This window comes from Oncorhynchus keta, chromosome 14 (genome assembly GCF_023373465.1).
Source record: "Oncorhynchus keta strain PuntledgeMale-10-30-2019 chromosome 14, Oket_V2, whole genome shotgun sequence".
Lineage (NCBI taxonomy): Eukaryota > Metazoa > Chordata > Actinopteri > Salmoniformes > Salmonidae > Oncorhynchus > Oncorhynchus keta.
In genome coordinates this window covers 2,611,995-2,756,173 of record NC_068434.1, presented here as the reverse complement: position 1 = coordinate 2,756,173, position 144,179 = coordinate 2,611,995, and the positions used below count along the sequence as shown (strand labels likewise).

The window sequence follows — 144,179 nt, the reverse complement described above, 5'->3', positions numbered from 1 at the left end:
TAAGCGAGCAGTGTGATAAGTAGCCGGTCCAGGCGGGTCGTGTGCCCAGAGGACGCATTCGGTAGAAAATGGGATTTAAAAAGAAAATATGCTTGTGGCCATACCATAGCTAAACAGGGTCGGTCCTGGTTAGTACTTGGATGGGAGACCGCCTGGGAATACCAGGTGAGGTAAGCTAAAAAGCAATAATGAATAAATGGTAATAAATAAATTGTTTACATAATTTGACCAAAGATTTAAAAACTCCACATCCAAAGAGTTCTCTGATTTAAAACATTGGGGGGGGAACACTTTTCACTATTGAAGGGCTGAAATAACCGTTTTTTTTTGCGATTGCTTACACACTTGCTGCGGAATTTGGCTCATTGTGTCAAAGGTCACAAGCCAACTGAGACACAACACTTAGAGATGAACATCTCACTTCTTGACTCTGCAATCATGCCCTAACAATCCTTTTTCAAAATTGAATGTTTGCAACAAAATGATACATAGGCACCGTTTGGATGACTCTTTCAAAGCGGCAACACACTGATGATGTACTTTATACAAAACACTGCTGTCTTTAGTACTTTGTATACATGTTTAACTTTGTCTTCAGGCTTCTGTGAAAGATAGTTCCAGTACGTCTACTCACATTTCAATGAATACAAAAATAGAAAGGCTGCAGAAAAAAATTATATACACCGCTTATTTTTTTGTCGTTGCAGGTTTTTACAACAACAACAAAAAAATACAAAGAAAAGTAGAATTACAGTACGGTAATCAATACAATATGTTACTGTAAACTCATGGAAACAATAACGATTACAGTACGGTAATCAATACAATATGTTACCGTAAACTCATGGAAACAATAACAATTACAGTACGGTAATCAATACAATATGTTACCGTAAACTCATGGAAACAATAACAGTTACAGTACGGTAATCAATACAATATGTTACCGTAAACTCATGGAAACAATAACAGTTACAGTACGGTAATCAATACAATATGTTACCGTAAACTCATGGAAACAATAACAGTTACAGTACGGTAACCAATACAATATGTTACCGTAAACTCATGGAAACAATAACAATTACAGTACGGTAATCAATACAATATGTTACCGTAAACTCATGGAAACAATAACACAATAACCATTTCAAATACAAATTCTTATATGTAAATTTCTGGTGACGAAAATAATGGCATTTGTCCAAAACAGACAGAGAGAGAAATGATGTGGACGTTGATGTTTATTGTATATTTGCTTGATTATAGTTGGGTTGATTTGATCTGTTCTAGGGCGAAAGGTAGTCTAGCAGTTTTAAGCAACTAAAAGATTGCTGGTTCGATTTCCCCGAGCCGACTAGTTGAAAAATCTGTCGATGTGGCCTTGAGCAAGGCATTTAACCCTAATTGCTTTTGTAAGTCATCATTGCTAAATGACAACTTAAAAAAAAATGTAATACATTTGCAGTTAGAATCTGAATTACAGCATACAGGTAAAAATGGAAAATTAGACAGGTGGGGAAATGAAGAGTGATGGATCTAGATCTCTAGTTTCTTCTAAGTAGCCACCCTTTACCTTGATGACAGCTTTGCACACTCTTGGCGATGAACAAACTAACAACTCATCCCAAACCATCTCAATTGGGTTGAGGTTGGGTGATTGTGGAGGTCAGGTCATCTGATGCAGCACTCTATGACTCTCCTTCTTGGTCATATAGCCCTTACACCGCCTGGAGGTGTGTTGGGTCATTGTCCTGTTGAAAAACAAATTACAGTCCCACGAAGCGCAAACCAAATGGGATGCAGCAGAAGTAACTCCGTGTCTTCCTTTCCTGTGGCGGTCCTCATGAGAGCCAGTTAACTCTAATGAACTGATCCTCTGCAGCAGAGGTAACTCTGGGTCTTCCTTTCCTGTGGCGGTCCTCATGAGAGCCAGTTTCATCAGCGCTTTATGGTTTTTGAGACTGCACTTGAAGAAACTTTCAAAGTTCTTGATTGTCACAACACAACTGATTGTCTCAAAGGCATTAAGAAGGAAAGAAATTCCACAAATTATAACTTTACCAAGGCACACCTGTTAATTGAAATACATTCCAGGTGACTACCTCATGAAGCTGGTTGAGAGAATGCCAAGAGCGTGCAAAGCTGTCATCAAAACAAAGGGTGGCTACTTTGAAGAATCTAAAATATAGATTGTTAATATATATTAACATTTGTTTAACACTTTTTTGGTTACTACATGATGTGTGTTATTGTCACGTTCTGACCTTAGTTCCTTTTTTATGTCTTTGTGTTAGGTTGGTCAGGGCATGAGTTGGGGTGGGTAGTCTATGTTCTTTTTTCTATGTTGTTTATTTTCTATGTGTTTGGCCTAGTATAGTTATAAACAAGTATAAACAAGTCTATATACGATGTGAGCAAATGAGGTGAGATAAGGGAGGTAAAGGCAAAAAAAGGCCATGGTGGCAAAGTAAATACAATATAGCAAGTAAAACACTGGAATGGTAGATTTGCAGTGGAAGAATGTGCAAAGTAGAAATAAAAATAATGGGGTGCAAAGGAGCAAAGTAAATAAAATAAATACAGTTGGGAAAGTGGTAGTTGTTTGGGCTAAATTATAGGTGGGCTATGTACAGGTGCAGTAATCTGTGAACTGCTCTGACAGCTGGTGCTTAAAGCTAGTGAGGGAGATAAGTGTTTCCAGTTTCATAGATTTTTGTAGTTTGTTCCAGACATTGGCAGCAGAGAACTGGAAGGAGAGGCGGCCAAAGAAAGAATTGGTTTTGAGGGTGACCAGAGAGATATACCTGCTGGAGCGCGTACTACAGGTGGGTGCTGCTATGGTGACCAGCGAGCTGAGATAAGGGGGGACTTTACCTAGCAGGGTCTTGTAGATGACATGGAGCCAGTGGGTTTGGCGACGAGTATGAAGCGAGGGCCAGCCAACGAGAGAGTACAGGTCGCAATGGTGGGTAGTATATGGGGCTTTAGTGACAAAACGGATTGCACTGTGATAGACTGCATCCAATTTGTTGAGTAGGGTAGATGGTATAAAATACAGTATATGCGTGTGATATGAGTAATGCAAGATATGTAAACACTATTAAAGTGACATTGTATAAAGTGACTAGTGATCTATTTATTAGTGTCCAGTGATTGGATCTCAATGTAGGCATCAGCCTCTCTGAGTTCGTGATTGCTGATTAACAGTCTGATGGCCTTAAGATAGAAGATGTTTTTCAGTCTCTCGGTTCCAGCTTTGATGCACCTGTACTGACCTCGCCTTCTGGATGGTAGCGGGGTGAACAGGCAGTGGCTCGGGTTGGTTGATGTCCTTGATGATCTTTTTGGCCTTCCTGTGACATCGGGTGGTGTAGGTGTCCTGTAGGTCAGGTAGTTTGACCCCGGTGATGCATTGTGCACACCTCACTACCCTCTGGAGAGCCTTACGGTTGTGGGCGGAGCAGTTGCCGTACCAGGCGGTGATACAGCCCGACAGGATGCTCTCGATTGTGCATCTGTAGAAGTTTGTGAGTAACCTATAATAACTACTGAACAGTACAGTATGTCTGTGTGCTGTCAGTAACCTATAATAACTACTGAACAGTACAGTATGTCTGTGTGCTGTCAGTAACCTATAATAACTACTGAACAGTACAGTATGTCTGTGTGCTGTCAGTAACCTATAATAACTACTGAACAGTACAGTATGTCTGTGTGCTGTCAGTAACCTATAATAACTACTGAACAGTACAGTATGTCTGTGTGCTGTCAGTAACCTATAATAACTACTGAACAGTACAGTATGTCTGTGTGCTGTCAGTAACCTATAATAACTACTGAACAGTACAGTATGTCTGTGTGCTGTCAGTAACCTATAATAACTACTGAACAGTACAGTATGTCTGTGTGCTGTCAGTAACCTATAATAACTACTGAACAGTACAGTATGTCTGTGTGCTGTCAATAACCTATAACAACTACTGAACAGTACAGTATGTCTGTGTGCTGTCAGTAACCTATAATAACTACTGAACAGTACAGTATGTCTGTGTGCTGTCAGTAACCTATAATAACTACTGAACAGTACAGTATGTCTGTGTGCTGTCAGTAACCTATAACAACTACTGAACAGTACAGTATGTCTGTGTGCTGTCAGTAACCTATAATAACTACTGAACAGTACAGTATGTCTGTGTGCTGTCAGTAACCTATAATAACTACTGAACAGTACAGTATGTCTGTGTGCTGTCAGTAACCTATAATAACTACTGAACAGTACAGTATGTCTGTGTGCTGTCAGTAACCTATAATAACTACTGAACAGTACAGTATGTCTGTGTGCTGTCAGTAACCTATAATAACTACTGAACAGTACAGTATGTCTGTGTGCTGTCAGTAACCTATAATAACTACTGAACAGTACAGTATGTCTGTGTGCTGTCAGTAACCTATAATAACTACTGAACAGTACAGTATGTCTGTGTGCTGTCAGTAACCTATAATAACTACTGAACAGTACAGTATGTCTGTGTGCTGTCAGTAACCTATAATAACTACTGAACAGTACAGTATGTCTGTGTGCTGTCAGTAACCTATAATAACTACTGAACAGTACAGTATGTCTGTGTGCTGTCAGTAACCTATAATAACTACTGAACAGTACAGTATGTCTGTGTGCTGTCAATAACCTATAATAACTACTGAACAGTACAGTATGTCTGTGTGCTGTCAGTAACCTATAATAACTACTGAACAGTACAGTATGTCTGTGTGCTGTCAGTAACCTATAATAACTACTGAACAGTACAGTATGTCTGTGTGCTGTCAGTAACCTATAATAACTACTGAACAGTACAGTATGTCTGTGTGCTGTCAGTAACCTATAATAACTACTGAACAGTACAGTATGCCTGTGTGCTGTCAGTAACCTATAATAACTACTGAACAGTACAGTATGTCTGTGTGCTGTAACCTATAATAAGCTGCATATGTAGATAATATATTTATTTTACCTTTATTTAACTAGGCAAGTCAGTTAAGAACATGATTTGATCTTGCAACCTTTCGGTTAGCCGTCCAACGCGTTAACCACTAACCTTTCTGTCCAGGTGAACATGATGAACCTTGAAGTCACGTTCTTATCAGAGAGAACCACTGAGTAAACAACACAGCTGATAGATTTATCCCCAGGCAGCTGAAAGGACGACTTGTAACACAGCTGATAGATTTATCACCAGGCAGTTGAAAGGACGACCTGTAACACAGCTGACAGATTTATCACCAGGCAGTTGAAAGGACGACCTGTAACACAGCTGACAGATTTATCACCAGGCAGTTGAAAGGACGACCTGTAACACAGCTGATAGATTTATCACCAGGCAGCTGAAAGGACGACCTGTAACACAGCTGATAGAGAGAGAGGTATTAGATTAACACACCAATAGGTATTATATTAACACATCAGGTATTAGATTAACACACCAATAGGTATTAGATTAACACAGCAGGTATTAGATTAACACAGCAGGTATTAGATTAACACACCAATAGGTATTAGATTAACACATCAGGTATTAGATTAACACACCAATAGGTATTAGATTAACACAGCAGGTATTAGATTAACACAGCAGGTATTAGATTAACACAATAGGTATTAGATTAACACACCAATAGGTATTAGATTAACACAGCAGGTATTAGATTAACACATCAGGTATTAGATTAACACAGCAGGTATTAGATTAACACAGCAGGTATTAGATTAACACACCAATAGGTATTAGAATAACACATCAGGTATTAGATTAACACAGCAGGTATTAGAATAACACAGCAGGTATTAGATTAACACACCAATAGGTATTAGAATAACACAGCAGGTATTAGATTAACACAGCAGGTATTATATTAACACACCAATAGGTATTATATTAACACAGCAGGTATTAGATTAACACAGCAGGTATTATATTAACACACCAATAGGTATTATATTAACACACCAATAGGTATTAGATTAACACAGCAGGTATTAGATTAACACACCAATAGGTATTAGATTAACACAGCAGGTATTAGATTAACACACCAATAGGTATTAGAATAACACAGCAGGTATTAGATTAACACAGCAGGTATTAGATTAACACAGCAGGTATTAGATTAACACACCAATAGGTATTAGATTAACACACCAATAGGTATTAGAATAACACATCAGGTATTAGATTAACACAGCAGGTATTAGAATAACACACCAATAGGTATTAGATTAACACAGCAGGTATTAGATTAACACACCAATAGGTATTAGATTAACACAGCAGGTATTAGATTAACACACCAATAGGTATTAGATTAACACAGCAGGTATTAGATTAACACAGCAGGTATTAGATTAACACAACAATAGGTATTAGATTAACACAGCAGGTATTAGATTAACACACCAATAGGTATTAGATTAACACAGCAGGTATTAGATTAACACAGCAGGTATTAGATTAACACACCAATAGGTATTAGATTAACACACCAATAGGTATTAGATTAACACAGCAGGTATTAGATTAACACATCAGGTATTAGATTAACACAGCAGGTATTAGATTAACACAGCAGGTATTAGATTAACACACCAATAGGTATTAGAATAACACATCAGGTATTAGATTAACACAGCAGGTATTAGATTAACACAGCAGGTATTAGATTAACACACCAATAGGTATTAGATTAACACAGCAGGTATTAGATTAACACAGCAGGTATTATATTAACACACCAATAGGTATTATATTAACACAGCAGGTATTAGATTAACACAGCAGGTATTATATTAACACACCAATAGGTATTATATTAACACACCAATAGGTATTAGATTAACACAGCAGGTATTAGATTAACACACCAATAGGTATTATATTAACACAGCAGGTATTAGATTAACACACCAATAGGTATTATATTAACACACCAATAGGTATTAGATTAACACAGCAGGTATTAGATTAACACAGCAGGTATTAGAATAACACAGCAGGTATTAGATTAACACACCAATAGGTATTAGAATAACACAGCAGGTATTAGAATAACACAGCAGGTATTAGATTAACACACCAATAGGTATTAGATTAACACAGCAGGTATTAGATTAACACACCAATAGGTATTAGATTAACACAGCAGGTATTAGATTAACACAGCAGGTATTAGATTAACACACCAATAGGTATTAGATTAACACACCAATAGTTATTAGATTAACACACCAATAGGTATTAGAATAACACATCAGGTATTAGATTAACACAGCAGGTATTAGATTAACACAGCAGGTATTAGATTAACACATCAGGTATTAGATTAACACAGCAGGTATTAGATTAACACAGCAGGTATTAGATTAACACACCAATAGGTATTAGATTAACACAGCAGGTATTAGATTAACACACCAATAGGTATTAGATTAACACAGCAGGTATTAGATTAACACAGCAGGTATTAGATTAACACACCAATAGGTATTAGATTAACACAGCAGGTATTAGATTAACACACCAATAGGTATTAGATTAACACAGCAGGTATTAGATTAACACAGCAGGTATTAGATTAACACACCAATAGGTATTAGATTAACACAGCAGGTATTAGATTAACACACCAATAGGTATTAGATTAACACAGCAGGTATTAGATTAACACAGCAGGTATTAGATTAACACAGCAGGTATTAGATTAACACACCAATAGGTATTAGATTAACACAGCAGGTATTAGATTAACACACCAATAGGTATTAGATTAACACAGCAGGTATTAGATTAACACACCAATAGGTATTAGATTAACACACCAATAGGTATTAGATTAACACACCAATAGGTATTAGATTAACACAGCAGGTATTAGATTAACACAGCAGGTATTAGATTAACACACCAATAGGTATTAGAATAACACAGCAGGTATTAGATTAACACAGCAGGTATTAGATTAACACAGCAGGTATTAGATTAACACACCAATAGGTATTAGATTAACACAGCAGGTATTAGATTAACACAGCAGGTATTAGATTAACACAGCAGGTATTAGATTAACACAGCAGGTATTAGATTAACACAGCAGGTATTAGATTAACACAGCAGGTATTAGATTAACACAGCAGGTATTAGATTAACACAGCAGGTATTAGATTAACACATCATCAGGTATTAGAATAACACAGCAGGTATTAGATTAACACACCAATAGGTATTAGAATAACACAGCAGGTATTCCCAAACTGGGGTATGAGTAATGCCGTCGGGTTTTTGTTTCTCGCCTGAGTTGCCTCGTTTCATTGCCAAAAATTGCCATCTAGTGTTCAGCGAAATAACAACAATGTCAGATACAGGTACAGATACAGGTACAGATACAGGTACAGGCTCTCTCTCTCAGGAAACCTGCACTCTTGCGCAGAGAAGCAAGAATAAAGATGACTTTCGAGTAGTTAGACATGTATAAAATCAACAGATAGCATTAATAAGGAGGGGCTAGAAACGTCTTCTATGGTGAGCTACCGAGTGACTTGGACAGACAAGCCCCAAACTCTTGTGGAGGACGTAATTCTTCCTGCTGCCGCAGATATGGCTTGGACAATGCTGGGGGAAAAGGACAGAAAAACTATACAGACAATGACTTCATCAAACAACACTGTTTCACGACGCATTAGTGACATGGCAGGAGATGTTTTGAAACAATTACCACTTCACATACCTGTGAATTATATGGTTACAGCTAGATGAGTCAACAGGCCTGGTACAGCTCCTGGTATATGTCTGTTACAGCTGGATGAGTCAACAGGCCTGGTACAGCTCCTGGTATATGTCTGTTACAGCTGGATGAGTCAACAGACGTGGCCTGGCACAGCTCCTGGTATATGTCTGTTACAGCTGGATGAGTCAACAGGGCCTGGCACAGCTCCTGGTATATGTCTGTTACAGCTGGATGAGTCAACAGACGTGGCCTGGCACAGCTCCTGGTATATGTCTGTTACAGCTGGATGAGTCAACAGACCTGGCACAGCTCCTGGTATATATCTGTTACAGCTGGATGAGTCAACAGGCCTGGCACAGCTCCTGGTATATGTCTGTTACAGCTGGATGAGTCAACAGGCCTGGCACAGCTCCTGATATATGTCTGTTACAGCTGGATGAGTCAACAGGCCTGGAACAGCTCCTGGTATATGTCTGTTACAGCTGGATGAGTCAACAGGCCTGGCACAGCTCCTGGTATATGTCTGTTACAGCTGGATGAGTCAACAGGCCTGGCACAGCTCCTGATATATGTCTGTTACAGCTGGATGAGTCAACAGACGTGGCACAGCTCCTGGTATATGTCTGTTACAGCTGGATGAGTCAACAGGCCTGGCACAGCTCCTGGTATATGTCTGTTACAGCTGGATGAGTCAACAGACCTGGCACAGCTCCTGGTATAGTCTGTTACAGCTGGATGAGTCAACAGGCCTGGCACAGCTCCTGATATATGTCTGTTACAGCTGGATGAGTCAACAGACGTGGCACAGCTCCTGGTATATGTCTGTTACAGCTGGATGAGTCAACAGACCTGGCACAGCTCCTGGTATATGTCTGTTACAGCTGGATGAGTCAACAGGCGTGGAGGGCCTGGCATAGCTCCTGGTATATGTCTGTTACAGCTGGATGAGTCAACAGACACCTGGCACAGCTCCTGGTATATGTCTGTTACAGCTGGATGAGTCAACAGGCCTGGCACAGCTCCTGGTATATGTCTGTTACAGCTGGATGAGTCAACAGGCCTGGCACAGCTCCTGATATATGTCTGTTACAGCTGGATGAGTCAACAGACCTGGCACAGCTCCTGGTATATGTCTGTTACAGCTGGATGAGTCAACAGGCCTGGCACAGCTCCTGGTATTTGTCCGTTACGTTCATGGGGGGGTCAATTAAGGAAGACATTCTCTTCTGCAAACCACTGGTAACAAGTACTGGACAGCTTTGTGATATCAAATTTACTTTGGTGGTCAAGATGTGTTGGTATCTGTACTGATGGCGCAAAAGCCATGACAGTGAGACATAGTGGAGTGGTAACGCGCGTGCAAGCGGTCGATGCCACTTGGGTACACTGCAGCATCCACCGAGAGGATGTTGCTGACATCTTGAAAGACGTTTAGGACACTAAAGTGAAAATGGTTAACTTTGTTAAAGCAAGGCCCCTGAACTCTCGTGTATTTTATTCACTATGTAATGACATGGGCAGGGACCATGTAACGCTTTTACAACATACAGAAGTGAGGTGGTTATCAAGGGACAAAGTATTGACACGTTTTATTGAATTGAGAGACGAGCTTAAAGTTTTCTTTACTGACCTAAGTGCGCTGACCCTGGTGCTAGAAGGGGGAGGGGGTGAAATCGCAGCTGGAGGCCGAATATTTGAAGGGGTAAGGGACTATAAATGGTTTGGGAACCACTGAGCTAGAGCATCCCACAGGTAAAGCCAGGGAGGAAAATGTAGAGATGGGCTGTGGTCCAAACACTTAAAAGACACATCCTTGTCTACTTACCCTCCTCGCCTTATGCCCTTGGGGGGCGGTCCAAATGATTAGCCAAGCAAGGGAAGTTTGCAACGTAAGCCCCTCAAGCCCTCGTTCTTATTCGACTTTGCGAGTGTACAATTATGTTCAATCCGGAGCCTGACACTCCCCATAATTCAGTTTGCAACGATTGTACATCCGCTAACAAAAGTCTGAGAAAACTTAACATCATCAATGGAGAAGTCAACATACAAAGTAAAGGAAGTAAAAAACGAATGCAAATAAGTTAAACATTTGTGCTATTAATGCACCTGACGGCTCAAACACGTCTCATTAAAAGTAACAATGTTTTTGTTTGGTTCTTTTGGAAATTGTAGAAATAAAACATTTTCCTTCTTCAGAAGTTCCAGCTGGGCAGGCTAACATTAGTTAGCTAATAAATGTACTAGCATACAGTAGGCAGGCTAACGTTAGTTAGCTAATACATTTACTAGCATACAGTAGGCAGGCTAACATTAGCTAGCTAATACATTTACTAGCTATCATACAATAGGCAGGCTAACATTAGTGAGCTAATAAATGTACTATCATACAGTAGGCAGGCTAACATTAGTTAGCTAATACATTTACTAGCATACAGTAGGCAGGCTAACATTAGTTAGCTAATAAATGTACTAGCATACAGTAGGCAGGCTAACATTAGTTAGCTAATACATTAACTAGCATACAGTAGGCAGGCTAACGCTAGTTAGCTAATACATTTACTAGCTATCATACAGTAGGCAGGCTAACATTAGTTAGCTAATACATTTACTAGCATACAGTAGGCAGGCTAACATTAGCTAGCTAATACATTTACTATCATACAGTAGGCAGGCTAACATTAGTTAGCTAATATATTTACTATCATACAGTAGGCAGGCTAACATTAGCTAGCTAATACATTTACTATCATACAGTAGGCAGGCTAACATTAGCTAGCTAATACATTTACTATCATACAGTAGGCAGGCTAACATTAGTTAGCTAATACATTTACTATCATACAGTAGGCAGGCTAACATTAGCTAGCTAATACATTTACTATCATACAGTAGGCAGGCTAACATTAGTTAGCTAATACATTTACTAGCATACAGTAGGCAGGCTAACGCTAGTTAGCTAATACATTTACTAGCTATCATACAGTAGGCAGGCTAACATTAGTTAGCTAATACATTTACTAGCATACAGTAGGCAGGCTAACATTAGCTAGCTAATACATTTACTATCATACAGTAGGCAGGCTAACATTAGTTAGCTAATATATTTACTATCATACAGTAGGCAGGCTAACATTAGCTAGCTAATACATTTACTATCATACAGTAGGCAGGCTAACATTAGCTAGCTAATACATTTACTATCATACAGTAGGCAGGCTAACATTAGTTAGCTAATACATTTACTATCATACAGTAGGCAGGCTAACATTAGCTAGCTAATACATTTACTATCATACAGTAGGCAGGCTAACATTAGTTAGCTAATACATTTACTAGCATACAGTAGGCAGGCTAACATTAGTTAGCTAATAAATGTACTAGCATACAGTAGGCAGGCTAACGTTAGTTAGCTAATACATTTACTAGCATACAGTAGGCAGGCTAACATTAGCTAGCTAATACATTTACTAGCTATCATACAATAGGCAGGCTAACATTAGTTAGCTAATACATTTACTAGCTATCATACAGTAGGCAGGCTAACATTAGTTAGCTAATACATTTACTAGCTATCATACAGTAGGTAGGCTAACATTAGCTAGCTAATTAATTTACTAGCTATCATACAGTAGGCAGGCTAACATTAGCTAGCTAATACATTTACTAGATATCATACAGTAGGCAGGCTAACATTAGCTAGCTAATACATTTACTAGATATCATACAGTAGGCAGGCTAACATTAGCTAGCTAATACATTTACTAGATATCATACAGTAGGCAAACTAACATTAGCTAGCTAATACATTTACTAGATATCATACAGTAGGCAGGCTAACATTAGCTAGCTAATACATTTACTAGATATCATACAGTAGGCAGGCTAACATTAGCTAGCTAATTAATTTACTAGCTATCATACAGTAGGCAGGCTAACATTAGCTAGCTAATTAATTTACTAGCTATCATACAGTAGGTGTATATTAATAATGATATATTTAATAGAAGTAGACATGCACTCATAATTCCCCGTAGCTCATATGAAGCACCCACAAGCCGGTGGCTGGAAAATCATTGCAGGATGAACGAGGGACGAATTTCCGACCAAGGGCGGTCCATTTAAAATCCTTCCTTCCTCCCTCGCCCCCTTTTTTAAAATGTTTTCAATTTTATTAACAACAAATCAATACATAAAGTACATGAGGGAACACAAGCATACATAGATTACAAACAATGGACAATCGAGCTAGGGGCGGGGCTGGGGGCGGGGCTAGGGGGTACAATATATCACATTACAATTACACAAGGACCTTAAGGGCATATACTTACAATTCTAACAGCTTTTTTGTTAGTAGAGCATTTAACCGTCTTAAAATACAGTTCAATTTCTTTTTGTAGGATACGAAAATGTGGCTTTCTGTTTGTAAATTTACATTTACAAACAGGGTAGCCTAGTGGTTAGAGCGTTGGACTGGTAACGCAAAGGTTGCAAGTAGGAGCACTGCCAGAGCCCTGCAAAATGACCTCCAGCAGGCCACAAATGTGCATGTGTCTGCTCAAACGGTCAGAAAAAGACTCCATGAGGGTGGTATGAGGGTCCGACATCCACAGGTGGGGGTTGTGCTTACAGCCCAACACCGTGCAGGACGTTTGGCATTTGCCAGAGAACACCAAGAGTGGCAAATTCGCCACTGGCGCCCTATGCTCTTCACAGATGAAAGCAGGTTCACACTGAGCACGTGACAGACGTGACAGTCTGGAGACGCCATGGAGAACGTTCTGCTGCCTGCAACATCCTCCAGCATGACCGGTTTGTCGGTGGGTCAGTCATGGTGTAGGGTGGCATATCTTTGGGGGGCCGCACAGCCCTCCATGTGCTCGCCAGAGGTAGCCTGACTGCCATTAGGTACCGAGATGAGATCCTCAGACCCCTTGTGAGACCATATGCTGGTGTGGTTGGCCCTGGGTTCCTCCTAATGCAAGACAATGCTAGACTTCATGTGGCTGGAGTGTGTCAGCAGTTCCTGCAAGAGGAAGGCATTGATGCTATGGACTGGCCCGCCCGTTCCCCAGACCTGAATCCAATTGAGCACATCTGGGACATCATGTCTCGCTCCATCCACCAACGCCACGTTGCACCACAGACTGTCCAGGAGTTGGCGGATGCTTTAGTCCAGGTCTGGGAGGAGAAACCCTCAGGAGACCATCCGCCACCTCATCGGGACCATGCCCAGGCTCTGTAGGGAGGTCATACAGGCACGTGGTGGACACACACTAATGAGCCTCATTTGGACTTGTTTTAAGGACATTACAATATGAAAAACCACAGTGGAGCGCGCTCGCCACCTGTTGGATTTTAAAAGTGTTACACCTGGCATTTGCCAAATGGCATTTGCAATCAACTTTGAACGAAACAACGCCGAATTGAGTGGTATTGGACACCGTGTATATGGTTTGTCCAGTGCCAATGACTTCCCATTCATTTTTGTCCATTTCAGGGGGGTGTTCCCTTACATCAAAGTTGGATCAGCCTGTAGTGTGTTTTTCCACGTTGAGTTTGAGTGTGACTCCAAATCCAGACCTCCATGGGTTGATACATTTAATTTCCATTGATAATTTGTGTCATTTTGTTGTCAGCACATTCAACTATGTAAAGAAAAAAGTATTTAATAAGAATATTTCACTCATTCAGATCTAGGATTTGTTATTTTAGTGTTCCCTTTATTTTTTTGAGCAGTGTATATCATTATTTAATAATGAGCTATTTAGCTTCCAGTAGGATGCTTGGCCAAGGTTAGTATCAGGGGTGAATATTTTTGATATTAATGTAAATGTCCCTATGGTCTGTGAGGGAAGTAGTACAAATATGTGTAGTAACACACTCACCATCAATACATTTGGATAAAAGACAAACATCTATTCTGGATTGTCTGGAGCCTGTTTTGCCGGAAACCTCTCTCTCCATATATCAGTAAGATCAAACTTTTCCATAAATAGTATTAAACCCAAATTCTGATTGGTTGGTCTACCCTGGGGGCCATCTATCAGTTGAATTATCTACTGTAATGTTAAAGTCCCCTCCTATCAATAATAACGAATTGGGAAATGTAGATAACCAATGAAGTATATGTTTCTCTATAGATTCAAGCAACTCATCATTCTCATGTTTGGTGTTGTACCCGTAGAAGTTTACAGTAATGAGTGTAATGTCATTGTAACTCATCATTCTCATGTTTGGTGTTGTACCTGTAGAAGTTTACAGTAATGAGTGTAATGTCATTGTAACTCATCATTCTCATGTTTGGTGTTGTACCTGTAGAAGTTTACAGTAATGAGTGTAATGTCATTGTAACTCATCATTCTCATGTTTGGTGTTGTACCTGTAGAAGTTTACAGTAATGAGCGTAATGTCATTGTAACTCATCATTCTCATGTTTGGTGTTGTACCTGTAGAAGTTTACAGTAATGAGTGTAATGTCATTGTAACTCATCATTCTCATGTTTGGTGTTGTACCCGTAGAAGTTTACAGTAATGAGTGTAATGTCATTGTAACTCATCATTCTCATGTTTGGTGTTGTACCTGTAGAAGTTTACAGTAATGAGTGTAATGTCATTGTAACTCATCATTCTCATGTTTGGTGTTGTACCTGTAGAAGTTTACAGTAATGAGTGTAATGTCATTGTAACTCATCATTCTCATGTTTGGTGTTGTACCCGTAGAAGTTTACAGTAATGAGCGTAATGTCATTGTAACTCATCATTCTCATGTTTGGTGTTGTACCTGTAGAAGTTTACAGTAATGAGTGTAATGTCATTGTAACTCATCATTCTCATGTTTGGTGTTGTACCCGTAGAAGTTTACAGTAATGAGTGTAATGTCATTGTAACTCATCATTCTCATGTTTGGTGTTGTACCTGTAGAAGTTTACAGTAATGAGTGTAATGTCATTGTAACTCATCATTCTCATGTTTGGTGTTGTACCTGTAGAAGTTTACAGTAATGAGCGTAATGTCATTGTAACTCATCATTCTCATGTTTGGTGTTGTAGAAGTTTACAGTAATGAGTGTAATGTCATTGTAACTCATCATTCTCATGTTTGGTGTTGTACCTGTAGAAGTTTACAGTAATGAGTGTAATGTCATTGTAACTCATCATTCTCATGTTTGGTGTTGTACCTGTAGAAGTTTACAGTAATGAGCGTAATGTCATTGTAACTCATCATTCTCACGTTTGGTGTTGTACCTGTAGAAGTTTACAGTAATGAGTGTAATGAGTGTAAAGTGACCAAAGGGGTCACAGAGTGTAGAATATCACCACCAAAGGGGGTCACAGAGTGTAGAATATTACCACCAGAGGGGTCACAGAGTGTAGAATATTACCACCAGAGGGGTCACAGAGTGTAGAATATTACCACCAAAGGGGTCACAGAGTGTAGAATATTACTCCACCAGTTTGGGGTCACAGAGTGTGAGTAATCATGTAATCATCCCAGGGGGGTCACAGAGTGTAGAATATTACCACCAGTTTGGGTCACCAGAGTGTAGAATATTACCATTCTCAAAGGGGTCACAGAGTGTCAGAATATCACCACCAGAAGTTTACAGTAATGAGTGGGGTCACAGTTTACAGTAATGAGTGAATATGTACCATTCTCAAAGGGGGTCACAGAGTGTAAGAATATTACCACCAAAGGGGTCACAGAGTGTAGAATATTACCACCAAAGGGGTCACAGAGTGTAAGAATATCACCACCAAAGGGGTCACAGAGTGTAGAATATTACCACCAGAGGGGTCATAGAGTGTAGAATATTACCACCAGAGGGGTCATAGAGTGTAGAATATTACCACCAAAGGGGGTCATAGAGTGTAGAATATTACCACCAGAGGGGTCACAGAGTGTAGAATATTATCCCCAGAGGGGTCACAGAGTGTAGAATATTACCACCAGAGGGGTCACAGAGTGTAGAATATTACCACCAAAGGGGGTCACAGAGTGTAGAATATTATCCCCAGAGGGGTCACAGAGTGTAGAATATTACCACCAGAGGGGTCACAGAGTGTAGAATATTACCACCAGAGGGGTCACAGAGTGTAGAATATTATCCCCAGAGGGGTCACAGAGTGTAGAATATTACCACCAGAGGGGTCACAGAGTGTAGAATATTACCACCAGAGGGGTCACAGAGTGTAGAATATTACCACCAAAGGGGTCACAGAGTGTAGAATATTATCCCCAGAGGGGTCACAGAGTGTAGAATATTACCACCAGAGGGGTCACAGAATGTAGAATATTACCACCAAAGGGGTCACAGAGTGTAGAATATTATCCCCAGAGGGGTCACAGAGTGTAGAATATTACCACCAGAGGGGTCACAGAGTGTAGAATATTACCACCAGAGGGGTCACAGAGTGTAGAATATTACCACCAGAGGGGTCACAGAGTGTAGAATATTACCACCAGAGGGGTCACAGAGTGTAGAATATTATCCCCAGAGGGGTCACAGAGTGTAGAATATTACCACCAGAGGGGTCACAGAGTGTAGAATATTACCACCAAAGGTATTTTTCATTGCAGTGACTCCAGCAGAGCGTTCAGATCCATGGGAGAGCCACATATCGTTGCCCCACTGTGACCTCCAGAAGTTGGCCTCAGCCGAAATTGAGTGAGACTCTTGAAAAAAGCTAAATCTGTTTGAAATTGGTTAGCAAATAAAAAACAAGGCCTTGCGCTTCACATTGTTTCGTTACCCCCAAGCATTAAGAGAAACTATAGACAAAGACAAAACAACAAAGATTTATATAAAAGTATAAACTGTAGTAGGATGTGTCAAAGGAGCAGTGAACGTAAACGATAAGGAACCGAGATCTGCACCATTCAAGTCAATTTAAAGTGAAAATAGCTTATTCCATAAACTCTGAGCTAGACGTCATCCGGCTTTTGAAATTCAACTCAACTGGAAATTATGTTCAAGACCAAACCAAGGGTTCTTGTAGTAAGAGAGACTAAAAACCCTCTTTAGTTTAAATCAGGAACTTTTCTGAGAAATAAAACAAATCATAATTTAAATAAAAGGGTACCTACTATTTTAAGTACATATGAAAACTGATCATAAAATAATTGAATAACAAAATATTTTACATATAAATGTTCCTAAGACGTTTTTTTTTTTTAGAAATAAGTATTAATAACTAAATAGAACAATAACCGTGTAAAGTCAGAGCAGACCTGTATGCCCTTTAAAACAGTATCTTAGTTACTGTATACATACAATTTTTACAAAAAATACAGCTTTCAGGCTTCTTCGTAAGTTTGTAAACAAAATAGTTATTCTGGTCATACAAGAACAAACTAATACATTGAAATACCTGAGTATTCCTGTAAAATAGTCACCTGATGCTTGTTAGGTAAACAACATGAGGAAAATGACAAGACCATATGGCTGAAACCGTCAACCTGTTCCTTCTGGTGAGATTTTAGGGAGGAATTTCACCACAAACTCCACAGTCTTTTTCAAGCCTTCGATAACCTTGGTGTTCGCGCCCACCATTTCCTCAATGGCGTCACACCTGGAGTTGATGAGCAAGGAGAGGGGAGCCACGATGTCAGAGTTCACGTTGGGGGTTTTGGAGGGTGGAGGTTTGCACGGAGTAACCGGTAAAGAGGGGAATTCGTCGTGTTCAACAGCATTCAAAAGCATGATATTATCCACAGGCCAGGCGTCGTTATGACAGTTGTCTAGAAGCACGTTTCTCTCTTGTTGTTTAGCAATAGAACGGTTCACTTCTTCCTTTCTTGTTTTGTCACGACTTTGCATGGCCATGCTGAAATAAACGATCCAATTATTATTCCAGTCACAGCAAATGTCTTATATCTTGAACAAATAAAAATAGTAATACTTTTTTTTGTTCACAATCTTTCTGAAGTTTTGGTACGGAGCTCGGTGACAAAGCGTCTGTTCAAGCCGCCATCTTGGCCCTGCAAGTGTCAACTCGTCAGACGTCATGACACGACATGAGAAGTGTCCACTTCATTCGAGGGCTGAGGGGAGAGGGTGTGTCTTTTAAGCTTTTGGTCTGCGCACCATTGGAGCTTCAACTTCGGATTCTTCTGCTTCTTCTTCTTTGGTAATTATGGCGGTCTGCAAATTGTTTTTATAGGTGCATGCCGCCACCTACTGCATTGGCTATGTATCAGCCTACTGTTCTCTATTATGAATTCTCTATTGCCCCTACCAACTAACACTGCTTCCATTAAAAGCTCACCACTATTCCACTACTTTGGCCCCATCTTATTCTACTCCAGGCCAGCAGCCTGGGAGGAGGGCACACTGTCATTCAAAATGTCTTGTAAACTCTTCTGCAGTAAAATCTCGTACTTCTCTGCAGCTGCCCTCGAGCACACTTCTCACATCTAGGAATCTCTTGTGCTCGACTTGGACTAAAATATTTGCCAGTACTTATATTGGGTGAGGGTACTGTTTATATTTCCACAATACATTTGCGCTAATATTCTATAAGAGGTGCAGGAACTCAAGCAGTAGAACATTTGAGGTGCCGGTACTCAGTATCTCAACCTGCACATTCATCTTCTGCCGATCTACCATCTGTTTAATTGCTATATTATAATTACTTCACCACCATGGCCTATTTATTTCCTTAACTTACCTCATTTACACTCACTGTACATAGACTTTTTGTTTTCTTTTGTTCTACTGTATTATTGACTGTGTGTTTTGTTTATTCCATGTGTAACTCTGTGTTGTTGTATGTGTCGAATTGCTACGCTTTATCTTGGCCAGGTCGCAGTTTTTAAAACGAGAACTTGTTCTCAAGTAGCCTTACCTGGTTAAATAAAGGTGAAATAAAATAAATAAATCAAATAAACTCAGCTCCGGTGAGCTCCTGCCCAAGTCAAGTACTTGTAATATCCCTCCTACACACTTCTGCAACATGACCATAAACTTGGCACCTGAAACACTGTAGTGGGTTCGGAACAAAAGCTCTTACGGGATAAGTGATATATCTTAACATTACTTTGTCAGGTAAAGACTCAGAATCAAAACTCAAAAGGACAGACAGTGACTCTTCTGTTTTACGTTGCTCGTCTGCGTCATACCAAACTACGAGCTTCACAGACACTGGGAATCTTCCATTTCAGTTGATCCACCTCCACCCCAATAATCTCTTCCTTTCAGTGGCGCCCTGTTCCTGAGAGCAAAGCAAGTATCAGGTATTTTCTCCAGTCGCATGGCGCAGAGCGCCCCCTCCCTCTGGGCGGAAGAAGCACACAAAAATTATCACAAGTCCACTTCAGGTTACCTTCATTGATTCAACAGTACCCAACACCATTTTCACCCAACCTGACACCACTAGTGGGGTGCGGGTCAGCTGTTTGTTCACCCGGAAGAAATTGCTAATAGCCAGGTATGTGGGAACAATATTTGTTTTATTTTATTCCTACTATAAAATGTATGTGTGTTGACTTCGAGTAGGTGTGTCTGGTCTGTTTTAATTAACAAAATAAAACTATCGATTTCATTTGTTTTCATTCCTCTTCACACACCCATAACATAGGCGTTAAATTAAATTCTAAATATGGCATTGTATTGTTTTGAAAATACATTTTATTAGTCTTGTGTTTCTTAGGACTTTCCCCAACAAATTAATAATGGATTTATTTTTGATGGTTTATCTTCAATATATTTATAAAAATAGATATATATAACTTTAAAAACCTTTAAAAACCTTTATTTAACTAGGCAAGACAGTTAAGAACAAATTCTTATTTACAATGACGGAAGTACCCTGCATCTGCATATCACCACGATCAATCATCCACGGCATGCTGTTATACACACAGGAGATTTTAAAAGGTGTATGCAGGCAAGAATGTGGTAAAAATGGGTCTGTTTATAAGGGGCTCATATAACATTACCCAATTTGTTTTTATAGGCTAAAGTACAGTACATACTATTTGTGAAAGCAGTACAATACAAACTTGCATTTTCATCCCATAAAATGTAGTGGAATTACACATCCTTTTATCCTCAGATTGGAGATGTTCGTATAAAAGTTTATACTCATCACTGTAACATAAGATTTATTGATTAAAACAAATAAATACTTTGGTTTTGTTGTTGTTTTGACACTCTAGGAAAGCTTTCAGATAAATAATCCAGTTGTAATAAAATAATAATATTTTTTCTATCTAGAGTAGTAATATATTGGATGAGTGTGTTGGGGGTAACTGGCCCCTGGAGGGGTAACTGATTCCTGTGGGGTAACTGGCCCCTGGGAGGGTAACTGACTCCTGTGGGGTAACTGGCCCCTGGGGGGGTAACTGACTCCTGTGGGGTAACTGGCCCCTGGGGGGTTATGAATGTGTTTCTACCTGTCATTTAGACAATGACTAGCCCAGTTAGCGCTAGTTTATGCTAGCTAGCAACTTCAGCTAGCTGGTTAGCTTAAGATCATTGGAGTAATAGCTAGCAACCTTATTTATTACCAGATCGTCTGATGTAAAATACATTAAAAACTGCAGAGATTTAAGATTTTTTATTATTCAAATCATATTTAGTGTAATTGTACATCATGGAATGTATGGCAAAGAAACAACAAAGAACGAACAGAGAACATGAATGTGTCGGTGAGTGAAGCAGAGGACTTTACGCCAAATCTCCTCAGTGCGGATGTTAATGGTGACATGTGCAACACCATTCCCACCTCATATTTGATTTAAATCGTGCAAATAAGACAACTAGACTTGGCTTTTACGTATTACTTACTAAAGAATTGCTAAATCAACCTGATTTAAATGGACTTTAACACACTTGTGTGTAACGCTATTCCCATGGTACCTTTAAAAAAGAAAACACTAAAAACACTTTTCTAAAAACAACATTTCATGAAATAACTACAAACAAAAAAAAGTGTAAACTATAGCAATTTATTTTGCTTTATAGTTTATTCGCCTAAGCATGACCTTCACTCACATACCCATTTTTTTCCCCCAAGCGTTGCTTTTTTGTCTGGCAACAATTAGACATCCATAGTACCCTATAGTACCCAGAATCAAAACTCAAAAAGGAGAGAGACTCTGGTAGGTACACCGAGAGCTAATCTCTCGGCAGTAATACTGTAGATTACTTTATCACTGACCTCTAACCGGAGTCTCTCAGAGCGTTCACAGTCTGCCCACTGACATCCCTATCAGACCACAGCAAAATCACAGTCTACTTGAATAGAGCAATACTCAATCATGAAAGCATCAAAGCCAAAGGAACAGTGATATTAAGAAATGCTATAGATGGAAGGAATGTAGTGTGGAAAACTTACCAAAAAACAATTAGGCAACAACAAATTCAATCCCTTTTAGACAACTTCCTGGACAAAACTATTCACTGTAATTGTGAATAAATGTAGAAAACTGTCCAACCAATAACAAATAGACCCAGAGTCTACACCTTCACTATGGTGAATCACTAAAACAATCCAGAAATACACTACGGAAAAAGAAGGAACAGCATGTCAGAAATCAGGTCATTGTAATTGAATAATCCATAGACTCTAACCACTTCTGGGAAAATTGGAAAACACTAAACAAACAACAACACGAAGAATTATCTATCCAAAATGGAGATGTATGAGTAAACCACTTCTCCAATCTTTTTGGCTCTATAACAAAGAACAAACAGCAAAAACATATACATGATCAAATACAGATCTTAGAGTCAACTATTAAAGACTACCAGAACCCACTGGATTCTCCAATTATATTCAATGAACTACAGGGAAAAATAAAAACCCTCCAACCCAAAAAGGCATGTGGTGTTGATGGTATTCTCAGTGAAATGAGCAAATATACAGGCAACCAATTCCAATTGGCTATACTAAAACTCTTTAACATCATCCTTAGCTCTGGCATCTTCCCCAATATTTGGAATAAAGGACTGATCACCCCTAGTTTTGGCAAGTCGGTTAGGACATCTACTTTGTGCATGACACAAATCATTTTTCCAACAATTGTTTACAGACAGATTATTTCACTTATAATTCACTGTATCACAATTCCAGTGGGTCAGAAGTTTCCATACACTAAATTGACTGTGCATTTAAACAACATGGAAAATTCCAGAAAATTATTTCATGGCTTTAGAAGCTTCTGATAGGCAAATTCACAACATTTGAGTCAATTGGAGGTGTACCTGTGGATATATTTCAAGGCCTACCTTCAAACTCAGTGCCTCTGCTTGACTTGACATCATGGGAAAATCAAAAGAAATCAGCCAAGACCTCAGAAACAAAATTGGAGACCTCCACAAGTCTGGTTCATCCTTGGGAGCAATTTCCAAACGCCTGAAGGCACCACGTTCATTGTACAAACAATAGTACGCAATATAAACACCATGGGACCATGCAGCCGTCATACCGCTCAGGAAGGAGATGCATTCTGTCTCCTAGAGATGAACGTACTTTGGTCCGAAAAGTGCAAATCAGTCCCAGAACAACAGCAAACAACCTTATGATGATGCTGGAGGAAACCGGTACAAACGTATCTATATCCACAGTAAAACGAGACCTATATTGACACAACCTGAAAGGCCGCTCAGAAAGGAAGAAGCCACTGCTGCAAAAACCGCCATAAAAAAGCCAGACTACTGTTTGCAACTGCACATGGGGACAAAGATCGTACTTTTTGGAGAAATGTCCTCTGGTCTGATGCAACAAAAATAGAACTGTTTGGCCATAATGACCATCGTTATGTTTGGAGGAAAAAGGGGGAGGTCTCAATATAGGTCTCAATTAGGTCTCGATTTAGGTCTCAATATAGGTCTCAGTGTAGGTCTTTTAGGTCTCAATATAGGTCTCAATAAAGGTCTCAATATAGGTCTAAATATAGGTCTCAATATAGGTCTCAATATAGGTCTCAATATAGGTCTTGATAAAGGTCTCAATATAGGTCTCAATATAGGTCTCAATATAGGTTTAAATTTAGGTCTCGATTGGTGCTGACGACTGCCACCAATCGAGGAGGAGAGATGGTTGAGGGGGGTATGACTGTGTTGAGTTCCAGGTTGTTGCGACTTGACCAGGCGGTCAACCGCTCTACGGTACTTTGGAGATGAGACCGACCAGGGTGGTGTCATTAAGTCAACGTGAGTAGTTTGACAGATGTGTCGTTGGAGATGAGACCGACCAGGGCGGTGTCATTAAGTCAACGTGAGTAGTTTGAGGTGCAGTCATTGGTGGAGAGGAACTAGAGGAGAGCACCAACCCTGCGTCACCCCTGTGCTGAGAGAGAGGAAGTCTGAAAGATGTTTTCCCATCTTAATGTGCTGTGACAAGTTGGTCAGGAAGTCGGTGATCCACAGAAAGATAGTAACCAGATTTCTTCAGCTGGCTGAGTTCGTGCTGTAGCAGGTCCAGAATGATTGTGTTGAAGGCTGAGCTAAGGAAGTGGGGGGGAGGAGGAGAGGGGGAGTGGGGATAAGAAGTAGATGGGATGGGGGGGTGACTTGAGGAGTAAGACAGCTGAGGGGTTAGACGGCTGAGGGGTTAGACGGCTGAGGGGTTAGACGGCTGAGGGGTTAGACGGCTGAGGGGTTAGACGGCTGAGGGGTTAGACGGCTGAGGGGTTAGACGGCTGAGGGGACTTGATGGCTGAGGGGTTAGATGGCTGAGGGGTTAGACGCTAATGAGTTAGATGGCTGAGGGGACTTGATGGCTGAGGGTTTAGATGGCTGAGGGGTTAGATGGCTGAGGGGTTAGATGGCTGAGGGGTTAGATGGCTGAGGGGTTAGATGGCTGAGGGGTTAGATGGCTGAGGGGTTAGATGGCTGAGGGGTTAGATGGCTGAGGGGTTAGATGGCTGAGGGGTTAGATGGCTGAGGGGTTAGATGGCTGAGGGGTTAGATGGCTGAGGGGTTAGATGGCTGAGGGGTTAGATGGCTGAGGGGTTAGACGGCTGAGGGGTTAGATGGCTGAGGGTTTGATGGCTGAGGGTTTAGATGGCTGAGGGGACTTGATGGCTGAGGGTTTAGATGGCTGAGGGGTTAGATGGCTGAGGGGTTAGACGGCTGAGGGGTTAGACGGCTGAGGGGTTAGACGGCTGAGGGGTTGATGGCTGAGGGGTTAGACGGCTGAGGGGTTAGACGGCTGAGAGGACTTGATGGCTGAGGGGACTTGATGGCTGAGGGGACTTGATGGCTGAGGGGTTAGACGGCTGAGGGGTTAGACGGCTGAGGGGTTAGACGGCTGAGGGGTTAGACGGCTGAGGGGTTAGACGGCTGAGGGGTTAGACGGCTGAGGGGTTAGACGGCTGAGGGGTTAGACGGCTGAGGGGTTAGACGGCTGAGGGGTTAGACGGCTGATGGGTTAGACGGCTGATGGGTTAGACGGCTGATGGGTTAGACGGCTGAGGGGTTAGACGGCTGAGGGGTTAGACGGCTGAGGGGTTAGACGGCTGAGGGGTTAGACGGCTGATGGGTTAGACGGCTGAGGGGTTAGACGGCTGAGGGGTTAGACGGCTGAGGGGTTAGACGGCTGAGGGGTTAGACGGCTGAGGGGTTAGACGGCTGAGGGGTTAGACGGCTGAGGGGTTAGACGGCTGAGGGGTTAGACGGCTGAGGGGTTAGACGGCTGAGGGGTTAGACGGCTGAGGGGTTAGACGGCTGAGGGGTTAGACGGCTGAGGGGTTAGATTGCTGAGACTTGATGGCCATTGATATACCATGATTTCCTCACCTTAGCTTCTGGTTTTAGCTACTGGCTCTTAATTCTGTGAGCTAACATTTCACATGATCAATTCATAATCAATAAGAATGATATAGAAAAGTAGAGCCTAACCAAGCCGGTTTCTCTCCCTAGGGTGTTCAGCTATGTTGAAAGGGGGGCATGGCTGAAAACTTTAGGGAAGCACTGATCTAGCTAATGATTATTAGCATAAATACAGATTGTCCTTGTTGATCAGTTTGGCCTTCCTGTGACATTGGGTGCTGTAGATGTCCCGGAAGGTGTGATACGTTGGACAGAGCGCAGCGCCCTCTGGAGAGCCCTGCGGTTGCGGCCGGTGCAGAGGCCGTACCAGGCGGTGATACAGCCCGACAGGATGCTCTCAATTGTACCCCTGTGTTGAGGATCAGCGAAGTGGAGGTGTTGTTGCCTACCTTCACCACCAGGGGGGCGGCCCATCAGGAAGTCCAGGACCCAGTGGCACAGGGCGGGATTCAGACCCAGGGCCCCTGAGCTTAATGATGAGTGATCTGCATCTGACTCCAGAGTGATGTGTTCTGCAATTTGTAGTAGCAGTCTAAGGACCTGCATCGCAGTGCTCAGGGCGTCACTACAGCCCCAAGTTTGATCCCAGGCTGTGACCCGGAGACCTATGAGGCTGGTGCACAATTGGCCCATCGTCGTCAGGGTTAGGGGATGGTTTGGACAACTGGGATTTAATTGTCCCATCACGCTCTAGCAATTTTGTGGTGTGCCGGGCGTCTGCAAGCTGACTTCAGTCGCCAGCTGGTTGGTGTTTCCTCCGACACATTGATGGCTTCCGGGTTAAGCAAGTGTGTGTCAGGAAGCAGTGCAGCTTGGCAGGGTCATGTTTTCGGAGGATGCATGGCTCTCGACCTTCGCCTCTCCCAAGTTTGTACGGGAGTTGCAGCAAAGGGACAATACTGCACCAATTGGAAAACAAAACTTGGGAGAAAAAGTTTTTAAAAAAAAGTAAAAATATCCCAGAAATGTTCCATTTATGTCCAACCTTCAGTATGTCCAACCTTCCTGACATCCGCAGACCACGTGGTACCACGCCAACACATGACCTCCACATCAGGCTTCTTCACCTGCTGATCATCTGAGACCAGCCACCCGGACAACTGATGAAACTGAAGAGTATTTCTGCCTGAAATAAAGCCCTTTTGTGAAAAAAACTTAATTCTGATTGGCTGTGCCTGGCACCCCAGTGGGTGGGCCCATGCCCTCCAAGAACCACCCATGCCTGCACCCCTGCCAAGTTGTGAAATCCATAGATTAGGACCTAATTCATTTCAATGGACTGATTCATTCATTTCAATGGTGATTTTCCTCACATGAACTGTAACTCAGTAAAACTGTTCAAATTGTATTTTTGTTCAGTATAGTTCAACCCCCATCAGTTAATGATCATAAATCTGAATGGAATTACAGTGTATTCAGAAAGTTACTTCTTCCACATGTTATTTTACGGCCTTATTCTACTCCATAAAAGATAAAGCAAATTTTTTTTTTTTAAATAAGAAAAAAAGAAATATGACATTTAGATAATAATTCAGGCCCTTCACTCAGTAGTTTGTTGAAGCACCTTTGGCAGCGATTACAGCCTGGAGTCTTCTTGGGTCTGACGCCAAAAGCTTGGCACACCTGTACTTAGGGAGTTTCTCTCTTCTCTGCAGATCCTCTCAAGCTCTGTCAGGTTGGATGGGGAGCGTCTCTGCACAGCTTTTTTGCAGGTCACCAGAGATGTTCGATTGGGTTCAAGTCAGGGCTCTGGCTGAGCCACTCAAGGACATTCAGAGGCTTGTCCCGAAGCCACACCTGCGTTGTCTTGGCTGTGTGCTTAGGGTCATTGTCCTGTTGGAAGGTGAACCTTCACCCCAGTCTGAGGTCCTGAGTACTCTGGAGCAGGTTTTCATCAAGGGTCTCTCTGTACTTTGCTCTGTTCATCTTTCCTTTGATCCTGACTAGTCTCCCAGTCCCTGCGGCTGAAAAACATCCCCACAGCATGATGCTGCCACCACCATGCTTCACCATAGGGACGGTGACAGATTTCCTCCAGACGTGACGCTTGGCTTTCAGGCCAAAGAGTTCAATCTTGGTTTCATCAGACCAGAGAATCTTGTTTCTCATGGTCTAAGAGTCTTTAGGTGCCTTTTGGCAAACTCCAAGCGGGCTGTCATGTGCCTTTTATTGAGGAGTGGCTTCCATCTGGCCACTCTACCATAAAGGCCTGATTGATGGAGTGCTGCAGAGATGGTTGTCCTTCTGGAATGTTCTACCAATGTTCTACCATCTTCACAGAAGAACTCTGGAACTCTGTCAGAGTGACCATCTGGTTCTGGGTCACCTCCCTGACCAAGGCCCTTCTTCCCCATTGCTCAGTTTGGCTGGGAGGCCAGCTCTAGGAAGAGTCTTGGTGGTTCCAAACTTCTTCCATTGAAAAATGATGGAGGCCCCTGTGTTCTTGGGGACCTTCAATTCTGCAGAAATGTTTTGGTGCCCCTTCCCCTGATCTGTGCCTCAACACAATCCTGTCTTGGAGCTCTACGGACATTTCCTTGGACCTCAGTGCCTGTCAGAGCAAAGCCATATCAACCGTGGGACCTTATATAGACAGGTGTGTGCCTTTACAAATCATGTCCAATCAATTGAATGTACCACAGGTGGACTCCAATACATTTGTAGAAACATCTCAAGGATGATCAATGGAAACAGGATGCACCTGAGCTCAATGTCGAGTCTCATAGCAAAGGGGTTAGCAAAAGGTCTGAATACTTATGCAAATAAGGTATTTCTGTTTAGTATTTTTTAAATAAATTAGCAACAACAAAAAATGTAAACCTTCTTTCAATTTGTCATTATGGGGTATTGTGTGTAGATTGATTTAATACATTTTCAAACAAGGTTGTAGCAATATATATATATATATACACTGCTCAAAAAAATAAAGGGAACACTTAAACAACACAATGTAACTCCAAGTCAATCACACTTCTGTGAAATCAACCTGTCCACTTAGGAAGCAACACTGATTGACAATACATTTCACATGCTGTTGTGCAAATGGAATAGACAACAGGTGGAAATTATAGGCAATCAGCAAGACACCCCCAATAAAGGAGTGGTTCTGCAGGTGGGGACCACAGACCACTTCTCAGTTCCTATGCTTCCTGGCTGATGTTTTGGTCACTTTTGAATGCTGGCGGTGCTTTCACTCTAGTGGTAGAATGAGACAGAGTCTACAACTCACACAAGTGGCTCAGGTAGTGCAGCTCATCCAGGATGGGACATCAATGCGAGCTGTGGCAAGAAGGTTTACTGTGTCTGTCAGCGTAGTGTCCAGAGCATGGAGGTACTACCAGGAGACAGGCCAGTACATCAGGAGATGTGGAGGAGGTCGTAGGAGGGCAACAACCCAGCAGCAGGACCGCTACCTTCGCCTTTGTGCAAGGAGGAGCACTGCCAGCCCTGCAAAATGACCTCCAGCAGGCCACAAATGTGCATGTGTCTGCTCAAACGGTCAGAAAAAGACTCCATGAGGGTGGTATGAGGGTCCGACGTCCACAGGTGGGGGTTGTGCTTACAGCCCAACACCGTGCAGGACGTTTGGCATTTGCCAGAGAACACCAAGATTGGCAAATTCGCCACTGGCGCCATGTGCTCTTCACAGATGAAAGCAGGTTCACACTGAGCACATGTGACAGACGTGACAGTCTGGAGACGCCGTGGAGAACGTTCTGCTGCCTGCAACATCCTCCAGCATGACCGGTTTGGCAGTGGGTCAGTCATGGTGTGGGGTGGCATTTCTTTGGGGGGCCGCACAGCCTTCCATGTGCTCGCTAGAGGTAGCCTGACTGCCATTAGGTACCGAGACGAGATCCTCAGACCCCTTGTGAGACTATATGCTGGTGCGGTTGGCCCTGGGTTCCTCCTAATGCAAGACAATGCTAGACCTCATGTGGCTGGTGTGTGTCAGCAGTTCCCGCAAGAGGAAGGCATTGATGCTATGGACTGGCCCGCCCGTTCCCCTGAATCCAATTGAGCACATCTGGGACATCATGTCTCGCTCCATCCACCAACGCCACGTTGCACCACAGACTGTCCAGGAGTTGGCGGATGCTTTAGTCCAGGTCTGGGAGGAGATCCCTCAGGAGACCATCCGCCACCTCATCAGGCGTTGTAGGGAGGTCAGACAGGCACGTGGAGGCCACACACACTACTGAGCCTCATTGACTTGTTTTAAGGACATTACATCAAAGTTGAATCAGCCTGTAGTAGTGGTTTTCCACTTTAATCTTGAGTGTGATTCCAAATCCCGACCTCCATGGGTTGATAAATTTGATTTCCATTGATACTTTGTGTGATTTTGTTGTCAGCACATTCAACTATGTAAAGAAAAAAGTATTTAATAAGAATATTTCATTAATTTAGATCTAGGGTGTGTTATTTTAGTGTTCCCTTTATTGTTTTGAGCCGTGTATATGTATATAATGTAACAAAATGTGGATAAAGGGAAGGAGTCGGAATACTTTCCGAATGCAGTTTCTGAACAAAGTTTGCCATAAACTGTCATGACACTCATCTCAGTTGTGCCACTAGTGTTTTCTCCGAACCATTACAGTCATCAGCTCATTTATAGCCTGGTTCCCAGAGCTATGCTGTCTTACCAACTCAAAAAGGTGACAACAACACAAACAGATCTGGGACCAGGCAAGCTTATCTATTGTGTGGACAAAACATTAAGAACACCGGCTCTTTCCGTGACAGACTGACCAAGTGAATCCAGGTGAAGGCTATGATCCCTTATTGATGTCACTTGTTAAATCCACTTCAATCAGTGTAGATGAAGGGGAGGAGACAGGTTAAATCCACTTCAATCAGTGTAGATGAAGGGGAGGAGACAGGTTAAATCCACTCCAATCAGTGTAGATGAAGGGGAGGAGACAGGTTAAATCCACTCCAATCAGTGTAGATGAAGGGGAGGAGACAGGTTAAATCCACTCCAATCAGTGTAGATGAAGGGGAGGAGACAGGTTAAATCCACTCCAATCAGTGTAGATGAAGGGGAGGAGACAGGTTAAATCCACTTCAATCAGTGTAGATGAAGGGGAGGAGACAGGTTAAATCCACTCCAATCAGTGTAGATGAAGGGGAGGAGACAGGTTAAATCCACTTCAATCAGTGTAGATGAAGGGGAGGAGACAGGTTAAATCCACTTCAATCAGTGTAGATGAAGGGGAGGAGACAGGTTAAATCCACTCCAATCAGTGTAGATGAAGGGGAGGAGACAGGTTAAATCCACTCCAATCAGTGTAGATGAAGGGGAGGAGACAGGTTAAATCCACACCAATCAGTGTAGATGAAGGGGAGGAGACAGGTTAAATCCACTTCAAATCAGTGTAGATGAAGGGGAGGAGACAGGTTAAATCCACTCCAATCAGTGTAGATGAAGGGGAGGAGACAGGATAAATCCACTTCAATCAGTGTAGATGAAGGGGAGGAGACAGGTTAAATCCACTTCAAATCAGTGTAGATGAAGGGGAGGAGACAGGTTAAATCCACTCCAATCAGTGTAGATGAAGGGGAGGAGACAGGATAAATCCACTTCAATCAGTGTAGATGAAGGGGAGGAGACAGGATAAATCCACTTCAATCAGTGTAGATGAAGGGGAGGAGACAGGTTAAATCCACTTCAATCAGTGTAGATGAAGGGGAGGAGACAGGTTAAATCCACTCCAATCAGTGTAGATGAAGGGGAGGAGACAGGTTAAATTCACTTCAATCAGTGTAGATGAAGGGGAGGAGACAGGTTAAATCCACTCCAATCAGTGTAGATGAAGGGGAGGAGACAGGTTAAATCCACTCCAATCAGTGTAGATGAAGGGGAGGAGACAGGTTAAATCCACTCCAATCAGTGTAGATGAAGGGGAGGAGACAGGTTAAATCCACTTCAATCAGTGTAGATGAAGGGGAGGAGACAGGTTAAATCCACTTCAAATCAGTGTAGATGAAGGGGAGGAGACAGGTGGTTAAAGAAGGATTTTTAAGCCTTCAGATAATTGAGACATGGATTGTGTATGTGTCCATTCAGAGGATGACTGGGAAAGCCAAAATATTGAAGTGCATTTGAACGGAGTATGGTATTAGGTGCCAGATGCACCGGTTTGTATCAAGAACTGCAACGCTGCTGGGTTTTCCCACGCTCAACAGTTTCCCGTATGAATCAAGAATGGCCCATCAGGCAAAGGACATCCAGCCGACTGGACACAACTGCAGGAAGTATTGGAGTCAACGTGGGCCAGCATCCCTGTGGAACGCTTTCAACACCTTGTAGAGTCCCATACCCTGACGAATTGGGGCGGCAGCGTAGCCTAGTGGTTAGAGCGTTGGACTAGTAACCGGAAGGTTGTGAGTTCAAACCCCTGAGCTGACAAGGTCGTCGTTCTGCCCCTGAACAGGCAGTTAACCCACTGTTCCCAGGCCGTCATTGAAAATAAGAATGTGTTCTTAACTGACTTGCCTGGTTAAATAAAGGTAAAAAAAAAAAATTGAGGCTGTTCTGAGGACAAAAGGGGGTGCAACTCAATAAAAGTGTTCCTGATGTTTTGTACACTCAGTGTTACGCTTCCTCCTCCTGAGTACAGTTTCCTGTCACCAGTAGAGGGCTCTGCATTGAAATAATAAACAAACATACTGTACAGTTTCCTGAAGAGGAAATAATCGAACCAGCCTAGCATTCCAGTCATCGAACCAGCCTAGCAATCCAGTCATCGAACCAGCCTAGCATTCTAGTCATCGAACCAGCCTAGCATTCCAGTCATCGAACCAGCCTAGCATTCCAGTCATTGAACCAGCCTAGCATTCCAGTCATTGAACCAGCCTAGCATTCCAGTCATTGAACCAGCCTAGCATTCTAGTCATTGAACCAGCCTAGCATTCTAGTCATTGAACCAGCCTAGCATTCTAGTCATCGAACCAGCCTAGCATTCTAGTCATCGAACCAGCCTAGCATTCCAGTCATCGAACCAGCCTAGCATTCCAGTCATCGAACCAGCCTAGCATTCCAGTCATCGAACCAGCCTAGCATTCCAGTCATTGAACCAGCCTAGCATTCTAGTCATCGAACCAGCCTAGCATTCCAGTCATTGAACCAGCCTAGCATTCCAGTCATTGAACCAGCCTAGCATTCCAGTCATCGAACCAGCCTAGCATTCCAGTCATCGAACCAGCCTAGCATTCCAGTCATCGAACCAGCCTAGCATTCCAGTCATTGAACCAGCCTAGCATTCCAGTCATTGAACCAGCCTAGCATTCCAGTCATCATTGAACCAGCCTAGCATTCCAGTCATCGAACCAGCCTAGCATTCCAGTCATCGAACCAGCCTAGCATTCCAGTCATCGAACCAGCCTAGCATTCTAGTCATCGAACCAGCCTAGCATTCTAGTCATCGAACCAGCCTAGCATTCTAGTCATCGAACCAGCCTAGCATTCCAGTCATCGAACCAGCCTAGCATTCCAGTCATCGAACCAGCCTAGCATTCCAGTCATTGAACCAGCCTAGCATTCTAGTCATTGAACCAGCCTAGCATTCTAGTCATTGAACCAGCCTAGCATTCTAGTCATTGAACCAGCCTAGCATTCCAGTCATCGAACCAGCCTAGCATTCTAGTCATTGAACCAGCCTAGCATTCTAGTCATTGAACCAGCCTAGCATTCCAGTCATCGAACCAGCCTAGCATTCTAGTCATCGAACCAGCCTAGCATTCTAGTCATCGAACCAGCCTAGCATTCTAGTCATTGAACCAGCCTAGCATTCCAGTCATCGAACCAGCCTAGCAGTCTAGTCATTGAACCAGCCTAGCATTCTAGTCATTGAACCAGCCTAGCATTCTAGTCATTGAACCAGCCTAGCATTCTAGTCATTGAACCAGCCTAGCATTCTAGTCATTGAACCAGCCTAGCATTCTAGTCATTGAACCAGCCTAGCATTCTAGTCATCGAACCAGCCTAGCATTCTAGTCATTGAACCAGCCTAGCATTCTAGTCATTGAACCAGCCTAGCATTCCAGTCATTGAACCAGCCTAGCATTCTAGTCATTGAACCAGCCTAGCAATCCAGTCATTGAACCAGCCTAGCAATCCAGTCATTGAACCAGCCTAGCAATCCAGTCATTGAACCAGCCTAGCAATCCAGTCATTGAACCAGCCTAGCAATCCAGTCATTGAACCAGCCTAGCAGTCTAGTCATCAACCAGCCTAGCATTCATTGAACCAGCCTAGCATTCTAGTCATTGAACCAGCCTAGCATTCTAGTCATTGAACCAGCCTAGCATTCTAACCAGTCATCGAACCAGCCTAGCAATCCAGTCATCGAACCAGCCTAGCATTCTAGTCATTGAACCAGCCTAGCATTCCAGTCATTGAACCAGCCTAGCATTCCAGTCATTGAACCAGCCTAGCATTCTAGTCATTGAACCAGCCTAGCATTCTAGTCATTGAACCAGCCTAGCATTCTAGTCATTGAACCAGCCTAGCATTCTAGTCATTGAACCAGCCTAGCATTCCAGTCATTGAACCAGCCTAGCATTCCAGTCATTGAACCAGCCTAGCATTCCAGTCATTGAACCAGCCTAGCATTCTAGTCATTGAACCAGCCTAGCATTCTAGTCATTGAACCAGCCTAGCATTCTAGTCATTGAACCAGCCTAGCATTCTAGTCATTGAACCAGCCTAGCATTCTAGTCATTGAACCAGCCTAGCATTCTAGTCATTGAACCAGCCTAGCATTCTAGTCATTGAACCAGCCTAGCATTCCAGTCATTGAACCAGCCTAGCATTCTAGTCATTGAACCAGCCTAGCATTCTAGTCATTGAACCAGCCTAGCATTCATTGAACCAGTCATTGAACCAGCCTAGCATTCTAGTCATTGAACCAGCCTAGCATTCTAGTCATTGAACCAGCCTAGCATTCTAGTCATTGAACCAGCCTAGCATTCTAGTCATTGAACCAGCCTAGCATTCTAGTCATTGAACCAGCCTAGCATTCCAGTCATTGAACCAGCCTAGCATTCCAGTCATTGAACCAGCCTAGCATTCTAGTCATTGAACCAGCCTAGCATTCTAGTCATTGAACCAGCCTAGCATTCTAGTCATTGAACCAGCCTAGCATTCTAGTCATTGAACCAGCCTAGCATTCTAGTCATTGAACCAGCCTAGCATTCTAGTCATTGAACCAGCCTAGCATTCTGAACCAGTCAGTCATTGAACCAGCCTAGCATTCTAGTCATTGAACCAGCCTAGCATTCTAGTCATTGAACCAGCCTAGCATTCTAGTCATTGAACCAGCCTAGCATTCTAGTCATTGAACCAGCCTAGCATTCCAGTCATTGAACCAGCCTAGCATTCAGTCATTGAACCAGCCTAGCATTCCAGTCATTGAACCAGCCTAGCATTCTAGTCATCGAACCAGCATTCTAGTCATTGAACCATTCTAGTCATCCAGAACCAGCCTAGCATTCTAGTCATTGAACCAGCCTAGCATCCAGTCTCGAACCAGCCTAGCATTCTAGTCATTGAACCAGTCATTGAACCAGCCTAGCATTCCAGTCATTGAACCAGCCTAGCATTCCAGTCATTGAACCAGCCTAGCATTCTAGTTGAACCAGCCTAGCAGTCTAGTCATTGAACCAGCCTAGCATTCTAGTCATTGAACCAGCCTAGCAGTCTAGTCATTGAACCAGCCTAGCATTCTAGTCATTGAACCAGCCTAGCAGTCTAGTCATTGAACCAGCCTAGCAGTCTAGTCATCGAACCAGCCTAGCATTCTAGTCATCGAACCAGCCATTGAACCAGCCTAGCATTCTAGTCATTGAACCAGCCTAGCATTCTAGTCATTGAACCAGCCTAGCATTCTAGTCATTGAACCAGCCTAGCATTCCAGTCATTGAACCAGCCTAGCATTCCAGTCATTGAACCAGCCTAGCATTCTAGTCATTGAACCAGCCTAGCATTCCAGTCATTGAACCAGCCTAGCATTCTAGTCATTGAACCAGCCTAGCATTCTAGTCATTGAACCAGCCTAGCATTCTAGTCATCGAACCAGCCTAGCATTCTAGTCATTGAACCAGCCTAGCATTCTAGTCATTGAACCAGCCTAGCATTCTAGTCATTGAACCAGCCTAGCATTCCAGTCATTGAACCAGCCTAGCATTCTAGTCATTGAACCAGCCTAGCATTCCAGTCATTAGTCATTGAACCAGCCTAGCATTCTAGTCATCGAACCAGCCTAGCATTCTAGTCATTGAACCAGCCTAGCATTCTAGTCATTGAACCAGCCTAGCATTCTAGTCATTGAACCAGCCTAGCATTCTAGTCATTGAACCAGCCTAGCATTCTAGTCATTGAACCAGCCTAGCATTCTAGTCATTGAACCAGCCTAGCATTCTAGTCATTGAACCAGCCTAGCATTCTAGTCATTGAACCAGCCTAGCATTCTAGTCATTGAACCAGCCTAGCATTCTAGTCATTGAACCAGCCTAGCATTCTAGTCATTGAACCAGCCTAGCATTCTAGTCATTGAACCAGCCTAGCATTCTAGTCATTGAACCAGCCTAGCATTCTAGTCATTGAACCAGCCTAGCATCAGTGCTGAGCAATCAGTGCTTTTTGGAGGTCGGTTCGATTGTTATTTTAAAAAAAAAGTGTTTTAGATTTCAATAAAAAAATAAAAACATTAAATATTGACATTACAATGATTTTAGAGCTTTTTAATTAAAATACCAAAGTCAAAAATAGTGAACATTCAAATGCCCAAACTTTGAAAATATGATATTGTCTCCGTCGGGTCCACCTTGGGTAGACATCAATATGATTATAGTAAATTACTATGAAATAACATTTTTCATAGTACGTACAATATTACCTCAACACCGGTACCCCCTGTATAAATCCCCACTATTGTTAATTACTGCTACTCTTTAATTATGTTATTCTTATCTCTTACTTTTTTGGGGGTATTTTCTTAACTGCATTTTTGGTTAAGTAAGCATTTCACTGTTGTATTCTCCACATGACAAATAAAATGTACATATTCTTTAGGTCTGATTTTATGACTTTTAAATGTTTAATTCCTTAAAGTCATCATCTCATCTCTCCCCAGGCAGTAGCAGTCAGCCAGACAGTTATCTCTGTTCTCCCCATACTGTACTGTCTGTTGTCATCCTATTTAGCTAGTCTGCCTAAGTATGCTGCTGTCTGACCAAATCATTTGACTAGTTCTTCAAAGTAGATAAAGGCATACTTTCACGATCGGTCTCTGTCCCTCATCGTTGTGTTGTGTGTGGTCTGTGTGTATCTATCCTAACGTAGCAGGTGTTAAAGTCCAGACATCTGTATATAATGACGAGATGCCCATGTCTCCGCCCTGACAATGGGAGTCGCTGTACCAAAGGTGGGAATGCAGGCAACAAGTTGAGCCCATTGTGCTAAATTTGGACAGATTTTGTTGTGAGTTCCAAATCTCGCTTCGCCGTTTCCTCTCTTTCCCTCCCGCCTTCTTTCCTTCTCTTTTCCCCCCTCTTTTCCCCCCGCCTTCTCTCCCCTCTCTTTTCCCCCCGCCTTCTCTCCCCTCTCTTTTCCCCCGCCTTCTCTCCCCTCTCTTTCCCCCCGCCTTCTCTCCCCCTCTCTTTTCCCCCGCCTTCTCTCCCCTCTCTTTCCCCCGCCTTCTCTCCCCTCTCTTTTCCCCCCGCCTTCTCCCCCTCTCTTTTCCCCCCCTTCTCTCTCCCCTCTCTTTTCCCCCGCCTTCTCTCCCCTCTCTTTTCCCCCCGCCTTCTCTCCCCTCTCTTTTCCCCCCGCCTTCTCTCCCTCTCTTTTCCCCCGCCTTCTCTCTCCCCTCTCTTTTCCCCCGCCTTCTCTCCCCTCTCTTTTCCCCCGCCTTCTCTCCCCTCTCTTTTCCCCCGCCTTCTCTCTCCCCTCTCTTTTCCCCCGCCTTCTCTCCCCTCTCTTTTCCCCCCGCCTTCTCTCCCCTCTCTTTTCCCCCCGCCTTCTCTCCCCTCTCTTTTCCCCCCGCCTTCTCTCCCCTCTCTTTTCCCCCCGCCTTCTCTCCCCTCTCTTTTCCCCCCGCCTTCTCTCCCCTCTCTTTCCCCCGCCTTCTCTCCCCTCTCTTTTCCCCCGCCTTCTCTCCCCTCTCTTTTCCCCCGCCTTCTCTCCCCTCTCTTTTCCCCCCGCCTTCTCTCCCCTCTCTTTTCCCCCGCCTTCTCTCCCCTCTCTTTTCCCCCGCCTTCTCTCCCCTCTCTTTTCCCCCCGCCTTCTCTCCCCTCTCTTTTCCCCCGCCTTCTCTCCCCTCTCTTTTCCCCCGCCTTCTCATTTCCTGATTCTTACTACCATCACATTACAGCCAGTTAAAAGTACAAGTACGATATTGGCTATGGATTCCATTCCACAGAGATTAGGAATAAAACAGTATAGAAGTTGTAAGGTAAAACAAAAATAAGCTTCCTTTTTGCAGCATAAAGCATACAGCTGGCATCATTGGTTAACACATACTGTACACTTATGGCATAGATTCCTGTGATTTTGGATTGAAATAGGCATCTAAACCATTAAGCAACCTCTGGCATTCCCGTCGAGAGACTAGCATTTTTTTATTTCATAAAAAAAAAAGGGCATACAAATGGTAATGAATTATTCAGTGCTTTACAGTAGTTATGTATTTTAGACCGGACAGCTCTATTGTTCTTAACAGGACGGTAGTCAACTGTGGACTAGGAATTCTTTAAAGATTTCCTTTCAGCAAGAGACGGGACATAGTCACAGTTTTGTTTGTAAGCAACAGGTTAAAAAAAAATGTTGCTCGCCACAGTAGTGCACAAATGGTATTAGGATATATAGCTTTGGCCTTCTCTGTCTAAAGCAGGAACATGATGGTCCTGTCACCGATGGCTTTGAGCAGTGAGCACCACGACAGGTCCAACACTTTAGGTCCCAGTGTACGTAGGTACAGTAACAGGCCTCCAACCAAACCTCCCCATTGGGTTTGTGATAGACAGGGGGACTGTGTGTATCCTAGACCAGAGACTCCGGGCCACCATCATCCTCTCTATCGGCCAGGTTTCCTGCCATCCCGGTCACCATGAGACTCTGAAGCAGGCTGGTCGGTATGGCCGGTTTGAACGACCAGTTCCTCGACGTCACGAAGGGGAACGACGACGACAGCCTCACCGAAGACCTGGTTGCGATCACCGCCGCCGCTGTCTTGGCCCTTGGCCTCGCCCCCTTGTGGTTGGAGGTTAAATTGCAGACGTGGCGATCGAGCTGTCTCTGCAGCTCCTGAACCTCCCCCAGTATCTCAGAGACTTTACTCAGCATGGCCACTGGACCCCCTCCTAGGATCTGGACGTCATGGATCCAGCGCAGGTACCTTTCATAGAAAGACAGAACACTAGAATAGTGATGGACATCCCAGTAATGTGACTCAAATCGTAGCGATCTTGGTCAGGGAAAAACCTATCAAATATGGTATAGTATTATTATTATATAAAACAATTCATTTGTAGATATAACAAGTATGTCACAAAATAGGTTTCTAAGTTCAAGGGTTTTTTCTTGGTGGAATAAAGGTTTAAACGATGGATGCACTTCCTGATTTCATCTTATATTTAATTCGTTAAGAAATTATTGCGGCCATGACTGAATTCAAACGTAAACGCAAGTTGGTTTTTTTGGGGGAGGGGGTTGATATATGTTCCCGGGTGCGTTCATAGGTGGTTAACCAAATCATTTCACCAATTAGCTTCAGCAGGCTGGTGTGCGACCATGGAAAAGTTGGTTTGACTTTGGATAGCCGATCTCCGGGAAGAGTGATGGACCGTTAATAATTTCCACAATGTCAATGAGACAATATTTCCATGTTGCTCATCTTTTAGTTGTCTAATTAAATGCTTTCAATATTTGTATTTGAATTTTTACAATTGATATAGTATCGAACCAGCCTAGCATTCCAGTCATCGAACCAGCCTAGCATTCCAGTCATTGAACCAGCCTAGCATTCCAGTCATCGAACCAGCCTAGCAATCCAGTCATCGAACCAGCCTAGCATTCTAGTCATCGAACCAGCCTAGCATTCTAGTCATCGAACCAGCCTAGCATTCCAGTCATTGAACCAGCCTAGCATTCCAGTCATCGAACCAGCCTAGCACTCCAGTCATCGAACCAGCCTAGCAATGCAGTCATCGAACCAGTCATTAATATATATTTCTCTTTTTTTTTTGCCATTGACCTTGTCAAATATTGTCCCATGTACATAGTGTAATTTATTGATGGTCTATAGCCCAATAGGGATATTGAATGTTAAAGCCAATTGAACAGGGTAATTACAATCAGCTCTGAATTGATGATAACTTGGGTACTGTCAGCTGTGGATTGAAACGAACCTAACAAAAACTTTTACCGTACGCTTCATTCCAACATACAATGTTTTCATCTCAAAAATCTCAGTTTTTGGTCTTTATGACCAAAATTATCCTATTTACACGTTGTGGGTCAATTTTTGACACTAAAATAACAAATGTTTCTGACTCTTATCAATGCAAATTAGGCCGTTTTCAAAAAGTTAAAATATATTTTTTAGGGGGAAAGTCCATCTCTACGGGCAGGTACCTCTGCATCCAGACGCGTATGGAGGGACCGTCCAGGCAGGGCAGCAGCAGACCGTGGTAGTCCAATGGTTTAGTCTGCCACGCCTCGTAGAACTCCCTGACTGAAGACGAGGTCTGAGGGGAATCTGAGGAAGGAGACAGCATCCAGCGACTGAGCCTCTTTACACCGAGGATTTTCTTCAGGTTGTCCGCCTCGTCTTTAAAGAAGCCCTTCTTAGGGGGGGTCTTGAAGGCTGAGCTTGGCAGGGACAGCTGACGCAGGTGCTGGAAGCAGATATAGAAGAACAGAGACATTTTGATCAGCATAATGTTGGAATATAGTAAACTGACTATTACAGTTGAATGGAGCGAGAGAGACAGCGACAGCGACAGACAGAAAGAGCGACAGACAGAAAGAGCGACAGACAGAGCGAGAGACAGAGCGAGAGACAGAGCGAGAGACAGAGCGAGAGACAGAGCGAGAGACAGAGCGAGAGACAGAGCGAGAGACAGAGCGAGAGACAGAGCGAGAGACAGAGAGAGAGACAGAGCGAGAGACAGAAGCGAGAGACAGAGCCTGTAGAGACAGAGCGAGAGACAGAGAGCGGTATACAGAGAGAGTGAAGAGAGCGAGAGAGAGAGACAGAGCGAGAGACAGAGCGAGAGACAGAGCGAGAGACAGAGGAGAGACAGAGCTGCCAAGACAGAGCAGTCAGACAGAGCGAGAGACAGAGCGAGAGACAGAGCTGAGAGACAGAAGAGCGAGAGACAGAGCGAGAGACAGAGCGAGAGACAGAGCGAGAGACAGAGCGAGAGACAGAAAGGCAGAGCAAGAGACAGAAAGAGAGAGAGAGAGAGAGAGAGAGAGAGGGAGAGACAGAAAGAGAGAGTACCCTGGGCCTGTATGATTTCCTCACAGACGTCTCCTGCTTGGGCTTCTCGGTATACAAAGGGTTAGTGAAGAGATCCTGTGCCTTGCAGTCAAACTGCACCGACCAGTCCCACACTGTAGGGCAGTTCAATGGGCTTCTTTGTGTGTGGGGTGACTCGGCCTGCCAAGACAAGCAAACAGTCAGGCTGGGTGTATGTGGGCATACTGTATATGGTACAGGCTGTTTACCCTACTGTACACAGAAGAAGTGGAGACTGGTGGAGGGAGGACGGGCTCACTGTAACAGCACGGCAATGGAACGGGTCTGGTGGTCAATGGAACAGCCTGGCAATGGACGGGGCCCGGCAGTCATGGAACGCCAGGGCAATGGAACGGGGCCTGGTGCAATGGAACGGCCCGGCAATGGAACGGGCCCGGCAATGGAACATCTACACAATGGAACACAGCTGGAATGGAACGGCCCGGCAATGGAACGGCCCGGCAATGGAACGCCCGCAATGGAACAGGGCCTGGCAATGGAACTAGTCATCTACAATGGAACACAGCTGGAATGGAACGGGGTCTGCAGTCATGGACACAGGGTAACACAGCTGGAAGGAACGGGTCTGGTGTAATGGAACAGGGTAACACAGCTGGAAGAACGGGTCTGGTGTGGAAGTCATCTACACTGGAAGGGTAACACAGCTAATGGAACGGGGTCTGGAACTAGTCATCTACACTACAGGGTAACACAGCTGGAAGAGACCGGGTCTGGTTCCATTAATTACATACAGGGTAAGACAGCTGGAATGAGCTCGGGTCTGATTTAGTCATCTACACCAGCCTCCACTGGCCATGGACGTTCTGGTACAACACAGCTGGAAGAGACGGGGTCTGGTGTCTAGTCATCTACACTACAGGGTAACACAGCTGGAAGAGACGGGGTCTGGTGTCTAGTCATCTACACTACAGGGTAACACAGCTGGAAGAGACGGGGTCTGGTGTCTAGTCATCTACACTACAGGGTAACACAGCTGGAAGAGACGGGGTCTGGTGTCTAGTCATCTACACTACAGGGTAACACAGCTGGAAGAGACGGGGTCTGGTGTCTAGTCATCTACACTACAGGGTAACACAGCTGGAAGAGACGGGGTCTGGTGTCTAGTCATCTACACTACAGGGTAACACAGCTGGAAGAGACCGGGTCTGGTGTCTAGTCATCTACACTACAGGGTAACACAGCTGGAAGAGACCGGGTCTGGTGTCTAGTCATCTACACTACAGGGTAACACAGCTGGAAGAGACGGGGTCTGGTGTCTAGTCATCTACACTACAGGGTAACACAGCTGGAAGAGACGGGGTCTGGTGTCTAGTCATCTACACTACAGGGTAACACAGCTGGAAGAGACGGGGTCTGGTGTCTAGTCATCTACACTACAGGGTAACACAGCTGGAAGAGACGGGGTCTGGTGTCTAGTCATCTACACTACAGGCCGTGCTCACAGTATCCGACCTGCTGTACAAATCACAACCTGCCAAAAATAACAGGTTACAACCTGCTCACAACCTGCTGTTGCCGTGCTACAACCTCGTGCTACAACCTCGTGCTACAACCTCGTGCTACAACCCCGTGCTACAACCTGCTGTTGCCGTGCTACAACCTGCTGTTGCCGTGCTACAACCTGCTGTTGCCGTGCTACAACCTGCTGTTGCCGTGCTACAACCTGCTGTTGCCGTGTTACAACCTGCTGTTGCCGTGTTACAACCTGCTGTTGCCGTGTTACAACCTGCTGTTGCCGTGTTACAACCTGCTGTTGCCGTGTTACAACCTGTTACAGTGTTCTCACCTGTTACAGTGTTCTCACAGTGAAATGTTCACTGACAGGCCCTTAATAATGCAGTCAAGAAGAAAAAAAGAGTACTTACTAAAAATAAACTGAAGTAAAAAATGTTATAAACAAATAGAAAATTATTATACAGCAACAAAATAACAGTAGCGAGGATATATACAGGGAGTACTGGTAGAGTCAATGTGGAGGCTATATACAGGGGGAACTGGTACAGAGTCAATGTGGAGGCTATATACAGGGGGTACTGGTACAGAGTCAATGTGGAGGCTATATACAGGGGTACCGGTACAGAGTCAATGTGGAGGCTATATACAGGGGTACCGGTACAGAGTCAATGTGGAGGCTATATACAGGGGGTACTGGTACAGAGTCAATGTGGAGGCTATATACAGGGGTACTATATACAGGGGTACAGAGTCAATGTGGAGGCTATATACAGGGGGTACTGGTACAGAGTCAATGTGGAGGCTATATACAGGGGGTACTGGTACAGAGTCAATGTGGAGGCTATATACAGGGGTACTGGTACAGAGTCAATGTGGAGGCTATATACAGGGGGTACTGGTACAGAGTCAATGTGGAGGCTATATACAGGGGGTACAGAGTCAATGTGGAGGCTATATACAGAGTCAATGTGGAGGCTATATACAGGGGGTACTGGTACAGAGTCAATGTGGAGGCTATATACAGGGGTAACGGTACAGAGTCAATGTGGAGGCTATATACAGGGGGTACAGAGTCAATGTGGAGGCTATATACAGGGGTACTGGTACAGAGTCAATGTGGAGGCTATATACAGGGGGTACTGGTACAGAGTCAATGTGGAGGCTATATACAGGGGGTACTGGTACAGAGTCAATGTGGAGGCTATATACAGGGGGTACCGGTACAGAGTCAATGTGGAGGCTTTATACAGGGGTGATGCAACCAGTCAGGATGCTCTCGATGGTGCGGCTGTAGAACTTTTTGAGGATCTGAGGACTCATACCAAATCTTTTCAGTCTTCTGAGGGGGAAAAGGTGTTGTCGTGCCCTCTTCAAGACTGTCTTGGAGTGTTTGGACCATGATAGTTTATTGGTGATGTGGACACCAAGGAACAGCTTGAAAATGTCAGTGAAGACACTTGCCAGTTTGCAAGCGCATGCTCAGATTACACATCCTGGTAATCCATCTGGCCCTGCAGCCTTGTGAATGTTGACCTGTTTAAAGGTCTTACTCACATCGGCTACGGAGAACATGATCACACAGTCATCCGGAACAGCTGATGCGCTCATGCATGCTTCAGTGTTGCTTGCCTCAAAGCGATGTGATAACTTGGCCTGGTATCATGAGTAAAATGCTGGTATTTGATAACACTATTGTAACTGTAGTGACTGTTCCAGTATACAGTCTTAAAGAAAAGGAACATCCAATCCACACCAGGGGGTTCATCCAATCCACACCAGGGGGTTCATCCAATCCACACCAGGGGGTTCATCCAATCCACACCAGGGGGTTCATCCAATCCACACCAGGGGGTTCATCCAATCCACACCAGGGGGTTCATCCAATCCACACCAGGGGTTCATCCAATCCACACCAGGGGTTCATCCAATCCACACCAGGGGGTTCATCCAATCCACACCAGGGGGTTCATCCAATCCACACCAGGGGGTTCATCCAATCCACACCAGGGTTCATGCTGGCAATCCATCTACCAGAGTGGGTAGGTCTATCTACTGCAGAGTGGTTTGTAGGCCTAACTGCAGAGTGGTTTGTGGGTAGGGTCTACTACCAGACACCAGGTCTAACTACTCAGTGGTTTGTCCAATCCTACTGCAGAGTGGTTGTTCGGTAGATCTACTGCAGAGTGGCCAAATGTTATGTGCAGAGTGGCATGCATCTAGTGGTTTGTCGGTCTAACTACTGCAGAGTGGTTTGTAGGTCTATCTACTGCAGAGTGGTTTGTAGGTCTAACTACTGCAGAGTGGTTTGTAGGCCTAACTACTGCAGAGTGGTTTGTCGGTCTAACTACTGCAGAGTGGTTTGTCGGTCTAACTACTGCAGAGTGGTTTGTCGGTCTATCTACTGCAGAGTGGTTTGTCGGTCTATCTACTGCAGAGTGGTTTGTCGGTCTATCTACTGCAGAGTGGTTTGTCGGTCTATCTACTGCAGAGTGGTTTGTCGGTCTAACTACTGCAGAGTGGTTTGTCGGTCTAACTACTGCAGAGTGGTTTGTCGGTCTATCTACTGCAGAGTGGTTTGTCGGTCTATCTACTGCAGAGTGGTTTGTAGGTCTATCTACTGCAGAGTGGTTTGTCTGTCTAACTACTGCAGAGTGGTTTGTCGGTCTAACTACTGCAGAGTGGTTTGTAGGTCTATCTACTGCAGAGTGGTTTGTCGGTCTATCTACTGCAGAGTGGTTTGTCGGTCTAACTACTGCAGAGTGGTTTGTCGGTCTAACTACTGCAGAGTGGTTTGTCGGTCTAACTACTGCAGAGTGGTTTGTCGGTCTAACTACTGCAGAGTGGTTTGTCGGTCTAACTACTGCAGAGTGGTTTGTCGGTCTAACTACTGCAGAGTGGTTTGTCGGTCTAACTACTGCAGAGTGGTTTGTCGGTCTAACTACTGCAGAGTGGTTTGTCGGTCTAACTACTGCAGAGTGGTTTGTCGGTCTAACTACAGCAGAGTGGTTTGTCGGTCTAACTACTGCAGAGTGGTTTGTCGGTCTAACTACTGCAGAGTGGTTTGTCGGTCTAACTACTGCAGAGTGGTTTGTCGGTCTAACTACTGCAGAGTGGTTTGTCGGTCTAACTACTGCAGAGTGGTTTGTCGGTCTAACTACTGCAAAGTGGTTTGTCGGTCTAACTACTGCAAAGTGGTTTGTAGGCCTAACTACTGCAGAGTGGTTTGTAGGTCTAACTACTGCAGTGGTTTGTAGGCCTAACTACTGCAGAGTGGTTTGTTGGTCTAACTACTGCAGAGTGGTTTGTTGGTCTAACTACTGCAGAGTGGTTTGTTGGTCTAACTACTGCAGAGTGGTTTGTTGGTCTAACTACTGCAGAGTGGTTTGTAAGCCTAACAACTGCAGAGTGGTTTGTAGACAGCCTAGAGAAAACATGCTGTATTGGTAATGAGTGCGCCTGCCTGCATGTGTCTTTACCCTGAGTAAGCTGCTGTATTGGTAATGTGTGTCCCTGCCTGCCTGTGTCTTTACCCTGAGTAAGCTGCTGTATTGGTAATGTGTGTGCCTGCCTGCCTGTGTCTTTACCCTGAGTAAGCTGCTGTATTGGTAATGTGTGTCCCTGCCTGCCTGCCTGTGTCTTTACCCTGAGTAAGCTGCTGTATTGGTAATGTGTGTGCCTGCCTGCCTGTGTCTTTACCCTGAGTAAGCTGCTGTATTGGTAATGTGTGTCCCTGCCTGCCTGCCTGTGTCTTTACCCTGAGTAAGCTGCTGTATTGGTAATGTGTGTCCCTGCCTGCCTGCCTGTGTCTTTACCCTGAGTAAGCTGCTGTATTGGTAATGTGTGTGCCTGCCTGTGTCTTTACCCTGAGTAAGCTGCTGTATTGGTAATGTGTGTCCCTGCCTGCCTGCCTGCGTCTTTACCCTGAGTAAGCTGCTGTATTGATAATGTGTGTCCCTGCCTGCATGTGTCTTTACCCTGAGTAAGCTGCTGTATTGGTAATGTGTGTCCCTGCCTGCCTGCATGTGTCTTTACCCTGAGTAAGCTGCTGTATTGGTAATGTGTGTGCCTGCCTGCCTGCCTGCGTCTTTACCCTGAGTAAGCTGCTGTATTGGTAATGTGGGTGCCTGCCTGCCTGCCTGCGTCTTTACCCTGAGTAAGCTGCTGTATTGGTAATGTGTGTCCCTGCCTGCCTGCGTCTTTACCCTGAGTAAGCTGCTGTATTGGTAATGTGTGTCCCTGCCTGCCTGTGTCTTTACCCTGAGTAAGCTGCTGTATTGGTAATGTGTGTCCCTGCCTGCCTGCGTCTTTACCCTGAGTAAGCTGCTGTATTGGTAATGTGTGTGCCTGCCTGCCTGTGTCTTTACCCTGAGTAAGCTGCTGTATTGGTAATGTGTGTCCCTGCCTGCCTGAGTCTTTACCCTGAGTAAGCTGCTGTATTGGTAATGTGTGTCCCTGCCTGCCTGCGTCTTTACCCTGAGTAAGCTGCTGTATTGGTAATGTGTGTGCCTGCCTGCCTGTGTCTTTACCCTGAGTAAGCTGCTGTATTGGTAATGTGTGTCCCTGCCTGCCTGCTTCTTTACCCTGAGTAAGCTGCTGTATTGGTAATGTGTGTCCCTGCCTGCCTGTGTCTTTACCCTGAGTAAGCTGTCTCTGTGACCATCGTTGTTAAAGAGGAAGGTGGTGAAGACCGGAATATGGACGCTGTCAGACAGCACGGTCAGGTAGGTCTCTGAGAACTGGAAGGCCGGACCATGCTGCTGCTGTAGCTGCCACACACACTCCAGGAAGAGCAGGAACACTGGAGACTGGCTCTGAGAGAACAGACAGAGGGACACGGTTGTCACCTATACACTACAGTTTTTTTTTTTTTTTAAACATACCGCTGGTCTCAAATCCTTGATTCCTCCTACAGTCCTTGATTCTTAAATTCCTCTCCTTCTCAGAGCTCATTGGAGGAGGATGTCAAGGGGAGGGACTTGAGCCTTTCCTCCAATAAGCTTTGAGAGGGAGGCGGAAGAATCAAGGTTTGGATGGCTGGTTTAATTGTCAGAAAACAGAATAAACAAAAACAGGACACCCGGATCCTACCTCCACCTTGTCCTTGAGGTGTAGATGGTTGGAGCGATCTAGGAAAGCATGTCCTCCTGCTACCCACTCCTTCTGCACCAGACTCTGGAAGCCCAGAAGAGTTCTGTAGTAGGGGTCCAACATCAACTGGACCAGGCTGGAGACCACACAGCACAGGTCTGAACCGCCCTCCTCTGGAAAAATACAACACAATCTAACACCCAGTACAGGTCCTAACCAGCCTCCTCTGGTATTATACAATATAGGAGGTAGGACCCAGTACAGGTCCTAACCAGCCTCCTCTGGTATTATACAATATAGGAGGTAGGACCCAGTACAGGTCCTAACCAGCCTCCTCTGGTATTATACAATATAGGAGGTAGGACCCAGTACAGGTCCTAACCAGCCTCCTCTGGTATTATACAATATAGAGGTAGGACCCAGTACAGGTCCTAACCAGCCTCCTCTGGTATTATACAATATAGGAGGTAGGACCCAGTACAGGTCCTAGCCTCCTCTGGTATTATACAATATAGGAGGTAGGACCCAGTACAGCTCCTAACCAGCCTCCTCTGGTATTATACAATATAGAGGTAGGACCCAGTACAGCTCCTAACCAGCCTCCTCTGGTATTATACAATATAGAGGTAGGACCCAGTACAGGTCCTAACCAGCCTCCTCTGGTATTATACAATATAGGAGGTAGGACCCAGTACAGGTCCTAGCCTCCTCTGGTATTATACAATATAGGAGGTAGGACCCAGTACAGGTCCTAGCCTCCTCTGGTATTATACAATATAGAGGTAGGACCCAGTACAGCTCCTAACCAGCCTCCTCTGGTATTATACAATATAGGAGGTAGGACCCAGTACAGGTCCTAACCAGCCTCCTCTGGTATTATACAATATAGGAGGTAGGACCCAGTACAGGTCCTAACCAGCCTCCTCTGATATTATCCCATATAGAGGTAGGACCCAGTACAGGTCCTAACCAGCCTCCTCTGGTATTATACAATATAGGAGGTAGGACCCAGTACAGGTCCTAACCAGCCTCCTCTGGTATTATACAATATAGAGGTAGGACCCAGTACAGGTCCTAGCCTCCTCTGGTATTATACAATATAGGAGGTAGGACCCAGTACAGGTCCTAACCAGCCTCCTCTGGTATTATACAATATAGGAGGTAGGACCCAGTACAGGTCCTAGCCTCCTCTGGTATTATACAATATAGAGGTAGGACCCAGTACAGCTCCTAACCAGCCTCCTCTGATACATACAATATAGAGGTAGGACCCAGTACAGGTCCTAACCAGCCTCCTCTGATATTATACTATACAATATAGAGGTAGGACCCAGTACAGGTCCTAACCAGCCTCCTCTGGTATTATACAACATAGAGGTAGGACCCAGTACAGGTCCTAACCAGCCTCCTCTGATATTATCCAATATAGGAGGTAGGACCCAGTACAGGTCCTAACCAGCCTCCTCTGGTATTATACAATATAGGAGGTAGGACCCAGTACAGGTCCTAACCAGCCTCCTCTGATATTATACCATATATACCTCTGTAACACAAACACATATTTAACGGTAGACTCAGCGACATGACGTAGACACAGAAAGTACAGCAGCATAGTGGGTCAATTTCTTCAACGACTAAGAGCATTGAAGCGCAAGGGTCAACTTCTCTGTTGTTTTGGTACTGTAAACAGCAGATACTGTGTGTGACTGAATGTCTTGCATCTCCGCCTATCTCAATATCACCGGAGCTGCTCGCGGCAATGTCATTTAGCGGAGTCTGCCTTCAATTCGTTTAATTGTTTTTATAGAACCAGGAGGATAGTCAACTCAGCAACATCCTCTCCTGAGTATCATCGTGGGACAAATGTTAAAGCAAATACAAATATATATCAAACAACAGGACAGGACACAGGATCTGTGTGGCCAAACCCCTCGTCAAATAAAATACAACCTTCCTCAAATAGTCCTTACCCATAATGAGAACATTTGTGTTTTCCTTTTCCAGGCTCTCAACTACCTCCACGGCCTTCTGGAGACACTGTCTGCAACACACAAGACATTGGCACGGCGCGTGAGACGAGACATTGGCACGGCGCGTGAGACGAGACATTGGCACGGCGCGTGAGACGAGACATTGGCACGGCGCGTGAGACGAGACATTGGCACGGCGCGTGAGACGAGACATTGGCACGGCGCGTGAGACGAGACATTGGCACGGCGCGTGAGACGAGACATTGGCACGGCGCGTGAGACGAGACATTGGCACGGCGCGTGAGACGAGACATTGGCACGGCGCGTGAGACGAGACATTGGCACGGCGCGTGAGACGAGACATTGGCACTCCGCGTGAGACGAGACATTGGCACTCCGCGTGAGACGAGACATTGGCACTGCGCGTGAGACGAGACATTGGCACTGCGCGTGAGACGAGACATTGGCACTGCGCGTGAGACGAGACATTGGCACTGCGCGTGAGACGAGACATTGGCACTGCGCGTGAGACGAGACATTGGAGACGAGACATTGGCACTGCGCGACATTGGCACTGCGCGTGACGAGACATTGGCACTGCGCGTGAGACGAGACATTGGCACTGCGCATTGGCACTGCGCGTGAGACGAGACATTGGCACTCCGCGTGAGACGAGACATTGGCACTCCGCGTGAGACGAGACATTGGCACTCCGCGTGAGACGAGACATTGGCACTCCGCGTGAGACGAGACATTGGCACTGCGCGTGAGACGAGACATTGGCACTGCGTGTGAGACGAGACATTGGCACTGCGTGTGAGACGAGACATTGGCACTGCGCGTGAGACGAGACATTGGCACTGCGTGTGAGACGAGACATTGGCACTGCGTGTGAGACATGATCCTAAACAAATACATTGGTAACACTGGTCAAATACTCAGTGGCCATTTGATTAGTCACACCCATCTTGTAGAGTCAGACCCCCCCTCCCCCGTCTCCAGAACAGCCTGAATTCTTCAGGAGTATGGATTCTACAAGGTATGGCATTCAAAAACATTTCTCGATTGGTATCTAGGGACCTAACTTTAGCAAGGAAAACATTCTCCACACGGGTACACCACCGCCACCAGGCAGGATGGGTCCATGCACGCCAAATCCTGACTCTGCCATCAGAATGATGCAACAGGAACCGTGATTCGTCGGACCAGGCAATGGTTTTTCCCCCACTCTTCAATTGTCCAGTGTTGATGTTGTCGTGTCCACTGGAGCAGTTCCTTCTTGTTTTTAGCTGATAGGAGAGGAACCCCGGGGTGGTCGTCTGCTGCAATAGCCAATCAGTGACAAGGAGCGACGAGTTGTGCATTCTGGGATGCCGTTCTGCACACCACTGTTGTACTGCAGTTGTGGCCCGCCTGTTAGGTTGCATGATTCCTGCTTTTCTCCTTCGACTTCTGACTGGATGTTTTGTTGGTCCTACTATTCTCCGTAAAGCCTAGACACTGTGGTGCATTGAAAGAACCAGGAGGCCGGACGTTTCTGAGATACCGAATCCGGCTCGCCTGGCACCGACGATCATACCTCAAAGTCTCTTAGGTCACTAGTTTTACGTTCAACCGAACAGTAGCGAGGCCTGTTTTATAGAGCAAACCACCCGGCTCACAGCCTGGAGGAGCGAACGGCTCGGTGTACCTAATAAACTGGCCGCCGAGTAAACATGATTAAAAAATTAAAAAAACAATAGTTTGGTTTTCAAATCTCACCTGATGATGTCCAGCCATCCACAGTTGTCCAGTGAGGAGTACCATTTCATATCGGACATCCAGAACTCGGTTGTATTGTCGATGAGGAAGAACTGTTTGAATTTGTTGTAAGACAACAGGATGTCCTGAACGGTGGGCAGTGTGTCGGACAGGTCTTCTGTCTTCACGGAGTACAGGTGGTTGTGAGCCACTGCCGTCAGCATTCTGCAACACACCTCACAGTGTTACACAACAGTCGGTACAACACACACCTCACAGTGTTACACAACAGTCGGTACAACACACACACACACACCTCACAGTGTTACACAACAGTCGGTACAACACACACACACACACACACACACACTTAAAGGGTAGGACTGGAAAAAAGTCATAAAATCACAACTTATCAAAATCAATACATAAGTATTAATCACTATTAAAAACACAGACGATACTCAATACGATGTAACCAATCAGGAAGTCTTTTACTTCTCCATGTAGGTTTGTGGGACGTTGTCCTCTTGTACCAGGGGTATCGAGGCGGTTTTAAACAAGGCACAGCCACTATGATGAGACCAGCACCACATCTGAAAACAGACATTATCAAATACATTCATTTATTTATTTGTACACTGACCCCAATACAGTGAATAGTTACGGTCATATAATTAACATACATTCAATATAAATCAAGTACCAGACAAAAAACGACTTAAAAAAAATTAAACAAAATAAATCAATAAAAACCCGACACTTACCGGTAATCCCTTTCCCTGGTACTTAGTCAAGTCTTCGTCCGAGACGTTTTTTGGGACTATAAAATACTGAGGCAACCTGCAGGAAATAGACGTTTTGGTTTACTCATAACATGATACAACAGGAAAGAGAGGAATCCAAGAGAACGACTTCAACCAACAGCATGTTGATCAGGATACAACGTCTTGAGACGTAAATAGCATGAAACAGCAGTTATATTTCCTACAGCGTTGGTCAGATGTTTAAAATAAAAAAATAAAAAATGTCCGTACTTTGGAGAGAGCGCAAAGTTGCTGTTCTCCGACACCACTCTACAGTTTCCTTTAGTTCTCTTCATGTCTTGAGTCCAGTCCTCCACGGAGTCAAACATCACAGTCTGCTTATTCCTCTGCGCCTCTGGAAAACACAAGGTACTGTCATTTACAATGTGTCCCGTCCCCCCAGTGTGTCACAGGTCACAGTCACCACGCTGGACAGCATTTCCATCTATGTAATCTGCATTTCTCTGCATCTCTGGAAAACACAAAAGTCAGTGTTACTTACAATGGCTCTCTACAGATCATACACATCCGAGACAGATCTGAGACTACAACTGTATTAGTCATCGTCATGGTTTCCGGTCAACATTCTAGATTGACATTTATTTATTTTTTGATCGTCTCATCGCTGCAACTCCCCAACGGGCTCGGGAGGCGAAGGTTGAATCATGCGTCCTCCGAAACGCCAATCCGCGATTCTTAACACCCGCCCCACTTAACCCCGGAAGCTAGCCAGGTTAGAGAACGATAGACTGAAACCTATAGAAAATCTCAGCAGGATATTTAATCATTCCAAACACATCTGAAAGCCGACCCACGAGTCATGTTTTTAGTCTCGTTACCAAACAGACAAAAAGAGGACGGCTTCGGGAATGATTTAGTTTGTAAACAAGGATCAAGGGAGACAGGTTGGTGGGGCAAAGAAGAGTGGCAGGGAGAGGGATACAGGTTGGTGGGGTAGAAGAGTGTCAGGGAGACAGGTTGGTGGGGATAGAAGAGAGGCAGGGAGAGGGAGACAGGTTGGTGGGGATAGAAGAGTGGCAGGGAGAGGGAGACAGGTTGGTGGGGATAGAAGAGTGGCAGGGAGAGGGAGACAGGTTGGTGGGGATAGAAGAGTGGCAGGGAGAGGGAGACAGGTTGGTGGGGATAGAAGAGAGGCAGGGAGAGGGAGACAGGTTGGTGGGGATAGAAGAGTGGCAGGGAGAGGGAGACAGGTTGGTGGGGATAGAAGAGTGGCAGGGAGACAGGTTGGTGGGGATAGAAGAGTGGCAGGGAGAGGGAGACAGGTTGGTGGGGATAGAAGAGTGTCAGGGAGACAGGTTGGTGGGGATAGAAGAGTGGCAGGGAGACAGGTTGGTGGGGATAGAAGAGTGGCAGGGAGACAGGTTGGTGGGGATAGAAGAGTGGCAGGGAGACAGGTTGGTGGGGATAGAAGAGAGGCAGGGAGACAGGTTGGTGGGGAAAGAAGAGTGGCAGGGAGAGGGAGACAGGTTGGTGGGGATAGAAGAGTGGCAGGGAGACAGGTTGGTGGGGATAGAAGAGTGGCAGGGAGAGGGAGACAGGTTGGTGGGGATAGAAGGTTGTCAGGGAGAGGGAGACAGGTTGGTGGGGATAGAAGAGTGGCAGGGAGAGGGAGACAGGTTGGTGGGGTAGAAGAGTGTCAGGGAGAGGGAGACAGGTTGGTGGGGATAGAAGAGTGGCAGGGAGAGGGAGACAGGTTGGTGGGGATAGAAGAGTGGCAGGGAGAGGGAGACAGCGTGGAGGACAAAGGAGAGGAAGACCAAGAGAAGTAGTCTCTGATGAGATGAGGGACATAATTACTGACCATTGCAAACCATGGTGTCTCTGATGAGATGAGGGACATAATTACTGACCATTGTAAACCATGGTGTCTCTGATGAGAGAGAGGAGACCATGGTGTCTCTGATGAGATGAGGGACATAATTACTGACCATTGCAAACCATGGTGTCTCTGATGAGATGAGGGACATAATTACTGACCATTGTAAACCATGGTGTCTCAGAGACGAGGGACATAATTACTGACCATTATAAACCATGGTGTCTCTGATGAGATGAGGGACATAATTACTGACCATTGTAAACCATGGTGTCTCTGATGAGACGAGGGACATAATTACTGACCATTGTAAACCATGGTGTCTCTGATGAGAGAGAGGAGACCATGGTGTCTCTGATGAGATGAGGGACATAATTACTGACCATTGCAAACCATGGTGTCTCTGATGAGATGAGGGACATAATTACTGACCATTGTAAACCATGGTGTCTCAGAGACGAGGGACATAATTACTGACCATTATAAACCATGGTGTCTCTGATGAGATGAGGGACATAATTACTGACCATTGTAAACCATGGTGTCTCTGATGAGATGAGGGACATAATTACTAACCATTGTAAACCATGGTGTCTCAGAGACGAGGGACATAATTACTGACCATTATAAACCATGGTGTCTCTGATGAGACGAGGGACATAATTACTGACCATTGTAAACCATGGTGTCTCTGATGAGATGAGGGACATAATTACTAACCATTGTAAACCATGGTGTCTCAGAGACGAGGGACATAATTACTGACCATTATAAACCATGGTGTCTCTGATGAGACGAGGGACATAATTACTGACCATTGTAAACCATGGTGTCTCAGATGAGATGAGGGACATAATTACTGACCATTGTAAACCATGGTGTCTCTGATGAGATGAGGGACATAATTACTGACCATTATAAACCATGGTGTCTCAGATGAGATGAGGGACATAATTACTGACCATTATAAACCATGGTGTCTCAGAGACGAGGGACATAATTACTGACCATTATAAACCATGGTGTCTCTGATGAGATGAGGGACATAATTACTGACCATTGTAAACCATGGTGTCTCAGAGACGAGGGACATAATTACTGACCATTATAAACCATGGTGTCTCTGATGAGATGAGGGACATAATTACTGACCATTATAAACCATGGTGTCTCTTTGAGAGAGAGGAGACCATGGTGTCTCAGATGAGATGAGGGACATAATTACTGACCATTATAAACCATGGTGTCTCAGAGACGAGGGACATAATTACTGACCATTATAAACCATGGTGTCTCAGATGAGATGAGGGACATAATTACTGACCATTATAAACCATGGTGTCTCAGAGACGAGGGACATAATTACTGACCATTATAAACCATGGTGTCTCAGAGATGAGGGACATAATTACTGACCATTATAAACCATGGTGTCTCAGAGGCCGGTTTAAAGGTGCCAGCGTTCACCAGTTGGCATCAATGGTACCAAACATGTTGCGATGTGCTTCCTTCCAATGACAAGTGAACTGCATATTACAGTACAATAACAGTATATATCAATATACATTATATCACATTTTGACATTTCGACATGTAATGTGCTGCCATTTTGACATGTGCTGACATTTTGACATGTGCTGACATTTTGACATGTGCTGACATTTTGACATGTGCTGACATGTGCTGACATTTTGACATGTGCTGACATTTTGACATGTGCTGACATTTTGACATGTGCTGACATGTGTTGACATGTGCTGACATGTGCTGACATTTTGACATGTGCTGACATTTTGACATGTGCTGACATTTTGACATGTGCTGACATTTTGACATGTGCTGACATGTGCTGACATTTTGACATGTGCTGACATTTTGACATGTGCTGACATTTTGACATGTGCTGACATTTTGACATGTACTGACATTTTGACATGTGCTGACATTTTGACATGTGCTGACATGTGCTGACATTTTGACATGTACTGACATTTTGACATTTTGACATGTGCTGACATTTTGACATGTGCTGACATTTTGACATGTGCTGACATTTTGACATGTGCTGACATTTTGACATGTGCTGACATGTGCTGACATTTTGACATGTGCTGACATGTGTTGACATTTTGACATGTGCTGACATTTTGACATGTGCTGACATGTGCTGACATTTTGACATGTGCTGACATGTGCTGACATTTTGACATGTGCTGACATTGACATGTGTTGACATTTTGACATGTACTGACATTTTGACATGTGCTGACATGTGCTGACATTTTGACATGTGCTGACATTTTGACATGTGCTGACATGTGCTGACATTTTGACATGTACTGACATTTTGACATTTTGACATGTGCTGACATGTGCTGACATTTTGACATGTGCTGACATTGACATGTGTTGACATTTTGACATTTTGACATGTGCTGACATGTGCTGACATTTTGACATGTGCTGACATTGACATGTGTTGACATTTTGACATGTACTGACATTTTGACATGTGCTGACATTTTGACATGTGCTGACATTTTGACATGTGCTGACATGTGCTGACATTTTGACATGTACTGACATTTTGACATTTTGACATGTGCTGACATTTTGACATGTGCTGACATGTGTTGACATGTGCTGACATTTTGACATGTGCTGACATTTTGACATGTGCTGACATGTGTTGACATTTTGACATGTGCTGACATGTGCTGACATTTTGACATGTGCTGACATTTTGACATGTGCTGACATTTTGACATGTGCTGACATTTTGACATGTGCTGACATTTTGACATGTGTTGACATTTTGACATGTGTTGACATTTTGACATGTGTTGACATTTTGACATGTGCTGACATGTGTTGACATTTTGACATGTGTTGACATTTTGACATGTGCTGACATTTTGACATGTGCTGACATGTGTTGACATTTTGACATGTGCTGACATGTGCTGACATTTTGACATGTGTTGACATTTTGACATGTGCTGACATTTCGACATGTGCTGACATTCTGACATGTGTTGACATTTTGACATGTGTTGACATGTGTTGACATTTTGACATGTGCTGACATGTGTTGACATTTTGACATGTGTTGACATTTTGACATGTGTTGACATTTTGACATGTGCTGACATGTGTTGACATTTTGACATGTGTTGACATTTTGACATGTGCTGACATTCTGACATGTGTTGACATGTGTTGACATTTTGACATGTGTTGACATTTTGACATGTGCTGACATTCTGACATGTGTTGACATTTTGACATGTGCTGACATGTGTTGACATTTTGACATGTGTTGACATTTTGACATGTGTTGACATTTTGACATGTGCTGACATGTGTTGACATTTTGACATGTGTTGACATTTTGACATGTGTTGACATTTTGACATGTGCTGACATTCTGACATGTGTTGACATTCTGACATGTGCTGACATTTCGACATGTGCTGACATGTGCTGACATTTTGACATGTTTTTTTTAATTTTTTTATTTCACCTTTATTTAACCAGGTAGGCTAGTTGAGAACAAGTTCTCATTTGCAACTGCGACCTGGCCAAGATAAAGCATAGCAGTGTGAACAGACAACACAGAGTTACACATGGAGTAAACAATTAGCAAGTCAATAACACAGTAGAAAAAAATGGGCAGTCTATATACAATGTGTGCAAAAGGCATGAGGAGGTAGGCGAATAATACAATTTTGCAGATTAACACTGGAGTGATAAATGATCAGATGGGCATGTACAGGTAGAGATATTGGTATGCAAAAGAGCAGAAAAGTAAATAAATAAAAACAGTATAAAAACAGTATGGGAATGAGGTAGGTGAAAAAGGGTGAGCTATTTACCTATAGACTATGTACAGCTGCAGCGATCGGTTAGCTGCTCGGATAGCTGATGTTTGAAGTTGGAGAGGGAGATAAAAGTCTCCAACTTCAGCGATTTTGCAATTCGTTCCAGTCACAGGCAGCAGAGTACTGGAACGAAAGGCGGCCAAATGAGGTGTTGGCTTTAGGGATGATCAGTGAGATACACCTGCTGGAGCGCGTGCTACGGATGGGTGTTGCCATCGTGACCAGTGAACTGAGATAAGGCGGAGCTTTACCTAGCATGGACTTGTAGATGACCTGGAGCCAGTGGGTCTGGCGACGAATATGTAGTGAGGGCCAGCCGACTAGAGCATACAAGTCGCAGCGGTGGGTGGTATAAGGTGCTTTAGTGACAAAACGGATGGCACTGTGGTAGACTGCATCCAGTTTGCTGAGTAGAGTGTTGGAAGCCATTTTGTAGATGACATCGCCGAAGTCGAGGATCGGTAGGATAGTCAGTTTTACTAGGGTAAGCTTGGCAGCGTGAGTGAAGGAGGCTTTGTTGCGGAATAGAAAGCCGACTCTGGATTTGATTTTTGATTGGAGATGTTTGATGTGAGTCTGGAAGGAGAGTTTGCAGTCTAGCCAGACACCTAGGTACTTATAGATGTCCACATATTCAAGGTTGGAACCATCCAGGGTGGTGATGCTAGTCGGGCATGCGGGTGCAGGCAGCGATCGGTTGAAAAGCATGCATTTGGTTTTACTCGCGTTTAAGAGCAGTTGGAGGCCACGGAAGGAGTGCTGTATGGCATTGAAGCTCGTTTGGAGGTTGGATAGCACAGTGTCCAATGACGGGCCGAAAGTATATAGAGTATATAAGTATAAAGTATATAGAATGTGCTGACATGTGTTGACATTTTGACATGTGCTGACATGTGCTGACATGTGCTGACATTTTGACATGTGCTGACATGTGCTGACATGTGCTGACATTTTGACATGTGCTGACATTTTGACATGTGCTGACATTTTGACATGTGCTGACATTTTGACATGTGCTGACATTTTGACATGTGCTGACATTTTGACATGTGCTGACATTTTGACATGTGCTGACATTTTGACATGTGCTGACATGTGCTGACATTTTGACATGTGCTGACATGTGTTGACATTTTGACATGTGTTGACATTTTGACATGTGCTGACATTTTGACATGTGCTGACATTTTGACATGTGCTGACATTTTGACATGTGCTGACATTTTGACATGTGCTGACATTTTGACATGTGCTGACATTTTGACATGTGCTGACATTTTGACATGTACTGACATTTTGACATGTACTGACATTTTGACATGTACTGACATTTTGACATGTGCTGACATTTTGACATGTGCTGACATTTTGACATGTACTGACATTTTGACATGTGCTGACATTTTGACATGTGCTGACATTTTGACATGTGCTGACATTTTGACATGTACTGACATTTTGACATGTGCTGACATTTTGACATGTGCTGACATTTTGACATGTGCTGACATTTTGACATGTGCTGACATGTGCTGACATTTTGACATGTACTGACATTTTGACATGTACTGACATTTTGACATGTGCTGACATTTTGACATGTGCTGACATTTTGACATGTGCTGACATGTGCTGACATTTTGACATGTGCTGACATTTTGACATGTGCTGACATTTTGACATGTGCTGACATTTTGACATGTACTGACATTTTGACATGTACTGACATTTTGACATGTGCTGACATTTTGACATGTACTGACATTTTGACATGTGCTGACATTTCGACATGTGCTGACATGTGCTGACATTTTGACATGTGCTGACATTTCGACATGTGCTGACATTTTGACATGTGCTGACATTTTGACATGTGCTGACATTTTGACATGTGCTGACATTTTGACATGTACTGACATTTTGACATGTGCTGACATGTGCTGACATTTTGACATGTGCTGACATTTTGACATGTACTGACATTTTGACATGTGCTGACATTTTGACATGTACTGACATTTTGACATGTACTGACATTTTGACATGTGCTGACATTTTGACATGTACTGACATTTTGACATGTGCTGACATGTGCTGACATTTTGACATGTGCTGACATTTTGACATGTGCTGACATTTTGACATGTGCTGACATTTTGACATGTACTGACATTTTGACATGTACTGACATTTTGACATGTACTGACATGTGCTGCCATTTTGACATGTGCTGCCATTTTGACATGTGCTGACATTTCGACATGTGCTGACATTTCGACATGTGCTGACATTTTGACATGTGCTGCCATTTTGAAATATATTGATTCGTTTTGTGTTTTTCAGTAGGATCCAAAAAAGGTTGCCTTCCACAGGAAGGAGAGGCAGAATATTATCAGATGCTCAGGAAATTGCCATGGTTGCCATGGTAATTGGCAACAATGCAATAAAACTGCAGGAAGTTCAGGACAGAGTGCTGGCAGACAATATCACTGTTGGGAATGTGAATACGGTCAGCACCACGACAATATCACTGTTGGGAATGTGAATACGGTCAGCACCACAACAATATCACTGTTGGGAATGTGAATACGGTCAGCACCACGACAATATCACTGTTGGGAATGTGAATACGGTCAGCACCACAACAATATCACTGTTGGGAATGTGAATACGGTCAGCACCACAACAATATCACTGTTGGGAATGTGAATACGGTCAGCTCAACAACAATATCACTGTTGGGAATGTGAATACGGTCAGCACCACAACAATATCACTGTTGGGAATGTGAATACGATCAGCACAACGACAATATCACTGTTGGGAATGTGAATACGGTCAGCTCAACAACAATATCACTGTTGGGAATGTGAATACGGTCAGCACCACAACAATATCACCGTTGGGAATGTGAATACGGTCAGCCCCACAACGAGTCCCAGAGAAACATGAAACAAGGACGAAGCAGTTGTACCCTTTAAGAGAAACGGGGAACGTGTGAAAGAACTCTGGTATCAACATGTCCAGGTAAGATGTCTGTTTAATAACCTAACAAGGTACACAGCTATGGATAATGCAAATAACTGTAAAACGGTGGAGTTACTGTATTTCAGAGAGTCATGGAGATGGAAGCCAGGCGAACAGCACATCATCCACAAAGATAAGCTGGATTCAACTTGTTAAAAACACGCCCGCAGGGGAAGAAATGTGATTGGATAGAGTGTATTCCTTGTTCTTCATGATGCTCTCTACGCTTTTAACGGACCTCTGAGACTATCACAGTGCAGGTGCATTTATACGGAGACTTGATTACACACAGGTGGATTGTATTTATCATCATTAGTCATTTAGGTCAACGTTGGATCATTCAGAGATCCTCTCTGAACTTCTGGAGAGAGTTTGCTGCACTGAAAGTAAAGGGGCTGAATAATTTTGCACGCCCAATTTTTCAGTTTTTGATTTGTTAAAAAAGTTTGAAATATCCAATAAATGTCGTTCCACTTCATGATTGTGTCCCACTTGTTGATTCTTCACAAAAAATACAGTTTTATATCTTTATGTTTGAAGCCTGAAATGTGGCAAAAGGTCGCAAAGTTCTAAAGGCTAGTAGATCTGTGTAAATACCAGCCCTGTCTGGGGCATGCAGGCTAGTAGATCTGTGTAAATACCAGCCCTGTCTGGGGCATGCAGGCTAGTAGATCTGTGTAAATACCAGCCCTGTCTGGTGCATGCAGGCTAGCAGATCTGTGTAAATACCAGCCCTGTCTGGGGTATGCAGGCTAGCAGATCTGTGTTAATACCAGCCCTGTCTGGGGCATGCAGGCTAGCAGATCTGTGTTAATACCAGCCCTGTCTGGGGCATGCAGGCTAGCAGATCTGTGTAAATACCAGCCCTGTCTGGGGCATGCAGGCTAGTAGATCTGTGTAAATACCAGCCCTGTCTGGGGTATGCAGGCTAGCAGATCTGTGTTAATACAAGCCCTGTCTGGGGTATGCAGGCCAGTAGATCTGTGTTAATACCAGCCCTGTCTGGGGCATGCAGGCTAGCAGATCTGTGTAAATACCAGCCCTGTCTGGGGCATGCAGGCTAGCAGATCTGTGTTAATACCAGCCCTGTCTGGGGCATGCAGGCTAGCAGATCTGTGTAAATACCAGCCCTGTCTGGGGCATGCAGGCTAGTAGATCTGTGTAAATACCAGCCCTGTCTGGGGTATGCAGGCTAGCAGATCTGTGTAAATACCAGACCTGTCTGGGGTATGCAGGCTAGCAGATCTGTGTTAATACAAGCCCTGTCTGGGGCATGCAGGCTAGTAGATCTGTGTAAATACCAGCCCTGTCTGGGGCATGCAGGCTAGTAGATCTGTGTTAATACCAGCCCTGTCTGGGGCATGCAGGCTAGTAGATCTGTGTTAATACCAGCCCTGTCTGGGGCATGCAGGCCAGTAGATCTGTGTTAATACCAGCCCTGTCTGGGGCATGCAGGCTAGATCTGTGTAAATACCAGCCCTGTCTGGGGCATGCAGGCTAGCAGATCTGTGTAAATACCAGCCCTGTCTGGGGCATGCAGGCTAGTAGATCTGTGTAAATACCAGCCCTGTCTGGGGCATGCAGGCTAGTAGATCTGTGTAAATACCAGCCCTGTCTGGGGCATGCAGGCTAGTAGATCTGTGTAAATACCAGCCCTGTCTGGGGCATGCAGGCTAGTAGATCTGTGTTAATACCAGCCCTGTCTGGGGCATGCAGGCTAGTAGATCTGTGTAAATACCAGCCCTGTCTGGGGCATGCAGGCTAGTAGATCTGTGTAAATACCAGCCCTGTCTGGGGCATGCAGGCTAGCAGATCTGTGTTAATACCAGCCCTGTCTGGGGCATGCAGGCTAGTAGATCTGTGTAAATACCAGCCCTGTCTGGGGCATGCAGGCTAGCAGATCTGTGTTAATACCAGCCCTGTCTGGGGTATGCAGGCTAGTAGATCTGTGTTAATACCAGCCCTGTCTGGGGCATGCAGGCCAGTAGATCTGTGTAAATACCAGCCCTGTCTGGGGTATGCAGGCTAGCAGATCTGTGTTAATACCAGCCCTGTCTGGGGCATGCAGGCTAGCAGATCTGTGTTAATACCAGCCCTGTCTGGGGTATGCAGGCTAGCAGATCTGTGTTAATACCAGCCCTGTCTGGGGTATGCAGGCTAGTAGATCTGTGTAAATACCAGCCCTGTCTGGGGCATGCAGGCTAGCAGATCTGTGTTAATACCAGCCCTGTCTGGGGTATGCAGGCTAGTAGATCTGTGTTAATACCAGCCCTGTCTGGGGTATGCAGGCTAGTAGATCTGTGTTAATACCAGCCCTGTCTGGGGTATGCAGGCTAGTAGATCTGTGTTAATACCAGCCCTGTCTGGGGCATGCAGGCTAGTAGATCTGTGTTAATACCAGCCCTGTCTGGGGCATGCAGGCTAGTAGATCTGTGTAAATACCAGCCCTGTCTGGGGCATGCAGGCTAGCAGATCTGTGTTAATACCAGCCCTGTCTGGGGTATGCAGGCTAGTAGATCTGTGTTAATACCAGCCCTGTCTGGGGTATGCAGGCTAGCAGATCTGTGTTAATACCAGCCCTGTCTGGGGTATGCAGGCTAGTAGATCTGTGTAAATACCAGCCCTGTCTGGGGCATGCAGGCTAGCAGATCTGTGTTAATACCAGCCCTGTCTGGGGTATGCAGGCTAGTAGATCTGTGTAAATACCAGCCCTGTCTGGGGCATGCAGGCTAGCAGATCTGTGTTAATACCAGCCCTGTCTGGGGTATGCAGGCTAGTAGATCTGTGTTAATACCAGCCCTGTCTGGGGTATGCAGGCTAGTAGATCTGTGTTAATACCAGCCCTGTCTGGGGTATGCAGGCTAGTAGATCTGTGTTAATACCAGCCCTGTCTGGGGCATGCAGGCTAGTAGATCTGTGTTAATACCAGCCCTGTCTGGGGCATGCAGGCTAGTAGATCTGTGTAAATACCAGCCCTGTCTGGGGCATGCAGGCTAGCAGATCTGTGTTAATACCAGCCCTGTCTGGGGTATGCAGGCTAGTAGATCTGTGTTAATACCAGCCCTGTCTGGGGCATGCAGGCCAGTAGATCTGTGTAAATACCAGCCCTGTCTGGGGTATGCAGGCTAGCAGATCTGTGTTAATACCAGCCCTGTCTGGGGCATGCAGGCTAGCAGATCTGTGTTAATACCAGCCCTGTCTGGGGTATGCAGGCTAGCAGATCTGTGTTAATACCAGCCCTGTCTGGGGTATGCAGGCTAGTAGATCTGTGTAAATACCAGCCCTGTCTGGGGTATGCAGGCTAGCAGATCTGTGTTAATACCAGCCCTGTCTGGGGTATGCAGGCTAGTAGATCTGTGTTAATACCAGCCCTGTCTGGGGTATGCAGGCTAGTAGATCTGTGTTAATACCAGCCCTGTCTGGGGTATGCAGGCCAGTAGATCTGTGTTAATACCAGCCCTGTCTGGGGTATGCAGGCCAGTAGATCTGTGTTAATACCAGCCCTGTCTGGGGTATGCAGGCCAGTAGATCTGTGTTAATACCAGCCCTGTCTGGGGTATGCAGGCTAGTAGATCTGTGTTAATACCAGCCCTGTCTGGGGCATGCAGGATAGCATAATACCAGCCCTGTCTGGGGCATGCAGGATAGCATAATACCAGCCCTGTCTGGGGCATGCAGGCTAGCATAATACCAGCCCTGTCTGGGGTATGCAGGCCAGTAGATCTGTGTTAATACCAGCCCTGTCTGGGGCATGCAGGCTTGTTGATCTGTGTTAATACCAGCCCTGTCTGGGGTATGCAGGCCAGTAGATCTGTGTTAATACCAGCCCTGTCTGGGGCATGCAAGATAGCATAATACCAGCCCTGTCTGGGGCATGCAGGATAGCATAATACCAGCCCTGTCAAGTCATCGCTCTGTGAACATGCGGCAGCCAATGAGAGGAGACCGAGAGAGACCGGAATTTAACACCACACTAAACAATGTTGTGGGACAGCTTCATAGCTGCTCATCATACTCTGTCAATGCAAGTTACCAGTCCATGACCACAAGGAAGAGAGAGGAGAGACCCTGACAGAGGAGCTTTGAGGAATGTCACAGCAGACATCTCCTGGCCCCAGTGCTGGGACAGACAAAGGCCCCAGTCCTGGGACAGACAAAGGCCCCGTGGAGTCCTGCCTGACGAGGGGATGTGACACTACGGGGATCCTTCATCTCACCAACAACTCTGAAGAGCCCTCCAACACACTTCCTGTTAGGGCTGGAACCAAATCACGGGTAACCATAGTAACACCCCCACATTCCAGAAAGCTGATTTAGGGCTTCCCTCACGACCTCAGCCTTCTGCTCACAGAAAACATGCAGAAATATTACTGAGAGACCACTAGAACTGAGGCTTCCACACATTTTCTTTTTGCAGTGACACATCAGGACATTGACTACAGCTACCTGGATACGAGGTGTTCTCTACAGCTACCTGGATACGAGGTGTTCTCTACAGCTACCTGGATACGAGGTGTTCTCCACAGCTACCTGGATACGAGGTGTTCTCCACAGCTACCTGGATACGAGGTGTTCTCCACAGCTACCTGGATACGAGGTGTTCTCCACAGCTACCTGGATACGAGGTGTTCTCCACAGCTACCTGGATACGAGGTGTTCTCTACAGCTACCTGGATACGAGGTGTTCTCTACAGCTACCTGGATACGAGGTGTTCTCCACAGCTACCTGGATACGAGGTGTTCTCTACAGCTACCTGGATACGAGGTGTTCTCTACAGCTACCTGGATACGAGGTGTTCTCTACAGCTACCTGGATACGAGGTGTTCTCCACAGCTACCTGGATACGAGGTGTTCTCCACAGCTACCTGGATACGAGGTGTTCTCCACAGCTACCTGGATACGAGGTGTTCTCTACAGTAACACAGCTACCTGGATACGAGGTGTTCTCTACAGTAACAGCTACCTGGATACGAGGTGTTCTCTACAGCTACCTAGCTACCTACGAGGTGTTCTCAGTAACAGCTACCTGGATACGAGGTGTTCTCCACAGCTACCTGGATACGAGGTGTTCTCCACAGCTACCTGGATACGAGGTGTTCTCCACAGCTACCTGGATACGAGGTGTTCTCCACAGCTACGAGGTGTTCTCTACAGTAATTATAGCTACCTGGATACGAGGTGTTCTCTACAGTAATTATAGCTACCTGGATACGAGGTGTTCTCCACAGTAACTATAGCTACCTGGATACGAGGTGTTCTCCAGAGTAACTATAGCTACCTGGATACGAGGTGTTCTCTACAGTAACTATAGCTACCTGGATACGAGGTGTTCTCTACAGTAACTATAGCTACCTGGATACGAGGTGTTCTCTACAGTAACTATAGCTACCTGGATACGAGGTGTTCTCTACAGTAACTATAGCTACCTGGATACGAGGTGTTCTCGCAGTAGGAGAAGGCAAAGAGACATCTCAGGGACTTGGGCTCCAGACAGTGGTGGACAATCCCCTGGAAGATCTTAGAAGACAAAGTATGTTTCCAATCAATCAATCAAATCAACCAACCAACAAATAATACATTTGTGGTGATTTGTGGTGAAGTCAGGAGCTGCACCTTTTTGGCATCTTCCTCTTTAGAGAAGGACAGAGAGAACTGAAACACCCGTAGGTCTTTACAGTGGATGATCATCTTCGATGGATACTTGTTCTTCACCAGGCCTCCTGTTATCAGCTTCCTCTTGTCTTCAGAACCTGAAGTCACAAGAATCATCAAGACACCAGTGATATTCTTTCAAAAAGGCAACAACCCCCCTCTACCAATCTATTCATTCCAAGACTTTAAAATGACTAGTCAACACTGAATTACAAAATGAATGAAGACTGGAAGAAAACTATGAAATATTCAAAACTACATGAAACAAAACGATGTAGAACAATATTTCAGTAAGCTTCACCTCCATAGATGTTATCCACACACGAAAGAGGGATGTCATTTTCACCGTAGAGTTTATTTTTGAAGAGCTGGCCCTACGTAAGGAAGAACATTATTAGTATATATATATATATATATATTTCCAAGGATAAACAGCAAGCCCGAGCTCTAATAAAAACCAACACTACTCATGAGTCACGTACTCAGTTCCTCAAATGGCTTCTGTAATAAGGAAAGTGTGTGTCTACTTTCTCTCATCGGAGTAGTTCCTCATCACCATCTGAGTGTGTATTTTATATTTTTATTATAGATCCTCATTACCTGCTGACAAGGAAGCAGCTACTCTTCCTGGGTGTCCAGAAAAATGTATTTAAAACATTACAATATATTCACGACTGTGTGACCTCAGGCCACTACTCCACCACTACCACATATATACAGCACAAAAATCCATGTGTACGTGTGTGTATAGTGCATATCGCGCGTGTGTGTGTGTGTTGCTTCAAAGTTCCCGTTGTTCCATTAGTTCATTTCTTTTCTTTAAATATAATTTCTCTGCTTGCATCAGTTACTTGTTGTTTCTAGTTCAGTGGAAAGAGAAGAACCATTCGTCTGGATCTCCGAGGTCTGACGAGTCATCCTCTCCCTGAACTGGTCTTTAAAGAACCGTGGAGAAGCTGACAGCAAGTTCAGCAACACCCATTGATACAAGAGGCAGAGAAGCTGCTTTAAAAAAATATATACTATTGAGACGCACCAAATCGGTCCGTGACGAAGTGACCTATCAAAATGGTCCATTATTCAACGTGACGGCGGTACTCACCGTCTCCTCAGTGGGCACCTCGTCGCTGACAAAGGACACTCTGAAGTTGGTGCAGAGCAGCGCCCCGAAGACGCCTCGCTGTGACAGGTCATCCTGAGTGTATTTCAACACTGTGCTGGCACTGCAGAACACTACCTCACCTGTAGATGGGACAGAGACAGACGACAGGAGACACGACAGGAGACACGACAGGAGACACGACAGGAGACACGACAGGAGACACGACAGGAGACACGACAGGAGACACGACAGGAGAGACAGACACGACAGGAGAGACAGACACGACAGGAGAGACAGACACGACAGGAGACACAGACAGACATGACAGGAGACACAGACAGACATGACAGGAGACACAGACAGACATGACAGGAGACACAGACAGACATGACAGGAGACACAGACAGACATGACAGGAGACACGACAGGAGACACGACAGGAGAGACAGACACGACAGGAGACACGACAGGAGACACAGACACGACAGGAGACACGACAGGAGACACAGACACGACAGGAGACACAGACACGACAGGAGACACAGACACGACAGGAGACACAGACACGACAGGAGAGACAGACACGACAGGAGAGACAGACACGACAGGAGAGACAGACACGACAGGAGAGACAGACACGACAGGAGAGACAGACACGACAGGAGAGACAGACACGACAGGAGAGACAGACACGACAGGAGACACAGGCACGACAGGAGACACAGGCACGACAGGAGACACAGGCACGACAGGAGACACAGGCACGACAGGAGTTTTTTGAGCAAATCAATTTGATGCCAAATGTTTCAATCATGAAGGAAACTCCAGGTTCTGGAGAGAGGAGGAACTTCTCCACCTGGTAACAAGTCTGGATGTTTCTCTTTTCTGGAGGGTTCCTTCTCTGACTTGATTTCCTGTGTGAAATGATGACAAAAACATTCATATCACTTTACTACTAGTAACCAGCAGGTAGCCTAGTGGTCAGAGCATTGGACCAGTAACCAGCAGGTAGCCTAGTGGTTAGAGTGTTGGGCCAGTAACCAGCAGGTAACCTAGTGGTTAGAGTGTTGGGCCAGTAACCAGCAGGTAGCCTAGTGGTTAGAGTGTTGGGCCAGTAACCAGCAGGTAGCCTAGTGGTTAGAGTGTTGGACTAGTAACCAGCAGGTAGCCTAGTGGTTAGAGTGTTGGACCAGTAACCAGCAGGTAGCCTAGTGGTTAGAGTGTTGGACCAGTAACCAGCAGGTAGCCTAGTGGTTAGAGTGTTGGACCAGTAACCAGCAGGTAGCCTAGTGGTTAGAGTGTTGGGCCAGTAACCAGCAGGTAGCCTAGTGGTTAGAGTGTTGGACTAGTAACCAGCAGGTAGCCTAGTGGTTAGAGTGTTGGACCAGTAACCAGCAGGTAGCCTAGTGGTTAGAGTGTTGGACTAGTAACCAGCATACAATCACTCACTCAAAAGGATGTCCTTTAAATGTATACAATTAACCAGTAGAATGAGAAAGACAAAATGTGATGACATGTTTGTTATTTTCTCTTGACAACAAACAGGGAAAGTCTGGTTTTGAAATGCCTTCTAGCTAGCTTCTGGTTCTGTAAAGCAGTGACCATAGATAAGGCTCACTGTAAAGCAGTGACCATAGATAAGGCTCACTGTAAAGCAGTGACCATAGATAAGGCTCACTGTAAAGCTGTGACCATAGATAAGGCTCACTGTAAAGCTGTGACCATAGATAAGGCTCACTGTAAAGCTGTCACCATAGATAAGGCTCACTGTAAAGCAGTGACCATAGATAAGGCTCACTGTAAAGCAGTGACCATAGATAAGGCTCACTGTAAAGCAGTGACCATAGATAAGGCTCACTGTAAAGCTGTGACCATAGATAAGGCTCACTGTAAAGCTGTGACCATAGATAAGGCTCACTGTAAAGCTGTCACCATAGATAAGGATCATTTTAAAGCTATGGGCTACTGGTTTCCTCATACATCTGACACTTCTGGCCTCACAGAGGAAGTAAACTATTTCTGTATTAGTAACGGCAACCCTGCCATTTGTATCTAAAGTCACAGCTAGGCCTAGCTAATGTGAGAGTCAAATATAGCCTAGCCCTATATTCAGTCAGCGATAACAAACAAGCCTACAACATACTGGCCCTTATTCAGCTTGGAGTCTGGCCTGAAAGTAGGCTACTCCTCATTGTAGTAAAACAGAGTGCCATTAGTAATAGCCCTATATTCAGCTTCATCCCTTTCATGTTAACATGTTTTTCTGACAACTTTCTTTCCACCAAACATAGCGGAATAATGGTCTTGGGCTGTTGTTCAAGGTTTGGGCTAGGCACCAGTAAAAGGAAATCTCAACACTACAGCATACAATGACATTCTAGACGATTCTGCACTTCCAACTTTGTGGCAACAGTTGTTTGGGGAAAGCCCTTTCCTGTTTCAGCATGACAATGCAGCCATGCAAAAAGCGATGTCCATAAAGAAATTATTTATCGAAATCGGTGTGGAAGAATTTGACTGGCCTGCACAGAGCCCTGACCTCAACCCCATTGAACACCTTTAGGATGAATTGGAATGCTGACTGTGAGCCAGGCCTAATCGCTCAACATCAGTGCCTGACCTCACTAATGCTCTTCTGGCTGAATGGAAGCAAGTCCCCCTGCATCAATGTTCCTACATCTAGTGGAAAGCCTTCCCAGAAGAGAGGAAGGAGGCTGTTATAGCAGCAATGTTCCAACATCTAGTGGAAAGCCTTCCCAGAAGAGTGGAGGCTGTTATAGCAGCAAAGGGGGACCAACTTCATAGTAATACTCATTTTGGAATGAGAGGTTGAGACGAGCCGGTGTCCACATACTTTTGGACATGTGGTGTAATAAACATTGCCCAAAACACCAGTAAATACTATGTGAAAGCAGTATTAGGGAACTGCAACATCAAGGCAATAGATGACTTGGAAGATAAACACTACAAACGTATACAGTTGATGACAACATTTTGTCTCATGTTATCAAGATGTGTGAGAGTGTAAATCAGCTCTTCGTCTGAACTTTGAACCGCCATCATGTTGCTGGCTGCTCTTCGTCATAATCAAAACGGTAGTTGGCGTAGCAGGCAGCCCAGTAGCCTAGTTCACACAGGAGGTGGCAGGTAGCCTAGTGGTTAGAGCATTGGGCCAGTAACCAGCAGGTAGCCTAGTGGTTAGAGCATTGGGCCAGTAACCAGCAGGTAGCCTAGTGGTAAGAGCATTGGACTAGTAACCAGCAGGTAGCCTAGTGGTAAGAGCGTTGGACTAGTAACCAGCAGGTAGCCTAGTGGTAAGAGCATTGGACTAGTAACCAGCAGGTAGTCTAGTGGTTAGAGCATTGGACTAGTAACCCTAGTAACCAGCAGGTAGCCTAGTGGTTAGAGTGTTGGACTAGTAACCAGCAGGTAGCCTAGTGGTTAGAGCGTTGGGCCAGTAACCAGCAGGTAGCCTAGTGGTAAGAGCGTTGGACTAGTAACCAGCAGGTAGCCTAGTGGTAAGAGCATTGGACTAGTAACCAGCAGGTAGCCTAGTGGTAAGAGCATTGGACTAGTAACCAGCAGGTAGTCTAGTGGTTAGAGCACTGGACTAGTAACCAGCAGGTAGCCTAGTGGTTAGAGTGTTGGGCCAGTAACCAGCAGGTAGCCTAGTGGTTAGAGCGTTGGACTAGTAACCAGCAGGTAGCCTAGTGGTTAGAGTGTTGGACTAGTAACCAGCAGGTAGCCTAGTGGTTAGAGTGTTGGGCCAGTAACCAGCAGGTAGCCTAGTGGTTAGAGTGTTGGGACAGTAACCAGCAGGTAGCCTAGTGGTTAGAGCATTGGGACAGTAACCAGCAGGTAGCCTAGTGGTTAGAGTGTTGGGCCAGTAACCAGCAGGTAGCCTAGTGGTTAGAGCGTTGGACTAGTAACCAGCAGGTAGCCTAGTGGTTAGAGCGTTGGGCCAGTAACCAGCAGGTAGCCTAGTGGTTAGAGCGTTGGACTAGTAACCAGCAGGTAGCCTAGTGGTTAGAGCGTTGGGCCAGTAACCAGCAGGTAGCCTAGTGGTTAGAGCGTTGGACTAGTAACCAGCAGGTAGCCTAGTGGTTAGAGTGTTGGACTAGTAACCAGCAGGTAGCCTAGTGGTTAGAGTGTTGGACTAGTAACCAGCAGGTAGCCTAGTGGTTAGAGTGTTGGACTAGTAACCAGCAGGTAGCCTAGTGGTTAGAGTGTTGGACTAGTAACCAGCAGGTAGCCTAGTGGTTAGAGTGTTGGACTAGTAACCAGCAGGTAGCCTAGTGGTTAGAGTGTTGGGCCAGTAACCAGCAGGTAGCCTAGTGGTTAGAGTGTTGGACTAGTAACCAGCAGGTAGCCTAGTGGTTAGAGTGTTGGACTAGTAACCAGCAGGTAGCCTAGTGGTTAGAGTGTTGGACTAGTAACCAGCAGGTAGCCTAGTGGTTAGAGCGTTGGACTAGTAACCAGCAGGTAGCCTAGTGGTTAGAGCGTTGGACTAGTAACCAGCAGGTAGCCTAGTGGTTAGAGTGTTGGACTAGTAACCAGCAGGTAGCCTAGTGGTTAGAGTGTTGGACTAGTAACCAGGAGGTAGCCTAGTGGTTAGAGTGTTGGACTAGTAACCAGCAGGTAGCCTAGTGGTTAGAGTGTTGGACTAGTAACCAGCAGGTAGCCTAGTGGTTAGAGTGTTGGACTAGTAACCAGCAGGTAGCCTAGTGGTTAGAGTGTTGGACTAGTAACCAGCAGGTAGCCTAGTGGTTAGAGCGTTGGACTAGTAACCAGCAGGTAGACTAGTGGTTAGAGTGTTGGACTAGTAACCAGCAGGTAGCCTAGTGGTTAGAGTGTTGGACCAGTAACCAGCAGGTAGCCTAGTGGTGAGAGCATTGGGCCAGTAACCAGCAGGTAGCCTAGTGGTTAGAGTGTTGGACTAGTAACCAGCAGGTAGCCTAGTGGTTAGAGCGTTGGACTAGTAACCAGCAGGTAGACTAGTGGTTAGAGTGTTGGACTAGTAACCGAAAGGTTGGTGGATTGAATCCCCGATCTGACAAGGTAAAAATCTGTCGTTCTGTCCCCTGAACAGGCAGTTAACCCACTGTTCCTAGGCAGTCATTGAAAACACAAATTTGTTCTTAGCTGACTTGCCAGGTTAAATAAACATAAAATAAATAAAACACAACACATTGGAGAGCTTGATAAGTGCAGCCACTACTCTCTAAACAGCAAAGAAAACATCATCAGGGATTTCTTATTAGGACATACTGTGTCACCGACGCTGTTCAAACATTCACTAAATCTTGTAGAGCCAATATGCTTTAATCCTGTGCATGTCCACGTGTCTCCTGTTAGCATTACATTAAAAAGTCAACTTCCTATAAGCTTGGATGTCATTCAGAGGACACACAAGACTCCTTACTTGCCTGTTCTGCTTACCACCTAAGTTAATTATGTAGCTGGGTTAATAAATGTTTGGGAGTCAAACTGCAGCCCATCAGCCATTATTGTGCCACACGAATATGGACTACTGGGTCCGTCATGTGATGTTCATAAAACTACGACTTCCTGACAGTGGGAGCACAGTATGTTACGGTTTCTATCATGGGATTTTGACTAATCATTCATTGCTGAATGACTGCTGTTCTGTAGCCTACACTGCGTTGCGTTCTTTAATATAATAGATATATCTTGCCCGTGTTAAAATGCCCTATAGAAAAACATGTTTGCTTCTGCACTTTCTGCTCCGGCTTCCCACGGAAGTTATGCTGTTCCCATATGTCCACACTTCAGATACGATGTAGGCAACAATGTGCTCAATCGTCATTGCGATTCCCATACCGGATAATAACTCAATCTACAATGATTTCAGATGGTGTTTTACGGAAGGAGAAATAGAAACATTATATTGCATGTTTACCATCTATATATTTTCTAGTTTGACTAACTATTCCATGCAGATCTGACAGATGAAATGTCACACAAACTCAATGTAAAATACATGTTTGTTTTATTTAAAGGCTGAGAAACAGGAGTTATCAATGGATCTTGAACTGCCTGTAAAAAGACTCGTCACACAAAAAACAAACACTGTTACAGTTGCCAGGGTTTCTGCTGCACAAATATTACCGGGGGAAATAAAGCACGATATTTTATATTCATTCAAAACATGACGAGACACACTATTCTCCGGAGACTAACTAACTGTGTTCCAGGACAAAACAGTCATATCGGATGGCAATGCTTGTGTTTCTTCAACTATGTTTAGCGGGATCCGAGCGGCTTTCCAGTACCCACAACCCCGCCCCAGTCATGTTAGTCAGATAGCAGGAATACTAACAGGAATACTAACTAGTCCGTATCAAAGACAGGCTTTTTTATCTGTCTCTCCCTCTATGTCATCCAACATGCATCATCGCGTACACTAATAAAGCACAATTTAATTTGAAAAGATATAACTTACCTCGGGCGTCACATAAGAAACAAACGACGGTTTGGCAGACTTCCCACCAGCGCTCCCTAAACTACTCAACATTTCTATAACTTGTAGTTGACAACTATGTATTTTTCTCTGCCACCTGAACCCAGGTGGAAATAAGGGGACAAAACAGAAGAATAACCTGCTTTAACAGAACCCGCCCATCGAACATCCGCATTGGCCTTGTGCCAAGGAGGCCAAAAATGATTCTCGTGATTCTATTGGATGTAAGGTCTGTCGGTCTTGTATTTATGCCACCTCCCATTCCCAGTTTGGGACGGGCCGATACTGACAGAGGCGAAGCGAGAGGATTTCATCCATCCACAAATCTGTCAGTTTAAGTGAGACAAACCCTTTTAAAACATTTTTTTTTATATGGCGGTCTATGAGAATGGTCAAATTGACTCAGGCTTACTTGATCACATATATACGTCTCGCAAAACGTTTGTTACAAATGTACTGAAATAAGTGGATGCGTTTCGCATTCAGGCAACTTTGAGAAAAACGACTTAGTTGTGCATGTTGGGCACACGCGTATCTGCCCTCCCATTGGCTAGAATGGTCCCACCTGATCTCACTTGCCCTCAAATCATGGAGGACATGAATTCTAGTGTTAGAGGGGTCACTTGGGAATCTGGTCAATATCATAGGTCATCTTTGATGAACCATCCACTTTAATTTTTGCTGATCTGAATACAGTACATACGACACGCCTCATTGCTAGTGTGTCTAGTGGTCATAGCTTGGTTATAAACTCATAGCTTGGTTATAAACTCGATCTTGGGCTGCTTGGTTATAAACGCATAGCTTGGTTATAAAACTTCATCTTGGGGATGAATTTTTTTTATTTTTAACAAAACAAAATTAACATTTTGTTTCTTTGATGTGGCAAGTGGTGCTCTGATTTCATGGTCTGTCAGCAGAGGAAGCAGGCTATGGAGATCGCATTGTGTGGTCTTCCTGTTTTGAATAACTGTCCGTCTAACCTCACTCATCATATCCTGTTGGGACACTGTCAGTAGACTGTCTTCTGCACAGAGGGAAATCTCTCTATGGTTCCATGTTGTTTCATAAAGCCACTGGAGGACTTCGTACAGCTGAATATGAAATGTGGAAAGTGCTGAGGTGGTGTCGCCACACCTTGGATGTGTATGTATTGGAAATAGGGAGCTGAGACCCAAACAACAAACCCCACTTAGTCCAGAAGTCCTTCATTCAGGAAATGTCTTTATTCCGGCCATGGTAAAGTGGAGGTACTAAGACAGACAGAGAGACAAACAGGCACAGAGCGAGCACGAAAGGCTGACTGACAGGCAGCACACGAGAAAGACCGACCGAGAAGGGAAGAGAGAGAGAGAGAGCCAGACAGAGAGACCGACCGAGAAGGGAGGAGAGAGCCAGCCAGACAGAGAGAGTACTTTTGTTTATCAATTTCACTTGCTTTGGCAATGTAAACATGTTTCCCATGCCAATAAAACACCTTGAATTGAGAGAGAGGCAGGCAGAGAGAGAGAGAAAAAGGCAGACAGACTGAGAGGGAGAGGCAGACAGACAGACCGAGAGAGAGGCAGGGAGAGGCAGAGAGAGAGATAGGCAGGCAGAGACAGGCTGACAGTCAAACATTAAAATGGATCTACGTTTAAACAACAACGTTACGCTCGTCTTTTTTTAATCCAATCGGTTTTTCATTTTCTATACATTATTCAAATGAACTATATGTACGCAGTGTTAAACCAAGATTTGGGGCAAGCCAACAAATGTCCCATTATAATCTGTTAAACCAAAAATGTTAAAAGCCATAATACAAATAACAAAATCTGAAAGCACGTCTGTGAGTCCTTCCAAACTAAAAACACTTTGATCTATTGCAAGATTATCATATATATATATATATATATATATATTTTAGATTATCATATATATATATATATATATATATTTAGATTATCTTATATATATATATATATATATATATATATATTTTAGATTATCATATATATATATATATATATATTTTAGATTATCTTATATATATATATATATATATATATTTTAGATTATCATATATATATATATATATATATATATATATATTTTAGATTATCATATATATATATATATTAGAGAGAGCTACGTTCAAAACAACACATTTAGGAATCAGTGTTTTCCTCAGAAATGTAGTACAAACAGCACAGTTAAGGAGCCTGTGTTAAACACTAGAACGTGGGGGACAAGACCGTAGCTTTTACGCTACTTTTAACAAGCATCATGACACTTAAAAAAAAAGGTGATCATATTCAAAATTACAGCTTATAGGAAAATAAAACATTTACTGGTGACTGATCGAATTATGTGCTTCATAAATTGGTATTTAAATTTGCTAAAAAAAAAAAAAACAGCCAACACTGAATATATGCAACTGGAAATAACATGCACGTGATGCATCAACATTTATCAGAGATCTTCCTGATCTAGAAATCAACAACTGGAACAAAAACAGATCTCTAGTTTACGTTTTCATAACTCGAAAAAGACTGGAAAGTCTGTAACACAAAATAACAACAACAAAACAGACAGACAATATTAATAAAAGGAGAAGGAAGCCCCGTTGTCGTGGTAACTTCTACTGGGGGGGGGGGAATAGAATCAGCTAGGAAGGAGATGTTTATAGGTCCCAACCACAGGTCATATCAATCGCTACCAAAACAGAACATCGTGGACAAACTGGGTACTGCATTAGGCCTATTCAGTCAAGACTGGGGTGTATTCATTTGGGACCAAAAAAGGTAGAAAACAGACTGACAATAGAAATGCTCAGTTCTCCCCCCATTGCAAAATGTTTAAAAACATTCTGTTACGTTCCCAAATGAATACAGCCCTGATTTACTCATGGCTTACAGGACCAGGCCCTGTCCGATGTTGGTCTTGAGCATTTACACAAACCCACCTGTAGTACGTGACAGAAGTACATAGGGCTCGTTCCAGGCAGGCGACATTGCAGTGCAGGCATCAACCAATGGTTGCACGCCACGTTATCGCCTGTGCAATCCATCATCAGAGTGCTATACGATTATGGTTAGCGCTCATCTTAAAAACACACATCCAGGTGTCGTGAGATTCCGGCAGGTAACTGCAATGTAGCCAGCCTGAAACGTGGCCACACACACACACACACACAACTTTAAATGAATTGGGGTGGTGGAGAGGGGGGGCAGGTCCTAGCAGCTGCTGTCGAAATCCTTCTTGTCCTTCTTCCCTTCGCCCTCGAAGCCGTCCGTTCCGTCGCTGTTGTCACGGCGACGCTTGCGGTTGGTGCAGACGTTGAAGCGAGGGTTCATCTGGGGCAGTGGGTCCATGCCCAGCACCTTGTGGATCTGACGGAAGGCTAGCAGCCGCAGAGCAAACTGGACAGAGACACAGTTGGTCAATAGAAGACATTCCCTCTAGCAGACGGACATGCCGTTTAATCAGATTCTTGATTATACCAAACCTGTCAGGTGGAAGGATTATCTTGGCAAAGGATAAATGCTCACTAACAGGGATGTCAACATATTTGTGCACAACATTTAGGAGAAATAAGCGTTTTGTGCAAATGGAACATTTCTGGGATCTTTTATTTCAGCTCATGAAACTTAACATGTTGCCTTTATATTTTTGTTCAATTTATTTAATCCATTATACATACATTCATTACCAGTTAAAAGTTTGGACACACCTGCTCATTCCAGGGTTTCTCTTTATTTTTTTACTATTTTCTACATTGTAGAATAATATTGAAGACATCAAAACTATGAAATAACACACATGGAATCATGTAGTCGTGTCCAACCTTCTGACTGGTACTGTGCACCGTACTATTCTATACACGTGTCTGTCAGTACCTGGGCACTTGAGGTGATGTCCTCTCTGTGTTGCTCCTCCATAGTTGTCAGGGTATCAGTGGGGTTCTTCTCACACGGGTCGACCAATCCGGGGCCACCTAGAGGACAACCAAACACACCTATCAGCACTCTGCTAATGCCAACACACCATTAACCCCACCCAACTACACAAAAGTCTGATACAATCATCATCAACAAAAATGTCTCCCATGATGATATGCGAAATAGTCTGCTATAAGAGTAAAGAAAATAAAATCGGTTGGACTAACCGGGGAGCAGAATCCCAGAGGAGATACATTCGAAGACTCGTCTCAGTGCGTCGCCTGGGCTCAGGGGGCCAGAGGCACTGCTAATGGTCTTCTCTACCAGCAGCTCCATGGCCTGGAGAACAAGGGAAAGAGAGGGGATGGAGGAGGAGCAGAGGGGATGGAGGAGGAGCAGAGGGGATGGAGGAGGAGCAGAGGGGATGGAGGAGGAGCAGAGGGGATGGAGGAGGAGCAGAGGGGATGGAGACGGAGCAGAGGGGATGGAGACGGAGCAGAGGGGATGGAGACGGAGCAGAGGGGATGGAGACGGAGCAGAGGGGATGGAGACAGAGGATGGAGAGGAGCAGAGGGGATGGGAGCAGAGGGGATGGAGACGGAGCAGAGGGGATGGAGACGGAGCAGAGGGGATGGAGACGGAGCAGAGGGGATGGAGACGGAGCAGAGGGGATGGAGACGGAGCAGAGGGGATGGAGACGGAGCAGAGGGGATGGAGACGGAGCAGAGGGGATGGAGACGGAGCAGAGGGGATGGAGACGGAGCAGAGGGGATGGAGACGGAGCAGAGGGGATGGAGACGGAGCAGAGGGGATGGAGACGGAGCAGAGGGGATGGAGACGTTTAAACTCCTCATTGAGTGAATCTAAAGTAGTATTTTGGATCGGTCCTTGCCACCTCACGTCAGGGAAAGAAGACACTTTTTTACTACTGAGTGGCAGCCAGTGTGTTCGTCCCAAGTTAACACATCTACTGTTCGACACTCGAACGCATGAACTTAAAGGGATAGTTCAGGATTTTGTCAATGAAGCCCTTTTTATCTACTTCCCCAGAGTCAGATGAACTGGAGGATACCAGTTCTGCGAGCCAATGCTAACTAGCGTCAGCGCAAAGACAAAGTCTACAGGAACAGCGAACGTGCTAGCTGTTCCCAACAACTTACAGTCATTGCACTAACGCTAGACTCTTCCTTCAAACTGAACAAAGACAAAAAAAATCCCCAACTATCCCTTTAATTGACCTATATGGTCAGTTTCCCAGACACAGATTATGCCTCGTCCGGGACCAGAAACAATTCAATGGACTGGGCTTCATCTGTGTCCAATACACCGGCCCATTAAAGTCCAATACTTCTCTAACAACATGTTTAAAAAAAAAAAAAAAAAAAAACTAATGACACAGTTGTCGACTCCAGCGCCTGATGATGAACTCACCCAGCTGGGGAAGGCGGACCATGTGGGGACCCTCTGACAGAGGTCACGCAGGATACGAATAACAATCACACAGGATTGGAGTCCGTTCGCTCTAGCCTTGTGGAGCAACAACAGGTTTAGTTTAGTGATAACAGACGCGAGCAGACAGACTATTATAGGGTACATTACAACAGGTCTGTCATAGAGGGCCAAACACTACTGTACACAATGGAAGCTTGTGATAGGTTGATTGAAAACTCAATTAATTATTTGTCCATAATTGGTTGGAATCAGCTGCCATTTCCAGGAGTATTTCACCTCATAACATTAGTAAAAAAAAAAAAAAGTTAAAAAATGAGAGCTCACAGTTTGCAAGATGAAACAAGAAAAAGGTTTACATTTCCTTGTCATCTTATAAACCCTGACTTCTCAAGTTGATCAAGTGTTTGACAGAAGCGTCAGGTACAGAGTTTGTGTTTGTAAAGAAGATCAAGGTTAGGGACTGTGAGAGGGGAGGGAATCTGCTTTACCTGTGTGCGTTAGCTTTTTTTGCCATTGCAGCGACACAGTAAAACTAAAACAATTTAAAAAAATAAAAAATCAGATGTCCCGTTTCTCTCAATCCCTATTCTTCTCTTAAAAATAAATACAAAATCACAAGATACTAATGCTCAACATGGAAGCTCTTATCAGATCTTATGCAAAGATATCTCTGCAGCCTTATGGAATCATGCTTTAACTGACAATATAGTCTGGAAGGGAGAATAAGGAAATCATACAAGGATGCCAGTTTTTTGTTGTTGAAAATTATAAAAATCATTACCATACTAAAGTTCAACAATAAATTTAATATAAAATAAAAGATTGAATATTCAATCTGGTTAGATTCTTTATCATTACGTGTGTGGCATCATTGAATTTATCTTTTTTTTCAAACAATAATTCAACTGTATTCAGGTATCACTGTGTGTTTTGTTGTTGTGGGAAGTGTTAAAATTCATTTATTAAAATTCCTTCATTAAAACAAAAGTCAAACAAAGGAATCAAAAAAAATATGCATCTCATAAGGCTACAATAAGAAAGTAAGATGGATGTGTCCGAACCTGGAACCACTTAGCGTGCCGCAGAGCCGCCAGAGCGGCAAGGCATTTTAGCCTGTCCAAGACGTCCTCTGGGTCTTTCACCAAGGTTACATCTAAAAAACGGATGAGTCCAATTGTCAAAATGGTGGTCGGTTGAGGAGGAACGGGTGTTTGACCAGGTAGAGAGCAAGACTCATTAACAAGAAGATACAAACACATTGCCACACATACCAAGATAGGGTTTCAGTAGGGAACCAGGAAGTGAACTAGATTTTTTTAAAAAAGTCTTCATCTGATTGGCTGCCAAATAAACCAATGCGCAACCTGACCTCATTGAAATGACCAAGGGCTGGGAGATTTAGTAGAGTGTCACGTATGTAACGTTATGTTTACGCTGGTCTGAGGTGTTTAGGTAAAGGGAAGGTGAATTACGGGACTGCCGTAAAATGCTGAACCGAACCTCGAGAGAAGCAGGATGAGTGACAGGAACCACCAGATGTAACTCAGGCTGACCTAGTAGCTACTGTCGGCTGGTGCCAACAGCTAATCATTTGATCAAGTAACTGAACTGTATGTTGTTATCATGTGCTGAAATGTAAACCTTAACAGATTCAAATCTCAGATTCAAATCTCAAAAAACTGAGATATAATGTTAGCTTGTTCAAGTAAGCAACGTTGCGCCAATCATTTGTCACTTTCAGTCTTTGATCTTCTGAGATGACACTGGACGGATACTCTAGGGGGATTCCAATGGGTCGTTACTCTGGGCCCTGGCGCGTTACTCTGGGCCCTGGCGCGTTACTCTGGGCCCTGGCGCGTTACTCTGGGCCCTGGCGCGTTACTCTGGGCCCTGGCGCGTTACTCTGGGCCCTGGCGCGTTACTCTGGGCCCTGGCGTTACTCTGGGCCCTGGCGCATTACTCTGGGCCCTGGCGCATTACTCTGGGCCCTGGCGCATTACTCTGGGCCCTGGCGCATTACTCTGGGCCCTGGCGCATTACTCTGGGCCCTGGCGCATTACTCTGGGCCCTGGCGCATTACTCTGGGCCCTGGCGCATTACTCTGGGCCCTGGTAACTAATAACAGAAACAAAGGAGAGAGGTCAGAACAGGAGTGTTAACTGAGCTGATGTCTAACAGTGGCATGGCAATGATAGGTGTGGCAAAGTGTTTGGGTGGTGGTGGGGGGGGGAAACCTTGGTCAAAAATCCTTCCGGAGGAGCTGGTTGGCTGGGGGGGCGGGGCCCCGAGGTTTGATTGGCTGGGGGGCGAGGTTTGAACCCTCCCACATACTGGAGACTTATTTTTTTGAAAGATAAAACAATTAAAAAGAACAGAGGGCTTTGGGGACTGGACTGGTAAAGAAAACTACAAATTGTGTTGCAGCAGAAAAACTACAAACATGGAAGCTCCCAGCAGAAAAAAAAGAAGGGTTAGATCAGACATCGTTGCATGCATAACTGGCTGGATTAAAATCAGTAGGTTGGGCATGAAACCAAAAAAACTGATAAATCACACCAACTGTATACTGCTCTGCAGTACCCGGGTCCTACCACAGTCTGCCAAAGCCTTCATTCCTGGCCTACTGAAGTCTACTGCAGGCTGGCCACACAGCGTCCCCATTTTGCACCTTTATGCTGAAGTGTGCACTTGCCCACTTTCTGAAACTGGATTTAACAAAATGGTAGATGGATACCCTCTCTGGGCAACTCCAATCCTTATGCTTTCAAATCCACTTTCTGAAACTGGATTTAACAAAATGGTAGATGGATACCCTCTCTGGGCAACTCCAATCCTTATGCTTTCAAATCCACTTTCTGAAACTGGATTTAACAAAATGGTAGATGGATACCCTCTCTGGGCAACTCCAATCCTTATGCTTTCAAATCCATTGACAGAGTGTGCAAGTGCACACTTCTGGAATAGGGTGAGAAAAGAAAAAAAAAAGTTGGCAGAACAAAACATAAGAGGTGTGCTAGAGAGATACAGGAGCTTAGCAACACTCACTCCCACCCCTCCATTGTCAACGAATGCAGAGAATGGATCACTTGATCAAAAGGGCTTTCACGTCATAGCTTTTTTTGGGGGGGGTTTGTTAACAGCATGATTAGCTACAAAAAAAAAAGGACAGATCTGTCTGTGCATAGGCTTCTGTGTGGAGGGGGGACACCAGTTCACTCAGGGAGCATGTAAGAACAGATCACCTCCTCGCGACCAGACCGACATAAGATTTGTTTCCTGTGGGGATGTGTGAGCCCATTTCTTGTCTTTGTGTTCTAGAACAGTCTATGTTCTAGAACAGCTCGCCGGTGTTCTAGAACCATCTGTGTGTGTGCTGTAACTGTCTTCTGTAACCCTGTTCTTTCTGCTCTTCTCATTTGGCCAAATCCTAACCTGACAAAACGCCTGCTCAACTCAAACTTCCGCTAAAAATCTCTCCAGCGACATCAATCTACGCACGATTTGTGCAGAGCTCTGAGTTGTGTGCACGTTTCGTAAGTCAGGATTCGGTGCCTCGCCGCTTCCCCCTTCCCAATGGGTCTTTCATTTATTTTTAATATCTGTAGAGAATAACGTTCCTCTGGTGTATGTAGTTCTGATCTAAGAGCGCTAACGATTGACCCGGTGTGGGAGGGTTTATCGTAGTGGTGTGACGGTGGGACAAACGCCCCTGGGAATACAGGAAACTAAAATTACATCTTACCTGGGAACTAAAAACTAGTCTGAAAATGCAAACACTGTCCATGCTTTGTTTTGTAGGGGACAGCATTACAAGACGCACTGAAGGAGAGTTCCAGATCGAGGAAGAGCTACACTGGTGGCACGAGGAACCGTCAAGACTTTACCAGGACTGCTGAGCTCTAACCATGACTAGAAAGTCAAGTTTCTACAAATACGTTTTTCAACCATGAGCCTTTGGTATATATCATTCAGGTTGGTTTTAAGATACAAAAAATACAAGTCAAAAAGATGGCTTCTCTGCCTTCAAAAACAGGTCTCTTGGACAATTTCAACGGGTCCCCAAAACTTTAGTTATTTGCATACTTCCCTTATTATTATATTGACCATTTAGTACTTCTCTAATCCCCAACATTAAAACAATAAAATAAATTACTGACTATTGGACCTAGAAATCCCAAAGGCCTTTTGAAAGCACATCGTTTTTTACACCGACCAATCATCTCATGTCATGACAGAGCTCAAGCGCTTCATTGGTTGAAGTTTGAAAACGATAACTAGAGTCTATAAAAAAAAAACGACAAGACTGTGAGAAAGGCTCAACAGGTCAAATCTGAACTTAAGTTAAGTTAAGCCATACAGCTGGAAGTGCCACCCGGGTAGGTCTCCTCCGATAATGGATCTTACAGGGTGCATTCATTCGGGTACTGGGTGAGCGGCGAACTTCAAGACCATTGGAGAAACAGGACCAAAATGTGCAAACCCCACCCTGAACACACTAATGCACCCATAGCTAAGTGGCAGAGAGAGAGAGAGAGAGAGAGAGAAAAGGGAAGGAGAGTGGGCGATGTCTTTCCAACCTCCGTCCCGTGGCGGGGGTGTGGTAGGGGTCTCCTCCTCCTCTCGTATGCTGGGGGAGGTCAGGGTGACGGTGACTGTCATTTTGGGGTCGGCTTCTGATGTCAGGATGAAGGAACAGTTCTCCATGGAACCCTTCACCTCGTACTTCTCTGGGGTCACCACCTGGAGGGGAGAAGAGCGAGAGAGGTAAGTGTGCAGGTATCGTTGGTGTGTGTGGGTGGGTATCATCATTGGTGTGTGTGTGTGTGTGTGTGTGTGTACCGTCAGCTGCTTGGGAAGATGCTCCACGATGCGGCTTAGCAGGTTCTTGGTGGGTTTCTCTGAGCAAAGCAGGACCAGGTTGACATTGTTGTCTCCACAGAGCAGCAGTCCTTTAGCCAGGACCCCCACCCTCATCACCCCCTTCAGAGCTCTACAGGAGGGAGGCGTTCATTAGGTATCTAAATGTTAGAAAACCGACTGAAAAAGAGCAGCACCCCCATCCTCATCACCCCCTTTCAGAGCTCTGAGGAGACAAACATTCAGGGTTGGGTTTCCCCAACCTTCCATCTATCTATCCCCCACTTGTCCTCACCGGTCTTGGGGAGTCTTGGGAACCTCTTTTGTATCCTTGTCCTCCCCAGTAGTCTCCTTGGTCTTGTCCTGGTCGATGATGATGTCTGAGACCAGTTTGAGGGCTCTCTCTGTGATAGAGACGATCTTCTGGATGGCCTGCAGCTCGTCCTCAGAGGGGTAGATGGTCGCGTGCTTCGTCATCACGTAACGGTCGTCTGATGAGTCCGGCCGACGGGGAGGCTGCGAGGTAAAGCACAACGAAAGGTCTCAATGTCACAGTAGTGGGAAGGAAGGGGGTTAGAAATGAGTTCTTACCATATAGGTCACTGGATTCTAAGGCAATAGCTAAAGTATGTGTCGTGGAAAATCCTGTGTTTTACTGGTTAAAGAATTGGCTCTTGTTATATGCTAGTGTTCTTTCTAACCTGATACAAACTCGTCTTTGTGGGACTTAGCCATAAGACTGGGCGTGTAGCTAAGATCAGTTTAGGTGCGACTGCAGCATGTGACATCATGGGTTTACTATCTGCAGGAAGTCAGCTGTGTGAACTGACAAAAACGGTCGAACCTTAATATGCACAAACAAAACCGCCTTTTAAAAACTGTTCCGCCCGTTTCCATCTGCTAAACTGCCAAGAGGTTGTGCTTTTAAATTGAATAAATAAATAAATAATTTTTTTAAGCAGAGACCCAACTGTGTTTGTTAAGCTTTCAACTGAATCACTCTTGGCAGTGGTTAATTCCTTCATTTTTGCAAATCTTAAAGGTTGTTGTAAGAGGAATCTACAGTCTCCCTCTTCCTGTAGAATTGCTACGACAATTTAGCGTGCCGCCCCTGTAGACCAGGTCTATAAACCGCGTCCTGACCTCGCCTACGTGGCCCCTTGTAGACCAGGTCTATAAACCGCGTCCTGACGCCCCCTGTAGACCAGGTCTATAAACCGCGTCCTGACGCCCCCTGTAGACCAGGTCTATAAACCCCGTCCTGACGTGGCCCCCTGCAGACCAGGTCTATAAACCCCGTCCTGACGTGGCCCCCTGTAGACCAGGTCTATAAACCGCGTCCTGCCGCCCCCTGTAGACCAGGTCTATAAACCGCGTCCTGACGTGCCGCCCCCTGTAGACCAGGTCTATAAACCGCGTCCTGACGTGCCGCCCCTGTAGACCAGGTCTATAAACCCCGTCCTGACCTCGCCTACGTGGCCCCCTGTAGACCAGGTCTATAAACCGCGTCCTGACGTGCCGCCCCCTGTAGACCAGGTCTATAAACCCCGTCCTGACCTCGCCTACGTGGCCCCCTGTAGACCAGGTCTATAAACCGCGTCCTGACGTGCCGCCCCCTGTAGACCAGGTCTATAAACCGCGTCCTGACGTGCCGCCCCCTGTAGACCAGGTCTATAAACCGCGTCCTGACGTGCCGCCCCTGTAGACCAGGTCTATAAACGTTCCGTCCCCCGCGTCCCCTGACGTATAAACCACGCCCCCTGTAGACCAGGTCTATAAACTGTAGACCAGGTCTATAAACCCACGTCCCTGACGTGCCGCCCCCTGTAGACCAGGTCTATAAACCGCGCCCCCCTGATGTGCCGCCCCTGTAGACCAGGTCTATAAACCGCGTCCTGACGTGCCGCCCCCTGTAGACCAGGTCTATAAACCCCGTCCTGACCTCGCCTACGTGGCCCCCTGTAGACCAGGTCTATAAACCGCGTCCTGACGTGCCGCCCCCTGTAGACCAGGTCTATAAACCGCGTCCTGACCGCCCCTGACGTGCCGCCCCCTGTAGACCAGGTCTATAAACCGCGTCCTGACGTGCCGCCCCTGTAGACCAGGTCTATAAACCGCGTCCTGACGTGCTGCCCCCTGTAGACCAAGTCTATAAACCGCGTCCTGACGTGCCGCCCCCTGTAGACCAGGTCTATAAACCGCGTCCTGACGTGCCGTCCCCTGTAGACCAGGTCTATAAACCGCGTCCTGATGTAGACCGTCTATAAACCACCCCCCCTGTAGACCAGGTCTATAAACCGCGCCCCTGACGTGCCGCCCCCTGTAGACCAGGTCTATAAACCGCGTCCTGCCGCCCCCTGTAGACCAGGTCTATAAACCGCGTCCTGACGTGCCGTCCCCTGTAGACCAGGTCTATAAACCGCGTCCTGACGTGCCGCCCCTGTAGACCAGGTCTATAAACCGCGTCCTGACGTGCCGCCCCTGTAGACCAGGTCTATAAACCGCGTCCTGACGTGCCGTCCCCTGTAGACCAGGTCTATAAACCGCGTCCTGACGTTCCGTCCCCTGTAGACCAGGTCTATAAACCGCGTCCTGACGTGCCGCCCCCTGTAGACCAGGTCTATAAACCGCGTCCTGACGTGCCGTCCCCTGTAGACCAGGTCTATAAACCGCGTCCTGACGTGCCGCCCCTGTAGACCAGGTCTATAAACCGCGTCCTGACGTGCCGCCCCTGTAGACCAGGTCTATAAACCGCGTCCTGACGTGCCGCCCCCTGTAGACCAGGTCTATAAACCGCGTCCTGACGTGCCGTCCCCCTGTAGACCAGGTCTATAAACCATTTGTGTAGAGCGGCTGCTTTGCCAGAGGTTCTGGGATGTGTCCAGTCAGTACGTGGTGAGAACCGGTGTCTTACCACAGGTCCCTGTGGCTGAGGGATGGGCATGCCAGGCCGAACCCCCAGTAGACCAGGTGGGCCAGGGGTCCCCTGGAGGTATGGTCCGTCCCCTGGCATCCTGGGGCCCCCACGTCTCTCGTCCCAGTGGTGCTGCTCCTCCATACGACGCCAGTACATCTCCTCCTCATAACGTCTAGACACACACAGTCACACACAGAGAGTCACACACAGAGAGTCACACACAGAGAGTCACACACAGAGAGTCACACACAGAGAGTCACACACAGAGAGTCACACACAGAGAGTCACACACAGAGAGTCACACACAGAGACAGAGAGAGAGACACACACACACGCAGGCAGAGAGAGAGAGAGACACACACACACAGAGAGAGTCACACACAGAGACAGAGAGAAAGAGACACACACAGAGAGAGTCACACACAGAGAGAGAGACAGAGACAGAAAGACACACACACGCAGGCAGAGATACACATTCATTTTTGGGAAGTACTCACTCAATTGGCATTAGCTAGAGACAGAGTTGGTGGATATTAGTATACTGTGTGTGTGACCCACCCTATCTCGCCGTACCTCATCTCCATCCTCCACCTCTCCTCTTCCTCTCTCCTCCTCCAGTACTCCTCCTTCTGCATCTGTTTCCTCATCTTCTCTTCCTGGATCTTCCTGGCTCTGATAGAGGGCTTCACCTCCACCTGTAGCTCCGGGTTCACCTTTTTCTACAAGGAACAAAGCAGGGGGAACGCGTTATTGTGTGCGTGTGTCCATAATCGCAGGTCTGAGACCAGGGTTTCCTCAGTGCTGCTTCCCTCGGATGCACGTTTTGGGTGAGGAGTTGGTTATTTGAGTCAGCTGTATAGTGCTAGGACACACCTCCATGTTTTCCTATGGAATTAGTTTCATGACAGTGATCAACTGGTTAAAAGTGACTCCACTAACTTTATACCGCAGGCGGTGTCTCCTGCCCTTCAGTGACTCCATTAACTTTATACTGCAGGTGGTATCTCCTGCCCTTCAGTGACTCCACTAATTTTATGACTCCACCGCAGGCGGTGTCTCCTGCCCTTCAGTGACTCCACTAACTTTATACCGCAGGCGGTGTCTCCTAACTTTATACTGCAGGCGGTGTCTCCTGCCCTTCAGTGACTCCACTAACTTTTACTGCTCTTTTACCTTGCACATGATCATTTATCACTCCAGGCGGTGTCTCCTGCCCTTCAGTGACTCCACTAACTTTATACTGCAGGCGGTGTCTCCTGCCCTTCAGTGACTCCACTAACTTTATACCGCAGGCGGTGTCTCCTGCCCTTCAGTGACTCCACTAACTTTATACTGCAGGCGGTGTCTCCTGCCCTTCAGTGACTCCACTAACTTTATACCGCAGGCGGTGTCTCCTGCCCTTCAGTGACTCCACTAACTTTATACCGCAGGCGGTGTCTCCTGCCCTTCAGTGACTCCACTAACTTTATACTGCAGGCGGTGTCTCCTGCCCTTCAGTGACTCCACTAACTTTATACTAAAGGCGGTGTCTCCTGCCATTCAGTGACTCCACTAACCTTATACTGCAGGCGGTGTCTCCTGCCCTTCAGATGCATCTCTTTGGCGTTGGGATCGTTGAAGCTACATTCACACAGCTTACAGTGGAACCGGATCACCTTGCCTTCGTCGTTACGCACCTACAGAGAAGAAATCAAGGTTTTATTAATGTATTTGACAATAGAACTAAGCAATGTTTCAAATACCATTGTTAATATGGAACGGTTAACTTCACTAAGGTAGGGGGCAGCATTCGTAATTTTGAATGAAAAGCGTGCCCAAATTAAACTGCCTGCTACTCAGGCCCAGAAGATAGGATATGCATATCATTTGTAGATTAGGATAGAAAACACCAAAACTGTTAAAATAATGTCTGAGTATAACAGAACTGATAAGGCGGGCAAAAACCAGAGGATAATCCAACGAGAAAGGACTATTATTTTGAAAGGCTGTTTTTCCATTGAAAGCCTATCCACCATACAAAGACATAGGACCCAGGTCACGATCTCTATGGCTTCTTCTACATGTGGTCATTCTTTAGGCATTGTTTCAGGCTTTTACTCTGAAAAATAAGGGAGTTACAGCACATTCAATCAGTGGCCAGTGGACATTTCCATTCATCAGCCATGCACCTGATCGGGAACGCGCCTTTCTTGTTTCTCCTTTCTTATTGACGAAGCTTTTGTCCGGTTGAAATATTTTTGATTATTTATGACAAAAACAACCGGAGGATTGGATTTTAAACATCTTTTTGGCATGTTTCTACTAACTTGTATTGTACTTTCTAAAAACTTTGTCTGGAATTACGCACGCGCCTTCTGCATTCATATTACTGGACAAAACACCTAGTGGTTAGAGTGTAGAGGCGGCAGGGTAGCCTAGTGGTTAGAGTGTAGAGGCGGCAGGGTAGCCTAGTGGTTAGAGTGTAGAGGCGGCAGGGTAGCCTAGTGGTTAGAGTGTAGAGGCGGCAGGGTAGCCTAGTGGTTAGAGTGTAGAGGCGGCAGGGTAGCCTAGTGGTTAGAGTGTAGAGGCGGCAGGGTGGCCTAGTGGTTAGAGTGTAGAGGCGGCAGGGTGGACTAGTGGTTAGAGTGTAGAGGAGGCAGGGTAGCCTAGTGGTTAGAGTGTAGAGGAGGCAGGGTAGCCTAGTGGTTAGAGTGTAGAGGCGGCAGGGTAGCCTAGTGGTTAGAGTGTAGAGGAGGCAGGGTAGCCTAGTGGTTAGAGTGTAGAGGCGGCAGGGTAGCCTAGTGGTTAGAGTGTAGAGGCAGGGTAGCCTAGTGGTTAGAGTGTACGAGTGAACGCCTTCTGCATTCATATTACTGGACAAAACACAAACAAACATTTATTGTCTAACATGGAGGCCTGGGAGTGCCAACAGATGAAGATCAAAAGGTAGGTGATACATTTTTATGCTATTTCTGACTTTTGTGACACCTCTCCTTGTTTGGAAAATGGCTGTAAGGGCTTCTGTGGCTAGGAACTGACCTAACATAAAATCGCAAAGTGTGCTTTCGCCGTAAAGCATTTTTGAAATCTGACACAGCGGTTGCATTAAGGAGAAGTTTCTGTATTCGTATGTTTAACACTTGTATTGATTATCAATGTTCATTATGAGTATTTCTGTAATTTGATGTGGCTCTCTGCACTTTCACAGGATGTTTGTTTGAGACAATCCATTTCTGCCAATGTAAACAGATTTTTGGATATAAATATGAACATAATTGAACAAAACATGTATTGTGTAACATGATGTCCTATGAGTGTCATCTGATGAAGATCAAAGGTTAGCGATTCATCTTATCTATTTCTGCTTTTGTGACTCCACTCTTTGGTTGGAGTTCTGTGACTAGGCGCTGACCTAACATAATCGCATGGTGTGCTTTTTAAAGCCTTTTGAAATCAGACTGTGGACTAACAACAAGTTTCTTTAAAAGGCGCATAATACTTGTATGTTTGGAATTTTACATTTTGGGATTTCTGTTTTGAATTTGGATCCCTGCAATTTCACTGGCTGTTGTCGAGGTGGGACGTAGTGTCCCACTGAACCAGAGTGGTTCATCGTTGGGCCAAAGGTCATTTAAAGAGTTTGATGCGGCCATTGGGTAGACTTTTTCGGGCTCTTTTAGTCCGTGGTCATCTATTGCTGCCCCTGACCCTATGATCACTTGGCTACATAGCTGAAGCCTGCTGGACTGTTCATTTATGGTTCCATTCTGTTTACATGTTTTTGTTTATCTGCCGGCCCCAGCCGCCGAACTCAGGCTCTGTGTGTAGTTAACCGACCCTCTCTGCCCATTCATCGCCATTTTACCTGTTGTTGTCTCACCCATTGTTGTCTTAGCTAGCTCTCCAAATCAACACCTGTGATTACTTTATGCCTTGCTGTATTTCTCATGTCAATAACATGTTGAGGGTTATCCTGCGGGGTCCCACTCACATCAGATACCTCCTTTGTCCCACCTCCCATACAGAGGTGACCTCACCCATTATAACCATCTTATCCAAGATACAACCTTTTATCATCAAGTGCCTGGGCTTACCTCCGGTACCCACAGGTGATGCCCTATCATTCCGCCACACCCAGAAATCTGCTCCTTTTATTCTCTGTCCCCAACGCTCTAGGTGACCAGTTTTGATAGCCTTCAGCCGCACCCTCATACTACTCCTTCTCTGGCGGGTGATGTGGAGGTAAACCCAGGCCCTGCATGTCCCCAGGCACCTCATTTGTTGACTTCTGTGATAAAATCATGCATGTCAACATCAGAAGCCTCCTCCCTAAGTTTGTTTTACTCACTGCTTTAGCAACTCTGCTAACCCTGATTTTGAAATCCTGGCTCAGGAAGGCCACAAAAAATTCAGAGATTTCCATACCCAACTATAACAACATCTTTCAAGATAGAACTGCCAAAGGGGGAGGAGTTGCAGTCTATCAGAGATAGCCTGCAAAGTAATGTCATACTTTCCAGGTTTAACACTAATTTTGTATTCCAGAAATAATTATCACCCCCAGCTGTGCCCTGGACACCATTTGTGAATTGATCGCCCCCATCTAGCTTCAGAGTTTTTCTGTTAGATGACCTAAACTGGGATATGCTTAACACCCGGCAGTCCTACAATCTAAGCTAGATGCCCTCAATCTCACACAAATCATCAGGAACCCACCAGGTGTAACTTGTTTGCATCCTGACCAAATCAAATACACCTGTCTTCAACCAGGATCTCAGCGATAACTGCCTCATTGCCTTGCCTGACCACCCATCATCACTGTCAAACGCTCCATAAAACACTCAGTGAACATGTCTGGCCGGGAAATATTGACCTCATCCAGTCAGTTGAGGATGCCTGTTGTTTCACCAGGTTAGTTATCAAAAATCAAAACTAAGAACAGATTTTAGTTAACTCAGAACTAACTGGAAAACATCCTTTGGTGGTCCCACTCATTATACATGGAATGGTCCCGCGATATGCAACTGTTCAGGGAAGTCAGGAACCAATCGCAGTCAGTCAGGAAAGCAAAGGCCAGCTTTTTAAAGCAGAAATTCACATCCTGTAGCTTACTCAAAAACATTTTGGGACACTGTAAAGTCCATGGAGAACAAGAGCACCTCCTCCCAGCTGCCCACTGCACTGAGGCTGAAATACGGCAGAAAACTGTAATGGTCCAGGTTCAACTCAGTGACTCGTGTTTGCATCTACTGAAAAAACTGTTTGCATGTTCCCCAGATGCTACTAACAGATACTGCTTGTACGATTTTAGTTGGCATCATAATTGACTCCAACCTCTTTTAAAAGCATGTGAAAAAGGTCATTCAGATAACCAAATTCAACCTAGCTATTTTCCGATTTACACTAAATTGTTTGACTACAGAGGTAGCAAAACTGTACTTCAAATCTATGATACTCCCCCACTTAACATTAAGACCTATTCAGTCTGTCTACAAACAGGCTCTCAAAGTGCTTGATAGGAAGCCCAATAGCCATCATCACTGTTACATCCTCAGAAAGAACGAGCTCCTGAGTTGGGAAAATCTTGTGCAATACACAGACGCATGTCTTGTATTCAAGATCCTAAATGGCCTGGCTCCTCCCCCTCCACTCAATATTTTAGTTAAACAGAAAACCCAAACATATGGCAGCAGATCCACAAGGTCTGCCATGAGAGGTGACTGTATAGTTCCCTTAAGGAAAAGCACCTTTAGTAAATCCATTTTCTCTGTGTGAGCTTCCCATGTCTGGAATACACTGCCCTCACACACATCACACTTTCACAAAATGCATGAAGACATGGCTAAAGGTCAATCAGATTTGGGGTACTGTATATAGACTTTTTCTACTGTGTCATTGACTTGTTTGTGTTATTGGCTTGTTTATTGTTTACTCCACGTGTAACTCTGTTGTCTGTGTCTGCTTTCATTTATCTTGGCCAGGTCGCATGAGAACTTCTCAACTAGCCTACCTGGTTAAATAAAGGTGAAATAGAGGCTGAACTGATCGGTCTTCGTTACCCCTCAGTCCTTCAGAATTACAAGAAATATATCATATATTCTACTACACCTGTGGCAAGACATTCACTCAGGATTTTGGTTCTATGTGATCTGACCCGTACCTCTTCCACATAGTCGTGTCCAACGGGCTGCACGTCATTCTGCAAGGCGGCCAGGGTAGACAGCGAATCAGAGGACTCGTTCTTTGTCTCCTGAGGTTGGGGGACCAATGAGGGCGGAGGAGGCTTGGATGTCTCCACCTTCCCGGTAGTCTGGAGCTTGTTTCCCCCTGGAGACAGAAGAATTGATGAGGATTGGTTAATAATATTAATAATAACAATAATATTAATAATAGTGGTTCTGATGACTTGCAGCTTTACAGGGTCAAAAGAGTCTCGCCAGCCAAAGACCAACGTCTAAGGGGCGGCAGGTAGCACAGCGGTTAAGATCATTGGACCAGCAACCCAAAGGGTCTCTGGTTCGGGACCAGCAACCCAAAGGGTCTCTGGTTCGGGACCAGCAACCCAAAGGGTCTCTGGTTCGGGACCAGCAACCCAAAGGGTCTCTGGTTCGGGACCAGCAACCCAAAAGGGTCTCTGGTTCGGGACCAGCAACCCAAAAGGGTCCCAAGGGTCTCCGGGACCAGCAACCCAAAGGGTCTCTGGTTCAACCCAAAGGGTCTCTGGTTCGGGACCAGGGTCTCAACCAGCAAAAGGGTCTCTGGTTCGGGACCAGCAACCCAAAGGGTCTCTGGTTCGGGACCAGACCAGCAACCCAAAGGGTCTCTGGTTCGGGGACCAGCAACCCAAAAGGGTCTCTGGTTCGGGACCAGCAACCCAAAGGGTCTCTGGTTCGGGACCAGCAACCCAAAGGGTCTCTGGTTCGGGACCAGCAACCCAAAGGGTCTCTGGTTCGGGACCAGCAACCCAAAGGGTCTCTGGTTCGGGACCAGCAACCCAAAGGGTCTCTGGTTCGGGACCAGCAACCCAAAGGGTCTCTGGTTCGGGACCAGCAACCCAAAGGGTCTCTGGTTCGGGACCAGCAACCCAAAGGGTCTCTGGTTCGGGACCAGCAACCCAAAGGGTCTCTGGTTCGGGACCAGCAACCAAAGGGTCTCTGGTTCGGATCCCTGAGCAGACTAGCTGGGAAAAAATAAATAAATAAAAAAATAAATAAAAAAAATAATCGGTCATTGTGCACTTAACCCTAATTGCTCCTGCAAGTCGCTCTGGATAACAGTGTCTGCTAAATGACTCAAATTTGAATCAACACTGAACAAAAATATTAAAACGCAACATGTAAAGTGTTTCATGAGCTAAAATATCCCAGAAATGATCCACACACAAAAAGCGTATTTCTCTCAAATGTTGTGCACATTCCCGTTCGTGAGCATTTTTCCTTTGCCAAGATAATCCATCCACCTGACAGGTGTAGTATAATCAAGAAGCTGGTTAAACAGCATGATCATTACAAAGGTGCACCTTGTGCTGGGGACAACAGCCACTAAAATGTGTAGTTTTGTTATACAACACAATGATCCATTTAATTAAACAATTTTAATTTTACCTTTAACTTGGCAAGTCAGTTAAGAACAAATTCTTATTTTCAATGACGGCCTAGGAACAGTGGGTCAGGGGCAGAACGACAGAAAAAAAAAAACTCAATTAGGATCTAATAGAAACTAGGATGGGTTGATCTTATGACTGTGCCTTTGTCTTCTGGACAACAAAAGAAAGTTGATATGAAAACCAGAGGTCGTCCGACTAATCAGGGTCGATTTCAAGTTCAACAAATCAGTAATCTGCATTTTTGGACGCAGACTGCCGACCACCCGTTACTCCGCGGGGAGACACTGCCGACCACCCGTTACTCCGCGGGGAGACACTGCCGACCACCCGTTACTCCGCGGGGAGACTGCCGACCACCCGTTACTCCGCGAGGAGACTGCCGACCACCCGTTACTCCGCGAGGAGACCGCCGACCACCCGTTACTCCGCGAGGAGACCGCCGACCACCCGTTACTCCGCGAGGAGACCGCCGACCACCCGTTACTCCGCGAGGAGACCGCCGACCACCCGTTACTCCGCGAGGGAGAGACCGCCGACCACCCGTTACCCCGAGACCGGAGACACTCCGCGAGGAGACCGACCACCCGTTACTCCGAGGAGACCGCCGGGAGACACTGCCGACCACCCGTTACTCCGTTACTCCGCGAGGGAGACACTCCGCGAGGAGACCGCCGACCACCCGTTACTCCGCGAGGAGACCGCCGACCACCCGTTACTCCGCGAGGAGACCGCCGACCACCAGTTACTCCGCGGTGCCTGTTAATTTATCATCCAATCACAGCCTACTTCACCAAACGGGTGATGATGTAACAAGTGCATTCGTGAAAAAGCACCGTCGCTGCACCAACCATGAACATCAACGCCTTTCTTAAAATCAACACAAGTATATATTTTTCAAACATATTGTTAAGATAAATTAATGTTAGCTAGCGAAATATTAATATTAACTTGTCACTTCTCTTGCGTTCTGTGTAAGCAGAGTCAGGGTATATGCAGCAGTTTGGGTCGCATGGCTCGTTGCGAACTGTGTGAAGACCATTTCTTCCTAAAAGAGCGTAATTAAATTTGCCAGAAATGTACATAATTATGACATAACGTTGACGGTTGTGCAATGTAATAGGAATATTTAGACTTATGGATGCCACCCGTTCGATAAAATATGGACCTCTCCGTATTTCACTGAAAGAATAAACGTTTTGTTTTCGAAATTATAGTTTCCGGTTTGACCATATTAAATGACCTAAAGCTCGTATTTCTGTGTGTTATTATGTTATAATTAAGTCTATGATTTGATAGAGCAGTCTGACTGAGCGGTGGTAGGCAGCAGCAGGCTCGTAAGCATTCATTCAAACAGCACTTTCCTGTGTTTGCCAGCAGCTCTTTAATGACTACAAGCCTATCAACTCCCGAGATTAGACTGGCAATACTATAGTACCTATAAGACCATCCAATAGATTAGACTGGCAATACTATAGTGCCTATAAGACCATCCAATAGATTAGACTGGCAATACTATAGTACCTATAAAACCATCCAATAGATTAGACTGGCAATACTATAGTACCTATAAGACCATCCAATAGATTAGACTGGCAATACTATAGTGCCTATAAGACCATCCAATAGGCTGGCAATACTATAGTGCCTATAAGACCATCCAATAGATTAGACTGGCAATACTATAGTACCTATAAGACCATCCAATAGTCAAAAGGTTTATGGAATACAAATGGTAGAGAGAGAAATAGTCCTATAATAACTACAACATACAACTTCTTACCTGGGAATATTGAAGACTCATGTTAAAAGGAACCACCAGCTTTCATATGTTCTCATGTTCTGAGCAAGGAACTGAAACGTTAGCTTTCTTACATGGCACATATTGCACTTTTACTTTCTTCTCCAACTGTTTTTGCATTATTTAAACCAAAATTTAAAAACAGGTTTCATTATTTATTTGAGACTAAATTGATTTTCATTTATGTATTAAGTTAAAATAAAAAGTGCTCATTGTGTATTGTCATTATTACAAATATTTATCAAAATACAAAATTCGGTCGAATCATTGGTATCGACTTTTTTTGGAGCCACAATAGTCGGTATTGAAAAATCATAATCGGTTGACCGCTAATGAAAACCAATAGAACAGGAGAGAAATGCTTGTTAACGGCATAAGGAAGTCTATAAAATAATTGCCTCCATGTTTCTATGGATGGATTTTGGCTAAGTTACTTAAAGTAAAAAACTTTCAGGTTTCAAAAAATCACGCCGCCCGCAGCTCACCTCCCTAAGCGAGCTAGATGGCCAGAGAAAGCTGGCCTCAGCCTGACTTTAATCTCAGAGACTGGCAGCGATTCAGCTCCCCATTGGCATGTACTGCCAACACAGCTCAACCACTAGCCTAGAGCAGTCTCGGCCTCTAGAATTCAATCATGGACCACGTTCCACACGCAAACTCCATTTAAATACATTCTCCGAATTGAAAAAGCTAAATTCAAGTTTCAGTGAATGATTGGATCTTTATTTAGGAGGGATATACTGGAACAGCCTTACCGACAAAGTTGATCTTGGGGGTGTTGACCTTCTTGACAGCTGTGGTGGCATTGGCTGCTGATAGGTTGGTCCCCACTAGACCCTTCCCCAGTCCGGCCCCCGCACCTCCCTGGCTCGCGATGTTAACCGGCTTCAGGTAGGACGAGTTGGAGGTGGAGCCTGTCGGGGTGGTAGAGGAGGAGACAGGAGTCTTGGAGGAAGAGGTCGTGGAGGTTTGGGTCACTACACTTGGTTCTGTGGAAGGGATGGGCTTCCCCAGCTTGGTATGGAGCTTCACCACCTGACAGGACAAAACAGAGACAAAATACAATGTTATGACCACACTGAACAAAAATATAAAACGCAACATTTGAGGGAGTGTTGCAGCTGCTCAGTGTTGATAGGTCAACAAAGAAACAGGTACTCCTATGCTTCATTTATATTTATTATTCATTTATTAATGCTGATTTTTAATACATTGTAAGGCTGCATGATGCAACTAATGAAGATTTGAAAAGAAAAGTTCCTTGAAAGGCATGAGCTCTGCTTTGTTTTGTTTTTTTGCACAGGCTGTACATACTTCATCAGTCTCTCATTCACAATTTGACAAGCACTTGATAATGCCTCAAATTTCACGGCGGCATCCCCTTTACGGACCGGAGTGCTGTGTTGTACCCTTCTCCGGGAGTGTGCTGCGCAATCCGAACCGTCTCTCCATCACGTGATCGGGTCTCTCACAGGCTACAAGTTAATACAGACGCAACTGCGCGCAATTCCAAGGTACATATTGAAGATATTGGATGAACGGTCGGTCCACATTTGTGGGACTATCATTTGTTTTTCAACAGGGCAATGACCCAACACACCTCCAGGCTGTGTAAGGGCTATATGACCAAGAAGGAGAGTGACGTACTGCATCAGATGACCTGGCCTCTGCGATTACCCGACCTCAACCGAATTGAGACTGTTTAGGTTGAGCTGGATCGCAGATTGAAGGAAAAGCAGCCAACAAGTGCGCAGCATATTTTTTAAATTTTACTAGGCAAGTCAGTTAAGAAAAAATACATTATTTTCAATGACGGCCTAGGAACAGTGGGTTAACTGCCTGTTCAGGGGCAGAACGACAGATGTGTACCTTGTCAGCTCGGGGATTCGAACTTGCAACCTTTCGGTTACTAGTCCAACGCTCTAAGCACTAGGCTACCCTGTGTGAACTCCTTCAAGACTGTTGGAAAAACATTCCTCATGAAGCTGCTTGAGAGAGTCAAGAGTTTACAAAGCTGTCATCATGGCAAAGGGTGGCTAGTTTGAAGAATCTAAAATATATTTTGATTTGTTTAACACTTTTTTTGGTTACTACATGATTCCATATGTGTTATTTCATTGTTTTGATGTCTTCACTATTATTCTACAATGTAGAAAATAGTAAAAATAAAGAAAAACCCTTGAATGAGAAGGTGTGTCCAAACACACACTTAGTAGATTCGGCCATTTCAGCCACACCCGTTGCTGACGTGTGTACAAAGAACACACAGCCATGCAATCTCCATAGACAAACATTGGCAGTAGAATGGCCCGTACTTAAGAGCGCAGTGACTTTCAACGTGGCAAGTCAGTTCAACAAATTTACATTGTTTTTCCTCCGCTCACTCAGTGGTGTACAAAACATTAGGAACACCTGCTCTTCCCATAACACTGACTGACCAGGTGAAAGCTATGATCCCTTATTGATGTCACTTCATGAGCATTAATATGTTAACTCTATATCATTGACTGCATCCTTATGTAATACATGTATTACTAGCCACTTTAACTATGCCACTTTGTTTACATACTCATCTCATATGTATATACTGTACTCGATACCATCTACTGTATGCTGCTCTGTACCATCACTCATTCATATATCCTTATGTACATATTCTTTATCCCCTTACACTGTGTATAAGACAGTAGTTTTGGAATTGTTAGTTAGATTACTTGTTGGTCATCACTGCATTGTCGGAACTAGAAGCACAAGCATTTCGCTACACTCGCATTTAACATCTGCTAACCATGTGTATGTGACAAATAAAATTTGATTTGATTTGATCATACGTTATGGGATCAACAGGGCACTGCAGAGTGATGTCATAATAGACTAAGTGAGTGACCAAACAGCCTCCTTTCCCACCCAATCCCCCGAGACTTGCCCTGGATGTATTTGATAAGAGTTGTCCTAATGCAAACGGACATGAACAATACTAAAAAAGGCTAAGTAAAGCCTCAAACCATATCCATTACACTCAATATTCCTGGACCTCTTCGGGGGGCGGGTAACTCTAAACCACTGACGCTTTATAAATCCATTTTGACCAAGGAGCTTACCTTCTGGTGCTTGGCTCCTCGGATGTGTGCAGCGTACGCATCTGCCCCGGTGCAGGAGACGTCACAGAGCTCACAGCGGAGCTGGTTCTGAGTCCCCCGGGCTGAGCCTCCTCCACCTCCACTACTGCTGCTGCTGCTCTGGGAGACTTTCAGGGCCACCTCCTTCTTCTTGTGCTTCTGGCCCTCCAGGTGCTCCTTGTAGGTCTGGGTGGATGAGAGGGAGAAATCAGTTCTCTCTAGATAGCTTTAGCTCTAAGGACAGGCAGGTAGCATGCGTCTGTGTGCTAACCTAAGGACAGGCAGGTAGCATGAGTCTGTGTGCTAACCTAAGGACAGGCAGGTAGCATGAGTCTGTGTGCTAACCTAAGGACAGGCAGGTAGCATGAGTCTGTGTGCTAACCTAAGGACAGGCAGGTAGCATGAGTCTGTGTGCTAACCTAAGGACAGGAAGGTAGCATGAGTCTGTGTGCTAACCTAAGGACATGCAGGTAGCATGAGTCTCTGTGCTAACCTAAGGACATGCAGGTAGCATGAGTCTCTGTGCTAACCTAAGGACATGTAGGTATGAGAAAAGGGCTGAAAAGGAGGGTTAGATGGACAGAAAGAAGAAAAAAAAAGAGAGATGGATGAAAGACTGATGGATTGAGTGAGGGACAGAGGTGTTCCCTAAGCTCACCTGGGGTCCTGGCTAGAGGTGTTCCCTAAACTCACCTGGGGTCCTGGCTAGAGGTGTTCCCTAAGCTCACCTGGGGTCCTGGCTAGAGGTGTTCCCTAAGCTCACCTGGGGTCCTGGCTAGAGGTGTTCCCTAAACTCACCTGGGGTTCTGGCTACAGGTGTTCCCTAAACTCACCTGGGGTCCTGGCTACAGGTGTTCCCTAAACTCACCTGGGGTCCTGGCTAGAGGTGTTCCTTAAACTCACCTGGGGTCCTGCGCAGCTGATCTTGCAGACATCACAGTAGTGGATCTGTGGTGGTTTGGGGGGCTGCTTGGGTTTCATCTGCTTGCTCTGGAAGGGGGGTAAAAATACAATAAAATACTGACTGGACAAAACATTAGGAACACCTGCTCTTTCCATGACAAAGACCAGTTGAAAGATATGATCCCTTATTGACGTTACTTGTTATATCCACTTCAAAATCAGTGTAATGGGCCCCTGAGTGGCGCAGCAGTCCAAGGCACTGTATGAGGCGTCAATACAGTCCCCGGTTCGAATCCAGGCTGTATCACATCCGGCCGTGGATTTGGGAGTCCCATAGGGCAGCGCACAATTGGCCCAGGGTCATCCGGTTTGGCCAGGGTAGGCTCTCATTGTAAACAAGAAGTAGTTCTTAACGGACATGCCAAGTCAAATAAAGAAAGGTTAAAGGCCACAAGAGGTCGGGCACTGATGTTGGGCTCGCTGTCGGCGTTCCAATTCACCCCAAAGGTGTTTGACGAGGTTGAGGTCAGGGCTCTGTGCAGGCCAGTCAAATTCTTCCACACCGATTTCAACAAACCATTTCTGTATGGACCTCGCTTTGTGCACAGGGGCATTGTCATGCTGAAACAGGAAAGGGCCTTCCCCAATCTGTTGCGAGAAAGTTGGAAGAACAGAATCTAGAATATCATGTTATGTTGTCATGTTAAGATTTCCCTTCACTGGTACTAAGGGGCCTGAACCATGAAAAACAGCCCCAGACCATTATTTCTCCTCCACCAAACTTTACAGTTGGCACTATGCATTGGGGCAGGTAGCGTTCTCCTGGCATTCGCTAAACCCAAGTTCGTCCTGCGGGCTGCCAGATGATGAAGCGCGAGTCATCACTCCAGAAAACGCATTTCCACTGCTCCGGAGTCCAATGGCCACAAGCTTTACACCCCTCCAGCCGACGCTTGGCATTGTGATCTTAGACCTTGTATGCGGCTGCTCGGCCATGGAAACCCATTTCACGAAGCTCTTGACGAACAGTTATTGACGTTGCTTCCAGAGGCAGTTAGAAACTCAGTCAGTGTAGCAAACGAGGACTATTTTGATTTTTAAGCGCTATAGTCAGCTTCTATTCTTCTATTCTTCTATTATTAATCAGCTTCTTGATATGCCACACCTGTCAGGTGGATGGATTATTTTGGCAAATGAGAAATGATCACTAACAGGGATGTAAACAAAATTTGTGCACAAAATTTGAGAGAAATTAGCTTTTTGTGCGTATGGAAAATTTCGGGGATATTTTATTCACACACTTTAAGTTTGTTTTGGCTCTATAGTTCAGCCCTTTGGATTTGAAATCAAATAAATGCCTATGAGGTTTAATTTGAGGGTATTTTCATCCATATAGAGGTGAACCGTTTAGAAAGTACAGACCTTTTTTCTACATTGTCCCCTTAATTTTAAGAGACCAAACGAATTTAATGGACCAAAAGCACACATTATTCACGATTAATTCAGGATAATCTGTAATCATGGTAGCATCCACATGAATGTAGGGGTGTTTAGAAAAATATTATATTCTTATTTACAATACGATTGACTCCAAAATACATTAATTTACTATTCATTTCTATTGGACACAAAATAATCTGAAACACAACAGCAAATGCATTCAATACATCTGTAGAATCACACGTTTGACGTAACGACTGGAATATGGGACCAAATACCCCACGTTTGATTTGTAACGACTGGAATATGGGACCAAATACCCCACGTTTGATTTGTAACGACTGGAATATGGGACCAAATACCCCACGTTTGACGTAACGACTGGAATATGGGACCAAATACCCCACGTTTGACGTAACGACTGGAATATGGGACCAAATACCCCACGTTTGATTTGTAACGACTGGAATATGGGACCAAATACCCCACGTTTGATTTGTAACGACTGGAATATGGGACCAAATACCCCACGTTTGACGTAACGACTGGAATATGGGACCAAATACCCCACGTTTGACGTAACGACTGGAATATGGGACCAAATACCCCACGTTTGATGTGTAACGACTGGAACATGGGACCAAATACCCCACGTTTGATGTGTAACGACTGGAACATGGGACCAAATACCCCACGTTTGATGTGTTACGACTGGAATATGGGACCAAATACCCCACGTTTGATGTAACGACTGGAATATGGGACCAAATACCCCACGTTTGATGTAACGACTGGAATATGGGACCAAATACCCCACGTTTGATGTAACGACTGGAATATGGGACCAAATACCCCACGTTTGACGTAACGACAGGAATATGGGACCAAATACCCCACGTTTGACGTAACGACAGGAATATGGGACCAAATACCCCACGTTTGATTTGTAACGACTGGAATATGGGACCAAATACCCCACGTTTGACTCCTTTAAAACAGTGAATTTGTCCCGATCCTTTTTTCGGGGACCAAAAGTGAGGACTAAGTTCAAAAACAGTTCACCCAATATGGATGAAAATCCCCTCAGATTAAAACTGACAGTCTTTTAACCTCATTAGTATCACTTCAAAGTGCTGGAAAACAGAACCAAAAACAACTTCAAAAGAACGTCAAAAGAACGTCAAAACAACGTCAAAACAAAGTCACTGTCCCAATACTTTTGGAGCTCACTGCAGTCAGAAAACATTGGGTTAAAAATATGGACCTGGAAGGGAGGCTTCTTGGTGAAGGAACTGCCTGTCCAGGCTGCTGAAGCTGCTACAGCCGCCACCGCCTGCTTCTGCTGCTGCTGCTGCTGCTGGTAGTAGGTAGAGGCAGCCGAGTACACCGCAGCCTCGTAGCCTGAGTACGACGTACCTTGGGGAGGGGTGGAGAGAAGAGAGGGGGGTTAATTCCCACACACCTAACTTCCAACTTTGCACAGGCCAGGAGCCGGACAGTTGGGGAGGCAATGCGTGGCGCAATTACACATTTCCAGTAACAATCCCCAGGATTCCTATTAGGTTTCCCAGAAGGCTTTGTTGGAGCTGAAGGATTCTCAGTTGGAGCTTCCTCCAGAAACCAAAAATATATCTGGAAAACCTGGGTGGGAATTCTATGGGAAAGTTAGGAGAATTTTATAAATCTGTTTTTGTATTTGAATGCTTACCGGAGTAGGCGACGGGGTTGGTACTATACGTAGGACTCTGGGAGTACGTGACTGCGTTGGTTGAGTAGGTAGTTGGCAGGTAGTGCATGCTGGATACGGCTTGCATGTCGTGCTTACCAGAGTACGTGACCGCGTTGGTGGAGTAGGTGGGGCTCTGAGAGTAGGAGGGGACGACAGCAGCCACAGGCTGTACGGTGGACACGGGGTAAATGGAGAATGTGGAGGAAGCTGGGGAGGGAGTGACAGGCTTGATGGCCGTCACCTGACGAGACTGTTGCGTCTGGGTGTAGGGGGTCAGACTGGCCTGGCTGTAGCCCGTCTTAGGGGCTGAGGGGGAGAAGCAGAGACAATAATTTAAATACAAAAATTGGGTTATTCTTAATGTACGTCTCTTACAGAAGGGAGGAAATTGGTCAAAAGCTGTGTAGCCTGTCTTAGGGGCTGCAGGAGGAGAGAGCTTGAGGTTGGTCAAGAGTTCACCTGTTAAATACAGTACAATACTGGATAAACCTGGGAACAATACAGGATAAACCTGGGAACAATACAGGATAACATGGGAACAATACAGGATAAACCTGGGAACAATACAGGATAAACATGGGAACAATACAGGATAAACATGGAAACAATACAGGATAAACATGAGAACAATACTGGATAAACATGGGAACAATACTGGATAAACATGGAAACAATACAGGATAAACATGGAAACAATACAGGATAAACATGGAAACAATACAGGATAAACATGGGAACAATACAGGATAAACATGGGAACAATACAGGATAAACATGGGAACAATACAGGATAAACATGGAAACAATACAGGATAAACATGGAAACAATACAGGATAAACATGGAAACAATACAGGATAAACATGAGAACAATACAGGATAAACATGGGAACAATACAGGATAAACATGGGAACAATACAGGATAAACATGGAAACAATACAGGATAAACATGGGAACAATACAGGATAAACATGGGAACAATACAGGATAAACATGGGAACAATACTGGATAAACATGGGAACAATACAGGATAAACATGGAAACAATACAGGATAAACATGGAAACAATACAGGATAAACATGAGAACAATACAGGATAAACATGGGAACAATACAGGATAAACATGGGAACAATACAGGATAAACATGGAAACAATACAGGATAAACATGGGAACAATACAGGATAAACATGGGAACAATACAGGATAAACATGGAAACAATACAGGATAAACATGGAAACAATACAGGATAAACATGGGAACAATACAGGATAAACATGGAAACAATACAGGATAAACATGGAAACAATACAGGATAAACATGGAAACAATACAGGATAAACATGGAAACAATACAGGATAAACATGGGAACAATACAGGATAAACATGGAAACAATACAGGATAAACCTGGGAACAATACAGGATAAACATGGAAACAATACAGGATAAACATGGGAACAATACAGGATAAACATGGAAACAATACAGGATAAACATGGAAACAATACAGGATAAACCTGGGAACAATACAGGATAAACATGGAAACAATACAGGATAAACATGGAAACAATACAGGATAAACATGGAAACAATACAGGATAAACATGGAAACAATACAGGATAAACATGGGAACAATACAGGATAAACATGGGAACAATACAGGATAAACATGGGAACAATACTGGATAAACATGGAAACAATACAGGATAAACATGGAAACAATACAGGATAAACAATACAGGATAAACATGGGAACAATACAGGATAAACATGGAAACAATACTGGATAAACATGGAAACAATACAGGATAAACATGGAAACAATACAGGATAAACAATACAGGATAAACATGGAAACAATACAGGATAAACATGGGAACAATACTGGATAAACATGGGAACAATACTGGATAAACATGGGAACAATACTGGATAAACATGGGAACAATACAGGATAAACATGGAAACAATACTGGATAAACATGGAAACAATACAGGATAAACAATACAGGATAAACATGGAAACAATACAGGATAAACATGGGAACAATACAGGATAAACATGGGAACAATACAGGATAAACATGGGAACAATACAGGATAAACATGGGAACAATACTGGATAAACATGGGAACAATACAGGATAAACATGGGAACACTACAGGATAAACATGGGAACAATACAGGATAAACATGGGAACAATACAGGATAAACATGGGAACAATACAGGATAAACATGGGAACAATACAGGATAAACATGGGAACAATACTGGATAAACATGGGAACAATACAGGATAAACATGGGAACAATACAGGATAAACAATACAGGATAAACAATACAGGATAAACATGGGAACAATACAGGATAAACATGGAAACAATACTGGATAAACATGGAAACAATACAGGATAAACATGGAAACAATACAGGATAAACAATACAGGATAAACATGGAAACAATACAGGATAAACATGGGAACAATACAGGATAAACATGGGAACAATACTGGATAAACATGGAAACAATACAGGATAAACATGGAAACAATACAGGATAAACATGGGAACAATACAGGATAAACATGGGAACACTACAGGATAAACATGGAAACAATACAGGATAAACATGGAAACAATACAGGATAAACATGGGAACAATACAGGATAAACATGGGAACAATACAGGATAAACATGGGAACAATACTGGATAAACATGGGAACAATACAGGATAAACATGGAAACAATACAGGATAAACATGGAAACAATACAGGATAAACAATACAGGATAAACATGGGAACAATACAGGATAAACATGGAAACAATACTGGATAAACATGGAAACAATACAGGATAAACATGGAAACAATACAGGATAAACAATACAGGATAAACATGGAAACAATACAGGATAAACATGGGAACAATACAATAGAATACTACAATACTGGATAAACATGGGAAACAATACTGGATAAACATGGGAACACTACTGGATAAACATGGGAACACTACTGGATAAACATGGGAACAATACAGGATAAACATGGGAACAATACAGGATAAACATGGGAACAATACAGGATAAACATGGGAACAATACAGGATAAACATGGGAACAATACAGGATAAACATGGGAACAATACAGGATAAACATGGGAACAATACAGGATAAACATGGGAACAATACAGGATAAACATGGGAACAATACAGGATAAACATGGGAACAATACAATAACCATGGGAACAATACAGGATAAACATGGGAACAATACTGGATAAACATGGGAACAATACTGGATAAACATGGAAACAATACAGGATAAACATGGAAACAATACAGGATAACATGGGAACAATACAGGATAAACATGGAAACAATACAGGATAAACATGGAAACAATACTGGATAAACATGGAAACAATACAGGATAAACATGGAAACAATACAGGATAAACATGGGAACAATACTGGATAAACATGGAAACAATACTGGATAAACATGGGAACAATACTGGATAAACATGGGAACAATACAGGATAAACATGGAAACAATACAGGATAAACATGGGAACAATACAGGATAAACATGGGAACAATACAGGATAAACATGGAAACAATACAGGATAAACATGGGAACAATACAGGATAAACATGGAAACAATACAGGATAAACATGGGAACAATACAGGATAAACATGGGAACAATACAGGATAAACATGGGAACAATACAGGATAAACATGGGAACAATACAGGATAAACATGGGAACAATACAGGATAAACATGGAAACAATACAGGATAAACATGGAAACAATACAGGATAAACATGGAAACAATACAGGATAAACATGGAAACAATACAGGATAAACATGGGAACAATACAGGATAAACATGGGAACAATACAGGATAACATGGGAACAATACTGGATAAACATGGAAACAATACTGGATAAACATGGGAACAATACAGGATAAACATGGGAACAATACAGGATAAACATGGGAACAATACAGGATAAACATGGGAACAATACAGGATAAACATGGGAACAATACAGGATAAACATGGGAACAATACAGGATAAACATGGGAACAATACAGGATAAACATGGGAACAATACAGGATAAACATGGGAACAATACAGGATAAACATGGGAACAATACAGGATAAACATGGGAACAATACAGGATAAACATGGGAACAATACAGGATAAACATGGGAACAATACTGGATAAACATGGGAACAATACAGGATAAACATGGGAACAATACAGGATAAACATGGGAACAATACAGGATAAACATGGAAACAATACTGGATAAACATGGAAACAATACAGGATAAACAATACAGGATAAACATGGAAACAATACAGGATAAACATGGGAACAATACAGGATAAACATGGGAACAATACAGGATAAACATGGGAACAATACAGGATAAACATGGGAACAATACTGGATAAACCTGGGAACAATACTGGATAAACATGGAAACAATACAGGATAAACATGGGAACAATACAGGATAAACATGGAAACAATACAGGATAAACATGGAAACAATACAGGATAAACATGGGAACACTACAATACTGGATAAACATGGGAACAATACAGGATAAACATGGAAACAATACAGGATAAACATGGAAACAATACAGGATAAACATGGAAACAATACAGGATAAACATGGGAACAATACAGGATAAACATGGAAACAATACAGGATAAACATGGAAACAATACTGGATAAACATGGGAACAATACAGGATAAACATGGGAACAATACAGGATAAACATGGAAACAATACAGGATAAACATGGGAACACTACAATACTGGATAAACATGGGAACACTACAATACAGGATAAACATGGAAACAATACAGGATAAACATGGGAACAATACAGGATAAACATGGAAACAATACAGGATAAACATGGAAACAATACAGGATAAACATGGAAACAATACAGGATAAACATGGAAACAATACAGGATAAATATGGAAACAATACAGGATAAACATGGGAACAATACAGGATAAACATGGGAACAATACAGGATAAACATGGGAACAATACAGGATAAACATGGAAACAATACAGGATAAACATGGAAACAATACAGGATAAACATGGAAACAATACAGGATAAACATGGGAACAATACAGGATAAACATGGGAACAATACAGGATAAACATGGGAACAATACAGGATAAACATGGGAACAATACAGGATAAACATGGGAACAATACAGGATAAACATGGGAACACTACAATACTGGATAAACATGGGAACAATACAGGATAAACATGGGAACAATACTGGATAAACATGGAAACACTACAATACAGGATAAACATGGGAACACTACAGGATAAACATGGGAACAATACAGGATAAACAATACAGGATAAACATGGGAACAATACAGGATAAACAATACTGGATAAACATGGGAACAATACAGGATAAACAATACTGGATAAACATGGGAACAATACTGGATAAACATGGAAACAATACAGGATAAACAATACTGGATAAACATGGGAACAATACAGGATAAACATGGGAACAATACAGGATAAACAATACAGGATAAACATGGGAACAATACAGGATAAACAATACAGGATAAACATGGGAACAATACTGGATAAACATGGAAACAATACAGGATAAACATGGGAACAATACAGGATAAACATGGGAACAATACAGGATAAACATGGAAACAATACAGGATAAACATGGAAACAATACAGGATAAACATGGAAACAATACAGGATAAACATGGGAACAATACAGGATAAACATGGGAACAATACAGGATAAACATGGGAACAATACAGGATAAACATGGGAACAATACAGGATAAACATGGGAACAATACAGGATAAACATGGGAACAATACAGGATAAACATGGGAACAATACAGGATAAACATGGGAACAATACAGGATAAACATGGGAACAATACAGGATAAACATGGGAACAATACAGGATAAACATGGGAACAATACAGGATAAACATGGGAACAATACAGGATAAACATGGGAACAATACAGGATAAACATGGAAACAATACAGGATAAACATGGAAACAATACAGGATAAACATGGAAACAATACAGGATAAACATGGGAACAATACAGGATAAACATGGGAACAATACAGGATAAACATGGGAACAATACAGGATAAACATGGGAACAATACTGGATAAACATGGGAACAATACAGTAGAATGTTACTGAAATAATAGTCTCCATCCAAGTGACTATGGATAAAAGGAATGAATCATTTTCATTCTAGTACAACCATCAACATTTATTCAATGAAATGTGTCAAAAAAAACACAAAAAAAATCACAAAGGAAAAGGAGTGTAGTTGAGCATTGCTTTCGCTCTGGGCTTTTAGGCAGGGTGTCCGTAAAGCACTTTGTGACATGTCAACAACTACAGACCAGTATCCCTTCTTTTCTCTCCAAAACTCTTGAACGTGCCGTCCTTGGCCAGCTCTACCGCTATCTCTCTCAGAATGACCTTCTTGATCCAAATCAGTCAGGTTTCAAGACTAGTCATTCAACTGAGACTGCTCTTCTCTGCATCACGGAGGCGCTCCGCACTGCTAAAGCTAACTCTCTCTCCTCTGCTCTCATCCTTCTAGACCTATCGGCTGCCTTCGATACTGTGAACCATCAGATCCTCCTCTCCACCCTCTCCGAGTTGGGCATCTCCGGCGCGGCCCACGCTTGGATTGCGTCCTACCTGACAGGTCGCTCCTACCAGGTGGCGTGGCGAGAATCTGTCTCCTCACCACGCGCTCTCACCACTGGTGTCCCCCAGGGCTCTGTTCTAGGCCCTCTCCTATTCTCGCTATACACCAAGTCACTTGGCTCTGTCATAACCTCACATGGTCTCTCCCATCATTGCTATGCAGACGACACACAATTAATCTTCTCCTTTCCCCCTTCTGACGACCAGGTGGCGAATCGCATCTCTGCATGTCTGGCAGACATATCAGTGTGGATGACGGATCACCACTTCAAGCTGAACCTCGGCAAGACGGAGCTGCTCTTCCTCCCTGGGAAGGACTGCCCGTTCCATTATCTCGCCATCACGGTTGACAACTCCATTGTGTCCTCCTCCCAGAGCGCTAAGAACCTTGACGTGATCCTGGACAACACCCTGTCGTTCTCAACTAACATCAAGGCGGTGGCCCGTTCCTGTAGGTTCATGCTCTACAACATCCGCAGAGTACGACCCTGCCTCACACAGGAAGCGGCGCAGGTCCTAATCCAGGCACTTGTCATCTCCCGTCTGGATTACTGCAACTCATTGTTGGCTGGGCTCCCTGCCTGTGCCATTAAACCCCTACAACTCATCCAGAACGCCGCAGCCCGTCTGGTGTTCAACCTTCCCAAGTTCTCTCACGTCACCCCGCTCCTCCGCTCTCTCCACTGGCTTCCAGTTGAAGCTCGCATCCGCTACAAGACCATGGTGCTTGCCTAAGGAGCTGTGAGGGGAACGGCACCTCAGTACCTCCAGGCTCTGATCAGGCCCTACACCCAAACAAGGGCACTGCGTTCATCCACCTCTGGCCTGCTCGCCTCCCTACCACTGAGGAAGTACAGTTCCCGCTCAGCCCAGTCAAAACTGTTCGCTGCTCTGGCCCCCCAATGGTGGAACAAACTCCCTCACGACGCCAGGACAGAGGAGTCAATCACCACCTTCCGGAGACACCTGAAACCCCACCTCTTTAAGGAATACCTAGGATAGGATAAGTAATCCTTCTCACCCCCCCCCCCCTAAAGATTTAGATGCACTATTGTAAAGTGGCTGTTCCACTGGATGTCATAAGGTGAATGCACCAATTTGTAAGTCGCTCTGGATAAGAGCGTCTGCTAAATGACTTAAATGTAAATGTAAATGTAAAAAACACACAAAAAAGGGCTTTCTGGAAAAACTATCTGACAGTCATCTGACTAGTCATCACCTGGTAGGGATTTCTTCCACGTGGTGTCCCAGGAGGTGTTAAGGGAGGCGGTCTGGTAGTAGGACTCGGCTGTGGGTTGGGGCTGTACGGCCACCGCAGCGGCTACCGCAGAGCTAGCTACGGGTTGCTGGTAGTACTGCTTGGGGTCGTAGGTTACCGCTGGGGCCGTGGACCGTACGTAGGAGTAGGAGTCCTGTAAAACAGAGACACAGTGGAGTCAGGGAAAAGAAACACTGAGGAGGAGGAGTCCTGTAAAACAGAGACACAGTAAAGTTAGGGAAGAGAAACACGGAGGAGGAGGAGTCCTGTAAAACAGAGACACAGTGGAGTCAGGGAAAAGAAACACGGAGGAGGAGGAGGAGTCCTGTAAAAACAGAGACACAGTAAAGTCAGGGAAAAGAAACACGGAGGAGGAGGAGTCCTGTAAAACAGAGACACAGTGGAGTCAGGGAAAAGAAACACGGAGGAGGAGTCCTGTAAAACAGAGACACAGTGGAGTCAGGGAAAAGAAACACGGAGGAGGAGGAACAAACACCACGGAGATGTTGGTCTGTTTCAGTACATTCAGCATCCTGATCATTTCACTTTGTTTAATCCATGCTGGGGAATGTGCAGCTGCACACTGGGAGAAGGTACGAAGGAGCCTTTAGCTACAGGTCAAGAGTTCATTCGGGCACTTCTTTAGACTAGCAGACACAGACAATGTGCTTAATTAAATACATATTTAGTCTAGTCATCACAGCATACGAATGAATAGTAATTAAAAGAGACCGTCTTATCAGTAGAGTTGTGATCACTACTGACAGAGGAGTTATCTGGGGGTTAAAAATAAAAATCACAAGCTGCAGTTTAAACCAAAGTAGTTCTCTCAATCCTTCAGCCCATCTGGGCTCCAGATTGACGGAGACTTTCACAGAATAACAAACAAGCAGATGTGAGGTCCAACACCTTGATTCAATCAACTTGAGGATTCTTGGGGTGAGGAATAACAACTTCTGTGTGACTTTAAATATTTGAAAAATATATATTAAAAAAATAAAAATAAAAAATTGGAGGGCACGTTCTCAAAAACAAATCCTGAAGCTTCAAATTCTCCCCCAATGCTGTTTTGCAACCCTTTTTGGGCTAGTGTTAAAACTGCCTCAGAACACCGCCCAGCCCAGGTTTAAGAAAGCTTTAAAGATTAAATGAACACTCCAAAACACTAACATGTTGAATATAACATTGAGGTGGAATGTCAGTTACCTGGTATCCTACCTGGTAGTTCTGGGACGTGACAGGGGGGGGCGGCGGGGGGACGTCCGGCTGGCGTGCGTAGCCGTAGTCTGCGGTGGCGTGCGCCGCCTGGTACCCTCCGTAGGCTGCGGCAGTGGCTGCTGCTGCCACGGCGACAGGGGCAGGCCTGGCTACGGCGACTGTGGCGCCGGTGGGAGCGTAGGCTGCTGCCACGGAGTGGGCCGCCATCGGTGCCTGGTGTACGGTGTAGCTGGCCACGGTGGTAGGGTGGGTGTAGGCCACCCCCGCAGCTGGCTGCTGACTGGAGAGAGAGGGAGAGAGAGGTCTGACTCTGCTGAGAAGGAAAGTCAGTACCGAGGCTGTGGCGACATTGTGGTGGTGCTGATGTAGGCCAGGGATGGGTAGGGGGGGTCCGGAGGGTGTGAGTCAACTTCCCCCTAAGGAATTTGGAGCATTTATTTTTTTTCTACATTTAATTGTCATTTCCTGAAACCTAGAGTACAGAGTCTTAAACTCTGGTGAATCCTAAATTAAATTGAGACGGTCTCAAAGACACATTTTTTGGGGGTTAAATTTAGGGCTAATGATTATTCTAAATTAGTCGGTATCTTTATGTGGATAATCTAGCGAAAAATGTAAACTTGCTTAAAATGTTGTTCTGAATAATTTAATTACTGGAGTCAATGTCCATTTTACTGTAGAAAATGTGGAAACTGAACTCAACTGGGGCTATATGGAGCTCGTTTCAGATCGCCATCTCTGACCTTATCCATCAGATCTGACGACTAGGCTACCAGCCAATCAACATGCCTTGTTGATTGGCAGAGGAGAGCGAGATAGTCGTTTCTCCTCGCCACAAGTCCACTGATTGGCTCAACTCCCACTTCAAGACGGTGGAGTCAAAAACCACAATGTGTCAACTACAATTAGAAAGGTAATCTGGCAATCTGGCCTCTGGTGTCCCAGGAGGTCTAAATGAGTCCCTGATTAGAGGGGAACAATGAAGACAAATGCACTGGCATACAGTTTGAAGGATCTACATCGTTCATCAATTTAATAAAAATGTTTTATCAATTTAGGAAATGAAAGCCAGCCTAATATGCTTCCTTAGGTTTCTAAAAATAACCCTGTAGAAAGATGGCAGGCTGTCGGCATGTTTAAAAATGAAGAATGATTTAAGGAATGCCTTGAATATTTGACAACACTCACTGAGCGAGCAAGAGAGAAATCACAGCATCAAAAATTGGGGAGCCAGGTGTTGAAATAGGAAAGGAAAGAAAGAACAGGAAAGAGAAGGAGCGACAGAGCGAGCGAGCGAGGCAAAGCGCGGAGGCGAGAGAATGGAGGTATTCAGGAAAATCCTTTGATTATTTCCCTGATGAGCAGCAGACCAAAAGAGATCGCTGAGTGGAGGAGAGTGCAGTGTGTAGCCCCGGGCCTACTCCTTCCAACATACAGACTAAGCACTACCGTTGACCAGGTCCGTCTAGTGGGCTCAAGAGGCGTCACTACAGACCCTGGTTCAAATCCAGGCTGTATGTTGCCTGTATGTTGCCTAGCTAAATAAAAAAAGGTTAAATTACAAAATAAGTTGAAATTGTTGCATGTTGCGTTATTTTTTGTATGGTAGTAGTTTAAAAAAAGTCGTAAAAAAAAAAGAGGTCGTCAAGTTCTCATTAAAATGCGTCAACTCAGTCAATTTAAATCACAGTATGGTTTTATTACCCATATAGCCTCGCGTGCATTACCCATATAGCCGCGCGTGCATTACCCATATAGCCGCGCGTGCATTACCCATATAGCCGCGCGTGCATTACCCATATAGCCGCGCGTGCATTACCCATATAGCCGCGCGTGCATTACCCATATAGCCGCGCGTGCATTACCCATATAGCCGCGCGTGCATTACCCATATATAGCGTGCATTACCCCGCGTGCATTACCCATTACCGTGCATTATATAGCCGCGCGTGCATTACCCATATAGCCGCGCGTGCATTACCCATATAGCCGCGCGTGCATTACCCATATAGCCGCGCGTGCATTACCCATATAGCCGCGCGTGCATTACCCATATAGCCGCGCGTGCATTACCCATATAGCCTCGCGTGCATTACCCATATAGCCTCGCGTGCATTACCCATATAGCCTCGCGTGCATTACCCATATAGCCTCGCGTGCATTACCCATATAGCCTTGCGTGCCCATTCCTCAAAACATAGAAGAAAATCAACTACAGAACGCTCACATGCAAGTCGTGTCACCATGCCGACTGCCTTTCTAAACGCCAACTAATTCCTCTAAATTCCAAGATGTGCAGAGAGGTCTGGTCTATAAGAAGAAGGGCATCCATCTTGATGTCAGTCTCAATGAGCCCGTTTTAAATCATTCAAAATGGCTGATCACGCTTCGTGTTTTATTAAAATCGTATGTACGGGATACACCAGCCAATGAAACGCTTACTTGCGCAACAATACATTTATGAAAGATAAAAGTAAAATGTCACGGTAGAATAGAACAAATATTTTTAGCATAATACAGGATGGCACAATTTATAGTCCAATATTTACACACGTTTTGGGAAAAGGAGCAAGTGTTTAAAATTGTGAAGACGAAGAACCTAATGTTAGTAGTAGCAGTTGTGATGTGTGTGTGTGTGTGTGTGTGTGTGTGGAATCAGAGCAGGTCAGTCCAGTTTAACTGTTCAGCAGTCTGATGGCTTAAAGACAGAAACTCAGAGCCTAAATGGACTTCATGTTCTGATACCGTTGGGCAGGCGCTAACGGAGTGAACAGCTCGTGGCTGGGATGTGTGGGGTCTTTGACGATGCCGGGCACGTACGCCATGTTGATTTTGTCCATCCACACCAGACGAGGTCAGGACACGCAGGTTGAAATATCAAACACTCTGAACCAACTATAACAAAAAAATAAATAAAACAAACATTCATGGAAATTTAGCTAGCTAGTTAGCAAAAAAATTTGTCCTGGGAGATAAGTAGACCCCCTACTTTCTATAGGCCGACTCGTCGTTGATCATCAGGCCTATAACAGTGGTCAGCACACTTGACGGAGTTAATCACCTCGTAGTCGTGGGTGAACCAGTTCGTTACGCATCACCTCGTAGTCGTGGGTGAACCAGTTCGTTACGCATCACCTCGTAGTCGTGGGTACACCAGTACACCTGTGTTACGAGTGGAGGTTGTTGCCGATCCTCACGTCGGCCGGTGGTCTGCCCGCCAGGAAGACCAGGACCCAGTGGCAGAGGGTACAGAGCTCTGAGCTTGGAGTGAAACAATGGTGTTGAACGCTGAACTGTGGTCAATGAACAACATTCTCATGTAGGTGTTCCTGTTGTCCAGGTGTGTTCGGGCTGTGTGAATAGTGATGGAAATAGCAACTTCCGTGGATCTGCCCATCCCCAGCCCATCCCCAGCCCAGCCCATGCCCAGCCCATGCCCAGCCCATGCCCAGCCCATGCAGGTAGCGGGAGGCTGATTGGAATGGGTCCAGTGGGCCTGGCATGCTGGCCTTAATGACCAGCCTCTCAAAGCACTTCATGATGACCGAGGGGAGTGCGACAGTCACTCCTCGTAATCGTCGCGTGTCACTGGGTCATCAGGGTTAATTTGTGCTGACATTGAATGCTACAGTACGGGCTCGCGGCGTGGTACGGATGTCTCTGTTCATCTAGGGGTTTTGATTGGGGTTTGTCCGGGTTGTTTTTGTGGGCAACATAGGGCTGGGCAATATGGTCTAAAAATCTTCTCAATTTCTTCAAAATGTGGCGATTCACATTTTTACGTAATTATTCATACCTCTGAGTCAATACTTTGTAGAAGCACCTTTGGCAGCGGTTACAGCTGTGAGTGTTTCTGGGTAAATCTAAGAGCTTCTCACACCTGGATTGGCCAACATTTGCCAATTATTATTTTCAAAATTCTTCAAGCTCTGTCAAATAGGTTGATCATTGCTAGACAACCATTCAAGTCTTGCCATAGATTTCAAGTAGACTTAAGTCAAAACTAACTTGGACTTGGTAAGCAACTCCAGTGTAGATTTGTCTTCGTGTTTTAGTACATTGTCCTGCCGAAAGGTCACTAGTACTCAGTAACGTGATGTATTGGATTTTCCTCAAACATAACACTTTGTATTCAGAACAAAAAGTGAATTGCTTCATCACAATTATTTTGCAGTATTACTTCAGTGCCTTGTTGCAAACAGGATTCATGTTTTGGAATATTTGTTTTCTGTACAGGCTTCATTCTTTTCACTCTTGTCATTTAGGTTAGTATTGTGGAGTAACTACAATGTTGTTGATCCATCCTCAGTTTTCTCCTGTCACAGCCATTAAACTCTAACTGTTTTAAAGCCACCATTGGCCTCATGGTGAAATCCCTGAGTGGTTTCCTTCCTCTCCAGCAACTGAGTTAGGAAGGGCACCTGTCCTTTGTAGTGACTGGGTGTATTGATACACCATCCAAAGTGTAAATAATAATATCACCCATGCTCAAAGGGATATTCAATGTTTGCTACCAAGAGGTGCCCTTCCTTGCGAGGCATTGGAAAACCTCCCTGGTCATTGTGGTTGAAATTCACTGCTCAACCATACAGATAATTGCATGTGGAGATGAGGTAGTGATTTAAAAGTACATGTTAAATACTATTATTGCACACAGTGAGTCCATGCAATGTATTATGGGACTGGTTTGTGAAATTGACTCCTGAACTTATTATTTGGGCAAATAACAAGTGTTTAAATACTTGACTTCATTTTTTAATTAAAAAAAAAATGTTTTTTAAGTCATTTGTAAAAAGTTAAACATAAATTCCATTGACTGTATATATTTTATTCTATTTTAAATTGTGTAACAACAAAATGTGGGACAACGACATGGTTGTGATATTTCGCTTTAAAAACATGGACTTCTTAAGGAAGTAGCAGAATACAGTTCCCTGGCAGTCAGTCACTCAGCGGCGTTTCAGAGCGCCACCTATAGTTTTTGATAAAACTCAAACTTTCATTAAAATACACATTCAAGGTAGTGAATTAAAGCTACACTCGTTGTGAATCTATCCACCGAGTCAGATTTGTAAAATGCTTTTCGGAGAAAGCATGAGAAGCTATTATCTGATAGCATGTAACATCCCAAAAGACCCGCAGGGGACGTGAACAAAATAATTAGCATAGTCGGTGCTACACAAACAAAATATAAAACATTCATTACCTTTGACCATCTTCTTTGTTGGCACTCCTAGATGTCCCATAATCACTATTGGGTCTTTTTTTTTTCGATTAAATCGGTCCATATATAGCCTAGATATCGATCTATGAAGACTGTGATCAACGAAAAAAAAAAATAGCTTTTAACGTAACGTCATTTTTTTTAATTAAAAAAGTCAACGATAAACTTTCACAAAACACTTCGAAATACTTTTGTAATGCAACTTTAGGTATTAGTAAACGTTAATAAGCGATCAAATTGATCACGAGGCAAATTATATTCTATAGCTGTGAGTCTGGAAATAATGTCCGGGTAAATCTCAACCAAAATATCCGGTCGGAGACCGGAAGAACTGCTCTGCCTTGTGTCTGTTTGACCAAGAAAAAAAAAAAAAAAAAAAAAAAAAAGAGTAGGCAAGACTGTTGACATCGTGTGGAAGCTGGAGGTATTGCAACCTCGGCTCCATTTAATGGGGGTCACTTTTGAAGTTGCGCATGGATATATTTTTCCATTTTCAGTGATCAGATTTTCCTGCACTTTGATGAAACGCACGTTCTGTTAGTCACAGCCGTGATTTAACCAGTTTTAGAAACGTCTGAGTGTTTTCTATCCACACATACTAATCATATGCATATACTATAGTCCTGGCATGAGTAGCAGGGCGCTGAAATGTTGCGCGATTTTTAACAAAAAAATTGCGAAAATTCGCAGCTTCCTTAAGAGGTTAATTAACGTCACCCGCGACAAAGAGGAGACCCTTTTACAGTTTGCAGAGCGGCGCCTTGGTGTTTGCTTGTGACGGTATGTACACAGCTTTGAAAACACGCAAAATCCCTCGGCATACAGTGCATTCAGAAAGTATTCCTTCACTTTGTTAAATTACAGCCAATGGATCAACATTACCCCCCCCCTTTCAATCTACGCACAATTATTATTATTATTTTTCACCTTTATTCAAGATAAAGTAGTGCAACAAAAAGAACAGTTACACAAACAATAACAAACATTTATCCATTTATGTACAGTGTGTGCAAATGAAGTAAGGAGGCAATAAAAATGCCAATAGTGGCTAAAGTATTTACAATTCTGCAATTTACACCGGAGTGATATATATGCGCAGACGAGGATGTGCAGTAGAAATACTGGTGTGCAAAAGAGCAGAAAAACAAAAATGGGGATGAGGTAGTTGGTTGGATGGACTATTTACAGATGGGCTGTGTACAACTGCACCGACCGGTAAGCTGCTCTGACAGCTGATGCTTGAAGTTAGTGAGGGAGATGCAAGTCTCCAACTTCAATAATTTTTGCAATTCCTTCCAGTCATTGGCAGCAGAGAACTGGAAGGAAAGGCAGCCAAAGGAGGAATTGGCTTTGGGGGTGACCAGTGAGATATACCCGCTGGAGCGCGTGCCACGTACGGGTGGGTGATGCTATGGTGACCAGTGAGCTGAATAAGGCGGAGCTTTACCTATCAGGCAAAGACTTATAGATGACCTGGAGCCAGTGGGTTTGGCAATGAGTATGAAGCGAGGGCCAGCCAACGTGAGCGAACAGGTCGCAGTGGTGGGTAGTATATGGGGTATATATTGGTAACAAAACAGATTGCACTGTGATATAGACTGCATCCAATTTGCTGAGTAAAGTGTTGGAGGCCATTTTGTAAATGACATCACCGAAGTCAAGGATCGGTAGGATGGTCAGTTTTACGAGGGTACATTTGGCAGCATGAGTGAAGGAGGCTTTGTTGCGAAATAGGAAGCTGACTAATTTTGCTGATTTAATTTTGGATTGGAGATGCTTAATGCGAGTCTGGAGGGAGAGTTTACAGTCTAACCAGACACCTAGGTATTTATAGTTGTCCACATATTCTAAGTCAGAGCCGTCCAGAGTAGTGATGCTGGCCCGCCTGTCCAGTTTTACTAAATGCATGTAGAATGTCTGTAATGCACAGAACCCTGATCTAGAACCTAATGTAGAATGTGTATTTAATGCACAGAACCCTGATCTAGAACCTAATGTAAATGTGTATTTAATGCACAGAACCCTGATCTAGAACGTGTATTTAATGCACAGAACCCTGATCTAGAACCTAATGTAAATGTGTATTTAATGCACAGAACCCTGATCTAGAACCTAATGTAGAATGTGTATTTAATGCACAGAACCCTGATCTAGAATCGGGCGGGTGCAGGCAGCGTTTAAGAGCAGTTGGAGGCCACGGAAGGAGAGATGTATGGCGTTGAAGCTCGTCTGGAGGTTTGTTAACAGTGTCCAAAGGGCCAGATGTATACAAAATGGTGTCTGCGGAGAGGTGGATCAGGAGCGACATCATTGATATATATATACAGAGAAAAGAGTCAGCCCAACAATAACCCATAATGTCAAGAGCAAAAACTTTAGTCAACTCAGAGTTCATCTTGGGATTACCGGTCATATCAAAGTGGCTCACCTTTTAGCCAGGTACATTTTCTATGGTAATGACTCAGGGCTGACTCAGGGCTGACTCAGGGCTGACTCAGGGCTGACTCAGGGCTGACTCAGGGCTGACTCCACGCGAGGTAAGGACCAATGAAATCAGATTCCTCATCATTTGACGGATTAAATATTTTTATTAAATCAACATTTTTGTTTAAAAAATAAAAGATAAAAATACTTGTGTGACGTGATTTTAAACTTCCCACAATGCAACACTAAAACAAAGTATATCAATAGGAGTTGGGGGGGGGAAAGGTTGTGGTCGTGACAATAAGTAATAAAAGACAGCGTTTCTAAAATCCTATTTCACAATTGTATTTATTTTACCTTTATTTAACTAGGCAAGTCAGTTAAGAACAAATTCTTATTTTCAATGACGGCCTAGGAACAGTGGGTTAACTGCCTGTTCAGGGGCAGAACGACAGATTTGTACCTTGTCAGCTCGGAGGTTTGAACTTGCAACCTTCCGGTTACTAGTCCAACGCTCTAATCACTAGGCTACCCTGCTGAATTTGCAATAACTTTTTTTCCCCCCATTTAAAAATGTTGCCGCAAAAAAAATGTTTTTAAGTGGAACTGACTCGACCATTGATTGATGTTTCAGCTTTTCCCGCAGTGATAAGTTCAGTGTTCGACTAGTGACATGCAGTTACAAGCCTGCTAGAGTTAGCAGCTCGTTACCCTTACCAGAAGCAACAGTTCGATCCATGTGGAAAATCTGGTTGAATAGCAGTCAAGTGTCGTTAAAAAAATAAAAAATAAATAAATAAACAATTCCCCAACATCCCTCTGAGATTGGAAGGTTTGCTCTGAGTTAAGTTTATTTAGGGAGAAAGTTAGAGGCATAAATATATTGTAAGTCGCTCTGGATAAGAGCGTCTGCTAAATGACTTAAATGTAAATGTATCACAGCCAACAAATATACATTCCCTGTTACTGTAATGGTGAGGGGTTAACATCCCTCTGAGATATTTGTGCGTCTCACGCTCCTCACTCAAGTATTCATGATTCAGTCAGAACTATCTGTAAATCATGGTAGCAGCCACTTTAGATGAAGTGTTTAGAAATATATTATATTCTTATTTACAATTTTTAAAAAGCGACACAATATCACCCATTTATTTCTATCGTGCAATTTTTTTTACCTGAAATACTAAACTTTTTACTACACCTAAAAAAAAAAAATTTTTAAATAGGGAGACATGCTTTTACTACACCTCCCCAGGAAAAAAAAAAAATGTTTTAAATAGGAGACATGCTGTAATTGTCTCCCCAGGAAAACAGGAACAGGAAGGGGGTGCCTATCCCCAGGAAGGGCCCCCGCTGCTCTATCCCCAGGAAGGGCCCCCGCTGCTCTATCCCCAGGAAGGGCACCCGCTGCTTTAGCTACATCGAAATGTGGATCCTAATCACATATCAAATAATACTTAAGAGGTAGATTTAGCATTAAAAAAATACAATAAAAAAAAGCAGACATTTCAGTTATACCTGACCTCTACCCAAAACAGCCAACTGCAAAAGCAGCAGAAACATTGAGTATCACAGGTAGCATTTTGGTCATATCTGAACCAGATATAACAGACCATTCCACAAAATGAGTAGCATTCTGTTTTAGAAACATGCGCACTCAGAATTAGTTAAAAGTCATTTGGTACCAATTCCCTCATAGTTAAAACCAAACTCAGTTAAAAACCAAACTCAGTTAGACAACAAAATATCACATTTCCTTTTCTGGTGTAATATATCTGGAAAAATGGAATGAAATGCTTAAAATTTGTGATTTGTCTCATTTGAAAAGTTATTCAAATAAAGTTTTATACACAGATTAAATCACTGAAGAAGATATTGTGTACCGTTGTCCCATTCATTTCCTTATGGACGATTTCACACCATTGGTCTCTCTGACAACAGAGGGGAGGAGGGGAGGGGGATGAAGCCATTTTGTCCAGTGGTCAGCAAGCTGACAGGGCAGAAAGAGCCACCATGCTCTGCCTGCTAATGCCATGAAGAATAGTCTTGGCTTTCCATCAATGAGCTCTAAGCTGCAGGAAACGTGCTTTCAAAAAGAGATGCAGGGAAATTGCTCTGAAAAATCATTTAAGAACGGCACCCCACAACTAAAAACGTCATTAAAACGTCACCACCTAATAGGCCGAACTGTTTCTCATTAAAACTGGTGTGTTTATGGGTTAAATGGCACAATCCTCTTGGTACGACAATCTAAGTTATCAACTTTAGTCGACTTGGATAGAAATATTGGGTAGCAGCTGTGTTCTAGTAAACCAAATCATTCTAAAGGACTCTAGATTAGCTGTGTTCTAGTAAACCAAATCATTCTAAAGGACTCTAGATTAGCTGTGTTCTAGTAAACCAAACATTTTAAAGGACTCTAGATTAGCTGTGTTCTAGTAAACCAAATCATTCTAAAGGACTCTAGATTAGCTGTGTTCTAGTAAACCAAACATTCTAAAGGACTCTAGATTAGCTGTGTTCTAGTAAACCAAATCATTCTAAAGGACTCTAGATTAGCTGTGTTCTAGTAAACCAAACATTCTAAAGGACTCTAGATTAGCTGTGTTCTAGTAAACCAAACCATTCTAAATGACTCTAGATTAGCTGTGTTCTAGTAAACCAAACATTCTAAAGGACTCTAGATTAGCTGTGTTCTAGTAAACCAAATCATTCTAAAGGACTCTAGATTAGCTGTGCTTTTGGTAGGTTTGTGATAGGTGACTCTAGATTAGCTGTGCTTTTGGTAGGTTTGTGATAGGTGACTCTAGATTAGCTGTGCTTTAGGTAGGTTTGTGATAGGTGACAGCAAGATACAGAGTCTTGCAAAAGTATTCAAATCCCTTAGATTTGACATTGTGTTAAAACGTGGGATTTAAAAACGTTCATTTTGTGTCAACAATCTACACAAAATACTCTAAAATGTCAAAGTGGAAGAACTTCTATAAAATAAAATAAAGATTAAAACAAAAAAAAGTAACTCGGTCATTGCAAAATAACACAGACAGTTCATTCCGACAGAATTCAGACCTTGACATTTTCCACATTTTGTAACATTACAGCCTTATTCTAAAATGTATTTAGTTGTTTTCCCATCCCTTGTCAACCTACACATAATAGATACATTTTTACAAATAAAAAAAACTGAAGTATTCAAACCCTTTTGGCAGCGATTGTTGGAAGGTGTTGGAAGGTGAACCTTCGCCCAGACAAAGGTCCTGAGCACTCTTGGGCAGGATTCCATCAAGGATCTCTCTGTACTTTGATCCTTTCATCTATCCCGGACTAGTATGCCAGTACCTGCCGCTGAAAAACATCCCACAGCACGCACCACGCTTCACCGTAGGGATGGTGACCGGTTTCCTCCAGATGTGACGCTTGGCATTTAGGCCAAATAGTTTCATCTTGGTTTCATCAGACCAGAGAATCTTGTCTGAGATACCTATAAGTGGGCTGTCATTGGGGCTGACGCGGTGACCGTATCACGTAGATGTTCAGGAGTCATGAAGGTTTACTCTCAGGTTAAGGACCTGTCACTGCAAACTTAAAGGTTCTCAATGATGTCACCATTGCCCTAGATTCTAAGCAATGTTGTGCTACTATTTTTATTGACTTGGCCAAAGCTTTTGATACGGTAGACCATTCCATTCTTGTGGGCCGGCTAACGAGTATTGGTGTCTCGGAGGAGTCTATGGCCTGGTTTGCCAACTACCCCTCTCAAAGACTGCAGTGTATAAAGTCAGAACATATGTTGTCTCAGCCACTGCCTGTCACCAAGGGAGGACACCAAGGCTCAATCCTAGGCCCCACGCTCTTCTCAATTTACATCAACATAACAGGCAGTAGGAACCTCTCATCCATTTACAGTTGAAGTCGGAAGTTTACATCCACTTAGGTTGGAGTCATTAAAACTCATTTTTCAACTACTTCACAAATGTCTTTTTAACAAAGTATAGTTTTGGCAAGTCGGGATAGGACATCTACTGTATGCGTGACAAGTAATATTTCCAACAATTGTTTAAAGAAAGATTACTTAACTTATAACTCACTGTATCATAATTCCAGTGGTTCAGAGGTTTACATACACTAAGTTGACTGTGCCTTTAAACAGCTTGGAAAATTCTAGAAGATGATGTCATTAGAAGCTTCTGATAGGCTAATTGACTTCATTTGAGTCAATTGGAGGTGTACCTGTGGATGTATTTCAAGGCCTACCTTCAAACTCAGTGCCTCTTTGCTTGACATCATGGGAAAATCAAAAGAAATCAGCCAAGACCTCAGAAACAAAATTGGAGACCTTCACAAGTCTGGTTCATCTTTGGGAGCAATTTCCAAAACGCCTAAAGGTAGCACGTTCATCTGTACAAACAATAGTACGCAAGTATAAACACCATGGGACCACGCAGCTGTCATACCACTCAGGAAGGAGACGCGGTCTCCTAGAGATGAACGTACTTTGGTGCAAAAAGTGCAAATTAATCCCAGAAAAGCAGCAAAGGACCTTGTGAAGATGCTGGAGGAAACAAGTACAAAAGTATCTATATCCACAGTAAAAACGAGTCCTATATCGACATAGCCTGAAAGGCCGCTCAGCAAGGAAGAAGCCACTGCTCCACAACCGCCATGAAAAGCCAGACTACGGTTTGCAACTGCACATGGGGACAAAGATCGTACTTTTTGGAGAAATGTTCTCTGGTCTGATGTAACAAAAATAGAACTGTTTGGCCATAATGGCCATCGTTATGTTTGGAGGAAAAAGGGGGAGGCTTGCAAGCCAAAGGACACCATCCCAACCGGGGTGGCAGCATCATGTTGTGGGGATGCTTTGCTGCAGGAGGGACTGGTGCACTTCACAAAATAGATGGCTTCATGAGACAGGAAAATTATGTGGATATATTGAAACAACATCTCAAGACATCAGTCAGGAAGTTAAAGCTTGGTCGCAAATGGATCTTCCAAATGGACAATGACCCCAAGCATACTTCCAAAATTGTGGCAAAAATGGCTTAAGGACAACAAAGTCAAAGTATTGGAGTGGCCATCACAAAGCCATAACCTCACACCTATAAAACATTTGTAGGCAGAACTGAAAAAGTGTGTGCGAGCAAGGAGGCCTACAAACCTGACTCAGTTACACCAGCTCTGTCAGGAGGAATGGGCCAAAATTCACCCAACTTATTCTGGGAAATTTGTGGAAAGCTATCTCAAACATTTGACTCAAGTTAAACAATTTAAAGGCAATGCTACCAAATACTAATTGTGTGTATGTAAACTTCTGACCCACTGGGAATGTGATGAAAGAAAAAAGCTGAAACAAATCACTACTATTATTCTGACATTTCACATTCTTAAAATAAAGTGGTGATCCTAACTGACCTAAGACAGGGAATTTTTACTAGGATTAAATGTCAAGAATTGTGAAAAACAGAGTTTAAATGTATTTGGCTAAGGTGTAAGTAAACTTTCAACTTCAACTGTATATGCAGAAGATAGTCTTATACTCAGCTGGCCCCTCCCTGGATTTTGTGTTAAACGCTCTACAACAAAGCTTTCTTAGTGTCCAACAAGCTTTCTCTACCCTTAACCTTAAATTCGCAACAGCCTTAAAAGGTTAACCTTGTTCTGAACACCTCCAAAACAAAGGTCATGTGGTTTGGTAAGAAGAATGCCCCTCTCCCCACAGGTGTGATTACTACCTCTGAGGGTTTAGAGCTTGAGGTGGTCACCTCATACAAGTACTTGGGAGTTTGGCTAGACGGTACACTGTCCTTCTCTCAGCACTTATCAAAGAAGCAGGCTAAAGTTAAATCTAGACATGGTTTCCTCTATCGTAATCACTCCTCTTTCACCCCAGCTGCCAAACAAACCCTGATTCAGATGACCATCCTACCCATGCTAGATGACATAATTTATAGACCAACAGGTAAGGGTGCTCTGGAACGGCTAGATGTTCTTTACCATTCGGCCATCCGATTTGCCACCAATGCTCCTTATAGGACACATCACTGCACTCTATACTCCTCTGTAAACTGGTCATCTCTGTATAACCGGCACAAGACCCACTGGTTGATGCTTATTTATAAAACCCTCTTCGGCCTCACTCCCCCTATCTGAGATATCTGCTGCAGCCCTCATCCTTCACATACAACACCCGTTCTGACAGTCACTTTCTGTTAAAGGTCCCCAAAGCACACATCCCTGGGTCGCTCCTCTTTTCAGTTCGCTGCAGCTAGCGACTGGAACGAGCTGCAACAAACACTCAAACTGGACAGTTTTATCTCCATCTCATTCAAAGACTCAATCATGGACACTGACAGTTGTGGCTGCTTTGCTTATTGTATTGTCGTCTCTACCTTCTTGCCCTTTGTGCTGTTGTCTGTACAATGTTATGTGTTGTCACCATGCTGTGTTGTCACCATGCTGTGTTGTCACCATGCTGTGTTGTCACCATGCTGTGTTGTCACCATGCTGTGTTGTCACCATGCTGTGTTGTCACCATGCTGTGTTGTCACCATGCTGTGTTGTCACCATGCTGTGTTGTCACCATGCTGTGTTGTCACCATGCTGTGTTGTCACCATGCTGTGTTGTCACCATGCTGTGTTGTCACCATGCTGTGTTGTCACCATGCTGTGTTGTCACCATGCTGTGTTGTCACCATGCTGTGTTGTCACCATGCTGTGTTGTCACCATGCTGTGTTGTCACCATGCTGTGTTGTCACCATGCTGTGTTGTCACCTTAGGTTTCTTTTTATGTAGTGTTGTCGGTCTTGTCGTGATGCGTGTTTTATATGTTTATTTTCTATCCCAGCACTCACCGCAGGAGGCCTTTTGGTAGGCAGTTATTGTAAATAAGAATTTGTTCTTAACCGACTTGCCTAGTTAAATAAATAAAATAAAAAATACATGTATTTTTCCAGCAGCATTTAGTTTCAGGACTGGGTTTTATTTTAATGTTACCACCTACCAACCATTGTTTATTAAATCAGAAACCGCTGCGAAGTCGAAGGCTCTTCTGTATCTACAGAAGTCAGGTCATTTATACTGAGCAGAGCTGTTGAGTGTTTATACTGGAACTGATGCCTACCATCAACCAATCATGTCAATGACCTACCATCAACCAATCATGTCAATGTGGAGCTAACAGAGCAGAGCTGCACTGTCAGAAAATGTGGGGTACGGAGATCAATTAGGCCTGTGCATGCTAGTTAGCTAAGTTACATATGGTTAGCAAGATAGCTAGTTTTCGAATGTTACCATGCTAGCTACACTGACAGCTGTCAGTGCCCCATTTGTTGATGTTTATTCCTAGCCACCGTGCTTCTACATCTGCATTGCTTACTGTTTGGGGTTTTAGGCTGGGTTTCTGTACAGCACTGTGACATCGGCTGATGTAAAAAATATATATAAAAAATATAAAAAGGGCTTTATAAAATTTGATTGACTATTAACTCCATGCGTAATTTCCCACAACCAATTATTGAATATGTATAAGTAACCTTCTAATTAAAATCGGAGGTGGAACCAAAGCGTGCATTTCCCAGAGGACAGGATATTACGGCAAAGTGGAGGCCGCAACTTCCTCTGGGGAATCCTTTAAAGGTCCGGGATCCTTGGGACATGTGTGCCCCCCCCCCCCATTGAAGTGTATATATTTTTTTATTGGCTAGGTTAGGGTTAAAGGTAGTGAAGGTCCCTAGGATCCCTGATAACACCGACCGTCCTTTTAAAATTGGGTTCCCGCGGTGATGGATCGCATATTTCCAATTCCAAGGAGTCATATCCTACCTGTACTGTGCAGCACCACCGTGGGTAAATCCAAAGTAGTTGCCGGTAGCCATTTTGGCATCTTCACCAAGCCGGCTGGGCACTGCAGGAAGGGGACAAAGATACATCGAGGGTGAACGGTGGGTTAGGTAGCTAGGTGCTGTTTGAAGCAAGACCCCCGCATACAGTACACTGCAGAGGCGTTAAAACAGGCAGAAAGAGCACTTCAAGGACACACCGACAAAAAAACCCACCCCCAGCTTTCCTCGTAAATGTTATAAATTATTAATCGTTAAGTCTTGTTACCTAATTTAATCGTTTTTATTAACGTTAACTCACCATAGGTGAAGGAGACCACTGGACATATAGGAATCATTGGGTTCGTATTTTCTGACGAACTCTTGTCTTGTAACCCTGCGTATTTATATGAGAAGGTCGGACCAGGAAATGGACCAGGCGCACATGCGCACTGCATGCAGATATACATGGGAATTGTAGTTCTATTAGGCCTCTGATTATTTTTATTTTTTTCCGATGTCGACCGACTTGGTCAAACCATAATATCAAATTATCAGTGGTGGAAAAAGTACCCAGTTGTCATAGTTTAATAGAGAATGACTCAAGTAAATGTGAAAGTCACCCAGTAAAATATTACTTGAGTAAAAGTAAAAAAGTATTTGATATTATGTACTGTATATTTTCGCTACACCGGCAATAACATCTGCTAAACATGTGTATGTGACAAATAACATATGATTTGATTTTTCAGTATCGAAAGTAAATTTAATTTCTAAAATATTAAGTATCAAAGGTAAAAGCATGAATCATTTCAAATTCCTTATATTACGCAAACGAGACGGTACCATTTAAAAAAAATGAATGGATAAACAGAGGCACACTCCAACACTCAGACATTCAAAATGTAACTAGTACTTTTGAGTGTCAGGGAAATGTATGTTGAAAAAAGTACTTTATTTTCTTTAGGAATGTAGTGAAGTAAAAGTAAAAGTTGTCAAAAATATAAATAGTAAAGTAAACTCCTTAAGTGGTTCTTTCAAGTATTTTTACTTAAGTACTTTGCACCACTGCAAATAAATATATTATTTATATGAAATGTATCTATGCATTGTGTTGAACTATTATAAGGAAATTAACAACATCATTTGGTTATATTTTTCTCTCATTGGCTAAGGTGTACATCATTTGTGTGTGTGGAGGGGGTGAGTTTTAATGACACCAACCTAAGTGTATGTAAACTTCCGACTTCAACTGTATATTGATCACATTCCCTGTGTATGATGTCATATATTTTGATACATTGAATGATAATATTGTGCTACCTTATATAATGTTACTTACCCTACATTATTCATCTCATATGTATACGTATATACTGTACTCTACATCATCTACTGCATCTTTATGTAATACATGTATCACTAGCCACTTTAAACAATGTTACCTTATATAATGTTACTTATATTACGCAAACGAGACGGTATGGTCATATATTTTGATACATGTATCACTGGAAACTTTAAACAATGCTACCTTATATAATGTTACTTACCCTACATTATTCATCTCATATGTATATACTGTACTCGATACCATCTACTGTATGCTGCTCTGTACCATCACTCATTCATATATCCTTATGTACATATTCCTTATCCCCTTACACTGTGTATAAGACAGTAGTTTTGGAATTGTTAGTTAGATTACTTGTTGGTTATCACTGCATTGTCGGAACTAGAAGTACAAGCATTTCGCTACACTCGCATTAACATCTGCTAACCATGTGTATGTGACAAATAAAATTTGATTTGATTTGAAACTAAGCTATAATTTTTTTAAAACCTGTTTCAGGAAGTGATGTCACTGAGTACTGCCCCTATGTGTAGGTCCTTCTACCCCCACCTGGGATATGGATGCCTGAGGAAGACTTAAGGGTCTAAATGTTAAATAAATATAACCTAAGAGCGTGAGCAGATGTTAGCAGATGTTAATGTGAGTGTAGTGAAATGCTTGTGCTTCTACTTCCGAACGTGCAGTAACATCTAATGAGTAATCAAACAATTTCACAACAACTACCCTATACACACACACACACACACACACACACACACACACACACACACACACACACACACACACACACACACACACACACACACGTGTAAAGGAGTGAATAAGAATATGTACATGGGAAGGCAGGGTAGCCTAGTGGTTAGAGAGTTGGACTAGTAACTGGAAGGTTGCAAGTCCAAACCCCCGAGCTGACAAGGTACAAATCTGTCGTTCTGCCCCCTGTACAGGCAGTTAACCCACTCTTCCTAGGCCGTCATTGAAAATAAGAATTTGTTGTAGTGCTGTAGTTTCTAACTAAATGCTTGTGTTCCTAGCTCCAACAGTGCAGTAATATCTAACTAAATGATTGTGTTCCTAGCTCCAACAGTGCAGTAGTATCTAACTAAATGCTTGTGTTCCTAGCTCCAACAATGCAGTAATATCCGAACGGTGCTGTTGGATCTAAAAATGATTCACAACACACAAATCTAAAAGTAAAATAATGTAATTAAAAAATATATAAATATTATATTGAGCAATGTCCGAGTGGCATTGACTAAAATGCAGTAGAATAGAATACAGTAGAATACCAGTCAAATGTTTGGGCACCACCACAAGTTTTTCTTTATTTGTACTATTTTCTACATTGTAGAATAATAGTGAAGACATTAAAACTATGAAATAACACATATGGAATCATGTAGTAACCAAAAAAGGGTTAAACAAATTCTTCACAGTAGCCAACCTCTGCACTCTATCACTCTCCTTCTTGGTTAAATAGCCCTTACACAGCCTGGAAGTGTGTTGGGTCATTGTCCTATTGAAAAACAAATAGTCCCACTAAGTGCAAACCAGATGGGATGGCGTATCGCTTCAGAATTCTTTTATCGAACTAGGCAAGTCAGTAAAGAACTAATTCTTATTTACAATGACAGCCTAGGAACAGTGGGTTAACTGCCTTGTTCAGGGGCAGAACGACAGATTTGAACCTTGTCAGCTCGGGCAATCAATCTAGCAACCTTTAGGTTATTGGCCCAATGCCCTAACCACTAGGCTACCTGCCACCCCATATGCTCTGTGGTAGCCATACTGCCTTGAATTCTAAATAAATCATGTCACCAGCAAAGCACCCCCACACCATCACACCTCCTCCCCCATGCTTCACTGTGGGAACCACACATGCAGAGATCATCCGTTCACCTACTCTGCATCTCACAAACACACGGCGGTTGGAACCAAAAATCCCACATTTGGACTCATCAGACCAAAGGACAGATTTCCACCGGTCTAATGTCCATTGCTCGTGTTTCTTGGCCATAGCAAGTCTCTTCTTCTTATTGGTGTCCTTTAGTAGTAGTTTCTTTGCAGCAATTAGACCATGAAGACCTGATTCACGCAGTCTCCTCCGAACAGTTGATGTTGAGATGTGTCTGTTACTTGAACTCTGTGAAGCATTTATTTGGGCTGCAATTTCTGAGGCAGCTAACTAATGAACTTATCCTCTGCAGCAGAGGTAACTCTGGGTCTTCCTTTCCTGTGGCGGTCCTCATGAGAGCCAGTTTCATCATAGCGCGTGATGGTTTTTGCAACTGAACTTGAAGAAACTTTCAAAGTTCTTGCAATTTTCCACATTGACTGACCTTCATGTCTTAAAGTAATGATGGACTGTCATTTCTCTTTGCTTATTTGAGTTGTTCTTGCCATAATATGGACTTGGTATTTTACCAAATAGGGCTATCTTCTGTATTCCCACCCTACCTTGTCACAACACAACTGACTGGCTCAAATGCATTACGAAGGAAATAAATTATACAAATGAACTTTTAACAAGGCACACCTGTTAATTGAAATGCATTCCAGGTGACTACCTCATGAAGCTGGTTGAGAGAATGCCAAGAGTGTGCAAAGCTGTCATCAAGGCAAAATGTTGGATACTTTGAAGAATATCAAATCAAAAATATTTTGGGGATTTATTTAACACTTTTTTGGTTACTACATGATTCCATATGTGTCATTTCATATTTTTGTTGTATTCACTATTATTCTACAATGTAGAAAATAATAAAAAATTAAGAAAAACCCTTGAATGAGTAGGTGTGTCCCAAACTGTTGACTGGTACTGTACGTGATGTACATTGTGGCCACTTGGTGGCAGTGTTGTACTTAATATGCTACTGTAATGTTGACGTCCTTCTTGTTTCCCAGCAAACATGCCCAAATTAAAGGAAATGTTGTCGTCCACATCTAGCAGTAAACTCTGACAGTGAGGTGGACACCAAGGTTTGCTGTCCTGTCAGTCTGTGTCTGAAGGCTTGTTGTAAAGCAACTGACAGTGAGGTGGACACCAAGGTATGCTGTCCTGCCAGTCTGTGTCTGAAGGCTTGAGGTAAAGCAGAAATTAAGGTCGCCTAGTGGTTAGAGCGTTGGACTAGGAACCCGGAAGGTTGCGAGTTCAAACCCCCGAGCTGACAAGGTACAAATCTGTCGTTCTGCCCCTGAACAGGCAGTTAACCCACTGTTCCTAGGCCGTCATCCCACTGTTCCCAGGCCGTCATCCCACTGTTCCCAGGCCGTCATTGAAAATAAGAATGTGTTCTTAACTGACTTGCCTGGTTAAATAAAGGTTAAAAATAAATAAAAAAAGATGCGTGATGGGGGGTCAGGGGGGTGGGGAGTCATATGGTGAGCAATATGTTTGGAACAATATGTTTGGAACAATATGTTTGGAACAATATGTTTGGAACAATATGTTTGGAACATCGAATTGCAAAACAATATGGAATCGTAAGAATCACAATATACACTGACTGTACAAAACATGAAGAACACTTGCTTTTCCCATAACATACTGTGGACTGGCTGTGTGAATCCAGGTGATCCCTTAATGATGTCACTCCACAATCCACTTCAGTCAGTGTAGATGAAGGGGAGGAGACGGGTTAAAGAAGGATTTTTAAGCCTTGGGGCAATTGAGACATGGATTGTGTATGTGTGCCGTTCAGAGGGTGAATGGGTAAGACAAAATCTTTTTTTATATATATTTTTATTTTACACCCTTTCTTCTCCCCAATTTTCGTTGTATCCATTTGCTGGTAGTTACTGTCTTGTCTCATTTCTACAGCTCCCACACGGACTCGGGAGAGGCGAAGGTCGAGAGCCATCCGTCCTCCGAAACACAACCCAACCAAGCCGCACTGCTTCTTAACACAGCATCCAACCCGGAAGCCAGCCGCACCAATGTGTCGGAGGAAACACCGTACACCTCGCGACCTGGTCAGCGTGCACTGCGCCTGGCCCGCCACAAGAGTCGCTAGTGCGCGATGAGACAAGGATATCCCTGCCGGCCTAACCCGGACGACGCTAGGCCAATTGTGCGCCGCCCCATGGGCCTCCCGGTTTCGGCCGGCTGCGACAGAGCCTGGGCTCGAACTGGGCAAGATAAAATATTTAAGTGCCTTTGAATAGAGTATGGTAATAGGTGCCAGGAGCACCGATTTGTGTCAAGAACTGCAACGCTGCTGGGTTTCTCGCGCTCCCATGTGTATCAAGAATTGTCCACCAACCAAAGGACATCCAGCCGACTTGACACAACTGTGGGAAGTATTAAAGTCAACGTGGGCCAGCATCCCTGTGGAACGCTTTCGACACCTTGTTGAGGTCCATGCCCTGACGAATTGAGGCTGTTCTGAGGGGAAAAGTGGGGGCAACTCAATATTAGGAAGGTGTTCCTAATGTTTTGTATACTCTGTGTGTATCGTATCGGCACCTAAGTTTCATGATAATATCATATTGTGAGGTCCCGGGTCTCCCGGGCCTCCCCCGGCCTCCCGGGCTTCCCCGGGCCTCCCTGGGCTTCCCCGGCCTCCCCTCCCCGGGCCTCCCGGGCCTCCCCAGCCTTGTAATACATAAGATGAGACTCCACGGTCTTCAGGAGTTTTAGAAAAAAAATGTTTTTTGATCTGAACGATCTAGTTTTAAAACCTCTCATATTGTCAAGAAATAACATGTCAAATCTTTAGCTAAAGTCTTGTGACTAGACGGATCCATTTTTTTTTGCAATCAGAGAACAGTGCGCTGACTTTCTGTGTTCAGCCAAGCAGCTAGCTAGCCATTTTTCTGCACATAGCTGGCCTAGCTTGCTGCACATAACTAGGCTGGCTTGATGCTCACAGCTAGCCTAGCTTGCTGCACCTAGCTAGGCTAGTTTGTTGCTCATAGCTAGCCTAGCTTGCTGCACATAACTAGGCTAGCTTGATGCTCACAGCTAGCCTAGCTTGCTGCACATAACTAGGCTAGCTTGATGCTCACAGTGTGTGTGACTGAATCCTAAATCACCCCCTTTCCCTTGGCCCTCTATTTGAGCGTTCACGCGCACCTCCGCCATTTGTCCCAAAGCTGAGGGAGTAAACATTATTACACTTTTTTTACACCTACCAAGAGAGTTACATATTGAGAAGGTTTTACACCTACCAAGAGAGTCAAATATTGAGAATGTTTTACACGTGCCAAGAGAGTCAAATATTGAGAACGTTTTACACCTACATGTAACGGTGTTCGTCTGTTGAAGGAGAGTCGGACCAAAATGCAGCGTGGTGGTTACTCATGTTCTTTAATGAAGAAAAGCGATACATGAAATAACTTATAAATATTACAAAACAACAAACGGAACGTGAAAACCTATACAGCCTGTCTGGTGAAGAACTACATAGAGACAGGAACAAATACCCACAAAATACACAGTGAAACCCCGGCTACCTAAATATGGTTCCCAATCAGAGACAACTAGAATCACCTGACTCTGATTGAGAACCACCTCAGGCAGCCAAACCTATGCTACACCCCTATTCAGCCGCAATCCCAATGCCTACAAAACCCCAATACGAAATACAACAAATAAACCCATGTCACACCCTGGCCTGACCAAATATATAACGAAAACACAAAATACTATGACCAAGGCGTGACACTACAAAGAGAGTCAAATATTGAGAAGGTTTTACACCTACCAAGAGTCAAATACTGAGAATGTTTTACACCTACAAAGAGTCAAATATTGAAAACGTTTTACACCTACAAAGAGTCAAATATTGAGAATGTTTTACACCTACAAAGAGTCAAATATTGAGAACCTTTTACACCTGCCAAGAGAGTCAAATATTGAGAAGGTTTTACACCTACAAAGAGTCAAATATTGAGAACATTTTACACCTACCAAGAGAGTCAAATATTGAGGATGTTTTACACCTGCCAAGAGAGTCAAATATTGAGAACCTTTTACACCTGCCAAGAGAGTCAAATATTGAGAACCTTTTACACCTACCAAGAGAGTCAAATATTGAGAAGGTTTTACACCTACCAAGAGTCAAATATTGAGAACGTTTTACACCTACAAAGAGTCAAATATTGAGAACCTTTTACACCTACCAAGAGAGTCAAATATTGAGAACGTTTTACACCTACAAAGAGTCAAATATTGAGAATGTTTTTTACCTACCAAGAGAGTCAAATATTGAGAAGGTTTTACACCTGCCAAGAGAGTCAAATATTGAGAACATTTTACACCTACCAAGAGAGTCAAATATTGAGAATGTTTACACCTACCAAGAGAGTCAAATATTGAGAACGTTTTACACGTGCCAAGAGAGTCAAATATTGAGAATGTTTTTTACCTACCAAGAGAGTCAAATATTGAGAAGGTTTTACACCTGCCAAGAGAGTCAAATATTGAGAACATTTTACACCTACCAAGAGAGTCAAATATTGAGAACGTTTTACACCTACCAAGAGAGTCAAATATTGAGAACGTTTTACACGTGCCAAGAGAGTCAAATATTGAGAACGTTTTACACCGACCAAGAGAGTCAAATATTGAGAACGTTTTACACCGGCCAAGAGAGTCAAATATTGAGAACGTTTTACACCGACCAAGAGAGTCAAATATTGAGAACGTTTTACACCGACCAAATCAGCAGATGGCGCCAGCTGCTCATCTTTGCTTTCTGTTTACTTGAATACAGTTTTCTTCATTTGGGACCAGATTACCACTTAAATATGCAGATGTATAGACTACGGAGTGGATCTCTCATTGTAATATTTGTGGAACACCGTGCACTCTATGGGTACACTGCTTTAGAAGACGCTAGGCTGAGAGGTCTCTGCTTACTGTCTTGTATACATGTAGGCCTTCATTGTCATTCTCCTGTGTAGCTCAGTTGGCACAAGTGTGGCGGTGGTAACACCAAAGTCGTAGGTTCAATTCCTGCAGGGATCACATGCTAAAAATGTATGCAGTCCCTGTCCTGTAAGTTGCTTTGAATATGTGTCTGCTCAATGGCATATATTGTTAAATGTTATCATCAATAATCATTATTGTTACAAGGATTTTGAAAACAGTAATTTGCAGAAGAGTTAGTTGCTGCTGTTTGAGGATAGAATTGATCAAGCACTGCTGCCCACAATACTGATGTAGCAGCACTGAACCAGGATCCCATTCACTCACGCTGAGCCAGGATCCCATTCACTCACTGCTGCCCACAATACTGATGTAGCAGGATCCCATCCACTCACTGCTGCCCACAATACTGATGTAGCAGGATCCCATTCACTCACTGCTGCCCACAATACTGATGTAGCAGCACTGAACCAGGATCCCATTCACTCACACTGAGCCAGGATCCCATCCACTCACTGCTGCCCACAATACTGATGTAGCAGGATCCCATCCACTCACTGCTGCCCACAATACTGATGTAGCAGCACTGAACCAGGATCCCATTCACTCACACTGAGCCAGGATCCCATCCACTCACTGCTGCCCACAATACTGATGTAGCAGGATCCCATCCACTCACTGCTGCCCACAATACTGATGTAGCAGGATCCCATTCACTCACTGCTGCCCACAATACTGATGTAGAAGGATCCCATCCACTCACTGCTGCCCACAATACTGATGTAGCAGGATCCCATTCACTCACTGCTGCCCACAATACTGATGTAGCAGGATCCCATTCACTCACTGCTGCCCACAATACTGATGTAGCAGGATCCCATTCACTCACTGCTGCCCACAATACTGATGTAGCAGGATCCCATTCACTCACACTGAGCCAGGATCCCATCCACTCACACTGAGCCAGGATCCCATTCACTCACACTGAGCCAGGATCCCATTCACTCACACTGAACCAGGATCCCATCCACTCACACTGAGCCAGGATCCCATTCACTCACACTGAACCAGGATCCCATCCACTCACACTGAGCCAGGATCCCATTCACTCACACTGAGCCAGGATCCCATTCACTCACACTGAGCCAGGATCCCATTCACTCACATTGAGCCAGGATCCCATCCACTCACACTGAGCCAGGATCCCATCCACTCACACTGAGCCAGGATCCCATTCACTCACACTGAGCCAGGATCCCATTCACTCACACTGAACCAGGATCCCATCCACTCACACTGAGCCAGGATACCATCCACTCACACTGAGCCAGGATCCCATCCACTCACACTGAGCCAGGATTCCATTCACTCACACTGAACCAGGATCCCATTCACTCACACTGAGCCAGGATCCCATTCACTCACACTGAACCAGGATCCCATTCATTCACTGTGAACCAGGATCCCATTCATTCACTGTGAACCAGGATCCCATTCACTCACACTGAACCAGGATCCCATTCACTCACTGTGAACAAGGATCCCATTCATTCACTGTGAACCAGGATCCCATTCACTCACTGTGAACCAGGATCCCATTCACTCACACTGAGCCAGGATCCCATTCACTCACTGTGAACCAGGATCCCATCCATTAACAGGGGGCTAATGGGCATTTCGAAGTGCTATGAATTTGATTTCAGGTTTGAGTCTGAAAGATCTCTTGGCAAAGCAGTTTTCGTCATAATGACCTGGTGTTGATTGTTTCACAGAACTTGATAACAAATGGAATTCAAACACGCTGCATGCTTCAGAAACCATCATGCTAATAATAGCACATAGTACAATAAAGAATTGTTTGTTTCCAGTGGTAGCATGTGGCTAATTAACAGAGAATTGTTTGTTTCCATTGGTAGCATGTGGCTAATAAATAGAGAATCGTTTGTTTCCATTGGTAGCATGTGGCTAATAAATAGAGAATCGTTTGTTTCCATTGGTAGCATGTGGCTAATAAATAGAGAATCGTTTGTTTCCATTGGTAGCATGTGGCTAATAAATAGAGAATCGTTTGTTTCCAGTGGTAGCATGCGGCTAATAAATAGAGAATCGTTTGTTTCCATTGGTAGCATGTGGCTAATAAATAGAGAATCGTTTGTTTCCATTGGTAGCATGTGGCTAATAAATAGAGAATCGTTTGTTTCCAGTGGTCGCATGCGGCTAATAAATAGAGAATCGTTTGTTTCCATTGGTAGCATGTGGCTAATAAATAGAGAATCGTTTGTTTCCAGTGGTCGCATGTATCTAATTAACAGAGAATTGTTTGTTGAATCATTATTTGATGCGGACATGATGGCCATTATGAAGTGTGAAACAGGAGTGGGCGTTCTAATGGATAGGAGATGTTTTCTGTTACACACGCAAATCCATCTTTAAATCCATCTGGTTTGGAGGGACCGGCCGATCCTGCAACCAGCACCTGGGACCTAGATGAGTCCCGCCAGGAATGGTTGTCTTTCAGGAAATGCGATATTTCACACACTAAAGATATTCTCGGATGGTTCCATGATGGATTGAAGCATGTGAAGAATATCCAGTCAAAAATCTAGGAGGAGAGACGGGAGGGAGGGAAGGAGAGGGAGAGAGAGAAGGAGGGAGGGAAGGAGAGGGAGAGAGAGAAGGAGGGAGGGAGAGAGAGTGTGTGCTCCAATAATGTGGGGCACTAATGAATCTGAAGCTATGAAAGTCCTCCGACCGACATCTGCTTATATTTCAGGGCACTGATATACTGTGCGTCGAGCCCTGAAACATCCACAGCCTTCCTTGAGGTTGTTGAAACCCAGGTTAGGGTCTACTCTGACTCCAGACCTATAGACTCACTACATCAAACCCAGGTTAGGATCTACTCTGACTCCAGACCTATAGACTCACTACATCAAACCCAGGTTAGGATCTACTCTGACTCCAGACCTATAGACTCAGTACTTCAAACCCAGGTTAGGATCTACTCTGACTCCAGACCTATAGACTCACTACATCAAACCCAGGTTAGGATCTACTCTGACTCCAGACCTATAGACTCACTACTTCAAACCCAGGTTAGGCTCTACTCTGACTCCAGACCTATAGACTCACTACTTCAAACCCAGGTTAGGATCTACTCTGACTCCAGACCTATAGACTCACTACATCAAACCCAGGTTAGGATCTACTCTGACTCCAGACCTAGACTCAGGCGTCTGATGGTAACCTGCTAAGAGCATGGGAACGCTCATCTTGATTGTTTTACCACAAACTGACATTAAGGAGTGAGAGAGAGAGAGAGGGATGAGGGAAGGCGAGAGAGAGAGAGTGAGAGAGATGAGGGAAGGTGAGAGAGAGAGATGAGGGAAGGAGAAAGGGATGAGGGAAGGAGAGAGAGAGATGAGGGAAGGAGAAAGGGATGAGGGAAGGAGGGAGAGAGATGAGGGAAGGAGAGAGAGAGAGAGAGAGAGAGAGAGAGAGAGAGAGAGAGAGAGGGATGAGGGAAGGCGAGAGAGAGAGAGTGAGAGAGATGAGGGAAGGTGAGAGAGAGAGATGAGGGAAGGAGAAAGGGATGAGGGAAGGAGAGAGAGAGATGAGGGAAGGAGAAAGGGATGAGGGAAGGAGGGAGAGAGATGAGGGAAGGGGAAGAGAGAGAGAGAGAGAGAGAGAGAGAGAGAGAGAGAGAGAGAGAGAGAGAGAGATGAGGGAAGGTGAGAGAGAGAGAGATGAGGGAAGGAGAGAGAAAGGAAAGGTCCTTGTTCTGTTTCTTATTTGTGGTGAGTGTTGTTCTCAGAATGGTTGCTAATGTAAGTAAGTGATCCGGTTCCATGGAAGGAATGTGTTAGTCCATTGAGATGTGAAGTGCATATTGATTATGAGACTCCTTCAGAGATGGAGTGAGAGACTGAGACTGAGAACAGGAAGCATAGATGGAGAGAGAGAGAACAGGAAGCATAGGGAGGGAGGGAGGGAGGGAGAGAGAGAGAGAGAGAGAGAGAGAGAGAGAGAGAGAGAGAGAGAGAGAGAGAGAGAGAAACACACAGAGAGAGGGAGAGATATCATAGTAGTAGTATATGTGTTGAAGGCCTGTACAGCATTGGGCAGCAGATCAAAACAAACCAATGTCCTCTAAAGCTGTGAGAGCAGATGGCTCCTAACGATATGATGAGATGCTGTTTGAGTGTAATGATGAGCTGCAGGCTGCTTGGTTCCCAGCTAGTTCAGATACTTTGAAAATAAAATCACAGATGGATGATTCTGTTTGATCACACCTCTTAAAAAACGGTCGGATTACCGAATGACATGCCTCAGGGCATCCGACCCTCTGGATGTAGCCTGGCACTGCTCTTAAAACCTCTCTCTCCGGGTAATTTTTTTTTTTTTAAGAATAATCATATGCATAAGAAACTAAGACCAAAACAGTTGATGAAATGCAACATCTGAGATTGATTCTAACTTGAGTGATTCAAGAGATTCAAGAGTTAATGAAGACCTGAGTGGTCGAAGCGTTGTCAAAAAAAGTTATACAGACGACTCACACTTTAATGTTCCCCCTGGATCTTCGTCGTTTGATGTAGCATTTGGTCAGAACCAGGGGTCTAGGGTTTATTCAGTACGGAAACCGTTTGCTGAATGCCAACAGAGAAAAAAACAGAGTTTCTATTGTACAAATTCAGTTGGCCCCTCCCTGTTTCGTTCCGTTTGCCTCCGTTTTAGAAACGTTTTGCAACAGAATGTACATAATGAATACGCCCCTGGTCAAATGGAAGAATATAATGTAGTTTGCAGTTGGTCTCTTTTTCAGCATTTATTGATTTTGTTGTTGTTGTTGATATCTGTGTAATCATTCCAACCGAGGCATTTCAGAGGGCGTAATGTTCCTTCTGCCTTTAAATCTCCTGCCTTCATGTAGCTTTAGTCTTGGTTTCACTGCAGATGTTTTAGTAGTGTTTAATTTACTGTGACCCAGAAGCTCTGAGCTTGTCTCAGTGTTGCATGGCGGTGTTAAAATCCCCCAGTCAGCCCATGTCTGAGGTGTTTGTGTGGCGGCTAACTTTACCCTTTGACCTTTACGTATCAACATCTGGTCAGAATACAGAGTTTATTCAGTGCTTTATCCGGGTAGCCGGAAAGTAGAGCATTGCAGTAGTCTAACCTAGAAGTAACAAAAGCATGGATTCATTTTTCTGCATAATTTTTGGACAGAAAGTTTCTGATTTTTGCAATGTTACGTAGATGGAAAAAAGCTGTCCTTGAAACAGTCTTGATATGTTCGTCAAAAGAGAGGTCAGGGTCCAAAGTAACGCAGAGGTCCTTCACAGTTTTATTTGAGATGACTGTACATCCATCAAGATTAATTGTCAGATTCAACAGAAGATCTCTTTGTTTCTCGGGACCTAGAACAAGCATCTCTGTTTTGTCCGAGTTTAAAAGTAGAAAGTTTGCAGCCATCCACTTCCTTATGTCTGAAACACAGGCTTCTAGCGAGGGCAATTTTGGGGCTTCACCATGTTTCATTGAAATGTACAGCTGTGTGTCATCCGCATAGCAGTGAAAGTTAACATTATGTTTTCGAATAACATCCCCAAGAGGTAAAATATATAGTGAAAACAATAGTGGTTCTAAAATGGAACCTTGAGGAACACCGAAATGTACAGTTGATTTGCCAGAGGACAACCCATTCACAGAGACAAACTGATATCTTTCTGACAGATAAGATCTAAACCAGGCCAGAACTTGTCTGTGTAGACCAATTTGGGTTTCCAATCTCTCCAAAAGAATGTGGTGATTGATGGTATCAAAAGCAGCACTAAGGTCTAGGAGCACGAGGACAGATGCAAAGCCTCAGTCTGATGCCATTAAAAGGTAATTTACCACCTTCACAAGTGCAGCTATGATGGGGTCTAAAACCAGACTGAAGCATTTCGTATATATTGTTTGTCTTCAGGAAGGCAGTGAGGCAGCCTTTTCTAAAAATTTTGAGAGGAATGGAAGATTAGATATAGGCAGATAGTTTTTTAAATATTTTCTGGGTCAAGTCTATATTACTGCCACTTTCAGTGAGTTTGGTACACATCCGGTGGATAGAGAGACGTTTATTATGTACAACATAGGGGGGCCAAGCACAGGAAACAGCTCTTTCAGTAGTTTAGTTGGAATAGGGTCCAGTATGAAGCTTGAAGGTTTAGAGTCCATGATTATTTTCATCATTGTATCAAGAGATATAGTACTAAAACACTTGAGTGTCTCTCTTGATCCTAGGTCCTGGCAGAGTTGTGCAGACTCAGGACAACTGAGCTTTGAAGGAATACACAGATTTAAAGAGGAGTCCGTAATTTGCTTTCTAATAATCACGATCTTTTCCTCAAAGAAGTTTATGAATTTATTACTGCTGAAGGGAAAGTAATCCTCTCTTGGGGAATGCTGCTTTTTAGTTTAGCTTTGCGACAGTATCAAAAATAAATTTGGGATTGTTCTTATTTTCCTCAATGAAGATGGGAAAAATAGGATGATGGAACAGCAGTGAGGGCTCTTCGATACGGCACGGTACTGTCTCTCCAAGCTAGTCAGAAGACTTCCAGTTTGGTGTAGCAGCCGTGAGGGCTCTTCGATACGGCACGGTACTGTCTCTCCAAGCTAGTAGGAAGACTTCCAGTTTGGTGTAGCAGCAGTGAGGGCTCTTCGATACTGCACGGTACTGTCTCTCCAAGCTAGTAGGAAGACTTCCAGTTTGGTGTAGCAGCAGTGAGGGCTCTTCGATACGGCACGGTACTGTCTCTCTAAGCTAGTCAGAAGACTTCCAGTTTGGTGTAGCAGCAGTGAGGGCTCTTCGATACGGCACGGTACTGTCTCTCCAAGCTAGTCAGAAGACTTCCAGTTTGGTGTAGCAGCAGTGAGGGCTCTTCGATACTGCACGGTACTGTCTCTCCAAGCTAGTAGGAAGACTTCCAGTTTGGTGTAGCAGCAGTGAGGGCTCTTCGATACGGCACGGTACTGTCTCTCTAAGCTAGTCAGAAGACTTCCAGTTTGGTGTAGCAGCAGTGAGGGCTCTTCGATACGGCACGGTACTGTCTCTCCAAGCTAGTCAGAAGACTTCCAGTTTGGTGTAGCAGCAGTGAGGGCTCTTCGATACGGCACGGTACTGTCTTTCCAAGCTAGTCAGAAGACTTCCAGTTTGGTGTAGCAGCAGTGAGGGCTCTTCGATACGACACGGTACTGTCTCTCCAAGCTAGTAGGAAGACTTCCAGTTTGGTGTAGCAGCAGTGAGGGCTCTTCGATACGGCACGGTACTGTCTCTC

At 44.1% G+C, this 144,179-nt stretch overlaps 3 protein-coding genes and 4 long non-coding RNA genes across 32 annotated transcripts; 3 read left to right on the top strand and 4 right to left on the bottom strand.

Annotated features, from left to right (window-relative positions):
* Window positions 1-504: 504 nt before the first annotated feature.
* Window positions 505-5,119, bottom strand: LOC127907402 (uncharacterized). The gene is made up of 4 exons (XM_052462656.1): window positions 5,093-5,119; window positions 4,932-4,975; window positions 4,692-4,883; window positions 505-3,923 (listed from the first exon to the last, which is right to left on the bottom strand). Exons 1-4 carry the CDS (start codon window positions 5,117-5,119, stop codon window positions 3,221-3,223), a joined length of 966 nt encoding a protein of 321 aa, XP_052318616.1. The 3' UTR covers window positions 505-3,220.
* Window positions 5,120-27,654: 22,535 nt separating this feature from the next.
* LOC127907106 (uncharacterized) lies at window positions 27,655-31,745 on the top strand. Its single transcript, XR_008063241.1, has 3 exons — window positions 27,655-31,041; window positions 31,129-31,515; window positions 31,560-31,745. It is a non-coding gene; the product is annotated as an uncharacterized LOC127907106 (long non-coding RNA).
* A 6,412-nt stretch (window positions 31,746-38,157) lies between these two features.
* On the bottom strand, window positions 38,158-74,310 carry mtmr12 (myotubularin related protein 12). Its single transcript, XM_052460832.1, has 16 exons — window positions 74,120-74,310; window positions 68,513-68,570; window positions 67,657-67,796; window positions 66,856-66,928; window positions 66,516-66,652; window positions 66,329-66,419; window positions 52,388-52,511; window positions 52,118-52,193; window positions 51,849-51,946; window positions 51,375-51,578; window positions 49,614-49,684; window positions 47,644-47,816; window positions 47,190-47,366; window positions 41,062-41,220; window positions 40,191-40,453; window positions 38,158-38,952 (listed from the first exon to the last, which is right to left on the bottom strand). Exons 1-16 carry the CDS (start codon window positions 74,189-74,191, stop codon window positions 38,598-38,600), a joined length of 2,271 nt encoding a protein of 756 aa, XP_052316792.1. The 5' UTR covers window positions 74,192-74,310; the 3' UTR covers window positions 38,158-38,597.
* On the top strand, window positions 65,417-66,023 carry LOC127907105 (uncharacterized). The gene is made up of 3 exons (XR_008063240.1): window positions 65,417-65,554; window positions 65,723-65,806; window positions 65,940-66,023. It is a non-coding gene; the product is annotated as an uncharacterized LOC127907105 (long non-coding RNA).
* Window positions 74,311-76,504: 2,194 nt separating the features above from the next.
* Window positions 76,505-129,088, bottom strand: LOC118376611 (zinc finger RNA-binding protein-like). 6 transcript variants are annotated; one of them, XM_052460826.1, is made up of 21 exons: window positions 128,958-129,088; window positions 128,640-128,721; window positions 113,155-113,446; window positions 111,910-112,102; window positions 103,837-104,163; window positions 103,393-103,544; window positions 100,689-100,775; window positions 99,768-99,971; window positions 97,422-97,701; window positions 93,423-93,589; window positions 88,840-88,959; window positions 87,842-88,002; window positions 87,281-87,455; window positions 84,662-84,882; window positions 84,349-84,499; window positions 84,087-84,249; window positions 80,571-80,662; window positions 79,489-79,584; window positions 78,285-78,396; window positions 78,016-78,113; window positions 76,505-77,538 (listed from the first exon to the last, which is right to left on the bottom strand). In XM_052460826.1, exons 1-21 carry the CDS (start codon window positions 128,992-128,994, stop codon window positions 77,353-77,355), a joined length of 3,396 nt encoding a protein of 1,131 aa, XP_052316786.1. In that variant the 5' UTR covers window positions 128,995-129,088; the 3' UTR covers window positions 76,505-77,352. The 6 variants fall into 6 exon arrangements, with proteins under 6 accessions (XP_052316786.1, XP_052316788.1, XP_052316789.1 ...); XM_052460828.1 differs by having other exon boundaries at window positions 87,857-88,002; XM_052460829.1 differs by having other exon boundaries at window positions 103,954-104,163.
* LOC127907103 (uncharacterized) lies at window positions 85,176-87,330 on the top strand. 21 transcript variants are annotated; one of them, XR_008063237.1, is made up of 9 exons: window positions 85,176-85,537; window positions 85,861-85,993; window positions 86,288-86,378; window positions 86,472-86,513; window positions 86,556-86,597; window positions 86,735-86,776; window positions 86,859-86,942; window positions 86,985-87,150; window positions 87,194-87,330. It is a non-coding gene; the product is annotated as an uncharacterized LOC127907103 (long non-coding RNA). The 21 variants fall into 21 exon arrangements; XR_008063234.1 differs by having other exon boundaries at window positions 86,859-86,984; window positions 87,027-87,150; XR_008063224.1 differs by having other exon boundaries at window positions 85,176-85,611; window positions 85,771-85,902; window positions 85,952-86,035; window positions 86,246-86,378; window positions 86,859-87,150.
* Window positions 104,641-108,288, bottom strand: LOC127907104 (uncharacterized). The gene is made up of 3 exons (XR_008063239.1): window positions 108,271-108,288; window positions 105,314-105,379; window positions 104,641-105,269 (listed from the first exon to the last, which is right to left on the bottom strand). It is a non-coding gene; the product is annotated as an uncharacterized LOC127907104 (long non-coding RNA).
* Window positions 129,089-144,179: the final 15,091 nt, after the last annotated feature.

What these genes read in the sequence shown, in the direction of transcription:
- mtmr12 (XM_052460832.1), bottom strand. Translation starts at nt 74,191, where the DNA reads ATGTTGAGTAGTTTAGGGAGCGCTGGTGGGAAGTCTGCCAAACCGTCG. An exon ending in TTTCTTATGTGACGCCCGAG is followed by an intron (nt 68,571 to 74,119) that starts GTAAGTTATATC and finishes CATTTCACACAG; the next exon opens with GAAATCAAGTCAGAGAAGGA. An exon ending in CCACAAACCTACATGGAGAA is followed by an intron (nt 51,579 to 51,848) that starts GTAAAAGACTTC and finishes GGTGTGTTGCAG; the next exon opens with AATGCTGACGGCAGTGGCTC.
- LOC118376611 (XM_052460826.1), bottom strand. Translation starts at nt 128,994, where the DNA reads ATGATTCCTATATGTCCAGTGGTCTCCTTCACCTATG. An exon ending in ATCTTCCCAAGCAGCTGACG is followed by an intron (nt 84,250 to 84,348) that starts GTACACACACAC and finishes TCTCCCCTCCAG; the next exon opens with GTGGTGACCCCAGAGAAGTA. An exon ending in GGCACGCTAAGTGGTTCCAG is followed by an intron (nt 79,585 to 80,570) that starts GTTCGGACACAT and finishes TTGCTCCACAAG; the next exon opens with GCTAGAGCGAACGGACTCCA.
- LOC127907402 (XM_052462656.1), bottom strand. Translation starts at nt 5,119, where the DNA reads ATGTTCACCTGGACAGAAAGGTTAGTG. An exon ending in CTGTTCAGTAGTTATTATAG is followed by an intron (nt 4,884 to 4,931) that starts GTTACTGACAGC and finishes TAGTTATTATAG; the next exon opens with GTTACTGACAGCACACAGAC. An exon ending in CTGTTCAGTAGTTATTATAG is followed by an intron (nt 3,924 to 4,691) that starts GTTATTGACAGC and finishes TAGTTATTATAG; the next exon opens with GTTACTGACAGCACACAGAC.